The sequence below is a fragment of the Talpa occidentalis genome, unplaced genomic scaffold, assembly GCF_014898055.3.
Source record: "Talpa occidentalis isolate TD23 unplaced genomic scaffold, MPIMG_talOcc4v2.1 talOcc4.10, whole genome shotgun sequence".
In the NCBI taxonomy this organism is placed as follows: domain Eukaryota; kingdom Metazoa; phylum Chordata; class Mammalia; order Eulipotyphla; family Talpidae; genus Talpa; species Talpa occidentalis.
In genome coordinates, this window is record NW_023600993.1 from 19,267,067 (window position 1) to 19,411,245 (window position 144,179).

The window sequence follows — 144,179 nt, forward strand, 5'->3', positions numbered from 1 at the left end:
TCTCCTGTCTCACCTGCTGCTCCCAACTCAACAGTGAATTTCAGTAGATCTGTCTGTTCTGCTCCCACTCTGTCTCTGGTGAATCCTCTCACCCTCCTACAGCTCTGGCCTACACCCCAGTTCTTTTATGCATAAATAAATGAATCTTTTTTTAAAAAAGTAAATAAGATTTATAGTGATAAAAAGGGTTCCTGGTGGAAAGCAGGCAAACTGACAAAAGCAAACATCACAAACAGAAGACAGTGAAGAGATAAAACCAAACTATACCTAAACTATGAGAACTATAGGAAATAAATTTCAATCAGAAGGGAACAAATTTTATGAAAAAAGTGGCTTGAAAATCTAGCTCAGGGGTTTAGACCAGCAATATAATAAGCCACTAAAGCAAACAGGAATCTTTAAACAATATTCAGTCATGCTTCCTGAACTATAAGTAGTCACAGTTGAAAACAATGTTTTTTATTTCAATGAATTTTAAGTTTAAAAACTGTCAGTTGTGGTTTATATTTTTAAAGAAATTTGCATTTTAGAGATAAAAGCTGAAATATGTACAAAGTGATATAATTCTAAGATTTACTTTGTGTGAAAATAATGAGAAAGGAATAAGCGGGTGACCCTGAGTTGATCATTGATGTATACTATTCTGATGACTTTTTGCCTTTTTTAATCTACCAAAATAGAATATTAACTGAAAAGAAAAGATCACCATTAACATAGCAATTACCTGTAATCTAGTATTTCCACAAGTTTATTTTTATAAACACTTAAACATGACAAGTGATTGAATGAAATTAAAGCTTTACAAATTAAAAATTCAAGAAACTGCTTCCTTCAGAGAAGCCTTTAGTCATTGTCAATTTTAACTCAAAATAGTTTTATTATATTTATATTTTTCTTTTTTAATTTTAAAAATATCCTGTAAGTATACTGCAAATCAAACACAATACTCTATTAAAAGGAGAAGTCAATGTCAATCTTAACCATTTTGCTTTGTGGCTTCAGACATGGAAATGTAAAATTTCATTCAGTGACAATGTTACCACCACACACCGACCTGCATCCTCACAGAAGTCAGCACTAGTAATATACACATGACCCTGTCCACCCGGAAAACACTATCGGGGACTAATTCCATTTTTATATCTTCCTGTTACCCACAAGCAGGTGGCAACCTAACACCAGTTTCAATACAGCAGGCAAAGTTACTCCTCAGAAACAGACAACCACTGCAACAACCCCGAACTAGTGCAAAGGAGTAATTTTTCACCCTTTTAAAGACATTTGATGTAAAAGCAACTTAATCTAGTCTGACTGTGCATTTCTTGAACTTTGCCAATAACAAACACTTATGAAACCAAGTACTGTGCTACAGGTTATTTAATTTTCAATGTGACCTTATTTTATAGACAAGAAAACAGATTTAGAAAAGTCAGCTAGCTTCCCTGTACAAAGTTTCACTGATTACATGTTAGAAACAGGATCTGAACCTAAATCAATCTGACATCTAAGTCCATATTCGAAACCATCTCACTATATTTCTTCCTATAAAAATCAAACTAGCCTGATCAATGATATATATTGTGGACATAAAGATGCTCATATAACCTGACTTAAATTTAGAGCAAGCATCCAATCTTGAAGTGTACTTATGGGATGATCATTTTTAATAAACTTCTAATTCAACAGGAGGATATTATCTATATATAAAAAATTACATGATTTTTACTTCACTTCATTTTACTTCTTATATTCATTTCACAGCAAAAAAATCTTTAATTAGTGGCCTTCCCCGGTGGCACAACGGGTTGAGCTTGAGCGCAGCACGCACAGTGAAGCTGTCTGCAGCCTCCACAATGCGGGTTCGATTCCAGGCTGGCCAGGGAGATTCCCACATGGCCCAGCAGAACTCTCCTGTCCAGCCTGATGCTCCCCTCAGCAGTGTACTTCAGTCAGTCTGCCTGTTCTCTTCCCTGCTCTGTCTCTGGTGAATCCTCTCACCCTCCTGCGTCTCTGGCCTGTACCCCAGCTCTTGTATAAAAATAAATAAAATCTTTAAAAAAAAATCTTTAATTAGTAAGTCAACTTTAATTTCCATGGAATCTTTCTAATATTATGAGACGCTAAAAGTTACACAAAACTTCTTATGTAAATGACAGGAACGTTTCCTGCTAAGCTTGAAAGAAAGTGGTCGTTTAATTACTTACAGAGTAACATTAAAATACTGCTATAAAATGTTAAAGCCAATTAATTCAATCTTAGTGCGAAATATTTACCACTACAGAATCAGATCCTCAGAGGAAACACTGATCAGGCCTCAACATTTCTAAATAGTGAATGAGTACCATCTGGCTATCTCACTTCATCTCAGAAGTTGTTTGATTTTAGTAACAAGGGTAAGGCTCGTCAATTTCAAAAAAAAAAAAAAACCTTCATTTTACATTCATTCATTCTCCGCCTTGTCCACCCAGATAGTACCTTTATCTCTCCAAATTCTAGTCTGTTCATACTATGTTATTCGACAAAAATAGGAAAGATTCAACAGGAGCCCTGCAAGTTTGCAAAGCACCTTGACATGCAAACAAATGGTTAAAATGTTTTCCTGCAATCAGTAACACACTTTTCCCCAAGAAATTTCAGTAATACAGCACACCTGCTACTCCATGCACCTTAACCTCACCCAAAGAAAGGATAAAGAAAAATTAAGCAATAGAAATGTCTATCAATGTTTTCTTGGGTATTTTGACAAAAAGAGGGTCCCTCAAAAGCCCCTGAAAAATGGAAGGTTTTTTTCTTTTTTCTCCTGGGTACCTAGTCAGTTGACTGAACTGGGCTTTTTTGTGTAGGAAATGACCCTGATCTGAACTCTCTGCTGAGCAAGTAAAATGCCAGTGAATTATCGATCTGCCGTGGGAATCAGCTCTCGCTGGGTCTTCCCCCTCTACTTCTACTTCCCAGCAGGAACTGAGCGCCGAAATCCTTTAACTCCAGGACTAAACACTTCAGTCACCTCCCGGGCGCACTCCATCCAGCCCTAACTAACCCCCTTCACCTGCGATGCTGACGCAGTTAAACACTTCTTTTAATCATCCCAACCTGACAGATGAACCGTGCACGGCGTAACTGCGGTGAAACAGCCTGCAGGAATACGCCTGCAGCTGAGCTGAGACACCCAATTCAAGTGCAAATTGTTGTGCAGGTATCTCCCCCGAATCCATTCTTCCAGGGATTACAGCAGCAGAGATGGTTGCATTTACAACAACACACACACACACACCTTTCTCCGAGATTTTCTCAAGCCACATTAGGAAAAAGTGCTGGCCTCCACAGACACACACGCCTTATTGTCATACCCATCCTCTCCTGCCTGACTGCCCGGGGGAGAGTCGGGACAAGAGGGGGGAAAAAGAGCCAGCGGGGCTGGGGGTGCGGGGTCTCCGTGTCACGTTCACGGCTTGTCCACCAAAGTTTCAAGTGCACATTATGCTCCTGCAGCGGGAGCCTCGACAGAGGTAGAGAGAAGAAAGAAAAGGGGCGGGGAACGGGGGGGTGTTCTACGGGTAGAAGCCCCTGCGGGGCGCGCGTTCTGGGGACCGGATTTCCCTCTCCCCGCCCCCCCACCCCGCACCCCCACCCGCCGGCCCGGCGGAATTCCTCCCGGGCGCGAGCCGGGAACAATGCCGCCGCCCGGACCCCCGCCCCGGCGCCCGCCACTCACCACCCAGGTCAGTGCCCCGTTGCCGGCGCCGCCCGCACCGGCTCCCGCGCCGCCGCCGCCCGCCTTGGCCATGGCGGGCGCCTCAGCTCCCAGGCCCCGAGGCCGCCGCTCCCGCCGCCCGCGGGCCGTGGGGTCCCGCCGCTCCGCGCCGACCGCTCCGCTCTCCGAGCTCCTAGCGGCGCCGTCCCCCGCGCCCCATCGCCGAGACCCGGGGCGGACGCCCGGCCGAGCCCGCCGAGGAGGCCGCGCCGCCCGGCGCCCTCAAACTCGAGGCGCGGCGGCCGCGTCGCCCGGGCCTAGCGCGGCCGCTGAGGAAGAAGCGGCGGAGGAGGAAGCGCGAGGCGGCGCGAGCGCGCAGCGGGCGGCGGCGGGGCGCGGCGGGGCTTCCTCTCGCCCGCGGGCGCCGCAGGCTGAGGGGCCGAGGCCCGGGGGCGCGGGCGGGGAGCGCGGCCGGGGAGCCCCGGGCGGCCGGGGGCGGCCGGGACGCGGAGGCGCCTTGTCCTTCCTCACGCTCGGCGGAGGCCGGCCCCGCGGGGAGCCCAAGTCGCCGTCGTAGCTGCCGCTGCCGCTGCCTCACAGGCCGCTTCGTCGGCCGCGCCGCAGCCCCGACGCGCTCACATCCGCGCGCCGAGAGGGACAATAAACAGAGGGGCCGTCGCGGTCGCCTCCCTCGCGTCCGGCATAACACCGCACACACACGTTCGCGCACCGCGGGAGGGCGGGCGGGAGGGCGCGGCGGCCGTCCCTGCTGTCCGTCAACGCCTCGTCGTCCCGCCGCCCAATCAGAGGCTTGTCGCCACAAGCTCTGCACCAATCCTAAAATTCCAAGCCCCCCGAGGGGCGGGACCCGAGGGGGAAACGTCATTGCGGGTAGCAACCGAAGGGAAGACTTGAGGTTTTTTGTTTGTGTGTGTGTCTGTGGGTTTTCCATCCGCAGGGAGAACCGGGGCCGCTGTCAGGGTCATCTGGCCGTGGCAAAGGGAGAGGGTCGTTTTGGCCTCGGAGGGGTTTTAATCCTCCCGGCGTGCTAATTGCTCTAAAACCAGTCCGTGGAGCCCTGGCATTTCTCTGCTTGGGCCGCTGGGGGTGGAGGAAGGCGGGGGGAGGGAGCAGGAAGAAGCGGGGGGCCGTCCCAAAGGAAAGTATTTTAAAAGAGCAGTTGTAAACCGCAGGCAAGACGTTAAAGATCACTGGTGCAAAAAAGGCCCCGTGACCCTGGCCTCCTCAAGGCCCCCAGTGGACGCTGCTGTCAAAAGAATCCTCTGCTCAGATCTCCCCTCTCCTTGTACTCCCCTCGCCCCCCGCCCCCCAAAACGGATAGGGCCAGTTTCCAGACAACTGCTTGCAGAGAACTTGCATGATCAGGAATGCGCAGAGAACGTTCCTAGGAAAGAACACAGGGTGGGTTAAGGGTTCCGTTTCTGCTCTTTGACCTTTTACTCCACTCTGAACAATGCGGATATGTCATTGTCACTTTCTCATCTCTGCAGAACTGTGCCTGCAACCTCGAAGAGAGCATGTTTAATTTTTGCAAAGTGCTTCAGGAGAATTTTCAAGTGCACACCAAGGAATCATTTCATTCACACCGAAGCTTTCTAAGAATGAAAATTACCCATGCAGCCGCACCAAAGTCTTTGGCATATAGGAGATGGCTTTACTTCATCCTGCTTTTCAGTGTAATTCCATTCCACAAGTATTTATTGGACGCACACTCTGCCACTCAGTGCCAGGCTCTGTGATGGATTCAAAATCAAAAGCAGGGCTTCTGATTAAGTCATTTATAAATTGGCAGGTGAGACACATTAAAAAGAAATTAGCTATCACCAAAACAAGCATTTGAAGGCACAAAGTACCCTCCCCCCAATAGTTTGGACATGAGTGCTTTTTAAAAAGATAAAAACATTGCTGTTTTGTGAAAAGGTGTTTTTGTGAACTTCTCTTCCAACTGCATTTCCCCTCCAGGGAAAACAAACATCTAGGGTCACATCTTTCAACTGCCTCCTGAGTCAGAGAAGAGGGGGGACTTTAAAACATGGAAATAATTTAAACATGGTTTTTCTTAATTAGCTCTCTAGTGGCCATATAATTTTGGCATATTTGGGATTTGTGGTTCAGAACACTGAAGCCTTTCTTTACCTTGAACTGGAGGTGCAAGCTTGTAAATCAGTAGACCAGGGTCTAATTTGGACCCTGAACTTGACTAACTTAAGTATCCACAGCCTCCATTTGTGTTGTATTAAAAGGATTTTTACTTATACCTACTGTGAATTTACATTTTCAAATTGCACATATTTTATAAATTTTAAAAGGAATAAAATTTTAAAGACTGAGTCTTTATATAAGATATATATGTATATTAATAGAAGTCAAGCTATAAAATATATAGCTGTCTCCTTTTTTAAACTGCAGTTTTCAGAGCTCTTCAGATTCATATTTTTTAAATGAATAAAATATACCCACAATCCAAATAGGTTAATTAGGGAAAATCATGTTCCTTTTTTTCACTTGCCTCATACGTGATGTCTCATCCTTTAGCCTTCTAAGTATGAAGAGCCTTTAGTAAATTAACTCATTTTCTTCTTATGAAAATACTGACTTACCTAAAAGAATCACAATTGAACAAGATGCTGGATATACATGCAAATCAGCTTTTTAAAACAGATGCATGATGAATGGGAGAAGATAATGCCATCAAAAGTATCTAAACCCCTAAAGACCTCTTCGTCTTTTTAAACAGTACTACAGACTTAACATATCTTTATGATAAAACTGATTTACTCACCGTGAACAGTTTTCCCTTCTGGGGTTTTGTCAAATAAATTTCATTTACAGAGTAATTATAGCAATAATTGCCACATTGGAGAGCTTCTCTATCGGGTTTGTCTTATATGGAATACTAGTTTATTCATATGTGTATATTATACACTTAAAACTTTGTGTATTGCAAGCATAGCAGGCACCCGTCAAAATGAAAAGCTATAGAAATCAGTTCCATAGACTATAAAAAAATAAAGGCCTTTATTTAATCAAGCTGTCTGAATAGTTTCTATTGGAGCTCATCCTAACTACTTTGGAATTTTTGTTTTTTGATTATGTTTCCTTCTTGTAACAATCAAAAAATGAGTTAACACCTATCTTTGTACTCTATACAAGTGATGTAATCAATAGATAAATTAACTCAAAAATATACTTCTAGGTACTTGGCAATGTTTCATTGGTCCAGTATTGAGATTCAGTTTGGAGCCTGAGGGACTAACCTTTAATCCAGCCAGCTTTTTTTACAGTTAATATTTAAATTCAAAATTTATTATCTACTATTTTACCTCTTCCTCTTATTGTGCTAGTTTTTAATGGGTCCTTAATTTATACAAAGTTGCTTGGCCAAAAACAAAAGGAAAAATCCATGTCAAGTGGTTGTCCAGGTAATAACAGTGTTTTTAATGTAATTTAGTTTGTTACATTCTTTAGAAGTGAGCTCAAGTTGGGAAATACTCTCAATGTAGTATTTTGGTTCTCAGCATGTCTATAGTAAATATTATTGATTTACTATAGTCAGGTTAGATGATTAGTAACTGATTTGAGACTATTTAATTGTCCAAATACTTTGTAAACATAGTTTCACTTTTTAAAAAGATACTTAAGCACACAAAGTTAAGTGTTCACGGGATGTCTGTAGACATCAGTGACAGCCACATCCCTAAATATTATCACCACTAGAAAGACAGATAAAGGCTTAAGGTCTTGAATTTCTACCTATACTAGGTTTAAAATGTTTCTTTTTTTTTTTTTTTTTTTTTGGTTTGGAGGAATTTGTTTGATAGGTTTTGGTCAAATAAACTATACAGATCCTCTGGCAATATCTCTTTATTTGTACTGATAGAAGGGACATTTTTACTTTATGTGATATAGATCAATATTCAGGGCTTTCAGCTGTTCTATGGAATTATAGACTATGAAAACTATAATTAGCATACACGTTAGTTAAGAAAGCTGCTCTGCCCTTTGAAAGGGTTTAATATTAGGTTTGGACTTTGAAAAAAGCATTTTGTTCTAAGAAAACCCTGCTTTGAGAGACATGGGATTATATCATTCACCTAAGCTTCACCAACAGAAAATTATGCAATCCTAACATGTGTGTTACTACTCTGTTTGAAGTTTCTGGTTTCCCCAGAGTCATCTGATTCATTTACTCAGTAAGTTTATTAAGACCCAGACCTAAAGAAGTAAGAGAGCTATGGCTTTCCTAACTGAGCTTCAGAAGAAACAGAACTCTAATGCTAGAGTTGCTAAATTGTTTCCATTCTGTAGTATATTAAAATTTTTAAAAGGGGAAAAGAAAGGTCCAGGGAGTTTGAGAAATATCTACATCAGAATATTCTAAGATGTAAAATCCTCCAGTTAGAGGGCTTGAAAAGAAGAGGTGATTGTGAAGTCTACAGTGATAAAAATCAGCACTTTGGAAAGATACCATATTTTAATATGCCAATTAACAACAAAATGCAATTGTTTCCTATTTCCAAAACAGTTAAGCACAGATTAGCCCAGGTATTTTATATAATAGTACCTCAGATATTTTATATTCCTGATATTTTTGACTATCAGCATTCTTTTATTTTTAGAGTGCTATGTGTGGAAAGGTCCCGAAGAAGGACTGAGAATATCAACCTTTTAGGGAATTTATTTCTGCATTCAGTGTTGTGTGGGAAAAGTGAAAGACCAAGGCCAGCCTGTGGAGTAAACAGTGCACAACATGGTACTAGTCTGTCCTAGAGTAACTAGCACACAGTGCATGGTCAGTGTTCAATAAATAATTTTTTAAAGAATGAACAATCTTTAGGCATAACCAAAGGGTTATAGCAAGATGTGTCCCAAAACAAAACATTCACCACCCATCTGGTGCTAAAACTTGGCCAGAATCCTTAAGTATTTGTGTGTTATTTTGTTTTCAAGTATTCTTTGTTGTAAATTAAAGAGGGTAAACTCTATTATAAAATTATCAACATTTGCTTAAAGCACTGAATGAAAAGCAGGATGATGTGAGGAGGGAAAGAAGTTACGGTGCCAGGAGAAAGAATTGGGGGTGTGAGGAATGAGTCAGGAAGGTACCAAAGGTATTCAATTGTATGAAACTGAGTGGAAGCAATAAACACAGTCTGATTAAGGAAGAAGATCAGCTGAAACCTTGCCAAGACTTACCCTTCATTTCAAGAAGGAAACCCTCATTGACTTTGAACCCTGTTATCAGGTACAGTACTGGGCTGGCACTTTCACATATACTAGCTTAATTAATTTACAACAACCTGAAGTGAGAGATTCTTATTTCACAGTTAAGGAAATTAAAAGTCATAGAAAGTCACAGGTCTGAATAAGAGGTAGAACTGAAATTCAAACCCAAGTTTCTGTTACCCCAAACCACACCCTTTCATCACCCTACCAAGCTGGCTAACATACTTGGTCATACAGCAATTTTGGCACACATGTTAGGAACTTGATGATATCGGTGAGTAGTTCTGGTCTTTGGCCTGAGTAGAACCCTTTGGTTAATGTGTTTTATTGTTGAACTATGGTGATAAGTATCTATAATTTGTATAACTGACTAGATGTTCTCTTGGTGTAAAATAGATTGATTCTTTGGATTCCACAAAGCAAATAAAACCTGAGCCCCATAATCCTGTGGGTCCTGTGACATCTCTATATCTACATGATTTTAAACCTGTAATCTAGCTCCAGTGTTAAGACAATAGAAGACACTCAGATAGCAAACTTTCAAATATAGGAGGAAAAATAAAAAGTACCTTAAAAGTGGACTCTGGATTCACATTTTGAATAACTTTAGATTCACAGTAGAAGATATTTAAAGCAGCATAAAAGAAGTCTCAAAATGTTCAACCAGGGAAGGGAGATTTATTTGTGGACATTCCATCTATTATAAGAATCATTTGCCTTTTTTCAGTCTATTTTTATCTCTTACATATTGTCATCTCCCGTTCCAGCATTTTGCAAATCATATTTCTCAGCCCACTATTTCTATGAAGTATAAACAGGTATTTGGTAAACAAGTGCCAGAAGCATACCCTCTCTGTACAGCACCCATGCCTAAAGAAGTCATAAAACATTTTTAAATAGCTAAGCAATCTTGCAGTAAGCAAGTCAAACTTACTTAGCCTTAAAACTATTTTTAGAAATATCTATTAACATCCTTGGAATGTATTGCTGAAAAGATTGAGAAGTATTTGTCACTATTACATTATTTTTGTTATTAAAGCATGTTTATTTTGCAAGTTTTGAAGCACAGATAAATATAAAGGGAAACAAAATAACCCACAATTCCATCACTCAGATAGTTACTATTAACACTTTGGTGAATGCCTTCCAACTCCTTTTGTAAAAAGGGAACAAAAGACTTACAAAGTAATTTAAAATACCTAAGTGAGTTCATCCCACTAGAATGTCTAAAATTAAAATAATCAACTCTTGGTGAGGATGTGAAGCAACAAAAACTCTCCCACATGGTTGGTACAATACCACTTAGGACCACTTTAGAGAAATGTTTAATAGCATCTACTAAAGCTAGATATTCACACGTATTCTATGCACCAAAAAATTCCACTCCTTCATATATACAAATAGAAATCCATACTTATTTGTATCAAAATACACAAGATTATACATAGCAACACTATTTACAGTTGCTCCAAACTAGACAAAATCCAAATGTCTATCATGATAGAGTGGAAAAGTTATATATACATACAATGAAATATGTTCAGCAATAAAAGCTGGTGATTGTTACATCTAATGTACTAATTTCACAAATATGTTAAGCTAAAAAAGTGGAACAGAAAAGAATATGTATTATAGTATTCCCTTTATAGAAAATGTAGACACATACAAAACTAATCTGATTTTATAAGTCATGATAAGGTTACTTGTGGGAGAATTCCGAATGCTGATAATTTCTATTTTGGGGGGGCTAAGTGGTGAATACATGAATATGTTCATTTTGAAAATTCATCTAGCTGTACACTTGTGGGTTTTATATTTTTCTGTGTGAGTTATATTTTAATTTTAAATCTTCCTTGAAAAATGCTGTATCACCAACTCCTGACAGAAATGAGGGTATGGAAGGACAGGATCACCAATGTCTCCAATTTATTGAGTTGCCATTTTATTTCTTGTATGTTTACCTTTTTACGTGTGCACAAAATGAAATAAAATTGAAGAGTTCTTTCAGGAAGCACAGTATAACATTTGATTTTTAAAAAACTGAACTCTACCATATCTGCAGCTCAGCAAAATCATTGATGAAATCTTTATGTTACCATACGTATCCATACACCTTCACTTCCTAGACTAATTCTCTCTACTTATTTTCCTAGTGAACAATAATTATGCATTTTATTGGCACTATATTTTGGCACTGTGCTAATATTTTACTTGCATTATCTACTTTAATCTTTATAGGAACTGTAAGTATTAGGAATTTATTTTCAAAAGTTTTGAATATTATAAATGTAGTGCCTCTGGTTAGAAAAATAAAGAAGTATGTCCAGTAAGAAATAAAAATACCCCCTTACATGTCTTTTCCCATAGTGACACTGATGAACAAGTTGATATGTGTCCTCCCAGATCTCTTACACATGTGTATGTTTACACACATGGACACAAAGGAGATCAGTAATTAATGGATTATATATATATATGAATATTATATTCATATATAAATATGTTTGAGTTGTCTTCCTTATTTTAATTGCATCCCCTGGAAATGTTCCTGTGTTGGCCCATAGATCTAGCTCATTCTTTTAGTGACTGCAGTGATTATCTTACCTATTTCACTATTAATAGTATTTCTTAACCTTACAGGCACTCACCAGGAGCACCACTAAGTTTTTGGACTGGATGATTCTTTACAGATTGTCCTATGCATTGTGGGATATTAACCAGCATTTATGGCCCCTACCCACTTGTAGGGTAAGGTAAAATGTCAGGCTTTTCTGCCCTCCCGCCATCAGGATAGATGATGGATCCTGGAGGTCCCGAATGCATGCCTGATGGTGGGCACCTGGAGTAGGGTGTGGGCATAGGTAGATGGGATTCACCTGGGCTAAGACTGCTTATAAGGGCGGCATCACGGGGACGCCAGCAGAAGCCAAGAACGAGCAGAAGCCAAGAGAGAAGCAAGAGAAGCAGAAGCTGAGAGAAGGCCGGAGAACCCAGATAGAGAAGACTTGCTGGGGCCTGCTGGCCCCCCAGCACCCCTGCCTGCTGTGTACTGGGTAAATCCCAATAAAAAGACCTGCAAAAAGCCACTAAGCACTCTGACTCCTCCTTTATCCGGTCTGCTGGATCCTAGAAAACCTGCACCATGTCTGTTCCTGCCCTCTACACCACTAGAAGCCAGTGGTATACCATCTTTCCCCCAGCCAACCTCCTATTGTGAGAAACTAAAATATCTCTAGGCATTGTCTCCTGGGAGACAAAATCCTTCCCTCTCACCATCATCAAGAACCACCAGTAGAGGACCTCCCTGGTGGCACAGGCGGTTGAGCGTGCACTGTGAAGCTATCCGCAGCCTCTGCAGCGCGGGTTCGATCCTGACCAGCTGGCAAGGTCCCACATGGTGTGGCAGACCTCTCCTGTCGCGCTCGCTGCTCCCCTCAGCAGTGTATTTCGTCAATCTGCCTGTTTTGTTCCTCACTCTGTCTCTGTTGACTCCTCTCACCCTCCTGTGCATCTGGCCTATACCCTGGTTCTTGCATAAATAAATAAATCTTTAAAAAAAAAAAAACACCGGTATAGAAGATATTTGTTATTTTCAACAATGTAAATGGGATTCAACGAACAAACCAATTTTATAGATAAAAAAACGAAGTCTAGAAAGGTTAATTGGCCCAATGTCTCACAGCTGTAAGTAGTAAATACAGACTAATTCTATCTCCTCCAGTGTTTGTGACTTTACTCTCCAATTCTGTGATAATTTTATTAACTGGCAGATTGAGAGACCACACTAAAAGATAAACAACAGCTAACTATTGAGAGTACCATTACGTGTATCCTAGCTGACAAATAGCCTTTAGCTTTTTCTGACTGAACTAAGAGTTAAAACTTCAGCTTTCTAAAGGTGCCCATGGCATTACAAGTCATTTTTAATAAACATTTAAACTAAATGGAAAACTTACTTTATGAATTTTTGAAATGTACATTAACTGTTTTAACTAGGATGGTATGCACTGAAAGTTAACCTAGTTTACAGTGGCAATGAGGCCAAGTCAGAGTTCTAGATGTTAGCCACCAGGCAGCTCTGATATCATCATCATTAACAGGTACAGACATGCATCAAGCTCCTGTTGCTTACAGTAGCTCATCCCTCATACTCCAGATTTCATCCCCAATGCTGGGCAAATAGGTTACGACCTCAAACAGCTGAGATATGGGAAATCAAGCAACAGAAGAAAGGTGAAAGAAATTCAAAATTAATGTAGCCGTTAATGTTGAGTACTTACTATGTACCATATATTTTAAGTCAGCTTTAATCTAATTTGAGTCCACAGATTATTTCAGTCCCTGCTATGTTTCAAAGTGAGCAGCAGGTGATACAGATATATAAGCAAATTAAAGGCATGGAACACACCTCTTTAAAACAAGTAGAAGACATTACCTAGTTGCTCGAGTAAATAACTTACTAGTGGGGCAAAATGTAATGAGTCAGAGGGCTGGGGAGAAAGTATTTTTAATAAAGTCATGCTGAGCTCTGAGGATGGAATATGAATTTGCATTCAAGACCAGCAAAAGCATTGTCTCATAGTGGGGGACAATGACAGAATTGAGGAAGTGAGAGAATACAATTATGACCAGGGTCAGATCAAGCAGGGCACATTGAGTCTTGTTAGAAATTTTTATTTTGTGCCCTAAAATGTCAATGAAAAACCACTGAATACTTTAGTGCAGGATTGTGAACACATTTGGAGTTTCCTACTTTATTTGTTCTAATATTCTTATGACTATCTCATTATTACAGAAATGAAAATAAAAGACCAAGTCTTATAAACTAGCTTGCCTACTACAATGTTTTGTTGCTGTTGTTTTGCCTTGCTACAAGAAAAATAAGATAAAGTAGGTTGTGGTTATAATACGACTAAGAAATAATGGCTCTTTCACAGCTTTGGGCTTACAGTTTTCATCTAATAAAGGATAATGGGACCTCTGGTTAAACAATGAACCAAAACCATGAAAGTTTTACTAAGGATTTGTTATTGATTTTTGCTTCTGTTTTGTTCTTTATTTTCATTCCCGTAAAATGAGAAGATTCCTTTGGATAAATAATATGATGAATAATATGATGAGTAAAGAGTAAATCTACTAGAGTTCTGAGTATGAAAAATTCCCAGTGATTCTAATATTTTTTATAAAGAGTTATTTAGTTATGCATAAAAGAACTGGGGTACAGGTCAGAGGTGTGTGGGGGTGGGGAGAGGATTCACCAGAGACAGAGTGGGGAATAGAACAGGCGGATTGACCAAAATACACTGCTGAGGGGAGCAGCGGGTGAGTCAGAAGAGGTCTGCTTCACCATGTGGGTAGCTTCCTGGCCAGGGGATCAAACTCGTGCTGCAGTGACTGCGGATTGCTTCATAAGTTTGTGTCTTAACCCCTTGTGCCAATAGGGAGGCCCCAGTGATTCCAACATTAAGTCCAGGTAACCACCACTTATGGGCTGCCATTTTAAAATCTGTCTCCCTGAACACATCCGTAGGGTAAGGTAAAAAGTATCAGGCTTTTCTGCCATCCTGCCATTAGGATAGATGATAGAACCCTGCGGTCTGAATGCATGCCTGATGGCTGGCACGTGGAGTAGGGTGTGGGCATATGTAGATGGGATTCACCTGGGCTAAGACTGGGCTTTTTTTTTTTTTTTTTAATAGAGGCATGTTTTTATTTATTTATTTGTTTGTTTGTTTGTTTGCTTGCTTGTTTATACATGCACTGGGTACAGTCAGAAGCACGGGAGGGTGAGAGAATTCACCAGAGCCAGAGCAGGGAGCAGAACAGGCAGAAGGACCGAAGTACCCTGCTGAGGGGAGCAGCGAGCGGCAGGAGGGGTCTGCGCGCCATGTGGGACCCTCCTCCTGTGTCTGGGGAGCAGCCGGGGATCGAACCGGCGCAGCAGAGGCCGCGGGCAGCTCTGCAACCCAGCGCTCAACCGCTGTGCCACCGGGGAGGCCCAAGACTGGGCTTTTAAGGGCAACGTCACTGGGATGCCAGCAGAAGCAGAGAACAGAAGAAGAGAAGTAGAGAACGAATAGAAGAAGCAGAGAAGCAGAATGGAGCAGAACCATAAGAGAAGCAGAGGGCAGCACCAGAGAATGCCAGAGAGCCCAGATAGAGTGAAGTCTTGCTGGGGGCTGGGAGGCCTGCCAGCCTCCCTGGCCCCCAGTACCCCTGCCTGCCATATATCTGGTTAATCCCAATAAAAGCCTGCAAAAGCCACTGAGGACTCCAGGATTCTTCCTTTACCCGGTCTGCTGGATCAGAAAACCTGCTCTGGTCCAGGCCTGCCCTTACACACATCACCCACAAATTCACTGCTTATATCACTGGTGGGAAATGATCTCCATAATAGCTAAGCTGGCCCTTCCCAGAACTTCACTGCAACCATGTAATAATTTCTTCACCTGATACAGACAGCTGATAATACATAGTAGTAAAAACCTAAAGTGTTCTTGCATTACCTCGGTCGTGAATTTCTCTCAGGAATTTCAAACTGTACAATCCTTGCATTTTAAGTATGCTTTCCTCCACCTGCACCTTTTCACATTCTATTTCTTGTTCATTCACTTGTTTCCAAGAACCACAAATGATATTTTTCACAGATGTTTCTAATTTCCTGGTCTCAATTTTACATGTTTTATTTGTTAAATCATTCATTTCAAAGTATAATCTCTGGGTGCCCAGTTTCTTCATTTGTAAAATATAAAAATTTGGATTCAATACTCCCTTGTAGCTAAACATTTCTATGATTTCTTTTCCTCTTCCCAATATTCAAATGTAAAAGAGTAATTTGAGAAAAATGACCAATGAGTTGCATTTGCCCCTTCACAGCTTCAGAAATCGTTTTCTGTAACTTGAAATCAAACACTTCATATTTTGCCCACTCTGTTGGCTTTTGAAAGAATGAATACAGCCAGGCTTCTGTCAACAGCCCCAAATGAGAGCATCTATTGTTTACTAGCAGGGCTCAAAAATCAAATATTCTAGTTTAACAATTAGGAGAAACATGTGACTAGGTCCATTATGTGCTTGGTTTTAGTGACGTTGAAAATATCTTTTGCTGTTTAAAAAAGTTATTTTAGTATCTTGCCCTTTTATCAGAATGTTCTCTTCGAAGGTCATAAGGGTGGCATTTGGTGGGGGAGGTCATACTTTTTTGGACACTTTCTCCTCCTCTCAGTCATCCAACTTCTCTTTCCACTAGAAAGAGCTGAGCCTTCAGTCCCAATAACAACAAAAAATACCTTAGCATTAGGGCTATTCAGGCCCTGAATAAGCTGAGTATTCATTTCTCTTCCGAGAAAGAGACATCTCCATTTTTTCCCTCTCCCTCAAAGGCTTCCACATGGATGGGGTGAATTTTTATTAGATTGATTTGTTTTCATTTCTGAAGTTCCCTTGTTCTGTCCCTTCACTGGTTTTATGTAAAATTTTAATCTTCAGCTTAACACACACCACAAAATTATTTGCTAGTAAAATCAAATCACAGGAAAATTAAATAAAAAAAAATCAATTTCATGGCCCCCAGTAACTTGCTATATTTCTATTTTCATATCAGCAGATATGTTTGAAGAATTATCTCCAGTACCAAAAAAAATAAAAAGTAAAAAACCTTCTGGAGATTGAAATAATAAAGATGAACAGCCATATTTTAAGCTTTATTGTTAGACTTGAACTCTATTGATACTTTATACTTATTCTCCTTGTTGTTAGCTTTTCTTTTTCCTGCTTTCCACCCCAACTTCCTAACACCAGACCCAAAAGCAAGAAAACCTCAAAACCCCAAGGTTGATGTTTTCCTTACCTAGAAAGTTAGAACCAAGTAGAAGAGGTATAAAGGAATTGAGCTTTAGGAAAACATAATAAAACCAGAAGCATTAGGGAAGGATCACCTATTGGTAATAGAATCTCCTATTTTCTTACTACCCCTCCATGAAAAAATCCCCAAGTTTCTTGAACAGAAATAATGCCTTTTAGTCCAGTTATAGAATAGAATCTCCTTTTTTCTCAATGCCCTTCCATGAAAAAATCCCCAAGCTTCTTGAACAGAAATAATGCCTTTTAGTCCACAGGAAGATTGTAAATGTCACTGCTACATGCAACTTCTTGACTCAATTTTACTTTACATTATGCTGTGCCTTGAATGTTTTTACTACTATGTGTTCATCCTGATACACTAATGTGCAATGTAATGGTATTAGGATTTACATCCTGAGGACAGTCCCTTTGAAAGAGATTAATGTCCTTATAAAAGAGGCCGGACAGAGGTCCCTGGCTGCTTTCCACCATGTGAAGCCACAGCTAGATGTCAGCACTATGCAGTCCAGAAGTGGTGCTTTGCTAGATGCAGAATCTGCTGGACTCATCATCCAGGATTTATCAGCCTCCAGTAGCAGCAGCCAGTGGTTTGTTAGGAGACACTGATATTTTCAGGAAGGAGAGAATGTGTGCCAAGAAAGAAGATGGGAAGAGCAGTCAAAGGAACACTGGAGATAAAGCTGTCTGGGGCCCAATTTGTGTGTAGTTCAAATGAGTGGGTTCAAGAATTCCAGCCATTTAAACACGGCTCTTAACTGAGCCTCCAATTCAATTTCCAGTGTTCCTTGAAAGCAGACATAAATATGAAGCATACAGGTAAACACAAGCAAAATGGAATTATAAACACTATATCCCACCTAGAAAACATTTTCATTTGAATTACATATGTACCATGCTATGTGTTTTACAAAGTGATATAGCTATTAAGGCCATTTTAAATCGATGAAACAGATACAGGGAGGCACTGAGATATGTCTACTGTCCTTCAAATAATTCAGAGTTAAATTTCAAATTATGAGTGTGTTGAACTCCTCAGGCCATGTTCCTTTTTATACCTTACCTACCTAACCTTAATTGCTGCATGCTTATTCACATAATTGTGCCCCAAGATCCTGTTTCTCCAGTCCTATGTATCCTACTCTCATTATGAAATATTGTAGTTGAGAAGCCACTATTTTGGATACTTAATCCAAAGGAAAAAGTGCAACACAAACCAGTATCTTACATACTGAATTTTAATGTTACATTCAGAAGGAACTATTTTTACTGGCACTTAGCATTTTACAGTAAATATCATGACCAACCATTAACATCTCTCTGGACAAACAAATACCACTGTCAAGGCAAAAAATATCTTGACTTTGTCTTCAAGATCTGACACAAATTCTATATCTTATCACAAGTTAAAAAGGGCCTGAAAATTATTTGCATTCAGGATTATACACTCAGAATAGAGGAAGAGCTTTGCTTCTTACTGGATTTAAAGCTTCAAGGTTCTGCCTGACTTCTCAAATACTTGTGTTTACAGGCATCGTAAAACTCTGAGAAGTCATTTTCCGAAATTATTTTTGAACAAAAATACCTTTGTTCTCCATAGAAATTCAAGGGATGCATTTTGGAAATGCTGCCTCACAGGTCACCAATCAAGTTTTCTCTGCAACTGCCAACTGTTTACTTTTCTTCCATGCATCTTTAATGACTAAAAACTATAAATGCATGATTTAAAAAATGAAATTAACAATTTCATTTGCAATAGCATTGGGAAGAATCAAATAATTTGGAAGAAATTTCACCAAAAAATCTGCAAAAGTTATGTAAGCTTGAAAGACATTAAGGTCTATATAAATGGAAAGATCTCATGTTGAAGGTTTGGAATACTTATCCAAGGTTGTTAAAATAATGATTATTCCAAAATTGATTTATACATTCAATGTAATCCTTAGCAGATACCATTTGACTTCTTTGTAGAAATTGACAAAATGATACTATAATTTATATACAATTCAAAGGACCTAAAAATACCCAAAACAATCTTGCAATAAGAAAAAATAGAAATGCAAAAAACTTGAAATGCATTCCAATTTCAACACTTACTATGAAGCAACAGTAATCAAGATTCGGAACTCACTTCAGGATAGACATATAGGCCACATAGAGTTTAGAGACAAGAAATAAATCCATGTGTCTGTAGTCAATAGACTTTCAACAAGCACACCAAGATCATTCAGTGGGGAAAGAATATTCTTATCAACAAATTATTTTAAACACTTGGATAGCCACACGCAAAAACTGAAGTTGCAGGGTCTCCCTGGTGACTCAGGGGTTAAAGTTTCAGCACTATCAAGCTATCATCAGCCACTGTAGTAAGAGTTAGATCCCAGGCCAGGGAGCTAAATCACATGGCTGGCAAAGCAGACCTCTCCTGTCTCTCCCGCTGCTCCCCTCAGCATTGTATTTCAGTAGGTCCACCTGTTCTGCTCCCCACTCTGTCAATGGTGAATCCTCTCACCCACCCATACACACCTCTGGCCTACACCCCAATTCTTGTATGCATAAATAAATAAATCTTTAACAAAAGAAAACTGAAGTTGAACCCTGCCTTCATATCATGTACCAAAGTTAAAAAATGAGTCAAGATCTAAATGAAAGCATTAAAACTTTCTTAGAGAAAATGATGGGAGTCAATCTTTGTGATCTTTAATTTGGAATGAATCCTTGATGAAGTATTTCATTAAGGAATCATTCAAAAATAACACCAAAAGCAAGAGCATCGACAACAAAAATGAACACATTGAACTTCATAAAAACTTATGTGTTAAAAGTATACACTCAAAATAAAAAGTAACTAACAGAGTAGGAAAAAGTATTTACAAATAACGTATCTCATAAAGTATGGTGTTCAGAATATATATTTAAAAACTCTTACAATTCCCCAAAATACCAATAACCCAGTTTTAACAGGGCAAAATATCTGAGTTGACATCTCTCTAAAGAAGATAATTGACCAATAAACTCACAAAAATAAGTTCATCCTCAAAAAAATTAAAAATAGATCTGCCACAAGATATAGCAATTTCACTTCTGGATTATATCCAGAGGAAATTCAAACAGGATATCAAAGAGCTATCTGTACTTCCAGGTTTATTGCAGTATATTCATAATAGCCAAAGACAAGATGTAGAAACCACCTGTGCTTATCAATGAATGGATGGATAAGGACATCCTGATACACACACACACAAACACACACGCCCACACACAATACTACTATTATGTAGTGAGAAAGAAACAGTGCCATTTGCAATAGCATCGATGGACCTTGAGGGCAGTATATTAAGGGAGATGTTTGTTGGAGAAAGACAAATACTGTGTGATAGCACTTTCATGTGGAACCTAAAAAGCTTAGTTCATAAAAACAGCAGAATGGTGATTATCAGTGGCTGGGAGTGAGACAAACGGGGAGCTGTCATTGAAGTGTACAGGCTTTGAACGAGTAAATAAGCCTTAGAGAGTTCATGTACAGCATAGTGATTATAGATAACAATACTGTATCATACGTTCCAAAATCACTAAGAAACTAGGTCTTGCTCCCACAACAAAAAAGAAATGACTATGTGATGTGATAGAGGTCTTAGCTAACATATGGTGGTAATCATATCATGATATATACATGTAAATGCATCAAATAAATGTTTTACACCAGAAACTTATACTATGTTTTAGCCAATTGTATCTCAATAAAAATGTTTTTTTAAAGTATCATCATTCATCATCAGGGAAATGCAAATCAAAACCACAAAGAAAAAAAAAAAAAACAAAACCACAATGAGATACCACCACCTCACACTCTGTAGAATGGCTAGAATCAAAAAGTCAAATTCTAAGTGTTAACAGAAATCAGAACCCTCATACACTGGTGATAGGAATGTACAATGGTCCAGTCACTTTGAAAATCAATCAAACAGTTCCTCAAAATTTAAACAGGACGACCATTTGACTCAGCAGTTCCACTCCTAGAGAATTGAAAACATATGACCCACAAAAATTAAAAACATACATCCACATAAAAGTTTGTACGTGAATGTTCATAGTAGCATTATTCATAAATCCCAAAGGTGAAAACAAGCCATGTTTATAAACTGATGAATGAATAACAAGCTGTTTCAGAAGTACCTACCTTAGCCATATTTTCACTGTCTACAGTTTTAGTTTCAGTTACCCACAGTCAACCACAGTCCAAAAAATACAATGAAAAGATCACTTTCAGTGGGGGGTGGGGGGAATGGGGGTGTCTGTGTGGGGATGGGGGAGAGAGGCAGGGACACAGAGAGACAGACAGAAAGAGGGCACATGCACATAACGTATTGATGTATATTGTTATAATTATTCTTTATTTTTAGTTATTAATCTCTTATGTTAAAGTTAATTTATAAACTGGGCACAGTATGTATGTATAGAAAAAAGCAGTATACACACACACACACACACATATATAGTTTGGTACTATCTGCAGTTTTAATTACCCACTGGGGGACTTGGAACATCTCTCTCATGGATAAGGGTGGGGGGTACTATTATGTATCCATACAATGGGATGTTATTTGGTCTAAAAAAGAATGAAACATTAGTACATCCTACACATGTAAGAATTTTAAAATATTGTGGATAAGAAAAGTTTTTGAGGATGGAGAGAGAAACAGACATTTGTACACTGTTGGTGGGTATGTGATTTGTGCAGGCATTATGGAAAACAGAATGAAGATTCCTTGAAAAATTAAAATTAGAAATTCTGTGATCCAGCTATCCCACTTTTGGGACTTTACCAGGAAAAAAAAAACACTAATTCAAAGAGATTGATATACTCCATGTTTATTGCAACATTATTTACAATAGTCAAGAGCTGGAAACAACCAAAGTTGTTTATCCAAACAGAGGATTGGATAAAGAAAAAAATATATGTCTGTACAATGGAATACTACTTAACTATAAAAAGGGAAATTGCTGTTATTTGCAACAACATGAATGAATCTAGTGTATTATGCTTTGTGGAATAAGTCAGATGGATAAAGACAAACATATGATGTACATAGAAAAACCAACCAAATGAATGGCTAATAAAAAAAAATAAACTTAAAAGTGTGCTAAGTGAAAGAAATCAGCCACCAAAAATGACATATTATGTGATTACATTTATGTGAAATATTCAGAACAGGAAAGTATACAGAGAAGGGAAGTAGATCAGTGATTAGTGAAGAGAAAGGGGGGTAGAGGACTGGGTGATAGAGTATAGAGTTTCTTTTTGAGATGATAAAATGTTCTAAAATTGTACAAATCTGAATATACATTTTGTGAATTTGTATTTTATAACATATGGATTAAATCTCAGCAAAGCCTCCCCCATCCCAAAAGAAATCCGCAGCATAGGTACTTCAAATGTAGTCAGTGGGATAGTGCCTTCCATAAGCTGATTGGTCCACAAAGTACTTGTAACAATATAAAATTGTCACAAGACTTTCTCAAAGAGGAAGCAGTATACTGAATGTCCAAACATAATCTTATCTCATAAATGGGGTTTTTTGAGTAACAATGGCAACAGCATCTCATGCACCAAACAAAATGGCTTTCAAGGTCTTTGGAAACTATGACTCCTGAGTCTAGTGAGGAGAGCAAGTGATTCTGTAAGAGGCACTACTGGCTGATGGATCTTGGGGATCATGAGGAATGAAGAGACCATTTTGGGAAGTGCCAGAGTTGGGAGCTGGCATAATGTATGGAAGGGATCAATGGAAAAGAAATAATAAGAACAGTAACAATAATAAAGTGAGGGGGTAAATTGAACAAGAAAGCCAGAGTGAAGACAATAGCAACGGTAATTTGTGCAAAGCTAGCTTCTTTAAGAAGCATCTGAAGAACTGAAAGATGTGGCCGCTAAGGTGTCACCCTTAGTCCCCAAAATGGGAACACAAAATAAGTTGAAGATCAGGAAACTGAAAGTCACCCAGGCAATTTCAATGCAAGTGGTCCTTGAATTTCACAATAGGGCCTCTGTGGTAGCCTAGGGGTTAAGTCTCAGCGCTATCATGGAGGTGACAGCCTGAGTTCAATCCCTGGCCAGGTAGCTGACACATGGCACAGCAGACCTCTCCTGTCTTGCCCACTGCTTCCCTCAGCAGTGTATTTCAATAAATCCACCAGTTTTCTGGTGAATACACACACACACACACACACACACACACACACACACACACACACACACACACACACACACACACACACCCCCTCCCCAGACCTCTGGCCTACAACCTAGCTCTTCTAATTCAAAATAGTTAAAATTTTAAAATCTTACAATATAGTAATAAATCTTAAAAAAAAAAAAAGGAATTTTACAATAAAAGAGTGAAGTAGGGCCTCCCTGGTGGCACAAGGGGTTAAGTCTCAGCACTATAAAGCTATCATCAGCCACATAGCATGAGGTCCATCCCAGGCCAGAGGGCTGACACACATGGCGCAGCAGACCTCTCTGTCTTGCCCGCTGCTCCCCTCAGCAGTGTACTTCAGTCAACCTGCCTGTTCTGCTCCCCACTCTGTCTCTGGTGAATCCTCTCACACACACCCCCACCCCCTGCACCTCTGGCCTACACCCCAGTTTTTGTATGCATATATAAAATAAATCTTAAAAAAAAGTGAAGTAGAGGAAGCAGCAGCAGACAGAGGCACCTGATATTATAGGGTAAGTGTAGGGATAATTTGGGGGTTTTATGGAATGATAGTCACAGGAGACTCTTAAAATTGAAACTGAAGCAGTTTTTAAAAAGAAAAATCTATGCTTAACCATTTTGTGATGTCAACTTTTGACTTATTTTTACTCTAATTAGAAGTTCCTATTTTTAATGTTTGAATTAAAAGTAGGATGTGGCAATAAAGTTTGTTAGGCTGTAATAATAAAAACTAAATGTAAAAATGATTTGAAATGCATTAAAAATAGCTTAAATGATCCTCAGCTTTTCTTTAAATTTAGAGATGTAGAGGTATAACTTCATCAATAATGTACAATTAATTTCAATTAGGCTAAATAATAGTTAAAGTGAATTATAGGTTTTTGGTTTTGGTTCAAATATAAAAACAGTTATAAGAATAGCTAGGCCTTGAATAATCAACCAAACTACAAGTATTTATTGAACACCAACCACATAACCAATCATCATACCATGGAAAAGAAGACCACTTTAAACCTGTGTCCTTGCTCCCAAGGACACTATGACATGGAGACAAGGCATTTAATAATAAATGAAAATCATTTATTCATTTAACAAACATTTGCCAAGCACTTGCTAGGCTGAAGACTGGTGCATATGAAAGAATGATTAATTGGTATTTGTTACATTATTCTTTATGTCTTTTTGTATATCTGAAATATTTTATGATAAATTATTTTAAAGCAATAATCGTTCAGTTTTAGTGTTGGTTACTAACTAATATTTGCCAAAGCTATTGATTCCAGGTTTAAAATATAAGATTCATAGCAGTCATGGCAGAGTTAGAATTAATGCTAATTGGAAATTATGCCATCAAATTGAAAATGAAGCCAAAACAGCTGGTAACTATTTTTTGGTTTGAATTACTTATATTTATCTTTCAGGTGCCTTTTACAGTCCATACTATTCATCTCACTAATTCTGATAGTTAGGGAGCACACTGCCTGGTGTGGTTTGTAAGACTTACACATGGATATCTTAGTCTCTGAAGAACGCCAAGGGAAGGGACCCTGCCTTACCTTCTTTGTATCCCTATCATACAGCTCTCTGTCCTAAAAATTGTTAACAGTGACTCACTCATGTATCATAGAATATTGTTATCAAACAGTACCCTTGCATGGTGTGAATCTTCAACTAGTGGATTGCCACAATCTTTCAGTCTTTTATTGCACCGAATTGTTTCTAAGAATGTGGGTGATGCCCTACTTTTCAGCAGAGAAACTGTGAAATAATGGAATTTCTCTGTTTTACTGAGAAAGATGATGGCAATACGTTTTCCTGATAAATGAGATTCATGGGCCATGAAAGTAAGTCCATGCACTGCCCAGAAATATGTAAATGTTGCTCAGCCAAGCTCCCCGTGCCATGTGGCTGGTATAAATGCTAATCCCAAATGAAAGTCCCTAGAAATTTGAAATCCAGAGCAGTGATAACAGGCGAAAAAAGGAAACACCTGATTAAAAAGAAAAAGGATATGAATTTTAATGTAGTCAACTTAAACGTTAGTCTCTATAGAAAGCACCAGAAACTGATGTGGGTAGTATGTTTCCAATATCAGGAACCAACACTTAATTTTCAGTCTCTAGAAACTACATCAGTAGTTTTTGATCTGTCTCAATAAACATATCTGATAACTCAAACCTACCTTCAGTTCCATGAATTCTTTACTTTCACGCCATCAGATGCCTCCTTCAGTTTCCAAATCCTTCTCCGCCTTCATCAGATGGAAAGTGCCTGACTTCAGCAGTTCCTTTTAACCTCAACTTCCCTTACCCAGTCCTGGATCTCGCTCTTGCTTTCCTCGGGATACACTCTTGCCCGGGAGCTGCTGGAGCAAATCACCTTTTACTCAAAGAGCCTCAGCAACAGCTGCACCTGGGGGCCTGTGGGAAAGTTGGAGCTCAGGCTGCCCCAGGCCCACTGAATCAGGATCTGTATTCTAACAAGATCCCCAGCTGATTTCTTTGCACATTAAAATTAGCAAGTGTCAACACAAAACTCCAGCTACTTCTGGAAACACCAGGCAGATGTCCCCAGGCAGCATGAGTCCCATTTCCTGAAGGGCTTTATCAAACTTGACACTCTCTTTGGAAATCCACCCATTTTGCTTTCCCTTCCTGACTGTAGGGTAAAGAAAATGTCAGGCTTTTCTGCCCTTCCGCCATCAGGATAGATGATGGATCCTTGTCCTGAATGCATGCCTGATGGCGGGCACCTGGAGTAGGGTGTGGGCATAGGTAGATGGGATTCAGCTGAGCTAAGACTGTGCTTTTTAAGGGCGGCGTCACGGGGACGCCAGCAGCAGCAGTAGAAGCCTAAGTGGAAGCCGAAGCCAAAGCCGAAAAGCAGCAGAACAAATGCCAGCGAGCCCAGATAGAGTGAAGACTTGCTGGGGGCTGGGAGGCCTGCCAGCTTGCCGGCCCCCCCCCCAGCACCCCTGCCTGCCATATGCCTGGTGAACCCCAATAAAAGACCTGCAAAAAACCACTGAGGACTCTGACTCCTCCTTTACCCGGTCTGCATGGGATCAGAAAACCTGCACTGTCTCCTGTCCTGCCCCTACACTGATTTACCAGTTAATGGCATTACCTCTTCCTTTAGTGAGGGGGAAAAAAAAAAGATGGGACAGCCTCAGGCAGAAGTCCTCCATTGTTCCCACTGCCTAAACCACCTTCTCAGTCAGCCTACCTCCTTCACAGAAGAGGCAGCTCTGGCTTATTTCGCTGAGCACGATCCCTTCCAGCTCCATCCATGTTGCTGCAAATTGCATGAGTTAGCCAGAAAGAAAAAGAAAAATCCTGGATGGTCTCACTGATAGCAGGAATTTAGAAAACCTAAATAAGGGACCAGGAAAAAGACTAACTATAATAAAGAAAAAAATCAAAATCAATAAGCAACTATAAACCAGAGACACACTGAGGGTTGAGGGGAGGAAGGATTAGGGTGAAAATAGGGGAGGGTGCAATTGTATGGGGAATATAACTGGCGTACAGGCCAGAGGTGGGCGTGTGTGTGTGAGAGGATTCACCAGAGACAGTGAGGAACAGAACAGGCAGATTGACCTAAATACACTGCTGAGGGGAGCAGCAGGTGAGACAGGAGAGGTCTGCTGCGCCATGTGGGTCCCCTCTCTGGCCCGGGACTGAACACATGTTTCAGTGGCTGCAAATAGCTTCATAGTGTAGCAGGGTGGTCCCCAGGAAAGGGGGAGGTTCCAGGTTTCCTGCCCTACCCAAAAGGAGGGTGGAGCTGAGCAGAGAGAGAAGCTGCAGAGAAGTCTGAGGAAGGAAGGAAGCAGGATGGAGCCAGAAGGAGACCTGGAGGAGGTACATGGAGCCGAGAGACATGTGAAGAATCTACACTTGCCTTTTGGTCGGGCACTGGTTGACACGGATGTGGGTGAGACCCGTGGGGAGGTGACAATGGCGGTTTTTGTCTCGATTTTGATTTTGCTCTTTTCCTCCCAGACTTGTCTGGTTGTCTCTGATCCTTTTCTGTGGGTCCCCACTGGAAGGTGCTTTAGACTTGTGGCAGGCTTGGGGCCTTGCTCTGGGCCAATCCCGTTTGGGTGGACTTTTACCCACGAGGGGATGGGTAACTTTGGGTGCTTGATTTAGAAACTGTGTTCTTTGCCTTTCCTGTATTGTTTCCTAATTGTATTAAAGTTCCTTTTCATTAAAGTCTCATATGTTCTGTGTTGATGTGGCAGGTGGCAGAACCCATTTAGAGCAGGCAGGTTTGTGGGGTCTGGGGTGCCCCTCTCCCTGCCCTGTAACATTAGTGCTGTGACTTTACCCCTTGTGCCACCAGGGAGGCCCCTGTAGTCAGTTCTTTGTACCCTCAAAGACATCCTTATCCTCTCCCTCCTCCACCCAGGTTTCACTCCAACAACAGATGAATTTAATCTGTCAGGTTTGTTTATACATGTTTCTGCTTCTGCCTCAATTAATTCCTTTTTTTACCTTCCACTTTCATCCTCACCCTGTGGTCTCTAGTGCAATACTCACTGCTGTCTGGCCTCTCCCCTCATCATTCTGGGGACCCTCCTTTGCCTTATGAATCCAACCTCACTCTGCAGCCTTTGACCTTATCATGCTGTCCATGGCACCCTTCCCCCCCAGCTCCCTCTCTCCCCCACTAGTTTACTTTGAGGATAATTCTTCCTCTTGCTTTGAATTTCGATCCTTTGTTACTTCTTCTAAGACTCCTTTATAGACTCATTTTCCTTTACCTGCATCTCAAGACTGGTATTCCCTGGCTGCATGTTTGGCTTTTCCCTTTCTTATTCCTCCTTGCCTGAGCTCGCCCACTCTCAAGCCATTTGCAGTGACTCCCAGCCTGTGCCCACATCCCTCCAATGAACCTGTGCTCTTCGTTTGCTTTTGCGGCTCCACATAGAACTGAGACAGCGCGAATGCCGCATGTCCCAACAGATTTCATCTGTTCCTTCAATACCTCAATAGACTGTGAGCTACCGCTTGGCATTTGGGATACAAGGACTTACCTGAAGACTTGTGCTGTTTGAAAAGACGGTGAGTTGTGGGCAGTTTGTGCTGCGAATGACCACCCAAATGCTTAGACTTAGGCACTTCTCGGAACACTGTGCAAGGGCCTTTGAGCAGCCTCTCCCTCTCTCCCTAGTGTCCAAAACTTTCATCGTGGGGTGGTATGTAGAGACACTAAACAAACAGAAGATGTGTGTGTGCGGGGTGGGGAGTGGTGGTGAGGGGGCGCTTGGTAAGAGTAAGGACACTGGAACCAAGAGAGTGGGGGAAAGCGTGTTCCCTTATTTGCAGAGGTGGGAAAGGCCCTCTGAGCTGGCTTTGGGGTGCAAACCTGGAGAAAAGTAAGGCAGTTCCAGAATGAGGGATGAAGGAGGCAAGTGCAGAAGCCCAGAGGTAAAATGTGTTTGTGTGTCCAGAAGCAGCCAAGCTGCAGCAAGAACAATGGAAGCTGGGAGGCAGGAGGTAAGTGTAAAGAAGCAGCAGAGTCCTATGAGCCACTGGAAGGACTTCTTTTATACTTCGTGAAGTGGGGACCATTAGAGTTTTAGTGGGAGAGGGACATGTTTCGACTGGATTCTTACCCACCTGGACTCCACCCTCCCCAACCTGCTCCTCTAGTGTTTCCATCTCCGTGAAAGGCCCTCCCATTGTGTTGACTCTCATAGTTTGCACTCTCTTCCTTAAGGTTTAGAGACGCCCCACCAAAAAAAGGTTAAGAGACCCCCAATAAAATAGTTCAAAGTGTAAAACATACCCTCATTCTGAATAAGGGATCCTAGTTACTAATAGCTCACAGTCTATAATGTTCTGAACCATAATTGCAAATTTAATTTTACAAGACCAACAAGTAACAAAAGTACTTTGATTCTGAGGATTGTTTTCAGAGAAGAAAATATAGGCATTACTTTAGAATCAAGATAACAGAGGTCTTGAAGATAGTGGGCCTCTGTATTGTGAAAACATTTATCAGAAAGCAGTGAAGTTCTGAGTGTTCTGTTAGAGACCCAAGAGGTCTTTAACAAGAAGCACAAAAACCATCATTTAACAAAAGAGGAAACGAAAATTGGGAAAATGGAGTCCCGATCACACAGTTTGTAGAATAAGCCGGTTCCTGGCTCCTTGCTTCATCCACTTTAACATAATTCTGCATAAAAGCCAACCCTCAACAGGTGCACCTTCTGACAATCTTTGTTGACACAGCGAAAACCAAATCACCCTGCTGGTCTATTTTAGAGAGGACAGCAAGACAAGCTGATTGGGGTGGGGAGGGTGAGGCTGCTCACAGGGCCTTGGCACTGGGTTCAGAGCAGGGCTTAAGTCTAAGCAGTCGGGGTGGTCAAGTCACAACATGGAGCCTACCCACAGCTCGAAACCTCAAACAGCGCAGGCCTGCGGGTGAGGTTCATCACACCTAATTCTACAGTCCTTTCCTGGCTGAAGCATGTGATTTTTTTTTTCCTATTCAGTATGACATTTATTTTCTGTCAGTCCCAAAGGAAACCAGTGGTCTTTGCCCCTCTTCCAAGAGTATATATCCAGAATAATGCTTTAAATCCAAATTACTCACATGGCAGGAATGATGGGGGTGTGGGTGAGGGGCAGAAGTTTTGGAAACTTGCGTATACCAGGGAGACTGGTTATTCAAGAAATGTTAAAAATATCCCAGTGCATATTAAAAGAAGCACACCCAGGCATTATTTATCTAAATAACTCTTTTATCCCAGGCCCATATCTGGCATCACTAGTGATGCCTAATAAATGAATGTACTTGTCCCATCACGAATCCCTGAACTTCTGCACACAGTAACTTACATCATCATTATTAGGCAGGAGACAATGCCAGCCTAACTTTTTTTTTTCAAATTATGTTTATTGTGGTAAAGTTGGTTTGCATTGTTACATATTTGGGATTACGGGTTTAAACCTCAACAAATGTATATTTTCACACCCTGCCCATCACCTGTGTCCCAACAACCCTCCACCATGTTCCACGGGACCTCCTCCCTCTCCTGGTTGCCTCAGTTTTGCAGTTAAGATGTTAAGAGTTTATTATGGGTTTTGAGTGGGTCTTGGTTGTGTTTCTCTATATTCTACATATAAATGAGACCATCCGATATTTGTCTTTCTCCTTTTCACTTATCTTTTGAGGAGAGGAAGAGACAAAGAACTCTAGGTTCTTGGCTTTTGGTTTCTTGTCACCCCACTCTCCTTCTCCTGCCCCTCCTCCTCCGCTAAGGATCCTAGAGAAATGAGGATTTGAGAGAAAAGTTAGAGAATTCTATTTGGGACATTTAAGTGAATATCTCCACTGAAAGGGAGTTGTGTTTGGAACTCAGGACAGAGGCAGATAGAAGTTTGCAACATGCCAGCACAAGTCTGCTAGGTGAGGCCTGCTAGGTCTGCTAGGTGAGGTCCAGGAAGAGCATGCAAAGTGGGAAGAGGCTGCAAGGCAGGATGATCTGCTCAACTGCATTTCACCAACAGCTGAAAATTACAGAGAAGAATAGACCAATTGGGGAATAAGGATCAGTGGAGTGAGTGAGGCAGAAGTTGAAATGATTCAGCCTAGATACTAGGTTGAATGGGAAAGCTAGCAAAGTTATGAGCTGGTTGAAAGACTTAGGGATAAGGAAGAAGTCAGGAGGTTGGTGCAGCTAAAACACTTTTGTGTATTTGTGTAACCTTGAATCTGCACTTGACTTTTCTATCAAAATGTGCCCATCACATGTGCAACTGTGCCAAAGTATTACCTCTGCTTTTTGAGATGATAAATAAGCTTTTAGATTGACAGGTTAGGAGCACTCCTCAAAACACAGTGCCCAAACAAGTAACTCTCCCCAATAGTGGAAGTCAGATCATTTAAAAAAAAATAGGACAGAAGAGGGGATAAGACATACCAAAATATGGAAAAATCTATCTCCCTCATGACAAAATGAGTCAACACAAGTAAGTCCAACCTCTGTGGACTGGCTTTTATGTATCTAGGTGTATGGTTCCTTTCATCACAGGTCTTGCACAAAACTAGATGTTGCAAGATACACATTTCTGGCAACAGCAACAAGCAGAGAGGCCCCCTGCTCCCATAAACTCCACATTCTTCTTCCAGCTGCATGCCAGACCAACAATAACCAAACTATACTACTCCCTCAGGACAAGCAGGAATGTGAAAATAGAACAGAACTGAAATCTATTAAGATTCATATCCAGAGAAGTTTTTATGAGGCTAACAAAGGATGTTAGAAAAAACTAAGACCAACTCATAGCACAACCCCCATCTTTAAATTGCTTAGCGTTTGAATCGAAGTGCTTGAGTTAATTAGAATTTCCTTTTGGGGGAGGAGAACACAGTTCAACAAAGCTATTAGTTGTTTGAATATTGGAAGAGAAGCCCAGTAATATATCATGCTTTGAAGAAAAGTAATAAAACCCATTCATGATCCGAATCCTGAAAACCTCAAAACCCCAATTTATTTAATCGTGGGTTCTGTTCTTTAAAATGCTGTGAAGGGAATTAAGGTTGCTGGGGGAGGATGGGAATGGGGACAAAACTGGAAGGGGGCCTAAAGGCCTAAGGTAAAGGACTATGTGTGCTTTGATGGGGGTGGTGTGCTAATATACATCTGAGGAAGGGTGAACCTATTCACCTAAATTATGTACAGTGTTATAAACCAGTGTTAACTCAGTAGAGAAAATAAAGAAATAAATAAAATGCTGTGAAGACTGCAAAAAAGAGGGGGAAGAAATAAAACCATACTTTCTGCTCTTAAAAATTTATCTATTGGGGCTTCCCTGGTGGTGCAAGGGGTTAAGACACAGCCTGTGAAGCTGTCCGCAGCCTCTGCAGCACGAGTTCCATACACTTAGATACATAAAAGCCAGGGAGCTACCCACATGGCACAGCAGACCTCTCTCCTGACTCGCCCGCTGCTCCCCTTACCAGTGTACTTTGGTGGATCTGCCTGTTGTGTTCCCCACTCTGTCTCTGGTGAATCCTCTCACCCCCCACACCTCTGGCCTGTACCCCAGCTCTTGGATGCATAAATAAAATAAATCTTTAAAAAAAATTATATCTATCCTAGACATTTATCTGTATGTTTCAACCGTAAAGTCTTTAAAAAAGAGAATGTGATTTCTTTCAAAACTATTGTAGAAAATAAGATGACTTAACTTTTGGTACATTGAGAAGTTCCTGACCAACAGTTTGCCAGTGGTCAACTATTACACAATAAGCAAAATACCCAAATCTGAATGAAGCCTGCTTGTTGGAATTCCACTCTGCCTTGGTATAACAAGAGATCTTCTGTGTCATGTATGCACTGGTAGAGAGAGTGTTGTGATCTGAATGTTTGTGCCCCTTCTCACTTCCAAATTAGAAATGAAATTCTAATGCTGAATGTTATGGTCTTAGCAGGTGGGGCCTACCTAAGTCATGAGGGAAGAGACCTCATGAATGGGTTTAGAGACCTTATAAGAGTCTCCAGAGAGCTCCCTCCATCCACCCTGTGTGGACACTACTTGGGAAGACTGCCTCCAAGAAGAGTGACTTTAGCTGACCATGTTGGCATTGATTTCCAGTCTCCAGAACTGTGAGCAAAGAATTTCTGCTATTTATGAGTTACCCATTTTGTGATATTTTGTTATGGGGCTCAAATGAATAAGTTGGGGACAGCTAAGGACTACTTGGTCCAAGCAGAGAAAAGTTAACATCCTGGAAAGGAAGGTCTAAATTGTGTGTAGTGTTGGGAGGAGAAAGGGGTGGGAAATATATTTATTTCCCTATCTCCAGAATTGGTATACACTTGGTAAATGTTTCCATAAATTAACTGAACTAATTCTCATTCCCATTTTGTGGTTAACCTACTATGTGACTTAAGGCAAATGATTCTGCTTGTGCCTCAGTTTTTCCATCTGGAAGTGGGGAGATGACCCCTGCAACAAGTGGTTATAAACAAATTTATAAACTCTAAACTCTAAAGCTCTATACACATGAACAAATGGAGAACTAGAGTTGTCTCTTTTGTTTCTTATTTTTTTTTTTTTAAATATTTATTTATACAAGCACTGGGCACAGTCAGAAGTGCGGGAGGGTGAGAGAATTCACCAGAGCCAGAGCGGGGAACAGAACAGGCAGACTGACAAAGTTCACTGCTGAGGGGAGCAGCGGGCGCTGCAGGAGAGGTCTGTTGCAGGAGAGGTCTTTTGCGCCACATGGGACCCTTGCCGGGAGCCGGGAATCGAACCGGCGCTGCAGAGGCTGCGGGCAGCTTCGCAGCTCAGCGCTGAACTGCTGCGCCACCAGGGGAGGCCCTCTTTTGTTTCTTCTTATACTAGCAGATATTGAACTTTAAGTGTCTAAACCACTACCAATAGTCTTAGTGACTTCTGATCATAAAACTTCCTTGGTTTGTAAAAATACATATTCTTTCCCAGAGACTAAAGCTGATTTCACTATGAAATGTCTTTCTTGCTTAGAATTAAACATTATTGTTTTTAAAAACTTATTCACCATAATTTTATATAAGATGTGTCCAGTTCTGTCATGTCTTTGGCCCGTCTACTCTGTCAACTGACTTCAAAACAGACTTGTAGAACACAATCCCTCAACGAACTGAGTCTGTTTTTATGAATATGAGAACCATATTCATTTCTTAAAAAAGAAAAAAATGAGATCCTTGAAATATGTAACTTTTCTAAAACCTTTGGTAAATGTGCCTCCAATTACTGCACTTAATGCTTTCATTGTTTATTCAAACTGGATCACATCAACAATACAAACTTTTTGGGGACATTTTCTAATTCAAAAACAAAAGAGTTTCAATAATACTAGAATGAACTAGAGGAGGCCTCTGAAGAATACAATGGTCCTCATGTAAAAATAATCCTTAAAAATAACAAACCCACTATCAGGCATACAAAGAAAATGCACACTTCATCCATTCTTGTTGATTTCCACTTCAGCAGGGAATAATTTGCTTAGTGGTTGCTGTTGGGATTTTTCAGATTCTGCTGTAAGTGTTGTCTTTGTACTTAAGGGTGAGTTACATTTATTATTATCACATTGGCTGGAGGCAAATCTCTCCAGAAACAAGTAGTGAAACTTGGCTTAAAGCCCTTTGACCATGTAATTACTCTTTAAAGTTCCAATCTATACAATATCAACTTACAGTAGCAACATCATTCCAGCACACTGAGAGAAAAGTTAAATTTAGCTTATTGGCAAGAAGCCTACCACAGCTTAAATGAGACATACATGTTTTAAATAACTTTGAAATATAAGTTTACCCCACATTTCTTCCCAGTCTGCTTGGAACATGGGCAAGTTGACACTCAACCTACAATTAGAAAGTTTAGAGTGTGCAATCAGAAGAGCGAAAAGAGCTCCTAACTATGAACCAAAGAAATATGCATACTTCAGGCAATTATTCAAGAGTTAATTATCCAGAATGATTCAATATTAGCCAGAACAGATCTGGTGCAGAATCCAGAGTGAATTTGAACTAGGGGTTGATCTGATGAAAAAAATGTTTTAGCAAAATCACCTATCATGGTGGCAGTGATATGTGAAATGTCTTGGAAAGGGGTAATACCAGAGGCACAGAAACCACTTAGAAAAAGCTAAAGATTTAGATGATGTGGGATTAGCAAGAAATGGATAGAAGGTAGAAATACTTTTCAAGAAGTAATCAACAAGAATTACTTGATAGAGTTTCTTGACATGGATGGCATTATTCAAAGAGGTAGAAAAGGTGGGAGATGGAATCACTTGGAGATGAAATTTTAGTGTTGATGTGATGTGGAAATCTTCAGTGGAGATGAAGTGTTAAGTAAATGAGTCCTGGATTAATTTAATTTACTCTAGGAATCTAAAGTATGTGCAGTTTCTTCCCAGTGGTGCCTACTATGAATTAGGCAGTGATTCGTTTGAAAGAAGCAAACTCTTATATCCTTACACATTTACCTTCTGTTAATTAATACAAGTCAGGCATAAAATCTATTGCAGGCAGCTGAGACTTGATTTTATCTTTGAAACCTTATTTTCTTCTACAACGAACATTGTCTAAGTCCGATCAATATACATACAAGAAAGTTCAAACTTTGCCCCTGTTGGCAACTTGTCAGATCGTGGGCTTCACCTGTCTTGCATAATGCTGAGCTAATTACAGTCTGCATTATCTTTAAAACAGCACACAGAGGCCAGTGTATTGGAACGTGGGCTTTCTTGTAAACAGGCTGTAGCTCCAGAACTACCCAGCCTATATTTATCTATCAAGTTCTATTTTAATTTCACTTCCTCTTCAAAATTGCTGTCATCCTGCAAAGCCATATATCTACCCCAGATTATGAAAGTCCTTTCCAACTCTTGTGATATTTTGCTAATCTTTATGTTACTCGAAGATAAGCATTAAGATTACATTTTTAAAAAAGATTTATTTATTTTTATACAAGAACTGGGATACAGGCCAGAGGTGCGGGAGGGTGAGAGGATTCACCAGAGACAGAGAGAGAAACAGAACAGGCAGACTGACTGAAATACACTGCTGAGGGGAGCAGCAGCTGGTACAGGAAAGTCCTGCTGCGCCATGTGGGAATCCCCCTGGCCAGCTGGGAATCGAACCTGTGCTGCAGAGGCTGCGGACAGCTTCACAGCGCAGCGCTCAACCCGCTGCACCACTGGGGAGGCCCTACATTTTGTTTTTTAAGCAAGTAGTAAGTAGGAAACAAAGAAAGTAGGAAATGGTTTGTTTAAGGGTCTATATGTTTAGACTGACTAATAAGATGGAAATTGAAATTTAAAGAACATCTCAAACCAATTATATGTGTACACAGAATCTGGCTGATTTAATTTATATAAGTTAGTTTATCAAACCATATTTTAAAATTCTTGCTTAAATAATCTCTCCCCTGTGTTACTAGTCTTACGCTGTGGAGTGCTTGAAGTCTGGACTGGTATCCTCAATCCTATGGTAGGACTTGGCATAGAAGAGGTGTCCAGTAATGACAGACGGAGGAAGTGAGGGATGAAGTGCTCTGGTAAAGGTCACAATAAATGGTGGTATCTCTGAGATGTTACTAAATATAATATGGGACACTGGACTGAAGAGATATCTTAGGATGTGTTATGGGTATTTTAGTTCCAGTAAAAAAAATTTGCTAAGAGCTGCCTTTTCTTGACACTTGCCTGTTTTCTCTTAAAAACTTGGCAAAACCCAAAAGAAAACACCAAACTAGAGAAACCACTAAAACGTCAACAAAAGATTGGTTTGCTTCAAATTACAATGTACTCACATAATTATTATGCAACCATAAAATATAATGAAAAGCACATTATAATTCACAAACACTTAAATTACAAATCATTACATATAATGTAATTCTATTTTGAAGAGATACATAAATTTTAAAATGTGTCTTTCTTACATAAAGAAAAACACCAAAATCTAAACATTTGTCTCTGAGCAATGAGATTACAGGTGATTTTTAGTTTTTGCTCATCTGTATTTTAATTTTTTCTGTAGTGAATGTATATGATTAAATAATGTACATAATAATGGGTATTAGGCGATTCGTGGTAACATCATAGGCAGTAGAGCCCACTACTGTGGTATATGTGATGTTTGTTAATGTAAATGGTGTTAAGCAATACACGACTGTTAACCCTTCTGGGGGCTGTGCTAGAATTAGGGGTAACATAAAAAAGATAATTCATGGTTCCTGGCATTAAGAGGCTGCCATCTTGTATTTTTAAAAGCCGAGTTTTGTATTTGTAAATGGCAAACCGCAGAGGGTTCAAGGTGAAAATGGATGCAAAGGAATGGGTCAGAATACCATTTTTCTTTCTTTCTCCCCCTCTCTTTGGAAGTAAACTTGGTCTGCTCTAAGAGTTGACAAAAGAAAACCAGAAAAGTTATTTTCTGTTTCCATGACATTAATAAAAAAGCAGTGAGCACATGTACAATGACAACAAAACAAAATAACCCTGTAGTGAAATCTTTTTTTTTAAATTTTTTTTTTTATAGAGGCATGTTTTATTTATTTGTTTGTTTGTTTTGTTTATACAAGCACTGGGTACAGTCAGAAGCGCGGGAGGGTGAGAGAATTCACCAGAGCCAGAGCGGGGAGCAGAGCAGGCAGAAGGACCGAAGTACACTGCTGAGGGGAGCAGCGGGCGGCAGGAGAGGTCTGTGCGCCATGTGGGACCCTCCTCAGGTGGCCGGGGAGCAGCTGGGGATCAAACTGGCGCCGCAGAGGCTGCGGGCAGCTTCGCAACCCAGCGCTCAACCGCTGAGTCACCGGGGAGGCCCCATTAGTGAAATCTTAGCAAAAATGAGACCAGCTAGCAAGAGTAAAGGCTTCCAAAATATTAAGCACAGGACAAGGGGATGCTAACTTTTGTGATTTGGGGTCAATGTCCTAAATTCTTCAACCTTCAAATTCATCACAAAATGAGAGCATTAGGGTACAACTGCATTCCAAAATGTTTGTCTAAGAAAGAATCAGGGGGGCCTCCCTGGTGGCGCAGGTGTTAAAGACAGAGCTATCAAGCTATCGCCAGGCACTGCAGCACGAGGATCCTGGCCTGCCAGGGAGCAACCCGCACCGCGCAGCAGACCTCTCCTGTCTCGCCTCCTGTCTCGCCTCCTGTTTCGCCCTCAGCAGTGTATTTCAGTAGATCTGCCTGTTTTGCTCCCCACTCTCTCTGGTGAATTCTCTCACCCCTTGCAACTCTGGTCTACACCCAAGTTCTTGTATGCATAAATAAATAAAAATCTTTAAAAAAAAAAAAAGAATCAGGGACTTGTTGATAAATCAAATTCCCTACCTTAACCTAAGGATTTTGGCTTAAAACCTTGTGCACATGGATAGGGAATTTGCAACCCAAGTAAACCTCTTGGGTGGAGTGATCTAAGATCCTTGGCTCTAAGGCATCACCATCACAAAAGGGAAATAGCAGGAAACTTAAACATACAGCTTGTAATTTCTTTTCTTCCTGTTTCTACTTGTGTATTTCCATTGTGTACAGTCACAAATACTTTAATGTAGGAATTACTTCACAAATACTATAATTTAATCTATATGCAATCCCTTCTGCAATGAGTCAAGTCAAAATTACACTTTTATCAGAAAATGAGGCCTAAACATAACACTGCATTCAAACCATGAAAAATAATTAACTTGCACTTACAAAACAAAATGGAAAGTTTCCCACAAAATACCATGATTTATAATTTACAATGTAGAGAGTGCAGTCTGAGAAACCAAAAGCAGAACATTTCCGTTCTCCCACTGAAAATGAGCTTTAGAACTCATGATTACTGAATATGCACACATATTGGTTAAGTAGGCAGCCTCCCTGTGCATCTGGGGTTGGCTTGGAAGCACTCATGGAGAAATGGAGAGAGAGAGGAGGTGAAGCACTCTGCCCTGAGCTGGAGGATCAGGCAGAACGTCCTAGAGTAGACCTACACACCCACATATATAGACGAGAAAAAGATGGTACCTAGGTTTACACTTGATTTTTTATTTTGGCAATCCCTCTGCCAGCTGGCATTTTCAGGCAGATGGGATTTTATCAATAAACATACCGTATTTTGCCTTACTGGGAAAGGTGCATGACTTTACTGCATGACCATTCAGAGCTAACTCCTTATCCTGGGAGTCGATTTAAATCCATCTGAATAGAGTCACTCTTCTCTTCAACCATGAATTTTTTGAAATTGAACTATTTCATGATTTATTGTACAAAGTTCTCCTGCCATCACCCCCCACCCCAGCATTTAATCTGTTTCAAATTTAGGTTTACAAGTACAAGAGCTTTGATGGTTCCATATTTATTAGTAAAGATCAAAGACACTCTTTGCTTTTTCAGTCTTTTATATCTGCGAGGGATGACATAACATTTCAGATGACAGTCTTTCTTTCCTCCAAAGAATTCAGCAAGTGAATGCTTTTATTTTTTTAGCATTTTTCTCCCAAGTCTCAACTTTCCAAATTACTAACATGCTGCCATTACATGCAGAATTTCATTCAATGTTATATTTCAAGAACACCAAGAGTTTAACATGCCATTCTTTATTTTCACCAGATACTGCTTTGTCCCTTTTCTTCCCACACATCCCTTTGCCTAAAAAGACTAGCTTCAGGAGCTGCCTGCAGCCTGTGCGGCACCGGTTCGATCCCCGGCTGCCCCCCGGCCACCGGAAGAGGGTCCCATGGCGCGCAGACCTCTCCTGCCACCCGCTGCTCCCCTCAGCAGTGTACTTCGGTCCTTCTGCCTGCTCTGCTCCCCGCTCTGGCTCTGGTGAATTCTCTCACCCTCCCGCGCTTCTGACTGTACCCGGTGCTTGTATAAATAAATAAATAAATCTTTAAAAAAAAATTAAAAAAAAAAAAAAAAAAAAAAGACTAGCTTCAGGGATTATAAAAAGGTTTAAGTCAAAGGTTGTTATCTTCCTAAATAGATCTTATAGAGAAGATGGCTTTTTGCTGTGTTGGGTAGTTTCTGACAAAGGATCATCAACATATTTTAAAAATAGACCACATGTGGTGAGAAATATATGAAAGACAGAAGACTGCTGTCCAGAATGCATAACCACCTAAAAATCAGTAAGAAAAGGACAAAGAACCCAAATAGAAGAGGAACAAAATATCTGGATAGTAACAGAACAGGGTAGCCAAATGACCAGCAAATGTGAGAGGATACTCAAACTCACCAGTAATCAATCAAGACATTACAAAGTAAGAAATAATATTTCACACAACCATAATGGCAAAAATGATGAAGTGTAACAATACTACGTGTAAGACAGGAAGTAGAGAAACTGGATTTGAGTAAATTGCCAATAGCACTCAAAGTTGGTACTGAAAATCTTAGAGAACAGACAATATATTTGAAAAGGTACCTAGTTGGTGAGTCAGCAATTCTACTTCAAGGAATATATCCAAGAGAAGCTGCACTTATCTACAAGGAGATACAGATAGCATTGGTTGTAGTGGTAGAACTGCTTGTAATAAACATTGAGAATAAGTCAAAATTCATCAGGTTGGTAAGGGAGACTAAATTGTGGTACTATTAAAAGATGGAATCTATGTAGCAGTTAAGATAGTTAAGCTCTTTATTTATAAATATGGATACAGAAAATGACTGGAAAAACAAATTGTAGCTCATTTTGTATTATTGATACTATTTATGTAGATTTAAAATGATTTCAATCAATACCGTGTGTTATATATGTATACAGTAAAAAACCATGAATTAAACTCTAAAATCTTATTATTTCCTCTGGGGGAGGAAGACGGAGGAATAGGAATCAAAGAGAGTCTCAAGACTTTACCTTCTTCAAGTGTTGTTTTGATTTCCATTAGCAGATGAAGCAAATAAAATAGAATGGTAATATATTATACTTTTGATACAATTCTTTGTACTTCCAATCTTTATTTAAAAATAATTCAAACTAAAATATTAAGTAATAACAGAGAATACATGGAAAAAACAACCTGGTATGACAACAGTCCTTTCAAATTGTGAGAGTGTGGTGGTAGGGCCACCACAGAGTTAGTTTTACAGAATGCAATGGTGATATTAACAAAGAATATTGAGAATTATTCATTATAAGGATTAAAGGTAGCTACAAGAATTGAGTATATTTGTCTCAGAAAATTCAAAGAAGTAGGGACAAGAAAGTTACAAATCATAAAAATAAAATTATATAAAAAATTGTTCTAGGGCCTCCCCAGTGGCGCAGCAGTTGAGCGCTGGGTTGCGAAGCTGCCTGCAGCCTCTGCAGCACTGTATCAATCCCTGGCTGCTCCCCGGCCACTGGAGGAGGGTCCCGCATGGCGCGCAGACCTCTCCTGCCGCCCGCTGCTCCCCTCAGCAGTGTGCTTCGGTCCTTCTGCCTGCTCTGCTCCCCGCTCTGGGTCTGGTGAATTCTCTCACTCTCCTGCCCTTTTGCCTGTACCCAGTGCTTGTATAAATAAATAAATCTTAAAAAAAAAAAAATTGGTCTGTCTCCTGCATTTTGTATTTCATAACAGAAGTGACACCTACAATCTTAGGTAACTTACTGATGAATTCAAAGTTCCTGAAAATTCAAAGACCACCTATCTAAAAGCTATTCAACCTGTCAAATTATAAATTAACTTGAAACTCGGCAGATATATACACAAATAAAATAGTAAATTCCTGTAGGGAGTTGCAAATTCTAGTTATGTACAGGCAAATAACTTTTGAGTTAAGTGACTAGGTAAAAATGAACTAATGAATAAACAAAACCGTGTAATCCATTTACATAGTCTATCTTTGATTTTTACAATCTTCATAGAATGGGACCAGAGTATTTCTCAAAGAACAGAAGTACAAGTATTACAATAAATGGTAACTAACACTAGGTGTCAGCACTGGAGCTAAGAGCAAGGGGTTTACATTCCCCAGAACCTCCATAATAGGGAATACAGGCCCTGTGATTGTTTTGTTTTTTAAAAGATTTTATTTTTGTGTAGAAGAAGAGGTGTAGATGCGGTGGGTGAGAGGATTGACCAGAGACAGAGTGAGGAGCAGAATAGGCAGACTGACTGAAATACACTGCTGAGGGGAGCAGTGGGCTAGACAGGTCTGCTGCACCATGTGGGTTAGCTCCCTGGCTGGGGATCAGGCCATAGCAGTGATAGCGCTGAGACTTAACCCAGAGGCCACCAGGAAGACACTCCTACCTCCCAGGGCCGTGTTAAAAGGAAGAAAAGCTATTAGTCAGGTTAACTGCTGCCATTATGCACACAGTGTTGTTACATTATCCAATTTTTCAAAATAAGTTGAAATGCAGATTTTTTTGTTGACTCTACCAACAGTTTTGTTGGTTCAAAGTCTGGTGACAGCCCAAAATGTGAACTATCGTGCACGCAACAGAATGTTACCCACCTGGGAAAAAGATGAGGAAGCGCTTAAAAGACTGACATAGAATGATCTCTATGACACTAAGTTTAAAAAAGGCAAGGCATAAGACTGATAATCCAAATTACCCATCTGGGCTTTAGTGATCAGGTTTTATTTTAGCTTTTCAGAGGCCCTTTCTGCCTTATCTATGAATTTCTAATCGCTGCTACAATTTTGTTGATCTCAGATCAAGCCTTCAGAAAATTAAGAGAGCAGGGTTTCAATTGGAGTCTATTTTCACTCGTGGGGATTAATCAATACAAAATGGCTATTATACACAAAAGGCAGTAAAATACTGGCTCCCAGTTAGCCTCTCTGTTTCATCAACTATAAAATGGAGACAATATACATTACCACAATGCCACTATAATCAAATGAGAAGCTGAAGTAATTGGTACTTATTAGATACTCAAAAGGTGATTGTTATTAGTTTAGATCCATTCTAAATCTCTTACCAGAAATAAAGAATTGTTTTGGTCAATAAAATGGACGTGACTGAAAACATGCTAAGTGGAATTAAGACAATCATGACTTTTTAGTCTACTCTTACTCCTCCCCAAAGAGGCAGGAATGACATCTGGATTAGAATTATTAGCTTATAATAGGGTATTTACATGAATAATAAAACCGTACGTAATTTATTGTCTTGTAGAAGAAAACAATGTTTGAAGACACAAATACCAAAGCATACATATCTATCATCAAATTACATTTATTCAGAAAAGCTTAACTAGTTAGAAAAATCATTGGCTCTAGTATCAGTATTTACTATATTCTCAACTGGAACATCACTATCAAAGTATATTCATAAAACATCTACTAAAAACAGCAATCCACATACAGGTCTACAACTCTATAACCTGCAGCTGAAGAAGACTGAGAAGTATAAACAAATCTTATCTACATCATTAATCCACTCAATGGCTTAGACAGGTCATTTAACTTCTCTGGGCTTGAATTTCCTCAGTGAAGTCAGAAGTCTGGGTTAAATTATCTCTGACAAACTTTCCTAGCCAAAAAGTCCATAATAAAGTGTTCATTAGCCCTCCCTTAATCTAAGACACCTTTCTTTGTAAAGTGATGGAAACATCAGATGACACATCATGTTCATCTTGAGAATGTGATTTCTAAAAGGAATGCCTTAAAAAAAATTCTAACAAAAAGTGGGCTATAAAATTCATGATAGGATCTTACCTGAAACCAAGGTATAAATACTTTTTCAACAACAAGCAGTGACTGTAGAGGGCTAATCAATCAGAACATGGTTCAAGAACTTGGGGTAGTTATTCCCCCGGTTCTTAGCATTCACCCTTTCACAACAGACTCATACTTTCAAACGAGGTCCTCAACAACTGTTCTGTAAAAATGTACCTAACTTGGATGTCAGTTTATTGAGGGGTGGGGGTCTATACTATCAGTCCTGCTTTGCTTACCTTTACCTTGTTGGTTTACTGTCACTTTGCTTTCTACATTATTGAAAATTGTTTTGTCCTATGAGTTTTTTTTTTTTTTAAAGATTTATTTATTTATACAAGCACTGGGTACAGTCAGATGCGCAGGAGGGTGAGAGAATTCACCAGAGCCAGAGTGGGAAACAGAACAGACAGACTGATGAAATACACTGCTGAGGGTTGCAGTGGGCACCACAGGAGAAGTCTGCGCGCCATGTGGGACCCTTGCTGGCAGCCGGGGATCGAACCGGCGCTGCAGAGGCTGTGGGCAGATTCGCAGCCCAGTGCTCAACTGCTGCGCCACCAGGGGAGGCCTGTGTCCTATGAGTTTCTGTACCATTTCCAAAATTTTTTGAATATAAAAAAAACTGTTAATAGTTATTGAGTAACCTAGGATTTGAAGTGCTCATGAAATACGTTTAAGAAAAGTGGGCAACTACTTTTTCTTTTAAACCAGTTCAACTGTATGAAAACACGGGGTGTCTGAATGCTAATCACTTTTCAGTACAAATTAGAATGTATCCTTTTCACAGATTAAGTATTCAGTTGAGTTCTCACATTTTTATTATCACCTTTATAAAACTGCTTGTAGCTCTTCAAGTTTCTTTTATGAGAGTTAGAAGGTTGGTCCAAGTGAATATCAAAACACTCACCGAGCCAATACTAGACACCTCAAGACAGGTAAGAGTCAAATCTCTCCAATTTAATATATTTGGCCAACAGACGATGCTATGAATAACTCAGTCACAATTCCAGAAAACTTTCTAATATTCAAGACATATTAATAACTTATGATGTACAAACTATTTAATTTGAAATGTAGCTTTTTAGGAAGAAAGTAATTCTCAACAGAGTTTGACTACAACTAAAACACAAATATAAGACCTTTGTTACAAGTTCTTGGCACATATTTTATAATACATCTAAATGTTCTGCTGAGTTTCCAGAATGAGAATCTCTAAGAAGGTATTTTTCTTGTTTGAAGAGTTGAGAATTCACTTTGCAGGACATCAGAAAGGCATTTAAAGGACACTGACTATGTCTTTTATAACACTGGCCTCTTCCCAGTGTTATCACAATGCTTTTTGCACACAGATGCTTAATAAATGTTCACTAGAGAGGTTACATGGAATACACACGCACACATCTTGACATAGCATATAAATACTGTACATACACTTACATAGTTTCAAAGACAAGAAAAGATATTTTATTCAATGAGGTAGATAAAAATATCCAAAAGAAAGGCATATTATGAAGTATCTACATATCATGGATTTATAATGTATTTTTGATTTTGTTTAATGTTGAATATTTTCATAACTCTATTCACTTTTCAATGTTTAGCATACTTATTAAAGAGATTTTTGTTTAGCCAAGTAACCACTAAAGATAAAGCAAAATAATTTTTTATTTTTTAAATGACTACTTATATACATCATAAAAATTTTCATGCATTATATAACTTATGAGATGCTACACTTTCACATTTATTAAAAATTAAGATCTCAGGAACTCTAATTCAATTACTTATGGAGAAATAAATGGCTGATCAGAAAATGTCAAATTACTAATTAAGATTTTATCATAATCATTAACAGCATTTAATCATGAATACTATCATTTTACTTTTAAAACTACATATCAGTCTTCAGATTAAAATCTCTTATTGGGGCAATAAAACTTTACTTCAAATTATAATCACATATGGAAGGGAGCTTTTAATTCAAGGTTTCATTATGGTCCATTGTACAAAGATAGATTTTCATGAGGGTTACATGATAGCTAGCAAAGGAAATATGCTAGCAGAGGGTAGTAAATGGCCAACTAAGCATGCACTGAACCTATAGACTACTATAGGATATGGTAAGGCTTTGATTATTGCCAGATTTTCTATAATGTTCAGGTTCTCAAAGATCACTGAATTTTATAATTATCTCCAAACAATTTTCTTCATGGTCATTTAAGCTTTGTCTAAACAGCTGGGTGTGTTGCCAAGCAACAACACCATCTCCTCTGCTTAACTCTGCTTCCAAAATAACTTCAGTGGCACCAGAAAAATCATGATAGGAGTGAAGAGTTTTATCTGTTGGAGAAAAGAAAAAATTAACACTTTGTTTTTGGTAATTTACAGAATGTAAAGTGATCGTTTTGGAGTGAATTTTATGTTTGATTTATAGGTGAAAATCAACCCTTAAAAATACAAATTATTTTTTATGGAGGAAATATGTCCTTTGAAACAAACAAAAGATCTTTCCCTTTCCATTTGTGTTTCACTATAAAAATCCTATGTCCTTCTACTACAATGAGGTTATACAGGTTTTAATTGTTTTTATTGCAACAGTATAAGTAAGTCTTGAGTATGAAAAACTCAAAACTACATCTCTACTAAGTACAATACTTTCCATGATTAATTCTCCAGTCAAATGCTTACCGCCTGTCACTTCCACCTGGGCTGTTTCAGATCGCAATTTCCACTGTATTGTTCCAGTCTGAAAGGTTTGGCTACTTGTTCGAATGGAGATGCTATCCACTTTCAGGCCAACTGACCCACACTCAACCTTCCAGGAAATACAAGCATAAGATGATCCTTCCTTTCGGGCTAAATACACCTGCAAATCAGAAGGGAAAAGGAATTGTCAAAAATACGAGAATAAGAAACACAAAGTCTACTGTCAAAGAGTGTTATGTATAAAAGATTATAAAAAACCTAATTTTTCACCATTGATGAATTTTTCTGATATTTTTTCATTAGCAATTCTATTGTGGATCAAAATTATCTGAATATAAGTGCTTTAGTAAGTACAGTCCTAAAGGACTGCATAGTAGCCAAATTTTGGTACACTATTTCTCTTGAAAATGTAGAAACCTTTAAAATGCAATTATTTCTTAATTTAGTGTACTCTCAGTCTGAATTTTCAGATAAGCTTTCCCAGAGTGAGATGGGTCACATCATTTAAATCAAGGAAATGTTTTAGTCATTGCTAAGTAATGGTTTAAAAGGTAATATTCATGCTTGCTTCACTAAGCAGCATGCTTCCCCATTCTTTCATCAATATCCCGGACCACTTTAAATGTATTTAAGGTATTCAAGTTTACTGGCTTTTTCTAAATCATCCCCTCTTACACTTTCTCCTTGAAGATATTGACATCCATAGGTAATTCTATTCACTCAGTCTCAAAACCTTAATGATCCACCTTTTTAATCAGTTATCACTGGTATCCAAACTCCCATAATAGTCCAGGCATTTCTTTGGCACATCTGGAAAAAAATCTTTTATACCACACTTACCACTGTAGTCATGATTTTACACTTAACTTTCTATAGTTGCCTAATTGATGTTTTTAAAATCCTACTTCCTTCATATAATTTGCTTAGGCTAGAATGTACAACAAATGTCTTGTTCTTGCTTTAAATCCAAATTCTTTTGCTTTCATGGTCCTCCAGAATTTCATGCCACATTGAACTGGTGACATGTCCCTATTCCAAATACAACTTTTATTTCAGGTGTGCTTGTATGATGTAGCTTACCGAATCTCTAACTCGCTAGTGGTATAGGTTCTGGATACACGGGGGGGGGGGGTTTATTGAATGGTATTTATTAAATATTAAAAATGTACATACACACATATTCTTTTAGAAACATCTACTTTGGAAAATAGTTGAAAGCACCCATAAAAAATACATCTGAATCAGAAATGTTCTATACCATGTTCTATTCTAATATTTAGTCATTAAGTAAAATGACTGTTAGCATTCTATTGATACTCTTTTTGGCAACTTAAAGCTACTTTTTTCCTACTAGGTTAAACATGCCAGTAAATTTAAAGGTTTTAGAATCAGTGAGTTAGAAATTATAAAACAATCCCTCTTCAAGGGTGGTAAAATATGATAGGCTTACATCAGGTTAACATCAATTTCTAGCTCTTCCCAGAACTGTCTTAATTATCCTATGTGGATCTGGGTCACAGAAGGCTTATAACAGTTGTTGAACATGTCTGAAAAAGACTTCTATTTTTTAGTTGTAAAGGCATCAACTTTGAAAACTCAAAAAAGTTAAAGGATAAATGAAATTCACTGAATTCTCAAATGCTACATCATCCAAAGTTATTATAAGCAAATAAAAGTCCTCTTACGCTAAAGAAACAGTATATGGAGATAAAACAGACTACCTTAAAAATTCATGTGATCTTTTTTACTCAATATATTCTCTGTGTAGCATTTTAACCAATCCCCCACCACCAGTGACCCACCTTTGTCCATTTTTGGTTTCTTTAAGAACTTAGAGGTGAACACAACCTGTGGGTGAGAACAAGACCAGTGTGCCTGTGTTTTAAGGTCTAAGTCATACACCTCACAGTGAGTTATACAAATGAAAATTGTCTTTTGTGTTGTGGCTTTTTTATTTCATATACTCCAGAAGATCTTCACTTAAAGATCTTCTGATTACTACTACAGGCTAGGTTAGTGTATTTGCTGCTATGGTTTCCTGAAGGTTTGGTTTATTCTGCACTGTTTGAAGTTGTTGTTTAACATGTTCTTAAAATTATTTTCCTGTATAGGCTGCTAAGATTAAGTCTAATTAAGTTCACCATACAGCAGCTACTCTGCAGTCAGTCATTCCTACAGATATCCAGCAGGGCAGTTGCATTTCAAGAGATTTTAATTCAATACTGGTAAATTGGTATTGCTCATGAATCTCATTTTTTGTTATTCTTTTTATCATCAAAATCAAACATGAATCAATGTCAGTTCCCACTATACTTAAATTTTTTTGTACTATGTTTATGATTTATTCCATTTGTAGCCTCTGGAATTATCTCTGCATTAGGCCCTTTGGAAAGGACCAGGTCCTTTTCCTTGCTTGAATGCTTTCATGTTGCCTATTATATAATTGCAAGATAATCAAAGTCCCTGGGACCTAACAACTTTTTCTCTTTAGTTTTACTTCCCACTATTCTCCTCCATATTCCCTACTACATTACTCTTTCCTGAACATAACAGCTGTTTCTCACATCTCTGCTTTTGTATGTACTATTTCTCATGTCTCAGATACCCCGCCCCTTTCATATTCTGTTCCCTCTAAGAAACTCCCATTGCCTCCTCTAAAATCCTGTTCAGAGATCCCTTCTTCCACCCGGCCCTCTCTGACTCTTAAGAAGGGACAGTGTTTTCATTCTCTCTTCTTTCCCCTTGTATGATGTACAGACTCATTTACCTCAGTTGGTCCATGTGTCTTTCTCTAATACTAGTACTTTCTCTATGCTCACCTTGAGATTTTCCTCTTAATTTCACCATTAAAACTGAATTTTCCACCTGAATCAGTATTTTAATTCTCTAGTAGCCTGTCTTCAATTACGGATTCATGACTCCACTAAATCATAGAAGCCTATTTCCCACCACACCTTCCTCAGTAATCGCCTATCTGGAATTGCCTATCTGCCAACACAATGTCTGACAAGGTGCATGTTTGTTGAATGAGTAAATGAACCAATTCTTGACATATCATGTGTGAAAAATTACCAAAATAATTCTAGTGACAAAGAGAATGATAAAACTGCTCAAAAATGAAAAGCAGCTAAGAACATATAGGGATAGTCAAAGGACAAAATCTGAATGAAAACAAGAGTATCTAAGGGGCTCTACATAGCTCTGGGGTAGTACATAATTTATGCCACATACACTCAATCATTTTTTCTTACACTCACTAATCTTGATTAAACGTTTATTATATATCAGGACCTCCCCGGTGGCGCAGCGGGTTGAGCACAGCGCTGTGAAGCTGTCCAAGCTTCTGCAGCATGGGTTCGATTCCCGGCCAGCCAGGGAGATTCCCACATGGTGCGGTAGACCTCTCCTGTCGTGCCTGCTGCTCCCCTCAGCAGTGTTTTTGGTCCATCTGCCTGTTCTGCTCCCCACTCTGTCTCTGGTGAATCTTCTCACCCTCCCGCACCTCTGGCCTGTACCCCAGCTCTTGTATAAATAAAAAATAAATCTTTAAAAAAAAAGTTTATTATATATCAGGCACAAACACACATATATAGTGAGTATACTATATATACACACACACACTGTGAGTACAAAAGTAAGTATACCATGAAGGCTATAAAAGGACTGGGGTAGATGCAGGGAGGTTAGTTTAGGAAGTTATTAATATCACTTTTATCAAATGATGTCTTCTAAGAAGTATTCTAATTTAGTTTTGTACATTCCTGATTCCAGACAGGCAATTACTGAGGAAGGTGTGGTGGGAAATAGGCTTCTATGACTTAGTGGAGTCATGAATCCCTAATTGAAGACAGGCTACTAAAGAATTAAAATACTGATTCAGGTGGAAAATTCACTTTTAATGGCAATATATTAGTTATGCATAATACAATGGTATAGTTTGAGAATCCAGCATCTTTTTTCACTTGGTATAGATATTTTAACTAGATCACATTTATTAAACTTTTAAAAATTGATGCCTTCTATGAAAGTATATCAAGGTAGAAATTTTACTTAAGTAGGGGCTTGTTTTATATCTAATGGCCTTTGCATTTACAATATTTAAATCTTTCCCATACAATATATCATCTCGGGCCACAACATTCTATGTAGAGATCTCAAAATACGCCATGTACTACATGCTATTTCCTTGCTGTCCCCTTGCCTTATGAACACCTACTCATCCTTCAGCGTCCAGCTCAAATGTCGTCTGCTCGGTGGAGCTTTGCCCACCTCCCACAGTCAGAGCTAATTACTCCCTCCTTGGTGTTTCCATAGTAATATGTTGATGTCCTTATTATAGCACACCACAACGTGGCTAAGATGACTATTTATGCTGTTAAGATTGTGAGGCTAGAAACTGTATCTTCATCTTTTTATACATGTTGCTGAGAACAATGCCTGGCACAATAAGCATTCAGTAAGTGTCTGTTGGTCAACAGATGTGTGAATAAGACAAAGGAAAAACATGAGCAGACCTGCTTTGCAGCACATCATTACTTTCTTCATTAATGCTGCTGGTTATGAAGAAAGGCTCGCTTTTCCTTCAGTTCAAGCACATACAGACTAGTCCTCAGATGAATGACGTGCCTTCTATCCCACTTTCCATTCAGAGGAATATTTAGGCTAAAGATAGTCTTTCAGAAGCTGTTCATTCTCTCTCATCAACTATGTAATCACAGAGATACACATCCTGACATTTATATTTTTATCTTATTTTGTTCTTTAATTTCCTCTGTTAATTAAAGAATAAACTTTCTAAATCTTCAATTTTAATAATTCTAAAGCACTCTTGGTATACTGCAAAAAAGATCACAAAGTAAGTTTTAGAACACAAACATGATTAGAAAGAAAAAAGCAGTGAGCTTATTTCTGTATGTCTTCTGTACTCTAATGCCTACTAAACTGATAGTGTACAGTTGATGCTCATAAACACAAGCAGCTGTTAATTTGTGGCTCACTTTTCAAATCTAATTTATCTTAAAAATGAACAACTTCCCTTCTCACTCAAACATCTTGGCAAGTTGACTTTAAAAGCTCCCAGGGCTTCCTCGCCCCTCCCTGGCCTGGTTCCATCGGCCTGGAAGTCCCACTATATTTCTGTTCCTTTTCTCCTCAATAAATTTTTTCTTTCTCTAAACAAAATAACAAACAAAAAAAAGCTTCCTACTCATATGAAATTTTATCAATAATAATGGTTAGATCTATTGAGGTCATATGAGTACCTGTGAGTTTACTTTTGGTGTGTATCTAAAGGCAATTTAAAAGTAAAGCCTCTTATTACAGATAACTTGTAACTATAATGTACAAGTTGGTATAAATGAACAACTATAGTCCTTGCATCTGTTTCTTTCCTTATTTTTAAGGCTACAGAGAGAAGAAATCACCAAGAGTGCTGTTCAATCATCTATGTTCTTATGAAATGAAAGCATGTTGGATGATTAGCTTTTAGGACTTTGAACTAAACTATTAGACCCACTAGTAATCAGTCAAAACATATTTGTGAAAGAATAACAGTATTCTTCATACATTCATGCAAAAACTAGTAACATGGGTTAGTCATAGTCTTGATTATTTCTCCTCAGGAAAGAATAAATATAGTTTTTCTGATGAAAATGGATGGACATTTCCTTAATACAAATGAACAAATTTTATATGAACTTCTGATTAGACGCTTAGGTCAGGATTATTTCTTGTTTAAAGATTACTAAAAGTAACACCAGTTTTTATATTATATATAACTGATAAATGAAGCAGATCTATATTTGTTTCAAAAATGACTAAAGTTTCATGCATTAAATTACCATTTTCCAGTCTGTTTCAACTTTTCTGAATATGGATTCCATTTTCCATACACCATTCTCCCATCCAGAAATGGTTTCACTATTATTTGAAACTCGGACATAATGATCTTTCACAATGTTGTAACAAAGGTGAAGCTTTTTAGAAATCTTCTCATTTTCAGAAGGGATGAAGAGGGATTCTTTTCTCTTAAAAAAGAAAGCAGAATTAGTTTTTTAGCATAATGGAATACATGTGTGTGTGCGTGTGCGCATGTGTGTGTGTGTGTGTATATATATGGGGGGGGGAGAGAGGGAGAGAGGAACTACTATGTCTACTGGTGATCTCTTCAACTTGAAAAGGAAAAACTGGTGTCAATGGAAAATAAGATATATGTTAAATAGCATCAGCACACTGCTTGAATAGTGCCAAACATCAGACAGAATATAAAAAAGAATTATATCTCTGATTTTTTTGTTGAACCTGAATTCATTTATTTTTCTTAATTCTACCACCACTTCCTAATTGTATTATTACAATCCTCTCCTAAAGGTGACTCCCCACTTTCAACTCTTAACACCTCTCCTATCCATGTTCCACATAATTAAAGTGATTTTTTTAATGTAAATTGGGATAAACCACCTTCTTGCTTACCTCATTTCATCGATTTCCTTCAGTACTTAAACTCTAAACCTAAATTGATTACATAATCAAGGCTAATAGTACCAATTATGAGCTTTCCCTTGCTTACTTCTCCAACCAGATCTCAAACTATTCCTCCCCTTTCTCTCTCTTTTCACTATTTACTTTTCCTTTCTTCAAAAAGGCCCAGCTCATTTCTGCCTCAGGACCTTGGCACAGCTATTCCCTTTGTCTGGAATGCTTTTCTTTCTATTCTCCACATGCTTAATTCTGTCTAATCCTTCAGGACGCTACCAAAAGTCATTTTATCAGAATGTCCTTTCCAGACCCTCTAAGTTTAAGAGAGTTCCTGTGATATATATGCTAAGATAATCTTCGACATGTGAAATCATCACAAAAGTTCACGTTTTACCTTAAAATTCCAGATAAATTTTACAATCCCATCCAAATTAAATACATTTGTTTTAATGTAAAACAGTCCCCTGAAATCACTGAGTGAATCTAAAGCTTGAGAAAGATATTTCAATCCTGTGTCTTTATGGGCCATAGCACAGTGGCTCCTCTCCCTTAGGTTACAGAATAGTAGCATTTTGAGTCAGATAATTCTCTAAAGTAGAGGGCTGTCCTGTGAACTGTAGGTTGTTCAGTGGCATCCCAGAGCTCTACCCACTAATGCCAGGGGGATCCTCCCTCCTAGTATGACAACCAAAATGTCTTTAGTCTTGCCAGATGTTCCCCTAAGGCAAAAATAATCCACTGTTGAGAACACTGCTCTAGTCTGTGTCAACATTCTGCTACAGAACTTACTAATCAGTCACGATAGTGTGCAATGCATATTTTGTTAAGCTAAATTGAGCACCAGCTATTAAAGATTATAAAAACTAAATGTACAAAAATCAATAAGCAGAAAACAAAACATCTTAGAGATAGAGACACTGTCAGAATTTTAAAATAATAACATTACATGTAAAACAAAAAGATAATTCCCTAGTAAAACCTACAACCATTACTAACCAAAATATAAGGTTTTAAAAAAAGCAGTTTAATATTTCTAGAAATTGATTATGTAATTATGAATTAGTATACCACACTTCAAAACAACATGTAACAACACTTTCCAATTCTTCTCTTCTCTGCCAAAGATGTTTCAGAGTAATGACATAAACAAAATGGAAATAAAATTTAGAAGCAGCATTATCCACTATTTTTTACAGGATAAGCAATTACCAAGAGAAAAGAAAAATAAGTACATTACTGAACATATCATGCATTCAACCAAGCAAAGCCAATGTGGAATAACAGCATCAATATTTCATAAAATTTTTAGATAATTAACATTGAGGGCTTCCCTGGTGGCACAAGGTGTTGAGCACAGCGCTGTGAAGCTGTCCACAGCCTTTGCAGCACGAGTTCAATCCCTGGCCAAGGAGCTACCCACATGGCAAAGCAGACCTCTCCTGATTCTCCCCTGCTCCCCTCAGCAGTGTACTTCAGTTGATCTGCCTGTTCTATTCCCCACTCTGTCTCTGGTGGATCCTCTCACCTCCCACACCTCTGGCCTGTACCCCAGTTCTTGAAATCATAAATAAATAAATCTTAAAAAAAAAAACCCTAAAAAAAATTAACATTGACTTACAGCATCATGAAATCTTTTAAATCTAAGATTAAGATAAATTTTTCTTTCTGGAACTCTATGACCAATATTTCCTTCTTTTCCCAATTGATTTCAAGGTATAGTTACTTAATGTTTTAGGGCTGATACTCTTTAATCTATTTTTTTAAAAGATTTATTTATTTATTTATACAAGCACTAGGTATAGTCAGAAGCGCAGGAGGGTGAGAGAATTCACCAGAGCCAGAGCGGAGAGCAGAACAGGCAGACTGACAAAGTACACTGCTGAGGGGAGCAGCGGGCGCAGCAGGAGAGGTCTACAGGCCATGTGGGACCCTCATCTGCGGCCGGGGATCGAACCGGCGCTGCAGAGGCTGCGAGCAGCTTCGCAGCCCAGCGCTCAACTTCTGCACCACCGGGGAGGCCCTCTTTAATCTATTTTTAAAAACATATGATTTTAAAATGGTTAAAATGATTTTTAAATTCATTGCCCTAACATGGCTTCCAGTAATTCAGAAATTAAAAATTTCAAAAGGGAAAACAATCTGGACATATGACCTAATTGCTATTTTAAAAATATAATCAACTTATATTCCATTCAAGAGGAAGCATGCCCATCTATAAGAAGGGGAAAAAAAAATTGAACAACTAAATAATAATGATGTTTTAAATTGGGCACAGCTGTGAATTAAATTAGCTCTTTTAAATGTCTACATTTAGATTTACACTTGTAAGTTGCTCTGCATCAGCAGTGATTTGGATTATTTGTTGAATTTAGATCTTGTAATTCTATGTGGTTAAACCAATACTTCTAACTGCCTGCTAAAGAGGATAAGATAATTAAAAAGGAAACAAGTTTACTAGGAATAATTCACCCCTTTTTGACATATGCTTTTATTAAAGAAATTAATATGCAGCAATGGTAAATTTAGAAAATAGAAAAAGCAGATATAAAACTTTATCTTGCTTGCAATTATTTGACATCAGTCCTGGGAGGGACTATTCTCCTTTCAAACATTTTTCATTACATATCTTCTTAGGACATTTATATTAAATACTTACTAGAGGGTCACTTTTAAGCTCCTTAAGGGCAAGGGACAATCTACTGTACTTTCTTAATGTCCATTGGAGCACAGTGCCTAAGTAGACATTATATTTCCATTGTTCATTATTTAATTTTGGGCAATTAATCAAGTGATAGTATCTTAAAATAATTAGTAATATAATATTAACAGTACAATAATAACAATCACACCAATAATAATTTCTGTTGCATAAATATATAACAAAACCCAAACACTTTCATCAGCTGTATTCTTCTCACTATAATTCTTAAAGTTTTCACATGGTAAAAAAGAGGTAAAAATTGGCTCTTTGAAAATACTATTGATACAGTGATGGTTCATGGGTGATATGGTAGTGGGAGAACTATGGAGACTACAGTGATGTAAGAAAAAAAATTAAATTAATAAAAAAAGGAGGGCCTCCCTGGTGGCAAAGTGGGTTGAGCGCTGCACTGTGAAGCTTCTGCAGCCTCTGCAGCGCGGGTTCAATTCCCGGCTGGCCAGGAAGACACCCACATGGTGTGGTAGACCTCTCCTGTCTCGCCCACTGCTCCCCCCAGCAGTGTCTTAGGTCCATCTGCCTGTTCTGCTCCCTGCTCTCTCTGGTGAATTCTCTCACCCTCCCGCACCTCTGACCTGTACCCCAGTTCTTACATAAATAAATAAATCTTTAAAAAAATAAATAAAAATAAAAAAATGAAAAAATATATTATTTGGAAAGACTTGAACAAATACTTCAAAAAAAGAAATTAAAAAATTTAAAGAACAGAAGTTTAACTCCATTAGTCATCACCAAAATGCAAAATTAAAATCACAATGTATTAATACTTCATACAACAGAATTACTAAAATGAAAAACACATATGATTGTAGGCAAAGATATAGGAAAATCTCATACAGCTGCTAAGAGTGTGAACTGGCACAACCACTTAAACTGGCAGTATCTATTGAAGCTGAACATATACATACCTTATTACCTAGCTTAGGCTGAAAATGAGCCTAACTACCCACTGAAATGCATAAATAAATATCCACTGACAACATGTATATGACTGTTCACAAGCAGCACTATTTTGAGTAGCCAAAGCAGTAAAAACAATCCGGATACTGATTAATCTATGATGTTAGGAACCATAACGATTACTCTTGGGGTGGAAGGCAATGATTGAAAAGGAATGCATGGTTGCTGCCTGGGGTTCTGATGGTGTATTACTTATTCTGGTTAGTGATTTATATCAGTACTCAATTTGTGAAAATTTGTTAAAGTTATATACACTCTACATTTTTCTTATTTACACTGTACTAAAAATTTATGAAAGATTGAAAAAATTCTATTTTAAAATAATTTAATTCACAATTACACTATGTCAATTTTTGGTTCTCTTCCAATGTTTACATTTTTAATAATTACTCAGAAACATTAATTGAAAGGTCACGGCCAAGGCATTTTTTGTAAGTAAAGAGTGTAGTGGAAGCAGGAAGATGATATCATGCTATAATGAATTAAATACCTCTAGACCCATTTCACCTCGGGCTACTCTCCAAGCCACTGACCCAGATATTCTTCCACCAAGTTCTCCAGGTTTAGGGGTTTTGGGAGATATAAATTCAACAAGTTCCACAATTATCCTCTGAAGTAGTTCTTTTCTTCTGTTTTCTGATAAAGATACTTGCCTCTGTAATTCATATATTTAAAAAGTCAGATTAGGGAAATATAGAGATACATCTTGTAAGAAAGAATATATTAAAACATTTGTATTTTAAGGGAATCCTGGAAGAAGTAAGCAACTTTATTTGCATGCACACAATTGTTTGGAAAATCAACTCTCCATGACTTTTACCATCCTAGAATTCAAATGGAAGTAGCAACTTGTGTTCCTGACTATGATAGACTAGCTTACGTCAGATCAATTGTCCTGCTGACAAAGCTATAAAAACAGGGAAACACACACACACACACACACCTCCCCCCCCCACCTGAATGCAACAGTTACTAAGGTAGTCAAGATCTGAAGAAGCTAAGACCCCATGGGAAGAAATGAATTGAGGTAAACCAAGCACACCACATCTCTGTTCCCTTCTCTCAATGAGTGAAGTGACATACGGAGAAGAGGCTAAGGAGCCAAGCACAAAATTGTGGCTAAAGCACTAAAAAACAAAGCTACATTTTTAGTGGGAATATATAAACTAGAGTTTAGCTTTTTCAAAGTAAGGGCCTCCCGATCTGCAGTTTAGCATCTCTAAAGCAAATGCTTTTTTTTTTTTTTTAGGAAAAAGAGGCCCACATATGTAATAGGAAATATGCTCAATATTAACAAAGGGGTAAAAATGAAAACTGAACTTTCCAACTTATTCTTCTCGGAAATTGTGACAGTTTCCTGTGCCTTGTTTCAGAAACGTCCATACTTGGATATGTGTGCACTTGTGTATAAATAATATTCAAAACACAAAAATTTTGATACTCTGAGAAAAATAAAACAACATACTTTTTATGTCAAATATTGCATATGTAGAAATTCTGTTTCACTGAACTCTGAGACAAGACATAATTTAATGGGAAAAAAAACCATGATATTTAAAATGAATCATTAACATTTTCAAGGAGTAAAAAGACATTTAACGTATTAAAATATTTTGTTTCCAAAATAATACTACTACCTTAGCATTATTAACACATTAACCACTTATTAGCATTATTAGCACATTAACCAATTAATGTCAATGGTTTAAAAAATTGGCTATTCTTGATTATATAAAAAATTTCCAATGTGCTCTTAAAAATGACCAATACACATCACATACCTGTTTATTAAGTCCATTAATAGTTTCTCGAAGTAACTCTTCTTTAACTTCAGTTCTTCTGGAAATTACCTCTTCATGTTTACAAGAATATCTCCAAGTGACATCAACCACCTCAAATTACAGAGTATAAGTATTTAACAGGATTACAACTACCAATTTGCTAACTACCTAGAATGTATGCAACTTTTAAAATGCTACCCTTGGAAATTTTAAATCTTGTGTAAAAAACTTGAAAATACTTTTTATTCATTTTCTAACAGGTACACTTCCAAGAGAGATAAAATTTTCAGAACATTTAGCTTTTGAAAACTTATCTACAAAGTAAATTTCATAAAATTTAAAAAATCCATTTTCCATTTTGACTGTATTAAATTTATATTATAGAACTGATTTCTGACAAAGGTGCAAAGTCAATTCATGGGAAAAGGATGTTTTCAATAAATTGTGCTATTTGAACTCTTCAAAATAAGACACTACTATCTATCTATTAAAAGGGCTAAAATTAAAATGTCAGGTCATATATGTTAGCAAGGATACAGAGCAACTGGGTCCTCTCAAATACTGCTGGTAAGAATGTCACAATCATTTTGGAAAACAGTTTAGCTGTTTCTCAAGAAGTGAAACATACCCCCACCATTTGATTCAACTACTTCACTTCTAGACATTTACCAAGGAGAAAAGAAAGCATATGTCATATAAAGATTTGTGCCTGAATGTTTACAGCAGTTTACGTGAAATAGTAAGAAAAATAAAGTAGCCAAATGTCCATCAATAGCTGAATGGAGAAATAAATTATGATACATTCCTATAATGAAATACCACTTAGCAATAAAAAGAAAAAACTACTGATACATGAAAATACATAAATGCATCTTGAAATAACTATGCTGAGAAAAAGAAACCAAATCCACCTCTCAACCAAAAAAAGTATATGTTGTATGATTCCATTTATATAACACTCTGGCAATGCAGATTTATCTATAGTGACAGAAAGCAGATCCATGTTGCCTGGAAAGGGGCAAGAAGGAAGAACAAAGGGACATAAGGAAACTTCCAAGGATAATTATTTTGTTCACTATCTTAATTGTGAAGTTGATTTTGTAGGTGTATATACAAATGACAAGATTTATTATACACTTTAAAAATCTGCTGTTTATTTTGTATCAATAATTTTTTAAGAAAAAATATTTTTATTATTATTGAAAGGTTTATTCTTATTTATATATAAGAACTGGGGTATATACCAGAGGTGCAGGAGGGAGAGTAGATTCACCAGAGACAAAGTGAGGAGCAGAACAGGCGGATCTACTGAAATACACTGCTAAGGGGAGCAGTGGGTGAGACAGGAGAAGTCGCCTGCACCATATGTGGGTTAGACGGGGATCAAACTCAGGCCATAGCGGTGATAGTGCTGAGACTTAACTTTGAGGGCACCTGGGAGGCCCTATTATATTTTGGTTTTAGGAAAAAAATTTCTCATATGCCTTACCTCATCTTTAGAAAATGCTATGACATAGGAAAGCTTCTTTCCCCACCCTATTTCATAAAGGAGTGGTTTGTCACAAACATCTTCACACGCATCACAGTGCAGCCACCGCTGCTGAGAAGGAGAATAGACTTCTGTCCAGACATGGTCTACCCATGTGAGAAATGAGAAAGCAAGGGAAAAAAGAAATATAAGTTTATAAAACCAGAATGACTTCCAAGAATCAGACAGGATCATAAAAAAATGAATTACATAATAATTTCTAATATTCTAAGTTTTAAAACCAAGAATTTTGTGGCATGAGACGCTACACACTTGTACTAATTTCACTATCTCTTTGAAGTACTTGAATTTGGAACATCTCCTTTAATGTAGTTGGTTTTAGGTTGAATCAAAAATAATGTGAACTGTAACTCTAAAACAATAAACACTGAACAACAAAATAAAAAATATAGGGCTCAGTTTGCTAATGAGGAGTTAATGTCACTTTCAAAACTTCAATTTCTCAATCAAATTGACAGAAGGCCTGACAGAGGATCCCTGGTTACTGATGTTCTATATCTGATTGTAAGAGAAAAGTAACCACTAAGTGAGGATTTCAATTTATTCTAAAGAAGCAGCAGAAACAAAATTACTATGTATGATTCCATTTATATTAAACTCTGGAAATGCAGATTTATCTATAGTGACAGAAAGCAGATCCATGGTGCCATGGCTCATGAATCATTTCTGAATAAGGACAATATGTATTTCACATGACTTTTATTATTTTTGTATACTGAAATTTAAGATTATTAAACCTTTCATACAAATTGCTGCAAAAAACCAAACTGTCTATATTAATTACTTTTTTTCACATCACTGTTCATTTTTAAACAATATTTGCTTCCCCCCACCCCCTCAGGTGTAGTCCCCAAAGAGTTTCCTTCACCAATGCACCCGTGCACCATCACCTCAGTCCCCTGAGCTCCTCCCTTCCTCTCTCTGATCCCTCTCCCTCCTCCTCCCCTGCGGGATGTCTCTGATTTATATTTGTCCATTTTTGCTTTATTGTGTTTTGTACTGTTATTATTAAAAAAAAAAAATTTCTATAGCACATTACTACACCTGTTCTTATCCATATAGAAAAAAATTACTAAAAAATGACATGGTAAAACTATTAAAAGAGGGCCTCCCTGGTGGTGCAGCGGTTGAGCGCTGGGTTGCAAAGCTGCCCGCAGCCTCTGCAGCACCGGTTCGATCCCCAGCTGCTCCCCGGCCACCGGAGGAGGGTCCCACATGGTGTTCAGACCTCTCCTGCCGCCCACTACTCCCCTCAGCAGTGTACTTCGGTCCTCTGCCTGCTCTGCTCCCCGCTCTGGCTCTGGTGAATTCTCTCACCCTCCTGCGCTTCTGACTGTACCCAGTGCTTGTATAAATAAATAAATAAATAAATAAATAAATAAATAAATCTTAAAAAAAAAAAAAACCAAAAAACACAAACTGTTAAAAGAATGTCTATAGTGCAACAGGGAAAATTTTAGCTTTATTACAAAAATCTTGTGATCCCTACAAAAAACCTGTGAGGTACTACTGTTACCTCAAAGGAGGCAAATGGAAGACCAGATTGAAAGGCTAGAGAGTCCAGAGAGTAAACCCAAATCTTTAACTTTACAAAGCCTTTGTATCTGTTTATACCATGTTCTGTACCTGTACAATCCCAAACATAGCGAGCTTCAAACCCTAAGGCTCGGCAGCACAGTGTAAAACAATTGGCCCACTCGCCGCATCGTCCACACCTTGTTTCCAGAAGTTTCTCAGGGTGATTATACCTGGTTTAAAATAATACCAAAAAAGGCTTTGATTTGTTATGGAAATCAAGAATTTTAAAGAATTCATATTACTTCTGTGCTAAACAGTAACAGTGTATTTCATATTCTTGAAATAATGAAACAAAGTGCTTAGAATACGTGAGGTTATTTGCCAAAATCTTTGGTGAAAAATGAATAAAATGTTATAGCTTTTAGGCAGTTTACAGTCCTGAGAGAAAAGGGATTAATACAAATAAATTCAATACATGATAGAATGTGATACAAACCACACAATAGATCAGAGTTAGTATTATAGGACAGCAGTTGTACGAGAGGTTATATTTGAATTGGGATTTGAAGGACAGACAGGATTTGGATAGGCCAAGATTCTTTAGGAAATCTGCTTTAAGTGCTTAGTATTACTCTAACAAGTGGTGTAAGTACTTCATTGCATTTAAAAGGTAAACAACTTGAATAAACTATTCAATAAAGATTTTAAAGCTTACTGGAATATAAAATTTTACATAATTTTACTTAAAATATTTTTTTCTAATGATCATTTGAAACTTTATTCTTCTGAACTACTTATTACCTATTAATTTGAAATTGTGTTTTGAAAGAGGTTTGTAATGTTACTCCAATTATAAAATTATCATAAAACTGGAGAACATCAAATTTTGCATACTGTATTGAGAAAGATTTTGAGTGGCTAAAACAGAAAAAGTATCACAGCAGAATTTGGGAGGAAAGAAAACAGTTGCATAAATGAACTAGCTATGCAATGAAAAGTTTGTTTGCAGATGCTGTTATTTAAGCTAAGTTAAATATATGTGTAATTTAAGTAGTTATTTTAAAAAGTTAATTTATAGTATTAAGTATTAATAGCAGAATTAGAGCATCCTATGTCTCCATCTTCTATAAACTTGTGCCAAAATGAATGACCAACTTAGTCTCTAATTAATAATGGTCATCATCCCAACCCTGCATAGTTAACAGGAAAACAAATGATTGGAAAGGAAAACATTCTGTATAGTATCTTTGTTAGCTTGTGCATTTCTACACTGGATTATCAGTTTACGTCCAACAATCTAGAAAGAATTTGAAGAGTGATTTAGTTAACATATTTTATCTGAAATTTTTGCAATATGCCTGTCCAAATGTATGCTGAATGAAGAAATACCTTGGACTAATTTTAGATACTTACTGGATATTGGATTGTTTTTCCTTACAGTCTGTAGATTATAGTACTGGTTCCTAGTTAGGACAGAACTGAGTCCCTAAGCACCCCAAAATATTTCAAAAAGCTGGCATCTTTTCTTGCCTGATGATACAATCAAACTTCACAAGCATTGTCAATTAAGAAAATTTGATAAGAGGTTCATAAATTAGAGGATGAAAAAAGTTAAAAAAGTTCAAATTTCAGGGCCTCGCAGGTGGCGCAGTGGTTGAACACTGGGTTGCGAAGCTGCCTGCAGCCTCTGCGGCGCTGGTTCAATCCCCGGCTGCTCCCCAGCCACTGGAGGAGGGTCCCGCATGGCGCGCAGACCTCTCCTGCCGCCCACTGCTCCCCTCAGCAGTGTATTTTGGTCCTTCTGCCTGCTCTGTTCCCAGCTCTGACTCTGGTGAATTCTCTCACTCTCTCCCGCTTCTGACTGTACCCAGTGCTTGTATAAATAAATAAAAATAAAATAAATTAATCTTAAAAAAAATTTTAAAAAAAGTTCAAATTTCATTGGTTTAAAATCTAGAAATATGAGAGTAGGCTGGGTTGGGCAGGAGAGACACCTAATTAAAACAAACATTCCGTTAAACAGAAATAATATGATGTTATAATACTATAGTTTACCTTCCGTATTACCACCTGATGATTACTTTAAGAAAAGCAATGTGTTTAGTATAATAATTAGTACTATTACTGTTAGCATTTTTATTACTATTGTTATTATTAAAGTATCAGAAAGTTAAACTTTATATATTAAAAGAATATAAAATGTATAGCACTAAATGTGCTAGGACATTAAATGTGCTAGAAAAATATATTTCTAATAATTATGAGGAAACAGGTCATTAAATAAAATTCTCTTCTGTTATATTAAGAGATTAGTTTGACTTTATTGTTCAGTGAATACCCACCTTGGGAATCGATTGCTGAACTGGCATTTATCACAGTAATGATCTTCTACTCTGTTTGCACCCCACTTTAGCTCATCATCATTTGGGAATAATGATTCCCCTCTAGACTTAGTTTGGCCACCACATTTGCTGCATAAAATATCATTCACCCAGTGAAAAAATTCTTCCTTAAACCAGTGTAAAAGCTCCAGCAAAAGAAAATCCTCATCATTTAAATTTGTACCTGAGAAGTTAAAATAGAACCAAGTTACAACCTCAAACACAAAAACTAATATCCACACATATTTTATTCTCAAATATGAAGCTGAAATACATAAATACATGATGATCTAAAGATTTTCACAAATAAGATTTAAGAGAAAATTATCATTATATTGTGAAGTAGGTTGAAATACAATGGCATAACACATTGTGCATCTAGAACAGTAGAATGTTTATAATTTTGTATCCTCTAATTGATACTACACATTAACAAGTGAGCTGAAAATAACAATCTCTTATGGAACTTTGATCAGTTTGAAGCACATGGGAAGAAAGTAATATAATTAATATATTAACAGTTTAAAATGGCTGTAGTAAATTTTTTATCACGTGTATATACACAGATAAATTTGAAGCAATCACAAAAATCACAAGCAGAAATCAGAATTTCACACACTTTAAAAAAGCACCCTATTGGGCCTCCCCTGGAGGCGCGGCGGTTGAATGCTGGTCTGCAAAGCTGCCCGCAGCCTCTGCAGCACTGGTTCGATACCCAGCTGCCAGCGAGGGTCCCACATGGTGCACAGACCTCTCCTGCCACGCCCGCTGCTCCCCTCAGCAGTGTATTTCATCACTCTGCCTGTTCTGTTCCCTGCTCTGGCTCTGGTGAATCCTCTCACCCTCCCGCGATTCTGACTATACCCAGTGCTTATATAAATAAATAAGTAAATAAATAAATAAATCTAAAAAAAAAAAAAAAAGTACCCTATTAGCTTTTCTCATCAGTGCTTCAACTGTGCCCTAAAATTTTAATTATAATATAAATTATAATGCATTATTATAAATTATAATATGTACCTTATACTACTTTATATGTAATATATATTATATATTATAGTTTATAAAATTTAAATTTTACATTTTACTCTACATATCTACAATAAAAAATATATATAAATTATATAATGTGTAATCTATATTGTAATAAATTACAATGCAGTGTACAACATAATTTCACCACAAAACATAAAAACACAACCATGTCTTCACTGAATATGTAACAAACCTAGGAAGTAAGTATGACATGCAGTATTATAAGCACTTTATTATCTTGACCTAGTTAGGACCATGGTCATCTATGAAAAGAAGGGAAGGAGAGAGAATAAAATCTGGGAGACATATATAGGGGCTTTCAGATCTATCTTTAATATTTAATAATTAAAAAGTGGTAAGAAAACATATACAAAGGAAATACATGGCATAATGTTTATATCAAAGTTTGATGCTGGTCACAGACATTAGATATATTCTACTCTAGTTCTCATGTTTGAAGAAAAAAAGTGCAGAGAATATAAAAAGACCAAAAGTTCCTAAATGAGAAAACTCAATATTCTGAAGTTGCTAATTCTATACAAATTAGTATTGAATTTAATGAATCCCAATTAAAATTATAAATTAATATTTCATAAAATCTGACAAGCTAACTGCAAATTGCATGTGAAAGTGAAAATGTACAAAATAGTCAAAACAACTTTGATAAGAGCTATGAGATAAATTTGTGTACTACATATCAAAACATTACAAAACTCTAGTAATGAAAATATGGTAAAACTGATAAAGAATAGACAGATCACTGAATGAAATAAAACAAACTAAATGATGTATAGTACTTAATAAAATTATCATTTCATAGTAGTTCTAACATGATGAACTGTGCAATAAATGATATTGTGACAAGTAGCTCTCCAAATATATGTTTTTCATTCAAGTATATTTAAAATATAAATAAAGGGCCTTCCTGATGGCAGAGAGCTGACCCATGTGGCACAGTGACCTCTCCTGTCTTGCCAGCTGCTTCCCTCAGCAGTGTATTTCAGTAGATCCACCTGTTCTGCTCCCCACTTGGGCTCTGGTGAATCCTCTCTCACACCCCCATCCCCACACCTTTGGCCTGCACCCCAGTTCTTTTATGCATAAATAAATAAAAATAAATCTTTTTAAAAAATGAACTTTTAGAAAAACAGCAGTGCCATCCTCTCCATCAAGCAGTAGCCAGCACTCTCCAGCAGCCAGAGTGAATTTTTTTAAGATGAAAGGCAAATTAAATCACTCAAAACTCTCCGATGGCGTTTCATCTCATTACAAATACAATTCAGTCTCTCCTTGTATTCTTTCAGCTGCCCTCTTATACTAGACTGAAAAATGTCCCCCCAAAATATACCCACATCCTAAACTCTGGAGTCTTATGAATGTTCCCACATTACCATATGTAGGGGAGGAATCTTTGCTGATACAACCAAGTATTTTGAGATGGGGAGATTATCTGGATTATCTGGGTGGCCCTAAATGCAATCTTTATAAAGATAAGCAGAAGGAAACTGCATACACACAGGTAAAGTGATGTGCAAGCAAGGCAGAAATAAAGGGATTTGAAGATTCTGGCCTTGAAGACTGGAGTGATGTGGCAACAAATCAAAGACCAGAAGCTGGAAGAAGCAAGGAGAAGATTCTCCTCTAGAGTTTCCAGAAGAAGTGTGGCCTTGCTGACACCTTGATTTCGGCTCCGTGGTATTGATTATGGACTTCTGGCTTCCAGGATTGTGAAAGAATAAATTCCTATTGTCTTAAGTCACCTCATTTGTGATACTTTATAATAGCAGTCACAGGAAATGAACCCCTTTTACCACTCTAAGTGTTTTCTGTCTTTTTCTTTATGACACAGCCACAGAACCACAGAACTCTTTCAGATCACTCCACCTCAGGGAATCTCTGCAGTTGTTAGTGCCTCTACCTGAAAGGGAAAAGCACTGCTTTCTCAGAGAAGACTTTCTCACAACCCGATACCAAATGGATCCTTCCTGACTACTCTATGCTATTATCCTGACTTACTTGTTTTCTAGCACTTATCACTCACTACCTGTTATATTTGAATATGGGTTTTGTTTTTTTTTTGGTCTGTCTCACTCCATGATAGCAGAGATTTTGCTTTGTTCACTGTTGTAGTCCTAACACCTAGAAGCTGTGCTTGCTATACAGTAGGAGCTCAGTAACGATCTGAATGAATGATGGAAAGACTGAAGAAACAAATTTCATAATATTACTCAGAATCAATACTGTTCACAATAGTCATTGCCAAGATGGGAAGGGGCCTCCCAGGTGGCACAAGGGGTTAAGACACAACTTATGAGGCTGATCACCTCCACTGCAGCACAAGTTCAATCCCTGGCCAGGGAGCAACCCACATGGCACAGCAGACCTCTCCTGTTTCACCTGCTCTTCCCCTCAGCAGTGTATTTCAGTCAGTCTGCTTGTTCTGCTCCCCACTCTGTCTCTGGTGAATCCTCTCACCCCCCCGCACCTCTGGCCTGTAACCGCATTCTTGTATGCATAAATAAATAAATCTTAAAAAAAAAAAAAAAAAGAGAAGGAAAAGGCAGACAGCTACCTGTACTTCTATGCAAATGCACTTTGGGTATTTATCAGCAGCTTCCCAGCTAGAAGTACAATTATTACACAGACAATGAGGACCACCTGAAAGGCAGTGTTCTTTGATTAAGTAACATTTTTAATTATGGCTCAAAGAAATGAAAGTGGGATCCTGTCTGTACAGGATAAGAGCTCGGAAACTCCAGAGATACAGGTGTTAAAAGGAGATTTGACTTAAATGCTAAGTTCTGTGAAGATAACATTTAAAGCACAGAGAGTGTATTTCAAAATTATAATCAAGATTCAAGTTAATAAAATGTTAGCATCTTTAAAAATAACCTAAATAGGGGCCTCCCTGGTGGTGCAAAGGGTTAAGTCTCAGCACTATAAAGCTATCTGCAGCCACTGCAGCAGAGTTTGATCCCTTGCCAGGGAGGTGACCCACATGGTGCAGCAGACCTCTCCTGTCTCGCCCGCTGCTCCCCTCAGCAGTGTACTTCAGTCCGTCTGCCTGTTCTGTTCCCTGCTCTGTCTCTGGTGGGTCCTCTCACCCCCACCGCATCTCTGGCTTGTACCCCAATTCTTGTATAAAAATAAAACTTTAAAAAAAAACCCAAAAACCTAAACACCAATAAATTTCTGGTAACTTTTCAGTGATAAAAATAAAAATAACAAGTTTAGGTCTCAATGCTCTCTTACAAAAACCAGACATCAGTGAAAAAAAGAGAATGAGAAGGAAACCAGTAAAAATATCAGTAGAGATAGCCTCATCCTTACACATACCATTAAGACTCAATATTCTGCCCCTATGTCTTCATATTCAATTTAGTATTTTTGTTATCACCTTTCTAAACTGACACAAAGGTGTTTCACCAGTATTTGGAACCCTCTGTCACAACAAACCTTCAATATTCTAGGCCAGAGTTATCAAATCATGCTTAAACTACCTCTGGAGGTGTCTCAGTGGGCAGGACTCCAAGGCTGCTGCTTTTATTTTAAAACAAGAACACTTCGCAGTTCTTAAACCCAGAATAAGATTTTGTCTGGAGGGAAAAAGATCCCATTGCATGAATAAAAGAAGTCATCAACCTGGACTGTAGAGGCTTTGTCAACATCTCAGTGTCAGCTTCTGGGACAGAGACTTTAAGTTGCCATACAATATCCAATTGCCACTCTCCTTTCTTTATAGAATTCTGATTTATTTGGAAATGCTATGTACCAGCTAAAAGACTACAGATCACTGTAGCTAAGAGATACCAAATGACTAAGCTTTGTGTGAGATTCCAAGGAAGGCTGCTTCAAGAGAAAAGGCTCAGTTTAGAGGTATAACCTTGCTTTTTCTCTCTTTCTTCTTCCTGATGCTTGGTCTACATATGTAATGGCTGGAGCTCTAGCAGTCATCTTGGACTCTATGGTAACCAAGAGGATAGAAACCATGTATGCCACAGCCAAGAGAGGCACCCAGCCCTCTGATAATATCTTAGAACTTACCACTAGCACTAGACTGACTACCTTCAATAATTTCTTTTTTTTTCCCCTAAAGATTTATTTGTTTGTTTGTTTGTTTATACAAGCACTGGGCACAGTCTGAAGCGTGGGAGTGTGAGAGAATTCACCAGAGCCAGAGCAGGGAGTGAGGCAGAGAGCGAGGTCTGTGCACCATGTGGGACCCTCGCTGGTGGCCGGAGATCGAACCGGCGCTGCAGAGGCTGCGGGCAGCTTCGCAGCCCAGCACTCAACCGCTGTGCCACCGGGGAGGTCCCCTTCAATAATTTCTTACTTGAGAAAATAAATCCTAAGTCACTGGGGTCATCATGATTCATAACCCCAATTGATACATTCTTTATGCCTACCATTCTACTTCTTTCATTGTATGTTTACATTTCCTTCATTATTACTCTTACTTTTTTATTTTTTAGTATCCTACTATTTTTCCAGAACAGTACTAGCCAATGGAATTTCTACAATAATGAAGATAGTCAATACTGGCACTCTCCAATAACTTGTGACTATAAAGTACTTGAAATGTATTGACTATAACTAAAAACTCAATTTTAAAATTTAATTTAGACTAATTTAAATGTAAATACTCATATGTGGCTAGTGCTACCCTTTTTCCTAAAACCTTTGCAGTCTCTACCCTTCCCTTTTCAATCTCAGCAATCTCATCTACTTGCATGGCTTTACCTCTTACCTTAAAGCATATGTCAATGCTTGACCTCTTAACAAACTGCCAGGCCGACATTTGCACCTGGAAGGCAAGATGTTGTCCAGCGATTCCTCAAACTGGAATATCATTCAAAACCTATTCCTATTGACTCTTCTAACCTTCCAGTTGCCTGGATACAAAACCAGACAGTACTCTTTGACATTTTTCTTATGTACACACAACTGTCTGTCATATCAACTGTACTCATATCTGCAAATATCACACATTCTTTCACCTCCACAACTCTCACATCCTCCTTATCCTATGTAGTCACAATACCCTGCTCACCCTTCTATTCCTCTAATGTAAATTCTATTACTATTGTATTTTAACTCTTCTTTGCTTGCACTTTCTGAATTCTTGTTCATCTTACAAGTTATTGCTAGGGTCTCCCTGGTGGCCTACGGGTTAAGTCTCAGAGCTATCACCGTGATAGTTTAATAGTCTTGATCCGCGATAGTCTTGATCTTTGGCCAGGGAGCTAACTCACATATGGCATAGCAGACCTCTACTGTCTCACCCGCTGCTCCCCTTACCAGTGTATTTCAATAGATCTGCCTGTTCTGCTCCCCACTCTGTCTCTGGTGAATCCTTTCACCACCCAACCTCTGTTCTACACTGTAGTTGTCCTATGCAAAAATAAATAAAATCTTTAAAAAAAAAAACAAAAACAAGTTATTGCTATATTAATTGTCCTTAATCACACCTCTGATGTCACTCATGTGCTTAAAGCTTCAATGATCAACCTTGCTGAACTGAATAATCAAGAACACCTGATTTCCCTGAGAAATCATTTTGTTTCCTACTTTCTAATGAGTAAGATTCTATAACATTTTATTTTAAGTTCAATCATACTAACACTGTAACATCAGCCTTATGACTAATAAGATATGTGCATTCTTGGATGCTTATTCTATATTTCAGAATCCTAATAGATGCATTCTTCATTTAATTTAACCACTAATTGTTCTTTTAAAGATTAAAATTATAAAAATAAATTAGAGATACACTGCTCTGCTGAAATTCACTGTCAATCAAAATATGGTCTCAGCCAACCCGATGTCTCACTACTATTTTACCCATTCCCTTCCCCATAAACAGCCAGAATGCATTATTCGTTGTTGCCTATACAGAGCCCATACTTTTCTGCTTCCATGCATGCAGTTCACTACATTTGGGGGGAAATACATGACTCCTGCCTTAATATGTCCTTTGGCATCTCAGGTTGTAAGTTCAACTCATCCCTCATGATGTTTTAAAAAAGCCCAATCTTTGACTCATTTTAATAATACCATACCTACCAACTTTAAAATTCACTAATAGTTCCATTGTATATCCCATGGACTAGTTTTTACCATAACTAAGTTTTACCATAACTGTTGATGTACTTCTTAAAAATCCAAATACAAATAGGTTAGATATATATAATGTATATACATTTTACTTAGCAGCAAGGCATATTTAGGAATGAATGGTTATATAAAGCCACTACCTTTATCCAATTTTTTTGCTCTAGATAACTTTTCTTGTGATCTCCTTTTTAGTTCCTGGACTGGAATACAAGCCAATGCTTTCTCCTGGAGAGCAAGGTTCTCATAGACCAGCACATGCTGAATGTTGGACCGAAGAACTTTTAGAATGACTGGATCAGCGGTGACCTAACAGGAAAAAAAAAAAAAAAAAAAAAAAACAACACTGAAATTAGCATTTTAACATATGCTATAAAAAGAACATGAAAAACAGGTTTGATGAGTTCACAGATTAAAAGTGCATAGATTCACTGAAATGTAATTATGCTCAAAAATCTTTACAAACTTAGACGATAACTGTTGCCTCAGTGAGTTAGGATGCTTAGATTCCCAAAAGGAGAGAACAATATCCATACTCAGAACAGTTACTTCTGACATAACCCACCTTGCAGGATGTACTGCCCCTCCTCACAGATGCTGGCAGCAGATGCAGTACTCACAGACAGGTTAGGAGCTCTGAATCATATGTTGATATGTTAGAATCAACATCAGAAAAACTAACCCTGCAGTCATGGCAGGAAACACAGAAAATGAGTAAAAAGGTCTATCTTCAAAAGTTTGAGAGTATACTGTGCTCAAAAAAAGACAACTAGGATCCCGGATATTAAAAAATTTAAACACTAAAATGAAGCAAGCACAGACAGTGTCAAATAGTAGAATAAACACAGCTAAAGAATGATCAATTGGTTAGAAGTTTGAGCCAAGACATTTTCTGAGAATACTGCATGAAAAGACATGGAGGACAAACACAAAGTTCCCAACTCCAGCTTAGAGAGTAGGATAGGGCCTCTTGGGTGGCCCAAGTGGTTAAGCACAGCACTATGAAGCAATCCGCAGCTTCTGCAGCACAAGTTTGATCCCCAGCCAGGGAGCTACCCACATAGCACAGCAGACCTCTCCTGACTTGCCCGCTGCTCCCCTCAGCAGTGTATTTCAGTCAATCCGCCTGTTCTGTTCACCTCTCTGTCTCTGGTGAATCCTCTCACCCCCCACACACCTCTGGCCTGTACCCAGTTCTTGTATACATAAATAAATCTTTGAAAAAAAAAAAAAAAGTAAGTAGGATCGAGAAAAATGGAAAACTTTCTCAAAGAAATAATGGAAACAAATTTCTGAGATTTGAAGAAAGAGCTGGTATGAATGGAAAACAACAATAAACTGGGCATATATTAGTGACTTTTTGTAACACTAAAGGTAAAAACAAAATCCTAAAAACTGCATTGATATCAGACATCTTATTGAAAATAATGAAGCAAATCTTTAAAATTCTGAGGGAAAATGACTACAGAGAAAAGCTAAAGATGAAGTTCAATTAGTAAGCAGCTAGATCCTTCTTGCTTGCTTCCATTTGTAATAGGAAATTATTAAAGAGATTTAAGCAAGGCAGTAAAAAGATTAGACTTGTATTTTTAGAATATCACTCTGGTTGTAATGTGGCAAAAGCAGGTATCAGTCCCCCAATGGAAAACTACTTCAAATTTCTGACAGAACTGGTGGCATAAACTGGATTGGTAAAAGTAGTGAGAGAAAAAGCAAATGGATATGAAAAGTACTTAGGAAGTAGAATTAACAGGTCCTAGTGACTGAAATGGAGAGTCAGGAGGCAGTAAAAGTGAAAAATATATAAATTAGGAAAAATGCATGTATTTTTGATAATAAGGAACTAGGTCAACAGTTGACTAACTAGCAACAGGAGAATAACTGAGCTAAAGATTTCAAATGATGAAAAAAAAAATGAACTGAAAAAAAAGTCCATCAAATTTAGCAGCATGGAGGAAGTTGATGATCTTAGTAAAATGTAATAAGTTAATACAGGAAATGAGTCCTAAGAGTCTTACTTATTAAGTGGTACCCTAAGACAGACTTAGTGCACCAAACGAACAGTCAGAGGGTCCACTGGAATGTGGGTAAAAAATACTGGAACTTGTATTTATGTAACTTTTTTTGTCCAAAAAGTGAAGCAATTAAGTTATAATACTATTTACTACATGGATTACCAGTGGTTCCCTCTCAAGCTAGAGAAGTTATCCAGAGAAGAGGAGCTAACCGTGGCATGGCTCACTCCTACTTCTACCTTCATTATGTTACAAAGGTTTACAGTTCAATGTGCCTGGTTAAGTGGATTTATAGATTGTATTAACTGTCAGCCTAGATTTAAGACGATTACAAAGAATGCTAGACATTAAGATTAATACCAATAATGTAAGCATAAACAGCAAAAAGAAAACAGTTGGGTTAACACTTCTACTTCTTAGTATGAGCCCTTCAACAGCTACATTTTAATGCCAAAAAAAAAAAAAAATCACAATCTACTGAGATCTCACAAAGTTAGCCAATTCAGATAATGTGGGATACGCAGATATTTGTGGGTTGGCCTGTTTCTAAGAAAGGAGAAGGGGGCCTTCCCGGTGGCACAGCAGTTGAGTGCTGGGCTGCAAAGCTGCCTTCGATCCCCGGCTGCTGGGCAAGGGTCCCACATGGCATGACAGACCTCTCCTGCGGTGCCCGCTGCTCCCCTCAGCAGTGTACTTCGTCAGTCTGCCTGTTCTGTTCCTGGCTCTGGTGAATCCTCTCACCCTCCCGCGCTTCTGAATGTACCCAGTGCTTGTATAAAATAAATAAATCTTTAAAAAAAAAAAAAAGAAAGAAGGGTTCTTGACCATTCCCAAGTTCCCCTTCTCCCTTTCTGGTTTAGCCAGTCTGGGTGACGTCCTCGAATCTGCATGTGCAGGTTTTCTGATGCCAATGGCCCAAACTTAGATGAAAACTTACTTAAAGCAAGGTTTAAATGCCATGAGAAGAATCCCTAAGAAAAGAGGAGGTTCAAGACTGGACACAGTCCATGGTGGGGAGAGAGGGATACAGGGATGGAGGAAGAATATTTATTAGGAAAGGGCACATTCCTCCATTAGCAGAAAGAATGAGTGTTAGAGATGGCTGAATAAGCCTGATGAAGACCTGTGATGAGAAATCCTGGGTATTCACAATGGGGAGGAACACGTCCTTTACCAGATTGTTATAGAAATATGAAAGAGGGAAATTTCTTCATTTTCATTTGAAAGAATTTTTATTAAAAAAAGATACTTACATTGGTATTTTTTTTTTAATGCAGATTTTTATTTACCAAGAAGGGTAAGAACTCATCCTGAGTATTTTTATTTTCAATTTAATACTTTTCAATCTGGAAATTACCTCATTTGTTGTGATTTTAGTGGCATTCAAATGATCTTGAACAATAAAGTTTATTTTCTTGCCTTATTTCTTTACATATTCATTGGTACAACTAAAAAAAACCTAACTCATAAAAATAGAGTTTTGCTGATTGCATGGCAATTACAGCAGCTGGGTAACCATGTCCATAAAGGCAGCAGCTAATTGCTTGTGAGAGTAAAAGTTATTTGGAGTACGAATGGAAGTTTAAATTGTCAAATCTGTTTTAGAGTAAAAACATTTTTCTCTTCACTAATAATACTTTGGTTTCAATTATTTGGCTTCTAATATGAGATATATTTAAGACTCTTAATAATAAAGGACAAAGTATACATTTTATTATATTTCAATGTAAGCAGTGGAAGCTGGACTAGCAAATTCACTTCTTTAGTAAAGGACCAAGGCTTCCCAAACCTATAGTTTCTTTCTACCTTCATATAACCCTTTGCTTGAGTTATTTTAAAATTTAAAACCTGTTTTTTTTTTTTTAATTGTATTATTTTTATTGCTGTAATGATGGCTTACATCATCTGGGGACACAAGTTTACATCTTCTCAGGTTTATGTTGCCACACCAGGCCCACCACCAAAACACCCATAATCTTCGACCACAATACACTGGCCCCCTTCTCCGCTCTGCTCCCCTCTAAGAGCATCAATTCTATAGATTTTTAAGATTTGTTTTGGTTTTGAATTTTTGTAGAACCTGTTTTTAAATACAAAAGTTTTGTTTGAGACATTTTTTAATGATAGGTTTAATGAACTTGTGACTTCACTAAGCTTATTTATTATAAAAAATTCATTTATTGCTTACAAAAGTAATATATGTTGCAAAATAATTCAGATGATATTTAAATGGTATAAATACTATGAAATCACCTACAATTTTACTTCTCAGAGGAAATTATGGCTAAAATATCTGTGTATGTCTTTCCAGACCTTGTGAAATGAATGTGTATTTTTATAAGAAAAAAATGACATATTATACACATATACACAATACATTGTTTTAGAATTCGCAGTTTACTTTCTTTCCACATACTACTACTTGTCATGTCAAAATAAACCTCATCATTATTGACAGATGCTAAAAATGCCAATATAAGGATGTGTCATGACATAAGTAATTCCCTATTGAAGGGTACCTAGGTATATTATATAAGAACCGGGGTACAGGCCAGAGGTGTGTGTGTGTGGGGGGAAGGATTCACCAGAGACCGCGTGGGGAACAGAACAGGCAGACTGACTGAAATACACTGCTGAGGGGAGCAGCAGGCGAGACAGGAGAGGTCTGTGAGTCAGCTCCCTGGCAGGAGATCGAACTCGTGCTGCAAAGGCTGCAAATAGTTTCATAGGTTGTGTCTTAACCCCCTGTGCCACAAGGGAGACCGTATTTTACTTTTTTTTAAAGATTTATTTATTTATACATACAAGAACTGGGGTCATTAGGAAAATACAAACTAAAGTCACAATGAAACACTACTTAATAGCCACTAAAACAGTTATAATAAAAAAGACAATAACAAATGTCAGTGTTGGCAAGGATATTTAGAAACTGAAACCTTCATACATAGTTGCTAAGAATGTAAAATGGTACAACTTTGGAAAACAGTTTGGCAATTTCTTAAAACATTGAATATAGGGCCTCCCCGGTGGCGCAGTGGTTGAGCGCTGGGTTGCGAATCTGCCCACAGCCTCTGCAGCGCCGGTTCGATTCCTGGCTGCTCCCCTGCCACCGGAGGAAGGTCCCACATGACGCGTGGACCTCTCCTGCCACCCGCTGCTCCCCTCAGCAGTATACATCGATCCTTCTGCCTGCTCTGCTACCCGCTCTGGCTCTGGTGAATTCTCTCACCCTCCCACGCTTCTGACTGTACCCAATGCTTGTATAAAATAAAATAATCTTTAAAAAAAAAAAAAAAACATTGAATATAAACTTGTTACAAAACCCAGTTGTCCCAACCCTAGGCATCTACCCAAGAAACATGAAATCCTATGTCCACACAAAGCCTTGTAGTGGCACTATTCACAATAGACAAAGACTGGAAATAACCCAAATGTCCATCAAGGATTAAGCAATAAAAAGGAACAAAATATTGAAACATCTTACAATATGAATAATCTTCAAAACATGCAAAGTAGGGCTTTCCTGGTGGTACAGGGGTTAAAGAAAGCGCTATCAAGCTACTGCCAGCAACTGCAGCATGAGTTTGATTCCCATGTGGGCCAGGGAGCTGACCCACATGGTGCAGCAGACCTCTCCTGTCTCACCTGCTGCTCCCCTCAGCAGTGTATTTCAGTAGATCTGCCTGTTCTGCTCCTTATTCTGTCTTTGGTGAATTCTCTTTCACACCCCCTGCCCCGCACCTCTGGCCTACACCCCAGTTCTTGTATGCAGAAATAAATTTTTTAAAAAAATATATTCTAACACTATAATTAGAAAAATCAAAAGAAAAGGTGCTAAAGACCAAGAAAAAAGTAAAATGCACTGTCTGTATCTGCATCAACCCTAACTGCAAAACTGATGAAGACCTCAGACATTCCAAGGTGGAATATACATGCTAAAGAGAGGGACACAAAAGATGCCACTGGGTGCATTTTGGATTTATTTTATATTTCAACCCTTTATGATTGTTGTGGAAGGTACATATTAATACAGAAGTATTTAAGTTATGAGTACAAAGACAGTTTACTGGATTATGAACTCAACATTTTACTACCGGTAAGAAGTACAATCAAAAAAGAGTGGAGTTAATCCTCCACACACAAAAAATTGAAAATCACTCAGTAAGAATTATATAAAAAGCCTTATATAAAAAGATAATACCTGTTTTCTTCCCCTGCCAGGGTCATTCACCTTTATCCTTTATTTTATAAAGACAAACTTAGGGCCTTCCCAGCCCACAAAAAAGAATCACCGCCAGTCATTTCACTAGTAGGAAGGTGAGGTGTAAGACTCTGTAATTATTCAGGTGAAGATTAAGGCTAGATTTAATAATTGATCTCTAAAAAGTACTGTTTGTGGAGAATGACAAGATGTCTTAACAAAATTAAATTAAAAGAATATGACTTTAAGTGAGTTACTGGTAAAATTATTATAGAAATATCAAGTAAGTTTTCCTAACAGTGAAAATTCAGGAGAATACACAAAGAACTTTAACAAAAAGAAATCCTGTAAACAGGATAATTTCCTATCAAATGAGATCATTAGGTATATCAAGAACGTGTACATCAGATATTTGATTTCAGTGCTTCAGAAGTATATGTCTGTGTAGGCTAATAACTAAACTATACTAATTTGCTAGAACCACTATCAGTAAATTAATGCATTGTCATTTACCTTAAACCTAAAAAGCTGACTTTTTTATTGAATGGAGGCACTAATAATGGTTAATTTGTTGCAATTAATAATCCCAATGGTGAATAGCAGTAGGTAAACTTTAGATCAGAACTGTTAAAGCATTAGAGGAAATTGAATCTGCCATACCCCTGTCCCGGAAATGAATTACTGTGTTTTAGGTTAAAGACAGTCTAATTTATATAACTGATTTAGGTACTACTGCCACTTTATAAATGATAAACAAAACTTAAGTAGATTCAGAAACAGTAAGTTTAAATTAAGGTAACACTGCTTTACAACACTGTATGTGACCCAGAAATATAGGATTCTACCTCTTTAGGCATCTATAATTGCAACACACCCACCACCAGATAAGTAAAAGATAGTCATTTTCCATACATTTGTTACAAATTTGATAATTTTTTAAAAGAGCTGAGGAATTTTGGATATAAGAACCAAGAATAAATTCAGGAATAAACCATAACAAATTCAAAGCTTTTGTAATTTCAATAGTTTGAAAGGAAAAGTTAAGGAAGGTTTAATTCCAACATTACCATTGGAGCAGATGATGGATTTGATGGCCGCCCTCCACTGTCCCCTGCATGCTGAGTTAACCCATTGGGATTTGAAGACTGCGGTGCAGGAAGCTGGGTAGTTGATGCAGGCTGCTGAGATAACTCTACTTTATGGTTCTTATTTGAACCATCCAATCTGCTACTTCTCTCTATGGCAATCAGGTCACGAATTTTTTGCAACTGCTCCACTGAAGCTTTTTTAGGAAAGATAAGATGTGTTTCTCCCTGAAATGCATAAAATTAAGAACAGTTTAAAAATTTACTTTATAGTGACAGCTAGCCATATATACAAGTCCTGAGGTGTGACATCCAAAGTCAGTCAGAAAATTTCAGTATAATTTAAGTAAATTAGTCTTATCAAAACATGGTCTTTTTTCCTGAAATTTCCTGATTTCATTTGTATCAACCACTATTTTCAAGTCTCAGTCTGGATTATCACCAGGCACTGATGTGACCAACCTTCAGGTTTACTTGATACGGAGTGGTTTTCTGGAATGTAAGCCTTTCATTGTTAAAACCAGGATAATTTCAGGTAAACTGTGACTACTGGTCACCCTACCTGGTGCTCAAATATTATTTAAATGAAAGAAAATCTGATCTCACTGAATCTGTGACATTCAATAATGAGAAATCAGTACTTTCCAGTTACTATTTTCTCAATTTTCCTGTCATTTGACTTGAAAAATCTCCATTTCCTTGAACAAACTGAACAATGTTATCAATTTTCCCCTTCTATTCTCTATGTTGAGGTATCTGTTAATAACTAAAAACAGATGATGTAACTTATCTCCAGTCTGACTTCTCCTTTTGAGTTAGACTCATATTCAACTGCTTATTGCCATCTCTACTAGAATATTTTAGAGCATATCAGTTAGAACTATCCAAAAAATAGATAATGATTTCTCCTTTGTAAGATTTCTCAATCTCAATTAATGATACTCCCAACTATTTAGTTGTTCAAAGCAAAATCTATAAGTCATCCTTTCCCTTAATACCCCACATACAATGTATCTGCAAGTTATGTAGATTCTTTCAAAAAGAAATCCTGGGTCCCTTTACTTCTCCCCTATCTCCACAGCTATTGGTTTTTAATTCAACAAATATTTACTGAGTGCTGAAATGTACTAGCACTATTCCAGGAGCTAGCAACACAGGAAACAAATCAGACAAAAAGCTCTGTCCTCATGAATCTTACAAGAACCACAACTGTTTCTCATTGAGACTAACATAATAAGCTTTTTAAAAAAAAAAAATTATTTATTTATTTATACAAGCACTGGGTGCAGTCAGAAGCACGGGAGGGTGAGAGAATTCACCAGAGCCAGAGCGGGGAATAGAACAGGCAGACTGACAAAATACACTGCTGAGAGGAGCAGTGGGCGCGGCAGGAGAGGTCACCTCTGCCTGCTTCTGCAACTATTCTCTATGTCAAAGCTACTCCTGCTAGAATGCTTCCGCCTCAGGCACCTGAACTGTTTCTTGTCACTCACATCCCAGGCTCAAATGTTATCTCCTCAGAGGCCTTCCATGACAACTCACTCTTAATATATCACTGGGTCTTATTTCCTTCTTTGCATTCATCTTTGTTTTCATGTCTGTGTTTGACCTATTAGAATGCAAACTCCATGTGAAATGGAGCCTTTGTCTATCTTGTTCACTACTGTATCCTCATGGACAAGAACAGAATCTGAAGAGGTAGCAAAGAAAATGCATCCTGTAACAACTCAGTATATCTCTGACAATTTCTAGACAGTTCTGACTGAGAGTCTGACAATTTCTCTTGATAATTCTGAGTCTCCAAAATCTGCTTTGACGTCTTTCAATAGTCCATAGACTACAAGTGGTTAAGCATATATAAAGAAAATTCACAATCTTGGTAACTCTATTTATTGTTATAAAATTAAACTATGCTACAAAATTCTAGAAGATGGAAATGTTTTTCTTTTGATCTAAACACAAAACACACTGCAATCATTCTCATGCCACAGAAGAAAACTCCCATGTATGTTAACTATGCAGCTTTTCTGTGTTTACTTCAAGCTTTCCTCATTTTGTACTGAAGACAGGTAGTTAGATCCTATTAGTATGCATATGTGCTTACAAATCAGGGTTTTGCTGAAAGTATATGATGAAATAAAATTTGGTCTTGCGGTGTGTGTCTGAGCTCCCTAATCCAAAGGGCTAAGACTTGTAAGAATTTTTCCCATGGGAGAGTTGCTATATTTTACTGTACTTTCAAAGTATATTTACTGATACTTCAAAAATATCTAAGAGGTGAAGAAGAACTTGTGACATGGATTTCTGAAATGAGACTAATTAATAAGAAATAGTATTGTACTTAAACAATTATTCATTAACACTATAATGAATGCTATGTATATAAATTGGGGAGAAAAAAGTACATACCTCTTCAAAGCCCATTTCAAATAAACATTCAACAGCTCCTCTGACAGGCAACAGTCTAGTAGAAAAAGCTGTGTTTCCAATTCGGATAGATCTGTATTTTTCATCATTAGGATTTCTGATTGTAAAAAAAAAAAAAGTCTGATTATATATAACAGTTTATAGTCTTCACAATATTTTGGATTTTCTTGTCACATTTTATACTGACTATAACTCTATAAGTGATATACATCCCAAATTTACAGAAAGAGGAAGCACAGCACAGAAAAGGGACTTTATTTTGTGATTCTTACCTCAGTGTACATTTACTATGATCTTACCATTTAACTTTACCACTGTTAATATCAATGCTGCTACAAGGGAAATTCATGTGACATTTTAATTCTATGCCACTAAAATAAACTTTTTGAATATTTAGGTTACTAAGTAAAAAAATCGTATAAACTGGCAGCAGTTTTGTCTGTTTTGCTCTGATGGACCTCAATCATCAAGAAAGGTACCAGCATAGGGGTCTCCCTGGTGGTGCAAGGGATTAAGATGCAGCACTATGAAGCTACCTGCAGCCACTGCAGCACCAGTTCGATCCCTGGCCACATGGCACAGCAGACCTCTCCTGCTCCCTTCAGCAGTTTATTTCAGTCAATCCACCTGTTCTGCTCCCCACTTTGTCTCTGGTGAATCCTCTCACCCCTGCACCTCTGGCCTGAACCCCAGCTCTTGTATGTACAAATAATCTTTTTAAAAAGATGGTACCAACATAGTATTTGTGAAATAAATAAAACTAAGTAGTTACATAAAAGCACATCATAATTCCTTAAAGATTTTATGCCTGACAAACATGAGCCTAGATATATCACTTGATTCTCTTTCTTTTCTAGACCAATGATTAAACAGTTTTTATATTAAGTTCCACCTCAGCTTAAGATACATTTTTGTCGCAGCTAGTATGGTAATAAAATAAAATGAAGATGTGAATTTTTTCAGATCATTATGATTTGAGTAGTATACATGGGATGAGACAAGCACATGAAAACAATATGTTTTGAGATTTTTAATAACCTTGATAAATCAGAAAGGGGATTTATAAATAAATAAATAAAATTTATTTATTTTCAGAAAGAAAATATAAGGTTAAGGTAATCTCAGAAACCCTTCAGAACATAATCTAGGATAATATTTAGATTTCATATCTCTGATAACCACTCCACATAAATGATAGTGGGCTCCATTAGCACACCATTGTGAGAAGAATTCTGAGGCTGTGTCAAGGGTCCATAGTAAGGAGTGCTGAGACCACCTGCCTTGGGTATGGAATGGAGGGGTAGGGAAAGGGTAGCAGCCATCTTTGTCCCTAATAATATATGCTCTCTAGATATTGTGATATAAAAACATAATGAAGGAAAAGATTTTTAATTGTAGAAATTTCAACAAATTTCACATTTGTTTTCTATCAAGAAACTACCTGTTGCCAAACTGTTACAAATACCACATTCATCTTTTTCAAATCTCTTTACCTTAATTTCAAAAATTATACAAGTTTATCACAGAATATTCAAAGATAAAAGCTCTAAAATAGTGTTTCTCAAAGTCCACAGATTGGTGATCTACAAACTCTTTGTTATCTACTCATGTGAAATTCAGAAATTGAGTTTTCAGTTTTTTTAGTAATTTGATATGGTTATGGAATTTTCATTATATTTTACAAAAGGACTGGAAATTAAAAACAAAAACATTATTTTTCACCACAGATCAACTGAGAATCATGTAGTTACAATCACAAAGAAAATACATTATTCTGACCAAATTACATTAGGGTTTCTCAACCTTGGCACCATTGACATTTGGGTTTTGGATATAGGGTGCTGCCCTGAGGGGAGCAAAATGTCAAGTACTTCTAACTTCCATGTCACACTGTATCCTCAGTGTGCCTTCATTTCTTACCAGTTTAACAAAAAACATAAAGCTATAAAATACTCGGCAATCACCAAAGCCAGTTATAGATAAATAATGCATGACACTAAACACATTTTACAGGGTGATGATGAATATTACAGTGTCACAAGGATGGTATATCCTACTGATCTAACACTGCTTAAACTGTTTTAATCAATTTTTCCCCAATGGCTTCTAGATTTCTTATATGTTCAAAGCCTTTCACTGGGCTTAATGTTCTCGCTTTTCTTCCCTCTTTTACCATGGTTCGAAAATTCTCCTATAAGCACAAATGACTATAGAGATTGACTGTGGGTGCTTTGGTGGTGGGTGAAGTATAGTAACAATACCTGAAAGGAGGTGATTCTACACCTACAGGGCACAAATAATGATGTAAACCAATGTCTCAATTTAAAAAAAAGAAAAATGGGAAAAAAAAGAACCAACTTAGCTAAAAAAATTTTTTCATATAACTTATACTAATTGTTCTGGTATAGCTTATTATTTTGACACAGGTTGTTTAAAAGTAATTGCTGGTATAGTTTCTCAGCTATGGGCTTTATGTACTTTCAATTTTCCTCTTTGGTTTCTAGTAAGAAATTTTTTACAAACATCTATGGCCCTCACATATCATTTCTGTTTTTCTTTTCTTTTGAGGACAATTCATCTTTAACTAGAAGCCAGCAAGCTGAAAAAAAGATAAAAGGTCCAAATTCATGGCGAGTTGTGCATGGAAATTAGTGTATACTTTATTCCATAATTTCATTAGCTTTATGACTAAGTTGGAGAATAGGACAAAGATCATTTGGTGTAGAAATTTAAAACTTAACCAAATATACTATTTCCACCTTTGTGTACTATGACACATTACCGCTGTTTAAAAAAACAAACTGCTAATGAAATTCTCATTTCAGCACTTGTATAAAATAGTAAGGCAGACTTGAGATAGGAGCAAGGAATAGCAAAACATTATTCCTTACACATGGTCCCATCTCTAACGCTAATGAATTTCCCAAAGCAGCAAATGGAACAGAAAACCTTGATTTTCTCTACTCGCAAATAGATTAGCTTATCTGTAATGCAGTGTGGCTAGGGATAAAGAAGAAAGGTTTTTCTGTGACTAGGTCAGCAAGTCACTGGAGTGGGCAGGGAAGAAATGCTGTTCTTTCCCCCCCTAGAAGCCTGAAGGAGTTTGAATTCTAAGAATACAAGAGTAGGGACTAACATTATTTAAGCCAAACTAAAAAGGGTAGTTTTTCATACCATCTCCAATTATATGTGTCCCAGGCTCCTAAATGCCTTTTTAGATAAAACCTTTTAAAGATCAGAAACATAAGCCTTACTGTATGTAACATGAACTGACAGCATGCCAAATTTCTTCTATGAGTTTGGTAAACATTCATAATGTTGATTATGATGCCAAGTCATTATTTGCTTGCAAAAGATTTCCTCGCTCAAAATACACAGATTTTAGCATTTTTTGGTTTAATTTAAAGCAGGAGAGAATCCTGATTATAAAGCCACCTCCCTTTTCTGAATAGTGGGGTTTAAATACTTGGGTGGCTTTTCCCAGGTGGAAGATCCCAGACTATGGGCTCTGAAGAACTCTCAGTCTGTGAGTTCACTGATGCAGCCTATCCTTGTGGTCTGAAGGGCTGTTAAATCTCTCAGGGAAGAAAAAGTGAGTTGAGAAGTTGTCACAGAGGAAGAAGGCAGTCCCTACAGAGGTCACAACTGTGTAGCTGCATACCGTGCACATGTTGCATCCCTACATGAACTACCATTGGTGAAAACACTGCACTAGTAACCAAAGTCTCCAAAATTAGGCCACATGAAATCTATAACCTTGAAACTGAAGGGAATTTCCTTTCAGACCTCATGCCAACATACACACCCACTTAGAAGAGCAAGTGCACCTGGGGCTGAGGAGGCTCCGATGTGATCGGGTCCAGCTGATCAAAGAGGTGACGCCAAGAAAGCACCTGGCATCTGGGCCCCTTTAACTTCGGTTCATTTCCCTCCCCCAGGCATCAGGAAGCGTCCAGGTGAGTAATGCTTCAAAAATGAATAGTCAAACTTCCCTCCCAGTTCCCCAAATCTGTCATGTCTCCTAGAAATGTGGACGTGGACTTCGGCTCATAGAGAATGAAACACTACTCCCAGCAAAGATGATCATCTCTGTGTTGAAAAGCAGACCACAGATAGAAACATGAAAAATTTAGCTTTTAAGTAATATGGCTAGGAATATTCCGACCAACAAAAATGGGCAGGAAAAGGCCCTGACAATTCTTTAAAACCCACCACTTCAGGATCATGCTTCCGTGTAAAGATGTTCACCCAGTGCTGGGAAGAACACATTTTGCCAGTGACTAACTTCTGATCAGCATGTGCGAATTTACGCTGTGTGGCAAAACCCAAGCAACGGTCACGAAATGCAGTCACCGTTTGAGGGCTGCCAAGACAGTCACCCACGGGCCCCGGGGAAAGTGGGCACGTCCCCCCTCTCCCCTCCACCCCGTCCCACCCTCGGCCCTCCAGTGCCCCCCAACCTCAGGAGCCAAGTCACAAGAGCAAAGAAACTTCCCCTCCTCGGCAGGGGTGGGGCCTGCTCTGGTCTCGAAGCCCCCGGCTCACCGAGTGTGACGCCAGCGCGCGCGCGGCCTCCGGGCCTCGTCGCCCTTCCGGGCCGGGGTCGGGGGCCCCCAAACGTGGGCCACACAGGGGCGGCGCCTCGCCCGCCCGCCCGCCCGCCCGGCAGCCCCGGCCCAGCCCGCAGCCCGGTACCTGAGGATGTTGTCCGCGTAGGTGAGCAGCAGCTTGGACGCCTCCAGGAAGGTCTCCGGGGTGTTCTGACAGAGCTCGGCCACCGCCGGGGACGAGGAGCCCGACGAGCTGCCCAGCGCCGCAGCCGCCATGCTTGAGCGCCCGCGGCCGTCGCCGCCCCTCGCGCGCCGCGTCCCGCACTGAGCAGGCGCCTGAGCGCGCGGCCGCCTCTGCGGCGGACGGGGCAGGGCGGGGGTGGCTGGCGCGGGGCTGGGGGCTCGCGGGGTGGAGCGGGGGCCTTGGCGGGAAGGGCGGGGCTGTGCGCTAAGGGCGGGGGGCTCGGCTGGGAAGGGTGGGGTGCTGGGCGGGTTCTGCAGGGTAGGGGAGTGCGGTAGGGGATTGGGGGAGAGTTTGGCCTTGTTGGGGGTGAGGTAGTGGGTGGGGAGGGCTCGGCGGGGTACAGAGTAGGGAGGGAGTGAGGTAGCAGGCTGGGAGGACCTGTCGGGAGGAGGGGGTGCTCGGCCTGGAAGGGTAGGCGTGGTGGGGAGGGACCAGGGGCCTCTTCAGGAGGGGACAGATGAGTGGGTTGGATGGATGGGTGGGGACCTCGGCAGGGTTTCTTCCAGAAGGAGCAGGGGCCACGAGAGCCCCCAAACCCGGGTGTCTCTGCAACCCAGGGCCGGTTTCTAGCTAGGCACACATGTGGGGACCCTCTTATCACCAACCAAACTTTTCCTCCCAAATAAAACCATCTACAGCTTCCCTCTCACAGATTGTCAGGCCTTCTTTGAGTGAAGGAGCAACAGACGTTCAAAAACAAACAAGTGGCTTTAAATTGTTGGGTTTCTGATGCATGAATTCTTTTTAAAACTAGATGGATGGAAAAACCTCTTGCTGAAGTCCTAGCTCACATAGCATGATGACCCTGAAAGGTAATGTTTTTTAAATCCCAGGTTGCAGCATACTAATGGATTGTGAACTTCATTTACCATGTAGTCATAAGCACAAAACACAGTAATAACAAAAGAGAGTAGCATGGAGGAGGATAAAGAGGGGGTGGAAAAAATAAAAACAAACATCCCACGTAGTAAAGGTGGGTATTATATTGTGCCTTTGCTGGTAGATGATGTGATCAGTGGCCTTTATTCCTCTCAATCTTTAAACCTCTTTCTTTAATGCGCTCTCTCAGCATGCCCTTGAAGTGTACTTTACACAAGGCTTCCTTCTTGCAGAAGCCTCTTTCTAAACCTCAACAAATAATTTCTTGACCTTATGTTCGGAACATGTTATTTGCCTAAGTAACTTATTTATATGTTCCTAATGCTATATTTTTGCTTGCTTTTAAGATTTGAAAATTTCTTCCAATATTTCTGAGCAAGACCCAGGGCTCTGTCATCCATTTCAGTTACCATTCATTCATCAGCCAGATACACCTGAGTTTTTAATATGTTGGTTTTGGAATCAGCTTCCAATAATAGCGTGTTGAATCAATAGTATATGGCTAGTTGCTATCACTAAAATTGTCAGTGACTTAATACAGGAGATATTTCTTGTGCAAATGACACTGTAATCATACAGGTGCTGTTAAATCAGTGGGCAGCTTTCTTCCGTATAATGATTTAGGCACTCAGACTCATTTATCCTGTAGAATAGAGGTCAACAAACATTTTCTGTAAAGAGCTGATGTAGTAAATGTTTAAGGCTCTGTAACCATAGGATCTTTGTTTCATCTATTGAATGCCGTCTCTGCAGGTGTAGTTCCATAGGAAATACTTTAAAATGAATGAGCTATATATTAATGAAAGTTTCTTTACAAAAACATGAAGCCTGCTGGATTTGTGCTTTATGAACTCCTGCTATGGAGTCTCTTAGCAGTTGGACAAAAAGATGGTATACCTGCTTCTCATCCAGAAATGACATACAAAATTTTCTTTGCCTTATCATTGGCAAGAATGGAGTTCCATCTAGATAAAAGGGGGGATGGTAGGAAATCTAGTCTCTAGTTGGGCACCACCACCCACAACTCTACATTACAGTCATTGGTACTGGGGTTATGACTAGCTGTCTTTGCCATAAACTATATTCCCCTTGAGTTTCTTTTTTTCTCTTAGCTCATTTATTTATCCTTATAATAACTGTGTAAAGCTCTTGTATACTACTTAGCATTTGTGATTTTTTTTAAAGCAACAGAACACTTTTTTCAAATAAAATCTTGGGAGGAAACCCAGTATATACAAAGCACCAAAATAGAAGTGCTTTAGAACTGAAGCAGGAGTATGGGGGTGAGGGGGTGAAGAGGGGCTTGGGGTGGAGCAGGAAGAATGCCATCAGCTCAGCTTTCCCCTTGGAGATAATGGCCTTAGGATACCTCTGTGAGGTACATGAAACTACAGTTGATTGTGAAAATCAATGGCATAGAGCTAACTGTGATAATATACAGATAATAAAATTATAGAAATTATTTCGAGTTGTTCAGGAGGTTGTTACTTTTTTTCTAAGTCACCTGAAATTTAAATCTTGCTAAATTATTTTTTGCCAATACTTCTGTTAAAATTCTTGAGCAACTACACTCTTTCTTAAATATCACCATTTATGAAGCTATTACATGAATTATAAAAAGGAACATTGGCTAGGTGAGGGAGGGATGTAAAAAAAGAGACATTGGCTCATTCTTTCCTTTGCTTCTTTATCTTAAGTTGAAAATAACTTGATTTCTGTTTCCTTTTGAAAATTTGAAGGTATTAAACTAGATTTTTTTTATACCCCACCATTGCCTCAAACAACTAAAAGATGTTTTAGTATTAAATCAGCTTTCAACCTCCTGTTCTTTTACTTGATTTTGTGCGTGCCAAAATAATGAATTTTTTTTCAGTATTCGAGTTTTATTAACAATACCATCTTTAAAGTTGACACATGGTGGCACTATTCTTAAATGGAATAGAATAAAGAAATAACCTAATAAATTTTCCCCAGCATTGCCTGTTATAAAAAAGAAAATGTTGACCTCAATAAAGACAATCAGCAAGGGGAGGGGTTCAAGCCTTTTAGGAATTGGTGTGGTGATTCATTATTGTGTGATAGCCCTAAGTGATTAACCAAATATTTATTGAGCACCTGCTCTGAATAATGCAGATAGATGACATGACTTTTAATGTAGTAGGAAAGACAAAACTAATGATAATATTGACATAGATAGCCCTTTAGTTGATGAAACAAGGTTATTGTGGAAAGAAAAGAGTCATTTGATAAGAAAAGTACAAAACAGCGCATGTATCAATATATGATTTACTATAAGGGCGTGTTCTTATTCATTAATTCCCCAAGTATTTATGAAGTGACTTACTAAATGCCAAGCACTGTGCTAGGCAATGTGAAGCAGTAAAGGGAATAAACAGGAGACCCTGCTTTCAACCAAATCATAATGAGTTTACATCATTATGAGGTTAGATCAGTAGCAGCAGGGAACTTGTTAGAAAGACAGATTCTCAAGTCCCACTTTTAAAGGTGAGGCCCAACAATCTGCACACTAACAAGCCCTTCAGATAATTTTTGATTCACAGTAAAGTTTAAAAACTACTTTTTAGAGGAAGGAAAATTTCACTGTGTGCTACAGTTTTATGGAAGAAAAATTTCAACAGACCCTTAATTTTGGAGGTTATGAAATTGAGGAAGGTGAGGACTTCCTGGTTATGGGAGAATCACCCCACAATTAATCAGGAACAACATCCCAGCAATGTTTCCTCCTCAACATCTGCAACTCTCCCCCTTGCCATTGCCTTACTTCAGGACTTCACCTTCTCTTGTCTATTCTTACTGAACTGTCTTCCCCATGTCCTAGTCATCCCAAGTCCTTTCCCATACCCTGGAAACCCAACCTCACCCTGCCCCTTACCCCCTTCCCCCCCAACACACACACACTGCTGCAACACTGATCTTTCTAAAGCACACATGTGGTCATGATATTCTTTTATGGCAAATGTTGTCAGGAGTTAGGAAAGCACCTTAAATATACAAAGCGGCTGTTTTGAGACGAAAAGGAGTAGCAGAGAGCTTGGTGAAGGGAATGAGCATATCCTTTCTAAAGGAATTTAGATTAAAAAAAAAATAAAGGAATTTAGAGTCAATAAAAGAATCTTGCAGGGGCCTCCCTGGTGGCACAGCGGTTGAGCGCTGGGCTGCGAAGCTGCCCGCAGCCTCTGCAGCGCCGGTTCGATCCCCGGCCACTGGGCAGGTGTCCCACATGGCGCGCAGACCTCTCTCTCCTGCTGCGCCCGCTGCTCCCCTCAGCAGTGTACCTCGTCAGTCTGCCTGCTCTGCTCCCCGCTCTGGCTCTGGTGAATTCTCTCACCCTCCCGCGCTTCTGGCTGTACCCAGTGCTTGTATAAATAAATAAATAAATCCTAACAATTTTTAAAAAAAAAAAAAAAAAAAAAAAAGAATCTTGCAGTCCAAATTAGACCAGTGTTGTCAGCATTTTACCTCTGACCTACAAGATCAAATCCAAAGTCGTTAATACAACACTGAACTATTTGTGATAGGCCCCTGCTTTACTCTTACACTTTACTGTTGCTGTGTCCTCAAATCCACCATTGACCAGATTTATCTATTCGCGGTTTGTGGAAGATGAGATTCCACGTCTTCGTTTTCCACCAATCAGAATGTCCTTTCCCAACCAAGTTACTAAACAAATATTCATTTTCAAGGTACAGTTCAAGGATCAGTGATGCTGCTTCTGTGCCAAGAGGTTGTGTTGAAGTTCAGTCTCCCACCGTTATGGCCATTGGGGCAGCACAGTTAGCCCTAACATAGTTTTAGTTATCTTTCCACATTAATATTCATGTATCAAATTTTTCAAATGGCTGCACAGCTTCTAGATATGCAACATAACAGACAACCCATTTCCAGATGTTGGGCATTTTGCTCAGTTCCCCTTTACTATTATAAATAGCGTTGGGAGGTAAAGTAGTAACCTGGAAGCTAGTCACTTTAACTCTTTTTAAAGCTACAGTTATTAATTCTTTAGTTCTAGTCAAATTACAGTAGAATAGGTGTGCCTTCTGCCACAACACGGGAATATCTGGGCATTAGCATTATAAAAACTCCCTTTTGATGGACAAAAATGTTCTCTCATCGCGTTACGTGTGTGTTTCTGATTACCTACAAGCCACTGAGGTTGGACAGGAGCCCTGCAAGCAGCACAACCCCAACTCCGGCCACACCCACTGCTTGACCTCAGTCAAGGTGACGTGGAGGAAGGGCAAGCGGCCGCCGTCGGCTGGGACGTGACGCGTGCTTGCGCATGCGCAAGGGCCGACGAGCCTGTGCGCGTGCGCACGCAAAAGTCATTGCCGTGCATGGCGGCTGGGTGGCCCACGTGAGTCCTAGTCCGCGTTAGGGGGTGCTTAGAACTTTCTTCCTTCCGCTCCTCTACCGCCTGATCGGGTCAGAATCGGGTCGGGAGAAGGGAGTCTGGGGATTTGGGCCCGATTTCTTCTTTATCTCGCCATGGAGTGTGCGGGCGCTTGAGAGGCAGGGCGGGGGATGGCCACACCCCTTTACTCCCTGCCCATTTTTGTGCTTTCCTTGGGGAGATGAACTCGCCTAACCTCTCCTTCCACTGATTACTTGGTGGAGAAGTTTAGATGCGTGGAGAAGTTTAGATCCATGGAGAAACCCGTCTTCTTCATCAGTCACTAGTCTACATTCAGAGTATTTTCTCAGCCAGGGTCTATCTAGATCTCGCTGGGTATCTTTGTATGGAGACAGAAGTCCACTTGCTCCCACATCGAAGATAGACCCTGAGTGTGTTTTTTGTGCCACGGACAGGAGAAATGCTATTTAGAATAAAGCCTCAGTAATCCTGAAAAAGAATGCTCCTGTCGCCTGTGTCAAGGGGGTGCCTTTTATTTTTCATTGTGTAATTCTGTTTTAGTGCACTGAATGAATCATCACTTCACCTTCCTTGTTTTCGAGTGCCTTGAGGGTGCTTACAGTCTAAAAAAAAGGGAGTTAGGTCCAAATAGGTGGATCGATGGTATGTAAAAATAAAAATGATGTAATATTATTTTCCTTGCTCGTTAACAGCTGACATCAAGCACTTAAAAGAACACTTTGGATATTCTTTCGTTGGCCTTTAAATTACTTAGAAAACAGTGAGTACCTCCTGGACCTGTTGTGATCTGTTACTGGAATTTATTTTTAATCGTCTGAATCTCAACCATGTTGTCAAACTGCTTGCCAAATTTCCTAAAAGTTACACACTCTCATCTTCAGTATTCAAGATTATGCCACCAATTAATAAGAAGTAAAAGGAGGTGCTTCAGAACTGCGCCAACATCCAGATTTCGCCGGCGAGTTGTCATTACAGGCATTGGCTTAGTGACTCCTCTGGGTGTTGGAACTCAACTGGTATGGGATCGTCTTATTCAGGGAGAGAGTGGAATTGTTTCACTGACTGGTGAAGAGTATAAGAGTATCCCTTGCAGTGTTGCTGCTTATGTGCCAAGAGGTTCTGATGAAGGTCAGTTCAACGAACAAAACTTTGTGTCCAAGTCAGATATCAAGTCCATGTCTTCTCCCACCATTATGGCCATTGGGGCTGCAGAGTTAGCCCTGAAAGATTCCAACTGGCATCCTCAATCAGAAACTGATCAAGTGGCTACTGGTGTTGCAATTGGCATGGGAATGGTTCCTCTTGAAGTTGTTAGTGAAACTGCTCTGATGTTTCAGACAAAAGGTTACAGTAAAGTCAGCCCTTTCTTTGTCCCTAAAATTCTGATCAATATGGCAGCAGGCCAGGTCAGCATTCGATATAAACTGAAGGGCCCCAATCATGCAGTATCCACAGCCTGTACCACAGGAGCTCATGCTGTGGGAGACTCTTTTAGACTTATAGCCCATGGGGATGCTGATGTGATGGTGGCTGGAGGCACAGATTCTTGTATTAGTCCTCTCTCTCTTGCTGGGTTTTGTAGAGCCCGGGCTCTCAGCACAAATTCTGATCCTAAGTTGGCATGCCGGCCGTTTCATCCAAAGAGAGATGGTTTTGTAATGGGAGAAGGTGCAGCTGTGCTGGTGCTGGAAGAACATGAACATGCTATTCAAAGAGGGGCCCGGATTTATGCTGAACTTTTGGGCTATGGACTTTCAGGTGATGCTGGTCACATAACCGCCCCCGATCCTGAAGGAGAAGGTGCCTTAAGGTAAAGACTGGTTGTTTCATTCAAAATACTTTTTTTTAAATAACTTTTTAAAAATTTATTTATTTATACAAGAGCTGGGGTACAGGTCAGAGGCACAGGAGGGTGAGAGAATTCACCAGAGACAGAGTGGGAGCAGAACAGGCAGATGGACCAAAGACACTGCTGAGGGGAGCAGTGGGCGAGGCAGGAGAGGTCTGCCCCACCATGTGGGTATCTCCCTGGCTGGCTGGGAATCGAACCCGTGCTGCAGAGGCTGCAGAGAGCTTCTCAGCATGGCGCTCAATCCACTGCACCACGGGGGAGGCACTCATTTAAAATATTTTTTCAAATAAGACACTTGGAGACTCAAACTAGGGGGCATTGTAGTATTTGGCCTTGGTGTACAGTAACTTCTTTTTTCCATTTTAGACTAATTAGTGTTTTTTTTTTTTTAATTCTTTTGCTTTAGTATGTTAGAAATATTTGAAAACATTTGAATATCCTTATAGAAATTGGAGTTTAGTGAAGGCCACTACAGTAGTGAGGAATGCTATGTATCGTCTTTTGCTAACTTTTCATACCTTCAGTTGGGCTTAACAGCTGTCAGTGTGCTCCCTCTCATAGTCCTCCTCTTTGGTCCATCATCAGACTTGGACAGTAAAGGTAACCTCTTCTCCAGGTATTTGGTCTCTGCTCCATTTTTTTTTTTAGAGATTTACTTATTTTTGCATATAAGAACTGGGGTACAGGCCAGAGGTGTGGGGGATGAGAGGATTCACCAGAGACAGAGTGGGGGACAGAACAGGCGGATTGACTGAAATGCACTGCTGAGGGGAGCAGCAGGCCAGTCAGGAGATATCTGCTGTGCCATGTGGGTAGCTTCCTACAGGGGTACTGCAGTGGCTGTGGATAGCTTCTCAGTGCTGCGTCTTAATGACTGGCACCACCAGGGAGGCCCCTCTCTGCTCCATTTCAACAGGATTGTGCTGTTATCAGGTTAGCGCTTCTTAACTTTTAATCACTCGGGATCTTATGAAAATGCAATTCTGACTCTATAGGACAAGGGTGACACTTGAGATTCTCCATTTCTAGCAATCTCCTGGGGGATGCTGAAGCTGGTCTGAGGACCAGACTGAAAAAGCAAATTGCTGTTATTGTAGAAGAGATAGTAAAGTTTAAAAAACTACAAATTTACTGATAATGTGATGATATGTTAGCCTAGTAGATTAGCCTGCTTAGGTCATATTAAATTTTAACTAGTTAAATTAGCCACAGGTTGACATACCTTTTCTGTAAAGGGAAAAATAGTAAATTTTTTTGGCTTTGTAGTTCATAGACCATTTGACACAACTGGTCAACTATACCATCTAGTGTGAAGCAACCACAGATAATAAAAAAATGAATGGGTGAGTTCTGATGAAACTAAAACAAGCATCTGCCTAGTGCCATGGCTTACTGACCTCTTGAGTTTTAGTGAGTAGCTGGTGCTAGAATTTTTTTTTTAAATTTATTTATTCATGTATACAAGAACCAGGGTACAGGCCATATGTGCGGGAGGGTGAGAGGATTCACCAGCAGATCGACTGAAATACACTGCTGAGGGGAGCAGCAGACGAGACAGGAGAGGTCTGCCGCGCCATGTGGGTATCTCCCTGCTGGCAGGGATCGAACCCACACTGCATAGGACGCGGACAGCTTCACAGTGCTGCACTCAAACGCCTGCACCATCAGGGAGGCCCTGGTGCTAGAAATTTTAAGCATAATGGCCAGTTAGATGAAGAAATAGTTATGTTTAGGTCAAACATGTTATACTTCAAACTAGACTCTGAGCTGCCTCTCATGGAAATGTGTGTAGCCCAGAGATCAGGAAAAGGTGTTGCCGTCCTTCCAATATTCAAAGGTTCTTCCAGAGAAATATTTTACTTTTGGAATGTTTATAGAGAAATATTTTACATTTGGAATGTTTATAGTCTAAGCAAACTGCTGTTTGAAAGATTATATGAAGCACTGAAATGCAATCCTATCCCATATAATGATGTTTCAGTCAATCATGGACCAAATATATATGACTATGGTGCCCAAATTCCAGTTGCCTGATGACATGTGGCTATTGTAAAGACATTAGTGTTGTACACTGACAGCAGCCTCATTCACTCACCTCGGTGTTTACCTTGTCTCTTGACAGCATCATTTTCTCATGTCCTTGATTTAATCTCATGTTGTTTTGTTCATTGTGCTTCCTAAGCTTATAAATTCTTCTGCTAATGATGCCTTTTTTACAACATCTCCTCTTTGTTAAGCAACACATGACTGTAATGGTGCAGACATTTTTAGATTACTGGGGAATATGCCAACTTTTACATTTAGATGTAAAAGAAAAAACACAGTCATAATATTTTTCTCCTATCTTAAATATGCACCTATACACACTCATGCATACTTCTTTGGCCCATTATCAGACTTGGACAGTAAAGTTAACTTTAGTAGGACAGATTAAAAATTCCTTCAAGAAAAATTATTCTAGGCTTGAATCAATTTTTTTTTTTTTTTACCCAAGCAAAAAGTTCAACTGAAATAAATGTAAGTATGTATTTTTAGAGATTATAAATCCAAGACTTGTGTCTTTATCTCGTGGTGATGAATCAGTCCAAGGTACTAGGGGGGACATGTTATCCCATGCAGATGGTGTCAGAATCTACCTGTCAGTCCAAGAGTCAGTTCTGTTACTAGAGCAAAGGATTCTTTTAAACCACTGTATCTGGTTAATTCTTTTACATAGGTGGCACAGATAATGAATCACCTGTTGAAATTAAACTTAGTTCTGATAAACTTCTTTTCTTATTTTATTAGATGTATGACTGCTGCTGTAAAAGATGCAAATGTGCAACCTGAAGAGATAACCTATGTCAATGCACATGCTACTTCCACACCTTTGGGAGATGCTGCTGAGAACAAAGCTGTCAAACATCTTTTCAAAGACCACGCCCATGCCCTTGCAGTTTCCTCGACTAAGGGAGCCACAGGGCATCTGCTGGGAGCTGCAGGGGCGACTGAAGCAGCTTTTACAGCACTCGCTTGTTATTATCGAAAACTACCACCTACTTTAAACCTGGATTGTACAGAGCCAGAATTTGATCTCAATTATGTCCCCCTAAAGGCACAGGAATGGAAAACTGAGAAAAGATGTATTGGACTTACCAATTCCTTTGGTTTTGGTGGTACTAATGCAACACTTTGTATTGCTGGCATGTAGCACAAATCATTTGTAATTAATCATTGATTATTTTTAATGTTATGAGCAAACTATATTAAGTGGAGAAATACTGTGTTCATGTGAATATATATACTTATAATCAATACCCAGATACCTTTTATCTTTGTCAGGGTTTCTCAACCTTGGCACCATTGACATTTTGGGCAGGATAATTCTTAGTTGGGGAAAGAGAGACTCTCTTATACACTGTAGGATGCTTAATGGCATCCTGATCTCGACTCACAAGATTCCAAAGCACCTCCTACTGTTACAGGACAGGGAGAGGGACAGCCCACACCCCGCAAACCTGTCTGCTCTAAATAGGTTCTGCCATCTGCTGCATCAACACAAAACATATGAGACTTTAATGAAAAGGAACTTTAATACAATTAGCAAACAATACAGGAAAGACAAAGAATACAGTTTCTAAATCAAGCACCCAAAGTTACCTGCCCCCTCATGGGTAAAATTCCACCCAGGCAGGATTGGCCCAGAGCAAGACCCCAAAGTCTGCCACAAGTCTAAAGCACCTTTCAGTGGGAACCCACAGAAAAGGATCAGAAACAACAGACAAGTCTGGAGGGAAAAGAGCAAAATCAAGATAAAAACCGTCACTGTCACCTCCCCACAGGTCTCTCACCCACATCTGTGTCAACCAGTCCACGACCAAAAGGCAAGTGTAGTTTCTTCACATATCTCTTGGCTCCATGTGCCTCCTCCAGGTCTCCTTCTAGCTCTCCATCCTGCTTCCTTCCTTCCTCAGTCTCCTCCGCAGCTTCTTCTCTCCCTGCTCAGCTCCACCCTCCCTTGGGTGGGGCAGGAAACCTGGAAACTTCTCCTTTCCTGGGGACCACCCTGTTACAATCCCCCCTTTTAATTTTTATTCCACCATATCTATGGTGGCACAGATCTCTGGGTGTAGTCTTAGGAGACAGTCTTTTTTCAGGGTTAACAATGTGTGTAAGAGAAGCAACAATTAGGCAGCAGCATTGTCCATGAATGTCCAGTATGACAGTTCTCCATTACTGGAAAATAGTCCATTATCCAAGCCAAAAGAAAAAAAAAAAATCTGGAGGCATTAGCTAAAATAAGATAGCAAATATATCAAAATCACAGTGGAAAAAAAAATCTTAAAATTGGTTAGACTTATGTAAAAAAAAACAAAAACAAATTCTCAACCTTGATCCCAAATTGTTTCAACAGCATAGCAAAAGTTCACAAACTAAATTTACTTTTAAACCATATTACCCATTTTTGCATAAAATCACAGGGCAGAATAAACAGCAATTTTAGCTGGCTTTGTTGGAATACTCCATATAGGATCAGAGCAAATTCTTGGCATCCGGTCCACGTAGGCTTCAAGAACAAAGTTGGTCTCACCAGACTCCACCTGGGCTTCCTCTTCTCGAGGGTACCAGGGCTTTTTCGTTCCTGGGTTGTCCAGTCCTGCCAATGGAGGCAAGCTTCCTCACCTTCTTTGGAGGTCTCTGGAACCCTACAAACAAAGCAGCAGGTTCTCTTCTTCTTGGTTCAGCGCTGTTTCAACTTCCTGGAAGAACTCCACTCAAAGCCACACAATGAAACTCATCTCCAATTGTTTTTGTTTGTTTGTTTGTTTGTTTTTAAAGATTTATTCATTTACCTATACAAGCACTGGGTACAGTCAGACTGACCAAACACTGCTGAGGGGAGCAGTGGGCGGCAGGAGAGGTCTGTGTTCCATGTGGGACCCTCACCCGGCGGCCGGGGATCGAACCAGCACCGCAGAGTCTGTGGGCGGCTTTACCACCCAGCACTCAACCACTGTGCCACTGGGAAGGCCCCACCAATTGTCTTTGTTTTAAGCAGACAAAATCCCTATGGAAGTTATGCAAAAACAGACTCTTAAGATTAGTAAAACAAAATTACTACCACTATTTTTATGCTGTGTTGGTATCAAGGGGAGAGAAAATGTGAACACAAGTTAGCTCTGCTGGGAAAAAAAAAAGAAGAAAAAAAAAATTCAACATTGCTGCCAGTCCTGGTCAGTCAAAAGAAGAAAACTTTTTTGAATCAGAACAAAATGTAACAAAATTTCCTGTATTATGTCAAAACTTAGTAAAAGTCAGGCGTGTCTCCAATCGTCTATTTGTTATAGGACAGGGAGAGGGGCAGCCCAAACCCCGCAAACCTGCCTATTTTAAATGGGTTCTGCCATCCGCCGCATCAACACAAAACATGAGACTTTAATGGGAAGGAACTTTAATAAAACTCGGAAACAATACAGGAAAGGCAAAGAGTCTAGTTTCTAAATGAAGCACCCAAAGTTACCCATCCCCTCGTGGGTAAAAGTCCATCCATATGGGTTCGGCCCAGAACAAGGCCCCAAAGCCTGCCACAAGTCTAAGGCATCTTCCAGTGGGGACCCACAGAAAGGGGTCAGAAACAACCAGACAAGCCCAGAAGGAAAAGAGCAAAATCAACATCAAGATAAAAGCTGCCATTGTCACCTCCCCATGGGTCTCACCCACATCTGTGTCACCCAGTCCACGACCAAAAGACAAGCGCAGTTTCTTTACGTGTCTCTAGGCTCCATGCGCCTCCTCCAGGTCTCCTGGCTCCATCCTGCTTCCTTCCTCAGTCTCTTCTGCTTCTTCTCTCCCTGCTCAGCTCCACCCTCTCTTGGGTGGGGCAGGGAACCTCCCCCTTTCCTGGGGACCACCCTGTTACATTTCCACACTCTAATGTTTCCCAAACTCCCTTCATTGCATTTATTTATGTATTTAATTAAACTTTTTAAAAATGAGGTAAATTTGGTTTACAGCTCTATATATGATTTAGAAGTATAGGGTCAGACGCCTCGGGTGTATGTTACCCACATAGACACAGTACACACTGTCCTCCACCATAGTCCATTGGACCTACTCCCCACTTTGTTCTCCACACACTCACCCCCATCTGGTAATCTCAATTTTATAGTCAGATTTCTAGGGATTGGTTTTGGTTTGGTTTGTCTGTTCCCTTTTTTTTGTTTCTTTATATTCCACACATGAGTGAAACCATCTGGTATTTGTCTTTCTCCTTCTGACTTTTTTCGCTTAGCATAATCTCTCCCTGGTCTATCCATACTCTTACAAATAGCAAGATTTCATTTTTTTTGTAATATAGCTGATTCATAGTCCACTGTTTACCACTTTTTTTTGACCTACTCATCATCTGTCCTTGGATAGTTAAGTTGTTTACATAATATTGTAAATAATGATGCAACACCATTCAATCTTATTATTTTTTATGATAGAAATCTGATCAAAAAAAAAAAAAGAAATCTGATCATGTTATTTCTCTGCTAAAAAGCTTCCAATGGTGTCCTGTTTGACATAGAATGTAATCCAGATGCCTTAATAAGGTGATCCAGTCCTGATTTTCCTTCTCTGATCTCAACTCATAACATTTATATTTAAGTCATACTGGTGTTCCTTCTCCTCTTGAAACACACTAAAGTTAATTATGCCTTTATCCTTGCTCTTCTGTAGACCTGGAGCACTATTTTTTATTTATATGCAAATTGGCTTTATCTAGTTTTTCATATTTCAGCACAAATACCTCTTCTTGAGAGAGGTCAACTCTAGCCTTCCTTAGTCCCCCAATCTAAAGTTGTTTCCTCTCTTCATTTCTGATCCATCTTCCTCCTAGAATCCTGATTTGTGTCTTCATATCTCATTATTATCAGAAATTATCTCTTTTTAAAATCATTTTTTTCTGGACAAAATAAAATCCTTCTTTTTTGTTTGGATATAAACTTCATGGGAGGGGAAGATTTATTGATCTTAAAAACAAAAATAGCATTTATAGATCTCAGCAAAGTGTGTGGTCCATACACACGTATACACAGGCAGAAAACCTTTAATCCCAATAATGACTGAAATAGCTCTGTCTCAGGAAGAGTAGCTCATCCATAGTCTTAGAAAACTTTAGTAAGTCTTGATCCTGGGAATAAGTACAAAGGGTAGACTTCATGGCTATAATCAGTGGAGGCTTTATGCTTTTTCTCTGCCTAGTTTCTTTAGACCAGCTTTGATCTTTGGGCCAGGGAGGAAGAGTCATGGTTATTTCAGTAGTTTCTTTAGAATTGCTTAGCACAAACAATGTAGATTGAATTATAAGAGACCAAACACATTATTTTGAACAGAAATGCCTTTAACTCAGGATTCAAACATTTTTTTTTTTTTTTTACTGTAAAGGGTCAAACAGTAAATAAGTTTGGCTTTGAGGGTCATAAAGTGTAAGTTGCAGCTTCTTAACTCTGCCCTCTAGTGCAAAGGCAACCATAGATAATACATAAATGAATTGACTTCCAGGATTTGGGCAGGGGAAAGAGTTGGGGGACAGATTTGGCTACTGGCTACTGGGTGGTAGCTTGACAACTCCTCTGCTCTAACTCTTCAAAGAAACATGTTCTCTAATGTTACACCAACTAATTTTTCTCCATCACTGGAGTATCCAGGAATTTTGCAATAGAAGATTAGAAAGCTGATTGATTTCAGTACTGGAACAGCAATGATAATAATAACAATAACTAATGATTCTGTAGTATTTATATACTAGGTATTGTTTCAAGTGCTTTTCTTGATGTCATCTTATTTAATATTCACAACACATACGTAATTTAGTTAATAGCATGGTTCCCATTTTATGGATAAGCAATCTGTAATTTAGCAATGTTAGAATGTTAGAGAACTGGTTCAAAGTCATGCAGTCAAAATTTGGTAGAGTTAAGATTTAAGTAGTCCAACTCCAAAGCACAGGCTTGTAGCCTCATGAATATATCAACTGCCTAAAAGCAAGTCTTGGAACTCATACCAAGGGACATCCTATTGGGTAGGGCAGAGCTAACTCTTTTGGACCCTGTTCTGAGCTGGGAGAAGGCAAGATACAGAGTTATCGAATGTCTGCTTTTGTTTGTTTGGAAAAGAGCAAAGATGCCATTTTTTTAAAAAAGATTTATTTATGCATCCAAGAACTGGGGTACAGGCCGGAGGTGTGGGAGGTGAGAGGATTCACCAGAGACAGAGTGGGGAGCAGAACAGGTGGATTGACTGAAAGATACACTGCTGAGGGGAGCAGTGGGCGAGGCAGGAGAAGTCTGCTGTGCCATGTGGGTCACCTCCCTGGCCAGAGATTGAACTCATATTGCAGTGGCTGCGGATAGCTTCATAGGTTGTGTCTTAACCCCTTGAGTGTCCTGGGAGGCCCCAAAGCTGTTACACATTATATCAGAATGTATGAAGCCTGATAAACCAAACTCCAACTTGAAAATCAAAATGATCCTTTTCTAGTATAAATATTCTGTTCTTTCCAGGTTTAATATAGGTCCATTTTTATTTATACCTAAAAAATAATTCATCAGAAACAAACAACTATGAACCAGAGACACACTATGGGGGAGGGTGGGGAAAGGAGGGTTTGGGGTCAAAATTAGGGGGTTGCAATTGTATGGGGAATATAAAAATAAAGTTAAAAAAATAATTCATCAAAGTGTCTCAGGAAAAAAACATTAATTTAAAGGTAACAATACTGAAGGTATATTTTCCATATACAATCAGGTGGCATGTGATGTACATTCATTTAGAAAAATTTAAGCACTGTGGAATGTAAATCTACCATTCTTCACACCCCTCACCGCTCACTAATAACATTTTATACCCTCAAAAATTGAAATACGTGATGCTACTTTGCTGTACCCTAATTCCAAATGAGAATTGCCTTTGTCCTTTCATTGCTTAATGCCACCATAGCCAAGCTCTGCTAAGGATGGCCTGGTTGGAGAATAATCCATCTGAAAATCTTGCTTTCTAGAATGATGTGGAGAGAAGTGGGGGAGATTTGAATTCAGTAACCCTAGATTTAAATCACTGTTATGAGGCTCAGTTTTCTCATAGGTAATAGAGTCAGTAATAAGATTTGTATAACAATGCTTTGGAGGTTATTTGATCAACCACTAGATAAGGTTGATCAATATACTAAGTGTAATCCTCTTTAAAGAGAGTGGTCCACACCCCTCAGTGTGTGTGTATGTATATACACACAATATATAATATATATATATATATATATACAGTGTGTATTATGTTTCTTATAGTATATATATTGTTATATTGTATAATTTATTGTTATTATTGTTATTATTATTGTTCCATGGAGAAAAGCTTTGTCAAGGTAAAAGTCACCATAACCAGACTTGAGGAATTTCTCCTAAAATAATGTGAAGCACAGAAATGTTAACAAAGAAGCCTATGAAATTCCTTCTGAAGAGATGAAAGGTTAGAAAGCTGTCTCAGACCCACCTCTTACTAGCAGCAGGGGAAGATTAGATGACCTCTCAAGGGTCCTTGCAGCCTGTGGTTTTATTTTTTGATGTCTGTTTAAAGCTTATGCTAATAACGCTGGAGGAGAAATCCTTTGTACACAGTGATGGTTGAAAATGCTGGCTCATGACCTGAATCTGTGCCTGCTTGGTTAACATTGTATACTTGAGATTAACAGGACTCAAATGCTCATGTTTTATACAAGCCATTGGATTGTTTTTTGTCCTCGAGAAGATTTTTTTTAGCTTTATTTTGGACTAAAGCAAGAGGGAGAAAGTTGATAAAAAATGCATTCAGATACAGAAGGATTTAGATTACTTTAATAACTAAGCTTAGTTATCATATTGAGGTTCAGAAAGATGGATGAATAATAATGTAGAATGCAAAGATCCAGGAGGTAATCCCCCCAGACAAAACATTACTGGAGCAGCATATTAACTAGAAAAAAGAACCTTTGTTAGCAGAGAACAGAGACAGAATTTTCCAAATCCATAAGCATCTTGTGTCTAATAAGTAACTAACTGTATAGTCCTATAGGAGAATGAACACTGGGCCAGCCCACCTGGGTTCAGATACTGACTCTGGTTTCTTATGAGTTCTGTGATCTTAGCAACTTATTTAGCCTCCTTTTGTCTCATATTCCTCATCTATAAAATGAAGACAACAGTGGTACTTATTTCTCTGGGTTGATCATGAAGACTAAATGAGTTAATACAAGTAACATGATTAGCACAGTGCTTGAAATATAATGTGTTCAATAATGATGATTAATTAAAAATCTTAAGTATTGTTGCGGGTTTTTTTTTTTCTATTCTGTTTTTTAACTTTTTATTATGGAAAATTGTTAGCTTTCAAAAATAGAGAGGTATAATATATCCCCATGTATTCATCAGCAATTAGTCATTCTTGGGCAACATTTTTTTACTTAGGTGGCCATTTGCTTTCACTACTGCTACTTGGTTATTTTGAAACAGATCTCATACATCATATTATTTCATTTATATCCTTTCCAGTGTGTATCTCTGAAAGAGGTAGCAAATTACAGCCAGTCTGTTTTACAAGTAAAGTCTTATTGGAATTCAGTGAAGGGTTCCAGAATATGGCACTATGGCATACAAATTATTTTGAACTGAAAGCATTTGAGAATAGGCTTTTTCCCTTGAATTCCCCTATCTAAAACAGAGCCTCCCAAAATAACTCATAAATCCCCTCCCCAAGAAATTCGCAACGAGGGAAGATTGACTTATCAGAGATGAGAAGTTGACACTGCATCTAAACAAATTTTGTATAAATTTATTATATTTCTCATCTACGCTTCTAAGGGCTCATTATCTTTCTTGAAGTCATTTGTTTTCTCCTAAGTGCCTTTATTCCCCTTCTCTTTTCCTATTAGTATGGTATATAAGTGTCAGAGTCTTAATACTGTCCTTGAATCATGTTTTTCTGTGAGTGCTCTCGTTTGTACATGAATAAAACTTTTTTTTGTCTTCTTAATCTATTTTTTTAGTAGTTTAATTCACTGGCCCTCAATAATTGAATCTAAGTTGGTAAAAAAAAAGTTTTTCCCTCTGGACAATACCTATGCCTTATGACTGGGTATGGTTGCTTTTACACTAGAGTTGACTAATTGTTACAGATTACATGGTCTACAAGCTTCAGATATTTACTATCTGATTTTTTTTTGTGGGAAATGTTTGCAAAATCTGCTCTAAAGACAAGGAGACTCTCTCTTTTAAACATATAATGTCTATTCATTTTCACACCTAAAACATTAATAATAATGTGATAATATCATTAAATATCCACCTAATCTTCAAAGTTTCCCAAAAGTCTTACAAATTTAAAAGAATGGATTTCTTAAAAAACAGAATCCAAATGAGATCAATGTGTTTGGAAGATGTAGTTCTGTTACCTCTAGCAATTTATCTATTAAACAAATAGGTTATGTGTCCTACAGAGTTTTCCACATCTGTATTTTGCTGGTCACAGGTTATAGTGGCATTTGATATGTTCCTCTATCTTCTGTGTTATCTAGAAAATGATGGTTAAAACTGGAGATGTCATTTGATCCAAGTTCACAAGAACAGATAATCTGCAAGGGTAATATGTACCTCTGTGAGACACATATGACTATCTCTTCATGATGTTAGTTGACAGGCTAAGTGTATAAATTGTTTATTATGAATGAAAACTAGCAGTGCAGGTGATGTCTCTTTGAACAAGGGAAAGCTTACCCTCTGTGATATTGTGAAATCATTCAAATTTATATTTATTGATTGAGCATTATAGAAACAGTTTTGGTGGAGATTAGCAGATCTTCACTCAAGGCAAACCTTTGACTTCTACCCATTCTAATCACCTTCAAATTTATCTGGAATCCCTCTATTTCTTACCATCTCCTAGGTTCCTGCTATCTTGGTCTGTGTCACTGTTATCTCCTGTCTATATTACTGCAATCATCTTTTATCAGGAATCCCAGCCACTGTGCTTGTTTTCCTACAATCTGTTCTCAACCCAGTAGCCAGAATAATATTTTTGAAACCCAACCTCTGTCACACGATTCCTCTGCTCTTAACCCTCTGCTGTTCCTATACTATTCAGAATAACTGTGGTCCTGACACTGGCTCACAAGGCGCCAACTAGTCTGCACTCACTTCTGCTTGCTCTGCTCCAATCCTGGCCATCTCTTTTTAGACCCATTAAAGCACCTGTCACATTCTTCCATCGGGCCTTTACACTGGCTGTTCTCTTTACCTCAGTGCTATTCAGAGGTAGATGTAATGAAAGCTTTGTAAGGACAAGGATTTTTATTTGGGTTCACTGATAAACTCTAGCATCTGCACATAGTCAATGCTTGATAAGTATTTGCTGCATGGATGACTAGCCAAATGTCCATAAACAGTAGAGCTTAAAGTAATTTCACCCACTGAGGGAGCAATCTACCTAGTAGTTTAAAGCAGTGATCTAGGAGTCTGATGAATTTGAGCTCCTGTTCTGGCTTTGTGTCTTACTAACCATGTGAACTTATTTGGTAAGTTAGGAGGTAGGAGCTAAACTTTCTAAGCCTGAGTTTAAATAGCTAGAAATGGAAATAATAATTGCAACTGTCTTTGGGGGGTTGTTTGAAGGATTAATGAGATAATACATGGAAAATAACAGTGCCTGGCCCACAGACCAATTGCCTCAGAGGAAGAAAGACAAAAAGTGTTGGGAAGAAGTAGTCATGTGATTGAGGCCTTTTGGTCCATGGAATGCATTTGAGTGTTAATGATATTAATCGGTATTAATGATAGCAATTCAATGATTCATTCAGCAAGTCTGTTTTAGGTGCTTCCTATGTGCCTTAGGCAGGTGGTTGATTTAGGCAGGTGGTATGCTTCAGTGAGTAAAACAAAAACCCCACCACTGGGAAACTTGTTCTGGCAGGAACAAATAGAAAATAAACAACAGCTATAATAATCAGGTAAATTATAAAGCATGTGAGAAAATGAATAGTGCCTTAGAAAATTAAAAGGTGGAGCAGGATGGGAGTGGTCATCATTGTGGAGGAGGAGAACAGAAAACCATATTTAAACAAGGTCAGGATAGGGATATTTGAGAAGATGATATTTGAGCAAAGATTTGAAGGAGGTGATACCTTCAGTGAGATTTGAAGGGCCTGCGTTATAGTGCCTTTTTTTTTTTTTTCTGTTAGGTTCATCTGCACTTTATAGATGAGAAAACCAAGGTTTAGGCTAATTTTGAGGCATTCTCAGTGTCAGTGAGTGAATAAAAGTACTGAGATTTCTAGCCCTAATTGTCATGCTCAGGACATTCTAGCAAATATTAGAGAGGAACATGGTGTGCTAAGTGGCACAGGGGAAGAGTTCTGGCCAGCCAAGTATAGATAAGAGGAAAATTATACAGATAAAAAAGGGACCCTGAAACTCCAATTTACCTATGTGTTTTCCTGGAGCTGAGTAACAGGGGTTTCTTTATAGAACAGAGGAAGGATTAAGGGCAGGTCAGTGCTTTTGTAGGTGTAGACAAGTTAGAAGAACTGGGGAAGGGGGAAGCTGGAAGCCCTACTAGATGGACTCACAGCTTAAAGGCACCAGGTGACCTTACTTCAAACTGATTTCTGGAGGGCATAGCTTCAGGGGGAATCAGAGATGGATATAGAGAATTTTATGTTGATCTGGGCCGTGGCTCTGCCCCTTACCTTAGGTGGGATGCCTGGACTCAGCTTGCAACTGGTGACTTCACTGCCTGAGTTGGAAATGAAGGACTCTGTTTGCTTACTATCTGTTTTTTGTGTCTACACTGGAGAGGAAGTGAGAGGTAATAGAAAAGACTTGGACTTTGAATTCAGAAAGCTTTTTCAAATGTTGGTTCTGTCATTTACTGCCCAAATTTTTTAAGTTTTTTGAGTCCCATTTTTATCTGCAAGGAATTAACAATAACTTTATAAATATTCATTTATTGCCACCTATTATATAAAAGAACTGTGCATAATAAATGTTGGGGATAAGATAATATATAGAACATATCTGGCATATAGTAGTTGTTCAATAAGTAGTAGCTATTATTTTTTGTTATCATTACTAGTGTCTGTAAGTACATCAACAATAAGTCTTTGGAATGGTAGTAATAAAGGTATTGGGTGCTCACCTTCTCCCCACTCTTCAAGAAGCCCCAGCCTAGTATCTTTGAGAAATTTTGTACCAGGAGCAAAGACTGTTTTCTTCTGTAACTGGCAGTGTAACTTCTGACAACCTCCATCAACCAAGCCTCAGAAGGAAATAAAGCTGGTTGTCCAGCATATCATTCTGTTTCACAATGGTTGATAGGGATTTGCTAATAATTTTGATCTGGTAAAGAGTCAGTCAGTAGAAAATTAGAAATTTTAATGAAGATTCTCATTAGCTGTTCCTTACAAGTAATTGAAACTATAATCTAACTCAAGATTCTTGGCAAAGCAATTTTCATTTCAGTTCTCACAAGTAATTATTATTTAGTGTTTATATCGCTTTGTATTTCTTAAATGTCTTCGATTATTTTTTTCCATTATTCTTTGCAGAAAACAAAACCCTTTGAGGCATTTAGCATGTTAATCTCCATTTCACAGATGGGGGATTATGGGACAGTTCTTGAGCAAACACCAGGGTATCATGTTTTGCTAACAAAAATAATGCAAAATTCTCTGCTAAGAGTGACTATCACCAGCAGCTACTAGTAAACAGAAATTAGTTACATACAGAAAGAGAGAGAGAAAGAAGAAAGGATGCTCTTGGATCAATGCTCAGTGAAGAAGGCAGATTTTCTACTTGATTTCTCTCCAGAAAAGTCAGGTGTTGAAAAACCTAGCTTAAAGATGGTGATTCCATCACCTCTTTGTTACTTTCCTGCTTCAGAATTTCCATCCTCCTCCTTTCTGCTTTTATCTACTCTTTAAATTCAGTGTGTGAATGATTCAGTCAATGTTTGCTGTCTAACAACTAGCAAAATTTCAGTTACCAGCAATTACAAGCATTTGTTTTTGGCTCATGCACCTGTCAGTCATCTGCACTGGTTCTGCTAGGAGGAAGTTTTGACCTAGGGTATGTTTTTCTCATGGCAATGGCCTCAGTACAATAGCAGAAACTTAATGCATAAGCATATTTTAAATCTTTGTTAGTGCCATACCCCATTGGCCAAAGCAAGGTACATGGCTTTTGCACAAGTCAAGGGGCATGGAAATTTATTCCTCCAAGCTGCCATAGCAAGGATTTTGGATGTAATATTGGTGGGAGTCGAGAGATGATAAAGTCCTGTAGACACAGGCAGCAACTTCCTCTTTTCATCTTGCCTCGTATCTTCTCTAACTTGCTCTTCAGAGTGTAACAGTATCTGGAAGTTAGGACCACATAAGTTCAAGTCTCAGCAAGAACATGATCCCTGAGGATGTGCCAAATAGAAATGGGATTCCCAAGGAGTCTATCTAGGGGGTTCCCATGTGTGTTAAACTTACAGCTAAAACATTTTATTAATTTTCTACCCCTATATTTAAGCATGTTGCAATTTGACTTTGAAGAGTCCATCAAGAGGTGGAACCCAATTCCCTACCCCTGGATTCTGGGTTGACTGGGGACTTGATTTGGACAATCATGTACACTGGACTTAATAGGATGCCAATTCCAGGGATAGTTATTAAGAGACTTTGCAGCTTCTGTTCTTTCCTGGTCACTGCCATGAGAATAAGCCTGGACTAGCTTGCTGAGATGAGAAGACCCTGTGGAGGGAGCTGAGACTTCCTAGTTGTCCCTGCTGGAGCCATTGCTGATCAGCCTGCATATAACTGACCTGCCAGCCAACTGCAGACACAGGCATGGACTCAGGTCAACAAATAATACTTGGCTATGTTTTGAACCACTAAGTTTTGGGTGGCTTGTTAGGCAGAAATCCTAACTTAACCCCCCTGGAATTTTCCACTTCAGCTGGTTTGTACCATGGTGCCATTTTCCCCAATCCTGCATTATCTTGGGATAGGCAAGTGGTGATAAAACGCTCTCTAATGCCTTCTCTCAATCCCCAAGCCTGCAGCTCATGAGATTTCTGTGACTAAAGGATATACAAACCCAGTGACTTTTCCACACTAAGCATGTCCAGGGGGTGGCTATATTTTTGGAAAATTATAGGCTACTAATTGATGTTGAAAATTGTGATTACTGATATGATACAAAGGAAAGCAAAGCAGGGAGGCATTCCAATTTCTGTAAAATGGAAGTTAATTTAAGCTGGGTAGAAAAACCCATTTTCTTTGAAAAATCAATGAATTATAGAGAATTCATTGTAACCCTTCTTTGGAATCTTCATTTGTAATTCATTGTAATTATAGAGAATTCATTTGTAACCCTTGTTTGGAATCTTAGTTTTCATGTAGGAGACACAATTTTACAATGACTTCTAATATACAGAAAAGCCACCCAAACTAGGGAAAGCTATTTGGCATTATTGTGTGTTTCCGGAAATATGTGATAATGGAATTGACATCAAATAAACAGAGGCCTGATGTTGAAGCTCTCCTTTTTTCTCCTCTATTTTCTTTCACCAGCCCTAAAATACAATATAAATAGAGAAATGTAAAGAGATAAGTGTGGTGACTTATAATTAAGATTTTTTCAATCCTCAAGGATATATAAGGGCAAAGTTTTTGGGCTTTGAGGATAACATCTCTATGAATGTGTCAGAGAAATGCTCCATTTTTACAGCTAATGTATAATTGCAATATTTTTCTGCTCATAACTGAACTTAGTATAGTGACTTTCACATGTATAAGCATGTGTCACTAGTTAATTTTTTTAAAGATTTTTTTTATTTATTTATACAAGCACTGGGTATAGTCAGAAGCATGGGAGGGTGAGAGAATACACCGGAGCCAGAGCAGGGAACAGAACAGGCAGGCTGACGAAATACACTGCTGAGGGGAGCAGCGGGTGCGGCAGGAGAGGTCTGCTGCACCATGTGGGACCCTCGCCGGTGGCCAGGGATCGAACTGGTGCTGCAGAGGCTGCAGGCAGCTTTGCAGCCCAGTGCTCAACCACTGCGCCATGAGGGGAGGCCCTGTCACTAGTTAATTATTAAGGTGCATGACTGTAAGTGAGCTGGGACTGGTTAGTCTATCAGAGAAATGAGGGAATGTATTTTAAGTGAAACCTGTATAACCTGAAGAAATAAGAATACAACAGAATGCTTCATATTGTTTTTATATGCATGCATAAACCTATAAATCTACTTGGAAAAAGTTTGTTAGACAGGTAGAAGAGTTGCATTGTCCCACTCATACTTCATCCCACGTCCCTGATGGTGGGCAGCAACTTTTGTGTTTGTTCAATGCTTTATTTCCTACACCTAGAACAACGGGAATTTAATAAATATCTATTCAATGAATAAGAAGAAAGTTGAAGAAAATAGAGACCAGGAGATCTCAGTGAATTCTCATTCCTGTTGAAGAAACTCTGAACAGTTACCTTTTCTTTAGATTTCCTGGCAGGAGATTACTGCCCTGGGACAAAAAGTTATACATCATTTCTGAAAATAAATGGGCTTTATGCTTTGCTTCACCTTCCATTTATGTAGAACCTCTGTCTTTCCAGTCCCTTTAAGGTTCAGGTCAAATTCAAACCCACGTCCAGTGTGTGATCTTTATTGATTATTGCTCTTCCATGACCTCCTCCTTACCTAAACATGTGGGATCCTCATACCTCCCCATTTCTGAACACTGTGACTGTGGGGCCATAGTAAGTTTGGCAGGCCTGCTGTGCAAACAAATGAAGATGTCTGTTGGGCAATTATATATATTGAATGGAATTCAGGTGGAAGGCCTGATCAGAGGTCACATTTGAGATTCACTGGTGTGTGGATCATGAAAGTCACAAGCGTAGATCACGCTGGGAGGACATAGAATGAGCAGAATACCTGTACACAAGATACTTGGGAATCTCGTTAAAGTGCAGGTTCTGTTTCAAAGTTCTGGGTGAGGTCTAAAATTTTGAATTTCATGAGGCTCCCCGATGATGGTGATGTTACTAGTCCATGGTCCATACTTGGAAAACCAAGGAGGTAGAGGATTGAAACCTGAGGAGTGAGGAAATTTAAATAATAGGCAAAGGAGAAAATGCTGCAGAATGAATGTTCAGAGTAGCCAGAAATGGAAGACATCCAGAAAGTTATTGGTATGGAGTCAAGGATGGAAAGATTTTTTCAAGACAGAAGGCATGCTCAGTCTCTCACATGTTACTGAGAAGCACCAACATAACATAAAACACACTCTATTGCATTTTCTTGATGATCTTTGAGCGACTTTAATGAGTAAGCAGGGTAAACTGCTTTAGAGGATGCAAAGCAAGCAAGAGGTAGCAATAATTGCATTTATATGTTTTTAATACAACCGAAATTTGAGCATGTTTTTATGCTGAAGAGAAAGGAAGCAGAGAAGAGGTAGGATTTATAAGGGGTCACGTGATTGATGAAGCAATCCCTAAAAAGGGTAAGAGGTGACAGGAATTAGAGTTAGGTAAAGAGGCAAACAGGAGGGCATAAGCAGTATAGTGTCATCTAGATCTGAAGGTTGAAGGAAGAATCAGGTTTAGGGAAATGGAGTTGTTTTGTAAGGTTTCCATTTCTCTATGAAGAAAGAGTAGCCTACTGAAAAATAACAGAAGAAAGTGGTGGCATCAAGGAAAAGGGTGAAGATATGAAAATGCTCTTGGGACAATGAGTAAGGAAATTGGCCTGGGTCAGAATTTCTGGGTAGTACTGAGTTTCCAGTTGACGTTGTAAACCTTGAATTAGCAAATGGTGCCAATGCTTGGGGTTATGTGATTTTTTTCTCCCAGAGAACTCCGTTAGCTGGGGACAAGCACAGAATAGATGCCTTGTGGTTGTATTTTCAAAATACAAAAGGTCTAATAACAACCTGCAAGAGGCGTTTGACACACTTGCTTGGGTGCCCCTCCACCCACATGTAATCTTGGAATTTTCCATTTATAATACCCAGGATGTAAATTTTACTTACTGCCTTAGTAAATGAGGTTTTGGATCTAGAGGAAACAGTCTGACTTCTAGCTCAAGTAGATATTGGGGAGCTGCCAGCAATAATTAAAAACCAGGATATTTTAGTCTCTAGAACGTCACTGTCAATTGTGCTAGGTACTAAACACATGTATTATTGAGCACATGAAATATGGCTAGTATGAATTAAGATGAGCTTGAAATATAAAATATACATGGGCTTTCACAACTTACTACTAAAAAAAGTAAAATATCTCACTAATAATTAAAAAATATGCCTGTGTGATCAAATTAGTCCCTATGTGAGCTCTCCCTGCCACATTGAGATGATTCTTACTGAAAAAGAGCAGATTGTTCCTGAACCAGAGGGGAGGTTGCACAGAAGAAAAAGATATCCCAGACGAAACAAAGAAACAAAAAGTTATGTCCAGGGAATAAGTTCAACTTAAAATAAAAGTGAAAGCAAAAGATTGGTTGCCGTTATTAGTAAATATATCTCAAGTGTCTTCCAAAAAAAAAAAAAGCAAGCAATATTCTTGGGAGAAAAATAAACTTTTAAGCAGGCTGGAATTCACCCACACAAATGTGTGCAACTAAGAGCCCCAAATCATCATGAATCATAGACGAGGCAACCTGCAAGTAAAACACTTATACTTTTCCTGAATCATTTTCTCTTGTGTAAAGACTATTGTATAGTATTTACATGGTTTCTTTTGGCAAAGATATAGAAAGTCCTTAGCTGTAAATGCCGAGTAATTATGTGCTACTGTGAGTGACTGAGACATTACACACAGTAAGTCAGTGTACAGCCTGTCAGAAAAACAGCCATTGGATTTATACTATAATTAGTACGTATTTGCTAAAACTATGTTCCAGAAAAATGTCTTTTGGCTCACTTACAAAATATTTTAAGAAGAATAAAATCCATATTATTTAAAATCATATAGCATTTTGTGGAAAAAAAAAACAGTTCTTGGAGTTGGTTGAGACTCTGGGAGTTCTCTGAAACAAAGATAATCTAGGGACATATGGCATTTAATTACTTCTGTTTCTTGGCAGATTTTGATTTTATTGTTATGATGTGCTTTTCTTTAACTATTAATTTTGGGATTTGAGGACAGAATCTGTCAAACATTATTTATTTACAGAACTATGAGGTTATCTTCGCTTTTACTCACAATTAAATCTGTCATCATAGCCATTTTCTGTCTTTAGTGTTTCCCTATTGACTATAGCATCCTTGTGAAATGCTCATGATAGAAAGATGGAGAATCAGAGATAGCTAAGTTTTTCTCAGGTAACAAAATAATTGGCAGTGCCTGCTACATGAATTTGTCTTCTCTATCCGATAGGATGATTTTGACTACATATGACAAAGGAGTAGTGGTTTAAACAGAAAAGACATTTAACAATCTAATGTAAAATGAAGACTGGTAGCAAGTGGTTCTACATTAGTTTAAGGAGCTAGACTGTTATCTCTTTGATTCTCTTGACTTTTTCCTCAAAGTCACAGAATGACTGCAGCAACCCCAAACATCACACCTTCGAATTGTCAAATTAATTCACACCAGGAAGAGAAATTGGAGACCTCTCTAGCACCTTCTTTCTTTTTTTCCTCCTCCTTACTTTCTCAGCTTCCTCTCGCTTCCTTTCCCATTTTCTGTTTCTTTTTCTCCCCCTCCCGTCTTTCTTTCCTGACTTCCTTTACCTCTCTCTTCATTCTCTCTTCATTTTCTCTCTTACCCTCTTTTCTTTCCTTCACTCTCCTTAATTAGGAGGTCTGTTTTTTGAAGAAATAATTTTTAAAGATTTTCTTTAAAAATTTGTTTACATTTTTACTTATAGTTGCAAGGAAGTCTGGAAAAATAAATAATACCTGGCATTTTTGCTCTCTATCATTGGAGGCAGGTTTTTATTTTCACAATATTTCTATTATTGTAAAAGTTACACTAATGAAAAGTGAATGTGGATTTGGTCCCAATAGTGTTTACTAAATCTTTGTACACTAAGTCCAGTGCTCTTCTAATTTTATCTCATCAAATTATTTTTAATGCACAGAAATAAAATTTGTTGCTTTATTTATTAAGGGCCTGCTCTTTAACAAATAGTGTAGTAGGTGTTCTGGACCTTCAGTAATTGATAGATGATGTTCTTGCCTTTGGGATTATCTAGTCAGTGAAGGAAAGCAGAACTCAAATAAGAATACTTTAAATGCAAATGAACATTTAAATGCAGCTGTACTGGAAAAAATGAATTATAGGAATTTAGATTCAAGAAATAAATATCTGGGATTTTGACATACAAGAATTAAAATGGATATGTCACCAATTCAGTATTTTACTAGGAAGTCTGGTTGCAAGATGTTACTTGGTAATGATACAAAATTCTTGCGGTGTATGTTAACATACAGCTGCAGTCACCATTTTTGGTGGAATGTGAATAATGACTTGAAAATGTGGCAGCTTATAATAATCCCTTCCAGCTCCATCCATGTTGCTGAAATGGGTGAGTTTGTTTGTTTGATTGCTGAGTTATATCCATTCCATTGGATATAACACACACACGCATGCACGCACACACGCACGCACACATACTACATCTTCTTGATCTACTCATCCATTTTTGGACTCTTAGTTTGTTTCCATATCTTGGCTAAAGTAAATAGTACTGCTATGAACATGGAGTGCATATTTTTTCTCCAATTAGCGTTTTTGGATTCTTCAGGTAGATACCTAGGAGTTGAGGGAGGATACTGTACTCCCAAAATCCAAACAAGAATGTAAAGCAACATTACATCCACCAAAAAAAATAAAAAGGTAGCAGCTGAATATGCACAGTCATACTAAGTCAAAAGCAAGGTATATACATTAGACTCTTTGAAAACAAATCATTTTCCAGAACTCTATGTAGTCTTGGGAGTAGTTACCTTGGATTGGAAAGCAATTTTGTATCGCTGTGCTCAACTTGCTGGGTAATATCATGTTTTTTTTTTTTTTTTTTTTTAAAGATTTATTATTTATTTATGCATACAAGAGCTGGGGTACAGGCCAGAGATGTGGGGGGTGAGAGGATTCACCACAGACAGAGCGGGGAACAGAACAGGCAGACTGACTGAAATACACTGCTGAGGGGAGCAGCAGTTGAGGCAGGAGAGGTCTGCTACACCATGTGGGTTTCTCTCTGGCTGGCAGGAGATCGAATTCATGCTGCAGAGGCTGTGGATTTCTTCATAGTGTGGTTCTTAGCCCCTTGCACCACCAGGGAGGCCCAATATCATGGTTTTTGATCTTTACCTGTTCCTTTTGATACCCTGTTGCTAGGATGCTCCTGATAGGGGCACAGAGTTGCTATTGGATGTCCACAGTTTTTGGATCCAAGTTTGAAGCATCCGCCCAAAACACCTATGTGGCCAAACCATTGATGAGAGTTCCATAGTTGAGATGGATCTTCTTCATGAAATCTAATTTTGACATTGAGATAATTACAGAGGCGGAAATTCTTTGCGTCATTTCCTACTTAGAGAATATACTTCAAAATGTGAATTTAAGACTGTAAGATGAAACTCTTTGTCATGTACTTTAATAAAATAACATCCATGACCTTTGATACAGTGTGTTGCATAGTTGCTTAATAGCTGCATACATTTTTTTAATACCGTGATGTGCGTAAAAAGGCCCTATTTATGGATATTTTTGATTTTTCAATATTGTAATCGGTTGATGATGATGTTGATGATGTTGATGAATGCTGCTGCTGATGGACATACCTACCTAAAAGTAGGTATGGCTGATTGAGCCAGTGGCCACATTTTTCCTCTCCTCACTGTATCCACACCCTTTGCCAAGTTCTAATGTTGCAATCCTGGGCTCAGCTGACTTGCTTTGACTACTGGGATGCAAAAAATATGATGCAGGCTGAGTTTGGAAAAATGTTTCTACAATTGAACTTCTGCCAATGCATGGGAAGGGCATGCCTGGCTAGCCTGCTGACTCCAGGACAGTGAAATAGAACTGCCCCAGTGAAGCCAATTCAATAAAGCTCTGACTAAAGCAGAGCCCCCCACCCAACTTACAGACCCTTGAATTATCCCAGCAAGATTAGCAGAATTACCAATAGGTGGGCACTACTTTTTTTTTGCATCCCAAAGGGGATTTGTGGTTGTTATATAGCATTGATATGGCAACAGACAATGGATATAGTAGTATGTGGCAATTTTTTGTTGGTTCATGTATTGATTTATAGTTTTCTAAGCCTTGATATATTTTTCTGGACTTTTTTCAAGGTAATAAATGCAGTTTTGCTGAAGTGATAATGTGTATCCATTGTATTTAGGTACAAGTGAAAGAATATAGCAGATTAGCAAAACCCTCCTTGGTAGGTTCTAGATCTTGTTCCTAATGGCCTTTTCCACTTACTTGGCTATTTATTTTTCATATATATGAAAATATTTCCAATAGTGAAAAAGAAGATGAGTAATTAGTTGTTCAATTACAGAAAGAAAATGGAAAAATTAAATTATTATAAGCAAGGAAAAATAAGCAAATAGATGAAACAAAAGATTGATAATTTATTGATTTTTAAAAAATCGATATTGAGAACCCTCACACAGCCTATGTGATTTGGTTTCTGGCCACAATAAGTAGCATTCTGAACAAATTTAGGACCATGACTCTTGCTTCACTTTTCTATCCCTGTCCCCAAGCACCCATATTAATATTTATGTTGAACTGATAGGTTTGTCCATTCTTACTTTACACTTGGAAATCAGATAATGAGTTCCCATAAGTTAAGCAGGATTGAATTTTATTGCATATTCAGTTCAATTATCCTTGAAATCCACAGATAATCCTAAAACCTCATTTGAGTGATTAACATCCATGAATTCTATACCAAGCCTTTCAGCCAGAATTTCAATGAGGAGTAAGATGGAACATTTTAATGTTTCACCTCCTTGATCCTTCTCAGACCCATTATTTATTGATTATCTTGATTCTTTTGTACCATCAGTTCTGCCTCTTGGCTTCTTGACCTTGCCTATCCATTCTGAGACTCACAAACCATCTCTTCAACCACATTCCTCACATCAAGTTCCCTCATCTGTTTATCCTAAAACATCAGTCCTCAACCCAGGTAACCCAGGATCCACAGAAAGACCTCATGTGTCATGCGTCATGTGGGGTTACATCTACCCTTCCCCTGGGGCCCTGGCCCCCCAGCATTATTGCCAGATGACCAGTTTTGTTTTTTTTTTAAATGCTGGTATCTTTTATCAACCCATTCACAATTGTTTGTCTTCTGTTTTGTTGAAACAACAGGTCAGGCAACATTTTCCACAATAATGTCTGTCAAAATGAATGGTCATAAAAACTCTAGCATCACATCCATCCAATGGCACTTCTGAGAAAGGTGACTGACTTTACCATTCTCATCCAGCATAGCCAGCTTGCTCTTCTTTCTCTTACGTTTATTTTTCTTGGGAGTGGTATAAGATTCTTCCTTTCCTTAGCACCACCACACAGTGTGAAGATGAAGAGTGGACTCCTCTTGGTGTAGTAGTCAGAGAAAGTTCATCCATCTTCCAGTTGCTTGCCAGCACAGACCAGTCTTCGCTGATCAGGAGGAATCCTCCCTTATCCTGGATCTTGGCCTTTACATTTTCTATTGTACCTGAGGGTTCAACCTCGAAAGTGACAATCTTCCCAGGAAATGTTTTCATGAAAATCTGCATCTTGGAACTGTTTCTACCGCAGATGGCCAATCAGAAGGGAAGAGCCCAGATGACCAGTTTTGAAAAGAAAATAATAATCACAAGAGTGGCTATTCCTCAATATTATTTGTTCCTCATTTTCATGATGCCAGGCTTTCTCCCTCCAATGTCCCCTACTCTGCATTAGTTATTTTTCTAAAATATGATCACATTTGTTCCTAATTAAAATCATCCAGTGAATTAGGCTTGAAATCCAAGGTTGTTGAGAGTCTGCTGGCAACCTCTTTTCAGGTCCATTTTTTCCTCTGCTTTTGGGAAGCAGAGGAGGTCAGGAGGGGAGTGATGGGCAACTGGGAACTAGAAGAGTGGTAGCCAAGGTAGAGATGTCAGTCAGGACAGGTGACTGTGACAATCTGAGATTCGAGGTGACCACCACATTCTGGGGATTCCATGCTGGAGGAATAAGATCACAGTTTAAAAGAGGAGGGGTATCTTAGGCTTGATCTCCTTAAAGTAGAACTCGAGATAGTAATTTGTAGAAATCAGTTTATTTGGAAACCTTTCTCAGAGAGCAGGAGTGCAGGATGAGGGACTAAATCAGAAAAGAGGGAAGCCAGTATCTGGATGCATTACTGAGTTGTACAGTGGTGGAGGCATCACATGTGGGATCCAGTGGGACTTTGTGAGGAGGCTTATGAGCTGTTCTCTTGGGAGGAACATCACTCCTTGACTTCTGTCTGCCATTGTTAAATGTGGCCTCTCTGATGTTAACTTCCTTGTATATCTGGATTACACATAAATTCCAAGTAATTCATGGAGGACGTTTCAGGCCAGCTTCAAAGGGAAGAAAACAATACCCTCTAGGTCCATCCTTGTTGCAAATGGCAGGATTTCATCGTTTTTCAAATAGTTGAATGCTATTCTATTGTGGATATGTACATGTCTTCTTAATCCAGTTGTCTGTCAGTGGACACTTAGCTTTCACCCTATCCTGGCTATTGTAAACAATGCTGCATTGAACATGTGGGTCTATGTATCTATTTGAATTAGGGTTTTTCTATTCTTCAGATAAATACCCAACAGTGGAATACTTGGATCACATGGTATTTCTAGTCACAATTTTTTGAGGTGTCTCCATAATGTTTTCCACAGTGGCTGTACCAGTTACCACCCTGCATGATGTTAAAAGGCAATGTCACTTCAAAAGAAGTTACCTTATATTCTTAATGCTGCTTACCTCTCCTTTCTCCCATAACACTTCATTACCTAAAATACTATACAAGTAACTTTCTTCTTAGTTCATAATTTCTTTTTTTTCTCTCTCTCTACAAGACAAACTCCACAAGGGCTGGCATCTTTGACTAGTTGGTTGGTAGATGTATCCCAAGTACTTGCAGTAGTGACTGGCACATAGTAAGTCCTCACAAATGCTTAATTTTAAGTTAGAAAATGAAACAGAAGGCTCCCCAGTGGGACCACTGTAGTGAACGCTGACCTGGGGGAAGGGCTCATGGTTATGCCCTTTTGTGCTGTTTGTGGAGCACAGTTTGTAATCCAGGAACACCAGCTGCCTGCTCTGAATTGGAGCGGGGACAGAGATGGGCTGAAATTTAAACCATGACCTTCCCTATATTGAAATTCAAGCAAAGCAGCGGGGGATACTAAGCACTTTTATCATCCTAACAGATTTTTAAGTGTCTAACCACAGCTGAGATGCTTTGAAAGGAAGGCAAATTCTGTCCCAGAAAGGAAACTAATCATGCTTTCGATATAGTGTTTCTTAGACAGTCACATGATGCTTTAACATATGGAACACCAGCTAAGCATTGTAACATCATTTGCAAAAGGTAGGGATTAAGAGCTTCACTTTAGATAGAAATGTATATTGATATATTTGTATTTTTTAAAAAATGGAGGGAAAATCCCTGCTATAAATTTAACCTTTTAAAGTGGACATTCAAGGGCACTTAGTATATTCACAAATGTTGTGCACTCATTGCCTCTACCTATTTCAAAAGTGTCTTCATCATTCCTCATCATCCTACAAGGAGTCCCTTATTCACCATGCAGTCTATCTCTGTTGTACTCTCACCATAGTCCCTGGCAACCACAAATCTGCTTTATGTTTCTATGGACTATTCTTGGTATTTCATATAAATAGAATCACAACAATACGTGGACTTTGGTGTCGAGCTTTTTTACTTGGCATCATGCCTTCAAGGTTCATCAGGTTGTAGCATGAATCTGTACCTCATTCCTAGGAATGCCTGCATGCTATGCTATTGTGCGTGGCACCGTGTTTCCTTATCCATTCTTCATTTGATGGACGTTTGGGTGGTTTCCATCTGTTAACTATTACGAGTGGTGCTGCTGTGAACATTGCTGTGCAAGTTTTTGTTTGAATATCTGGTTTCTTTTGGGTCTAGACCTAGAGGTGGAACGTACATGTACTTTTATCTACTTTATTCTGGAAGTCTACTTCCTCTAAGACACAAGCATAAAGGTGGTATTAGATCTATTTGCTTAATTGGATATTAGATAACATCGAGAAAATTGGAATGTTGAGATGAGAAAAGTGAACATTTCAAGTGAAAATATGTAAGCAATGCTCCCACAATTAGATTGAGTTTGACTGTTAAGCACCCAGCAGGTGTCAAAGGCTTTTCTCAGTTAGAAATGAAACCAAGAAGTGAGATGTTTACAGAAACCACAAAACCTGAAAAACAGGTTTGGGGACATAAAGATAAAGACTTTCTGACAACCAAAGGAAAAGAAGTTAAAGACTTTTAACTTGAACACTGAGGGAACTATTTGCAACATCTGCAACAAAAGGTCAATGTCTATAATATGTAAAGAGTATTTACAGATCATTAAAAAACCCAACCCAATATATTGAAGGGTAAACAGGAGGCATTTTGAAAAAATACTTTTTGGGGGGCATGGAGTAGGGTTGAATAGATTTGAAAAAAATTTAAAAAGACAGATAAGCATGCAATGTTGATGGGGATGCGGAGAAACCTTTCTTGCAAGGCAAACTGATAGTGCTTGGTCAAAGAATAGATATACAAAGTGACATAGATCATTGGAAGGAAAAGGATGCTCAGAAATAGTCTCTCACAGGGGCCTCCTTGGTGGTGCAAGGGGTTAAAACACAGCACAATGAAGCAATCTGCAACTCAAGTTTGATTCCTGGTCAGAGAGGTGACCCACATGGCGCAGCAGACTTCCTCTATCTCACCTGCTCCTCCCCTCAGCAGTGTATTTCAGTAAGTCTGCCTGTTCTGCTCCCCATTCTGTCTCTAATGAATCCTCTCATCCCCCACACCTCTAGCCTATACCCCAGTTCTTGCTAGCTTACATAAATAGATCTTTTTTTTTTTTTAAAAGAAATAGTTCCTCACAGATATCTGACATTGGAATAAAGGCAATTCAGTAAAGAGAAAATAAACTTTTCAATAAACAGTGCTGCTGCAACAACTGGAAGTCCCTTATGCAAGAGAAAAAAAAATAGAAAACAGATTTTATACCTATCACAAAAATTACTACATTCTAGTAAAACTCAAAAGTAAATCATAAAGGCCACCAGTGATAAAAAATCAAATTGCTCACAAAAAAAGAAAATCCTAATGATATCAGACTTTTCATCAGCTGTACTTGATGCATAAAACAAAAACAAAAGTGCAGTGTATTCAGATTAAAGGGGAGACTTCTGTGGACAGAAGGAAGTGGACACCAAAAGAGCTCATCTTTACATGAGTTAACTATGGCAACCTGTGGTTGATCAATCTAGACTGGAACCTGAGCAGAAATATCCTGGAAGTATATTTCCTGTAAGACACAAAAATTTATAGAGATAGTATTACTACATCAGATTAGATTAGATGAGAGAATTAGAATGTTGAGATGAGAAAGCTTAAACCTGAGGACGGGAGTACAATAAATCTGTAAGAAAGAAAAGTGAAAGCAGGACATGCTAAGGGGAAATGATTAGTGCATTCAGTCTAAGCTAATTGAGTAATGTGAGTCTGGATACCTATAATTTTCCTCAACTATGTATTTATTCTCATTATAAAACAAATTGTGGCAGAGCAATTATCAAAGATACTCATTTAATCCCTGCGCCATACTGTACTTTCTATAGAGTGTTAGCAGCTGACAGGGTTTGCTTTGAAGGAAGCCTGCTGGTCAGTGTGATTGCTCCGTCCTTCTGAGCCATGATTTCAATAGAAAGCCTTTTGTTCAAAAACAAAGTAGTTTAGCTTAGTCAGTTCATCAAAAAGTATAATGCTAGGAGATGCAATTTCATCATGTGGAAAACTTTTGATGCATTATCTCATCTACTTGCCAAATGCAGCCTTGCAATTAAAATCACCCCATACACCAACAGATGGAATTTTATGCAAGCACACATAGATGTGTGCCAGGATAGTAAGAGGAGAAGTTTCAAAGCACAGCTGCCAGCTCTGCCTAACAGGACTGGAAGAACCACATTTATAAGTAAGTGCTTGTCAGACAGTGGACCTCTCAGTTTAGCCAATTATGTAAATGGAACTTGAGAATGGTGTGTACCAGGCATGGTTTCTGGAGAAAGCCCTGTTGTTGTGGAGCCCTATCCTGGGTCTAGACTATTTGAAAATTTTTGCTTTCTTTCCTATATTTCTTTGTTTGCTTTTCCTGACTTGTGGAGAAACTTCTCAAGCAACTGTGGGAAGACAGTGAGGCCTTTGCGAAATGCAGAATCTTCATAAAGACCTAAAATCAGTGGAGACAATGGAATTTTAGGCACTCATGGAGTTTTTAAACACTTGAGTATTGGTTAATTTTTAAAAGCAAAACATCACTAGAAGATTCATTTTTTCCCCCCTCATTCTTTGAAGCTGAGCAAAGCCCAGAATATGATTATCATTGAAAGTCCACTGGGACTCTGAGCAAATGCCCTAAGTGTATGTCTGAAAGCATTGAAAAGAGTAATTTTTATGACAGAGAAGAATGTAAAAATTTTAAAGAATGGTCAGGGACTATGGCAGAAAGTAATTTTGAGTGCAGTCCTAAGGAGAGAGAGAGGGAGTTTTCACACTATGCTTCATGCATTATTCTGAGAAAATCTTGCCATGAATCAGAAAAGGCATCTTCCTTTAACCAGGATGCTGCAGGTTCCTCCCTCCCTATCATCAGTCAGGCAAACTCAGTTTTAGATACTGTGTTCTTGCTGGAGGTTTCATTTGGAGAAAGAGTTGCTGGCTGTAAAAATGAGTCCCACTGCCTAGAGCAAAAAGTAAACAGGCAGGTGTTAAACTGTTTTATTACAAAATATGTGTGATTTTGTGGTTCCCTACTATCTTTTCCGAGGTGTTTAACAGTAAAATTTCTGTAGCTGTGATGGTACTTGACAGCTCTTCTTGGGGTGTAGAGGAGGAAACATAAGAAACAGAATGAATGGGTAAATACAGCTATCAGACTACTGGAAACAACAGGATAATTCATTAAGGTGTCCACTTATAATTTAATATGCAACAATCAGCAGCTTCTTGTATGAGATGTCATCAAGTTTTATATAAGCTATATAGATATATGTGCAGAAAATATAAAGGAAGAATATATTGCATTCATATTGGCAACATAAAACTTAAAATACCCAGAAGTAAACAACAGAACAGATAAATGACTTTTTTTTAGGAAGAAAACTGTAAAATTCTGTCATAGAAGAAGTCTTGAAATACTTTGCCTCGAGATAAGGCTCATTATCTTTGTCATGTTTTTGTCTTTTAAATACAAATTGTGGAGATTTTTCCAAGACAACAGATGAGTCACTACAATCCTTTTACCGTTTGCACAGAACTTTCCTGAATGGGGAGACCCTATGCCTACTCTTTTGGTGGACATTAGAGTGTTTCTACTTCTGTATTGAAAACAGAATACCTCGCTCAGAAAGCCTGCCATGGAAACATTTTGACAAATGCTGTCTAATTGTCTTCCAAGAAATGTTGACCACTATATGCTTCTGCCAATGATGTTTCACAGTTTTTTCTGCCACAACCTCACTAATACTGAATGTTGTCTGTCTCTTAAAATATTTTTTCTCAGTCTACTACATGATATGTCCTCTTCTCCATACCTGCTTATCCTTCAATATATTGGTTTGTCCTAAAAAAAGACTTTAAGATACTGCTTATGTATTATGAACACCAACCTTTTGTTAATTCTGTCCAGACTTTTAGTTACCTTACAACTTTTCCTTTTGTTACACAGAAGTTCTTAATTTTTATAGTGTTAGCTCTGCCTTTTAAGTTTCATGCCTTGTATAGACATTTTACTTCTGGGTTTCATTTCTAACTTAGAAGAGCTGTTGACACCTACTAGGTGCCTCGGAGTCAAATTCTGGATCTAATTGTGGCAACTTTGTGGGGCGCTGGGCACCCTGGTCACCACTTCCTAACTCCAGCGGTCCCGGCTCGAGGCCAGCAGATCCCTGCCGTGGCGCTGCATGCTCCTGTCTCCCCAGATTTCAGCAGCTATTTGTTCTGACGATTCAAGAAAGGCATTGATTTTGCACTCTGGTCTGCTTTTTCTTGCTATAAGATGATGACTTCCCATGATTTTTTATATACTACAGCTGAAATGAGAAACCTTTTAGTGTAAATTATTTTACCAAGTCTGAATAGACTTTATGTAGATGCAGTTTAGTCAGCAAAAAATTCTGGGTGAGAAGCAGGATTTAGGGGTGGCATATCAGGTATGAGTTTTGTCTGTGAATGTCTGAAAGGGTTTTTAGAGAACTCGGGCAGACATGAGTGGTTGAATGTGTAGGTTTGACTCAGGTGAAGGGTTGGGGTTAGAAATAAACATTTCTGAACTAGCACAAATGTGGTATTGAAGATCTCTCGTGGTTTCCTATCTTCCTCAGCCAAAACCCTTGTGCATCCTGTTGGAGTAAATGACCTGACTCTTATTCTTTCCCTGACCTCTACTTTTTGTTTCCTCGCCTTGTTCTCTGAGCTTAAGACACACTAACCTCTTTGCTATTTCTTAAATAAACAAGGTTGCTCCTGCCTTCTAGCCTTTGGCCTTGCTGCTTCCTCTGTGGTAATGATTTTCCTCTGAGTTCTCTCCTCACCACCTATAGGACACAGAAGTCATCAGCTCAGTGATACTTTGCTGAAAATTGCTGACCCAAATTACAGCCACCTGTCCTGGTAGCTTAGATCGCCCTTCTCCTTGGCACATGTCACAATCTTGCACCCTCTAGCTGGCATATGGTGTATATCTCCCATGAGGTTGTAAACTCCAAGGGAAAGGAACTTTTCTGTTAACTTCATTTTCCTTCCAGGTCTGGGTCCACATTATAAAAGTAAAAAGAAGCAGGTGAAAATAAGTTTAATAATATACATTATATTCAAAATATTTTCTTTTCAACATGCAATTGCTATAAATAGTATTAATGAGACAATTTTCGTTCTTTTTATGTTTTATGTCTTCCACATTTGGAGTGTATTTCATACTAACTGCACATTTAATTTGTACAAGCCACATTCCAAGGGCTCGGTAACCACAGATGACTGGAGGCTACAGTTTTAGGTAGCACATATTGAATTGTAGGCTGTTAGGATTGGGGATAATTATTTTTAGTAGAAGTGGGATGTTATTGAAATGTTCTAGGTAAGATTTAGGGTTAACATGAAGCGTTTTATATTAACACAACTCACTGTTACAGCAGATTGGAAAATGATCTAGAGGAAGTTGAGAGTGTATGTAGGGAAATCAGTTTAAGAACTAGAAGATGGATTAGCTGAGAGACAGATATAAGTGTCAAGACTAAGGTGGTGGCAGCAGAAAAAGGCAGAAGAGATAAGAGATGGGAAATAGCCAGTAAATTCCACAGGGCTTGATTTTTGACTCAATATAGGTAGAATAATCTAAAAGTCAGAAAATAATTTGTTTATAATTATGTTTTCTTTTCTATCAGACAGAAAAGAGGCTTGAAAGAACACTGTGTTGAAGAGTTTCCCCGTTCCTATATTGCCTATGATTTGTGTGGCATTGTAGAAATAACATGGTTTTACAGGACTTTTGTTTTTATGGCATAAATCTAAATGGCCACATGATGGTGCTAAAACCTTGGCAGTTGGTATGGCTTTTCAGACCAGCTTGGAAATTCCTTCTACAGAAGTATTGCTGCCTTGGCTTAGTTATTTCATGAAAAACAACAACAACAACAACAACAACAACAAAAACCACCCCAAAAGCCCTCCAAAAACCCAACAAATTCATTGCGCATAAGTGATTTTTTTTTTTTTTTTGTATTTTCAAAGTGCAATGTTTTATTTCTAACCATGTTCTCAAGTTAGCCGGTAGACTTGACTTAGTCCTCATTATGTTATACTTATAAAAATGGAGTTTTCTAGTAACCCAATATAACACATTCTCAGAGGAAAATGATCCTATATTTATTTATTTGAGAATGAGACCAATAGGAGTGGTGTAAGACAGAAAGACCGTTCCTTTGGAAATACAGAAATTTCTCTGTAGTGCTTGTGGAAGACATGCCAAGCTTTCATGAGAGATGCTTATAAAGCTGATGAATCCAGATACCATGATACTACCTTTGAAATGATTTGTTAGAAGTAGTTCAATACCCTATTTATAATTGAATTTTTTTTTTTAAATTTAAGCATACAAGAGCTGGGGTATAGGCCAGAGGTGCAGGAGGTGAGAGGATCCACCAGAGACAGAGTGGGGAGCAGGACAGGCAGATTGACTGAAGTACACTGCTGAGGGGAGCAGTGGGTAAGACAGGAGAGGTCTGCTGCGCCATGTGGGTTGCCCCTTGGCCGGGTGGGGATTAAATTTGTGCTGCAGAGGCTGTGGATTGCTTCACAGTGCAGTGCTTAACCCCTTGCACCACCAGGGAGGCCCTGTAGTTGATTCTTAATTGGAGTGGTGATTATAAGTATGAATTAATGAAAACCCCCTAAACCACCTGCTAGCCAGAGTCTGTTACTTTTCTAAACTAAGTTTCTAAACTAAGTAGTTTTGTGTCATCCAAAGCATGAAGTGTAGAAATTAGTAAACATTAGAGACACAATTTTTGGCATACCTTTGAAACCTAAGATGGGATCTTTTATTTATTTTTAAATTCTTTCTTGAGGTTACATAGCTTTACAACATTGTAAGAGGTATAAGATTTAGAGGTATAAGATCAGATTCATTAGGTGTTTATTACCACACTGCGCCCACCACAAAGGTTCCAGAAGTCCTCTGTTATTGTTCACTGGGCCCCCTCCTTTTCTTTGCTCTCCCCCCTTCTCTCCTCTTCTGGTAGTCTCAATTCTGTAGTCAGATTTCTAGAGTTTGTTATTGGTTTGGTTTTATCTGACCCTGTGTTTTGTTTCTCTATATTCTACATATAAGTGACACTATCTGGTATTTGTTTTTGTCCTTTTAACTTACTTTGCTTAGCATTATCATAAAAGGCAAGAATTTATCTTTTTTATAGCTGAGTAATAATCCACTATGTATATATACCACATTTTCCTTAATCCACTCAACTGTCTTTGGTTACTTAGGTTGTTTCATAGTTTGGCTATTGTAAATAGTGCTGCAATGACTTTAGGAATGCATTAGTTCTTTCAAATTAGTGTTTTTGCATTCTTTTGGTATAGTCCTAGGAGTGGACTTCCTGGGTCACATGGTAGATCTATTTTTAATATTTTGAGAAATCTACATAGTTTTCCATAGGAGCCAAACAAGTAGTATTAGAAACATTAGAAGGGATCATTTATTCACTCAGTTAGCTGTGTTTTTGCTATGGGCTCAAAGCTAGTTTTGTAGGATTGACAATTAATCCTTAATGTTATTAATGCTATTAATGCTTCTAGATATGTAAATGCTGTGAACACTCACAGTTACAGGCTCATAAGCATAAAATATCAAGTACCATCAAGATCTATAATTATAAGTGCCAGAATCCTAAGAAGTCTGCACCATGTACTGGTTCCACAAAGCACTAGAAAACACCCAAACTGGGACTGTTTTATCAAGTGCCACAAACTGCCAAGATACTACTAGTGTCATTAACATTTAAAAGTGCAAATTTTACCAGCTTTTAGACCACAAGCAAGCAAACTCTGACCTGCATATTTCTCATCTGCTTTTGATGATGTTTTATTGGAACACAACCACACCTATTCATTTACACATTGTCAGCACCTGCTTTTGTGTTAATAATAGCAGTTGAGTAATTTTAGCAGAGACCTTTTGCTTGCAAAGTCTAAAATCTTTACTGTCTGACTGTTTAAGAAAATGTTTGCTGACACTTGCTATCGACCTCCAACTTATAAAACCACACATGTCATTAATTCCTAGAATCAGATTTCCTTCAAAACTGCTGCCAGATGCTCCCAACACCTAGAAATAGAGTGTTGTCACTGAGTAAATGTATAGAAGACTTCTTGGGAGGAGTGATCAAGCACTAGTAAAAGCTGCCAAGAAAACTTACAGCCTATGTATGTCTTTGAACTTCTTTCAGAATAAGATTATAGAATACAGATAAAGATTATAGGTCTTGTCAAAATTCTCAGGTAAGTTGTTATTGGCTCTATAATTTTGACCTTCTTAGGGATATTGTTTTGGTAAGAGAAGAAATAAAGAGGAGGAAGTAATATATTTTCATATATGAATTCTCCTTGGATATGAATTCTCCATTTGAAGAATACTGATTTCATTAACCTTGAAATATCAGAGTGTGGATAAAAGATTGTGAATATAAATGAACTCAGAACTTGTTGACATCTACTTTAAATAGCAATCTAAATACTGTCAGAAGGAAAAGGGCTGTTAAGTTTGATGACGAGGCTGGTGTGAAGGCTTGAAGGCACAAAAGCTATGTCATATAATGTTCATATGTTATTATTTGATTTACAAAGTAAGAAGGAAAGCAGTGTTACCATTGGGGTAACACTGAGAGAGTTGGACCAATAAGATCCTTGATCTGAAAGGGACAGATTGGTGGATATCTAACTTAGAAATCAGTCTGCAAACAAAGTGCCCCTGAGAATAAGCAAGAAATCAAACTATTTATACATTGGGTTGTTGGAAAAGTCATTTTTTCTTGAAAATATAGGAACAAAAGGCATGACTTTTCCAACAACCCAATATTTAAAGGCCCAGGAGCTACTTGGGTGTCATCAAAGGAAAACCTACCAAAAGATTAATTAGAGTCTGAAGTGTTGTTCCCTAATTGTGTAGCATTGAGAAACACATTTATATCTGAACTTTTATTTCTTCACAAATAAACTGAAGCTCATCCTCATTATCATTATCACCTTCATCATCATCCTCAGGTCATCAATATCATGATGACACTCATGATGGGAATCAAAGCAAAATATGCCTTTACAGCACATGAAAACAATATGAAACTCAACTTTCAGTGTCCATAAATAAGCCCCTTTTACACAATAAGTCCTATTACTTACCTATTGTTTATGCCTGCTTTCATGTTACAACAGCAGAGTTGAGTTGAGTTGCTGGTATAGAGACCACATGGCCCAAAAAACCTAAAATATTTGCTATCTGACCTTTTACCAAAGAATTTGCTCACCCCTGATCTAGGCTAACTTCAGTTCTCTAATTCTTGTGCTGACATCATAGAAATTTTATTCCATAGATTTTTCAAAATTATTAAATGCTTGAAATGCTGTCAATATTTAAGCTTTAAAAAATGTTTTCAAAACACTCAGGATCTAGGGCATTGGTGGTCGTGACACTGGCCAGGGTGAATGGGGATGTTTGCTAACCTGTAAATATACATTCTGGTTGCCACTGAGTGGGAGCAGGAGGACATCTACTGGGTGTTGGAGATCCAGTCTTTGATCACTTAAAGTTTGACCCACATGGGCCTCCTTCCCGACCTCTGTAATAATGATGCTGGCTGCATGATTTCTGAGCCCTTTCTTGCTCTGCATTTCTGCAATGACTGTGTCATTGGAAAAGTTGATGGTTCTTCATGGTTATTAAGAATACTTTTGCTGACTTTGGGATAAGTAACCAATTTCATGGCCAGGAATCAAATGCTTAAACGCTTGCATGGCTCAGACATTTCAAATAAATGACAGTGCCCACCTGAGGTAATGAAAGATCATGGAAAGCATGAGGCAAGTTGTTGAGGGCTCACCCCACTTGAAGGGAGTGGCTATAACTAGGCCCCAGCTGACTATTATGTGCTGCTGTATCATTCATATTTTCAAGAGATAATAGAAAATACGGATTTTGATATGACAGCTTATGTTTGAAACTAGGTAAATAATAAACAAAATACAATGTATTTTACAATGTACTCCCACTCCCAATCTCTGAATACAGAGCCTCTGTGCTGGTTAAATCTTAAAGAAACCTGTGATTGGAAATTCTTACTTAGTTTCCCACTGAGAATGGAAAACAAAGGTTCTCCAGGGACTGTCGACATCAGAGAATCCTTCCTTTAGAGTAGAACATCAAGCTGCCATGGCTGAACAAGTGTCTCCAAATGGACTTGGACTTTGCAGTCATGTAGAACTTGCAGGATTTAAAAAGTTTTCAGCATTGTGACTTTGATACTCAACAACACTTTTTCCAAAGCTTTTCAGACATGTAGCCCCTACCTCCCCAGAACCCCACCTCCTTTGTGCTCACTTTGAAGCCCATCTTTCCTATGTTTGGTTTCATGTTGTTAACTAGAACAAGCTAGCTCAACTAGAATGGGGATGGACAGCCTGGGCCTGCTATATAAACAACTTCTGAACATACTGTCCTTTTATTTCTTCTTTTTTTTGGGTTGCGGGACATGCAATGAATTAATTTTTTCAGTAAGTGTCAACTGAGTGCCTACTGTGTGATGGAATTGCTGTGGTTACTGGGGATGCAGCAGTAAATAAAATCTTACTCTCATAAGATTCCTAAAGGGGAGGATACACATTGGATAAACACATAGACTACCAGATTGTGACAAGTGCTAGGAAGGAAAATGAAGACAAGTAATGGCATAGAAAGTGTGATTTTCAATAATGTGTTTATGACGGTCTTTCTGAGGAGACACTTGGAGCAGAGACCCAAATAAGTAAGCAAGCCATTGGGATATTTCTAGGCTGAGAGGACAGCAAGTTCAAAAGTCCCAAGATCAATTTCTTGTTGTGTTTGAGGAATGTTAGGGGAACAAGTACAGATGGAGTATGGTCATCCAGAAGGGAAGAGTAATAGCAGATGAGATTCAGGAGTTAGCCAGATACAAGGTCACATAGATCCTCATAGACCTAGTGAAGACTTTTAACAATGTAGGAAAACCATTAGAAGGTGATAATCACCCGATTCACCTATTAAGAGACCCAATCTGGCTGCTGTAGGGGCAAAGTGTGCAGCAGAGCAACCTGTACTGCAGTTGATCTAGGTAGATGGATGATGGGCGAGGCTGTGTCAAAGTGGGCATGCTAAGAAGCAGTTGAATTTGAATATATTTACAGTGGGCAGAGGTAACATCTGGTCCTTGTCTAAGATAAGGCCATGTCTCAGAGGCCATGTCCGAGAAAAAGTTCATAATTTAATGTTTTATACTACGTAGGTTTTTCCTTTCTGTGATTTCTTAACACAGCTCATGTTTACCTCTTTAGACACATGATGTTTGATTGAAATGCTTTATTATGTGTCTGTATCTGTATGTGAATTTTTTTTTTAAATCTGGGATCATGCCTTATTTCTTTCCAGTGCCAGGTGTTGTGCTTGTACATATTGGTGTTTATGACTATACATTGAATAGATATATAAATCAATACATTAATAGGAAGCATTATTGGGAAGAAGGAAATTGATAGGGAGATGAGATGAATGGACAGTGAACACCATCTGTGGTTTGTATTTTTAGTGGAAAGTTTTTGCTTGGTGATCAGACTTTTCTTGGTGGTCTTCTTCAATCCCAATGAAATAGATGGACTTAAAACTTCCTTTCAGATAAGTAGAATCTCAAGACCCCTCTGTCTCTAGGACTTCATGAGATAGCAAATTACTTCTGTGCAACTTCTCAAGTTTCATTAAAAAAACCTTAAATTTTTTTCTACCTTTGAGAGCAGATAGTAATTTGAAGCTTATTGATGGTGGAGGGATAATTATAGACATGTCATTTATCTCTCAGCTCCTCTGAAACAGAAGCATTTCTATGCTATATGTTTATACAGTCCCACATCCCAGGTGTCAGATTTTCCTCTCCTTTAGATATGAGATAGAGAAGAAAAAAGTGTCAAAAATTATCTTAGTGGAGAAATGTTTTGCCTGTTATTCATTTTCATGTGGTGATATTGTAAAAGGTAGTATTGTAAAAGGAATATCAAAAACATGCTTTTGAAATGAAAAAGGAAGAATAAGGTGAATAGATTTGAACCCAGGGTTGGGCCCCCAAGGCCCAGACTACTCTTGGGGTATTCATTCTTTCTTACTATTGATTGACTTTCTGAATTTGACAGGGAACATGGGTTAAAATAACAGAAAAAAGACTATCTTTCATTTGTGCATTTATTCAATCAATAAATTAACAAGCAGTTGCTGAGGCATGGTATTTGCTTCAGGTATAGTAGTGCCACATGGGGGAATTCCATCAGCTAGGGGTTATGTTTCCTTGTAGGTAACTGAAAATTCCATTAGAGGTTACTTTTCTCATGCAGTGAGGAGGCCAGAAATGGGCCATCCAGAGAAGCCATTGTTGCTCCACTTTTCTCATGCAGTGAGGAGGCCAGAAATGGGCCATCTAGGGCAGCCACTCTTGCTCCATGAAGGCGCTTCCAGGCGGCTCTTCTCTCCTCCCTTAGAGTTTTGTTTAACTTTTTGTGATTGCAAGATGGTTGCTTCACCCCTAGTCTGGAGTCTGTACTCCTGGTATTTTTCATGTATCTTCAACCAAGCACAATGCCCAGATCCTGAGAGCTGCTCAATTATGAACTGAGTAAATAACACGATTCAGTGAAAAAAAAAAATGTGACATACAAAAGTGCACAAATGTGGATGCTAAGCGTTCCACTTACTGTCAAGTGACTGGAGCCATTTGGTTTTGCATTGTTTCAGGCTGTGTTCTTGTGGGTGGACACAGAGATATAGCTATTTAGGAGATATTAGTGCCTGAAAGGAAAATGTTAGGAGGCAGCATTAACTGGAGGTAAATGTTGGTAATGTGAGACAGGCCCAGCTCAGGCTCTGCAGGTAACTCTATAACAAATGCTCTTCTTAGTGTTGGGCTGAAATGGCTGGGTTTAAATCTCTCTCTGCCTCCCTGTTTCCCCTCAGCATCCCCCACACCCCAACCTGGCACAGGCTGCCCTGGGAAGGCAGGCAGGGGCTCCCTGAGAAGTCTCTCTCTAGCTGGGACTAGAGTGACCAACAGCAGCACATTCCATGCTGACTGCACTCCCCACAGCTGAGCAGTAAGTCCTTTTTTTAAAAGAATGCTCTGGGTGGTATTTCTCCCTATCTGCTCTAGCACAATATTTCACCTTACTTGTCATAACACAAATTTAAATAACAAGATACAAGAAATAAAAAAGAAGGAAGAAATAGGGAGAGGTATAATGGTAACAGAAAGTTCAGCTTGAGGAACGAAAGTGATGACTTGCTGAAATTTAGTGGTGACTTTGCCCATATAGAGGCAGCATCAGAAACAACGGGTTCTCATTGGCCAGAGGCCTGGACTTGGGGAGAGTGGCTCATTAGCAGCAAGTTCTATTTAAAACTGAATTGACTGGAGGAGCACGGTCTATAAATGGGATTTCTAATGCAAGCTCCCCACTCTTTCAGCTCTGAATATGGAATCTGAGCTTGGAGAGCCCAGAAAGAGCCCTACTTTGTGGTTTGAAGGGGAAGCTGCTCATCTTAGAGAGGGAATGGTTTGTGTTCTATTCCTTAATAGGATGGGCTAAAGGGGATACTTCCTGACTTTAAGACTAAATCCATTTTTCCATGGAAATTGGTGATTTTATTCCTCATCTCCACATGGTGCCTCGCAGGATTTGCTTTGAGTGTCGTTTTACTTTGCCTTCATTCCCCGTGCTTTTCCTCAGCTGGTACAGTATTCCTGGTCTTCTGCTCATGTGACTGCAGCTAATCAAGGGCTGAACTGATTTGGCTCAGGGAGGGTTTGCTTTTAAGTAATAAAAGTCTCTGGATGAGACCAAGGCCTTCAGGACTTCAGGGAATGACTCAATTGTGTTGAACCCACTTTGGCATGAAGTGGTAGAACTACTTGAGAAGTAAAGAAGAGGTGGAAGAGTGATTTGCCTAAACTTAAGCCAGATTTGCCTAAACTTAACCTGATTTATACTGTGTTTACAGAAAATAAAAAACACTGCACTTTAATTATAAGCATGTAGGATTTTTTTTTTAAGGATTGCAAACAATACAGTTTCTCTCTCACTAATCACTTCTTAGCACACAGCAGTGTAAATATGCTTAAAGATTTCCAAATATGATCATAAATACACCATAACATAGAGAAAATAAAGTTATTTTGACGTTTTCATTTCCAAGTCAAAAAGAAAAATGGTGACTTCAGATGAGAGCCTAGACTTTGTCAGCAATAACCCCTTGCTAGTAATGAGATGACCTTGTTTTGATTTTGAGTTGTATCCTTTTTATTATATTGATGCCATTGTTATCGTTTGTATCATTGCTTTTGAAGATTCTGAATAATGTCTTAATTATTTTGGTAGAAACACATCATTAAAAGCAAATTGCTCTTATTAGAAATATGCTGGTGTGTTTTGCTTTGGGAAGGAATATTTAAAAAGGCTCCACAAATTTCTGAAGAAGCCAGAGTTTATTCTCAGCTACCGGGGATGTGCTGTGCTGTTGTGAACTCCACTGACAGAATTAACACCTGTTTAAATCCATCCTCACACAGGCAAGGTGGATAGGAATAATACCTGCCTCTTTGAAGAATTTGCATTTTATTAAAAAAATTGTTTACTGAATATAAAACTAATGCCACAAAATATATTATGGAAAATGAAAAAAAACCAGCATACATATACAATGTAAAAATTTCCTCTAACCTTTCTACTCAGAAATAATCACTGGTAATATTTTGGAGTTTAGGAGTATTTCAAAAATATACATATATTTATAATTTATGAACTATATTATTATATGTAATTCTTAAATATAATGTATAATATTTGTGTATGTAAAATTGCATGGATAAGGATCGACAACCTCATAATTTGCCTTCTTAATTATTCAGAACGTTATTATTCTTTTTTTTTTCAGAACATTATTATTCTAAGATACTTTCTCTGGTGACAAACAATTGTAATGTATAAATGGATTCACTATCTTTAAGCAATTGTTATTTTGGATTTTTGGTTAAAACCACCAATATTTTTGTAGAAACATATTTCTATTTATAAGGTCTAATTTTTGTAGATTTCTAGAAAAGCAAGTATTAGGCAGAAGGATAGAGAAATGTTTGAAGTTTTAGATACAGTTGACTAATTTGTGTTACAGAAAACGTGTAGTGTACTATACACTCTCAATATTTAAGAAAGCACATTTCATACTATCCTCACAAACCCTGGATATTGTCACTAAAAAAAAGAGAGAACACTTTCAATTGGGACAGACAAATACTAGGGTCACTAACAAGGACAGGTACTCTGCATACATTTATCTGCAGATGCACTTACCTACTTGTCTTTTGCCCTTTTTTTCCATTGAGTCATTAAATCTTTCCTTACTGTCTGACCTCCTTAGCTATTAAGAATAATCACTGTCACATGTATTATAAAAATGATTTCCAGCTTAACTTTATTTTATGTATTAGTGCCTTTAAGTAGCTTCAAATTTTTCTATAATGTGATGTATTCATTTTTTTCTTCATTATTCTCTATTTTTAGCTTCGAATATTTTAATTTTGCCTGAGACCAGTTTTCCTTTTGGAAATTTTAGGCCCCAGCCAATTAAAATTGGGCAGTATTTGGGGGGTTCAAACATGGTGGGTAAAGAAACTTGTGTGGACCTTTTTTGGGGGGGACCATACTCTGATTTCTGCTAGGTTATGGTTTCAGTACTAGACTTTTTCTGTAGTTTCTTGGCACCCCCTGGTTTTTCATTAGTCTCTTTTAATGCTCTGTAATGTTCTTATTAAAAATTTGATGACAAATCTCGAGAATGTGGGGTTTCAATGTGGAGAGAATATGTGCTTTAGAATCAGATGTACACACTTGAATTAAAATCTTAAATTCTTCCACTTAACCACTGATATTGAGTAATTTACTTAAGCATCACTCAATTTTTTTAATCTGAAAAATGAAATTGATAAGATTTGCCTCATGATTTACTCATATTCAAATACATTTTTCCTTCTTTTCTTACTGTCTTCCCTTATTTTAATCTCTTCTTTCCCGTTTCTCTCCTCCTGTTTACATTTCTGTTACATTAGTAAATGAAGAATACAACCTGAGACTCAGAAGTTACTCAATAAATAAGTTTCCATTATCCTTTTTTTAAAGATTTATTTATTTATGCATACAAGAACTAGGGTACAGGCCAGACATGTTTTTGTGTGTGGGAGGGTGAGAGGTTTCACCAGAGACAGAGTGGGGAACAGAAGAGGCAGATTGACTGAAACACACTGCTGAGGGGAGCAGCAGGTGAGTCAGGAGAGATCTGCCTGGCCATGTGGGTAGCTCCCTGGCTGGGGATCAAACTGGTGCTGCGGTGCCTGCGGATAGCTTTACAGGTTGCGTCTTAGCCCCTTGCACCACCAGGGAGGCTCCATTATTCTTTTATTTTTTTTTTTTTCTTTTTTATTTATTTATTTATTTATTATTTTTTTTTAATTAATAAATTTTATTTTTATATTCCCCATACAATTGCAATCCCCCCATTCTGACCCCAATCCCTCCCCTCCCGCCCCCCACCCCCCAAATATTCTTTTAGACCATAGCAATATCTCAGGTCTTTATCTGTATCTTTGCCTACTGGAAATTCTCCTTAGTGCATCCATGATTATGTTTCCTCAATTACTTAGAACCCATGGGTTTAGCTAATTTGGATTTACTTTAGCTTGAGTTTGTTACTTTTCCCTCACACTTACCAAAGTCCATCTTTGGGATTTTATCCCTATAATCTTGGCTTATTTTTACTCTAAAGCTCTTTCTTTATTTGCAAACATGAGTCTTTTGTGAACATTGAATCTTCACAAAATATAAAAATATTAAATGCAGAAACTATCATGTACCATGGAGAGATGTTGCCTGGACATGTCTTCAATCAGGGCAGCTGTTGTTTCTCTCTAAACTAAACAAATGGGGTGTCATGAGAGCCACTTTCTGGGGCATCTTATCCACTCACAATTGGATCCTTAATTGACTCCACCCACAAAGATGGGCCCCAGCAGCCAGCCTGGCTCTCTATGCTACTGCTGATACAATCCATTGTTGATTGGATAAGGTGAATCAGCAGACACAGTCTCCTGGAGCTAAAGAATTCTAGCCTTCTCTCATCTGACTTTCAGATAGCTTGTGAAATGGCCATCATCTTGAGAAATAGCAAAGTAGAATCCTGGAGAGAGTGAAGGACCAAAGTTCACAGTGAAGCTATGAAGGCTTCTGAGGCTTTGGTCTAAGTTCCTGCTGGAGGCCAGAGGGCATTTCTGCATTTGGAGTTCATGTGTTACTCCTTTATCATTATGACACATTCTTATTTTTCTTAATCTGGCTTTAATTAACTTTGCGCACATGAAGTTAAAGACACCTTATGGGCTGACTTTCATTTTAACCGAGTACTTGTCAGTTACAGATTTTAATTTCTTTACCCTTTTAATTAGATGAAAAGAGATGAGGTTTAATATTGTATTCTTTTACTATACTTCACATTTTAGAAATTGTATATATTTGGTCTTTGCTTTCATTTATTTCTTCTCTGTCCTGCCTATGCTGAGATTGATATTACCCCAGTAAAATGTAATTCTCAAGGATTACTGCTAAAGTTAATTTGTGCATTGTCATTACTTAATCTTCAGCATAGCCTGTGTGCTCTGTGATTCACAACATTCTCCATTCTGTTGTTGCATCTTATGTGATGCCTGCAAATGTTTTTATGATTTCATTATATGAGAGATTGTAGACTAATTTTTTACTTACCTCTTAGTGTTCCCATAAGATTGTCATTGTGGAATGAAACTCAATTCTTTGTTTAATTCTAGCCGACAGTCAGGAACTAGGCAAACAAACAGTATATTACTGAAAAAGAATTAGTACCATCTGCCTGGAGTTAAGTTCCCTTAGTTAGCAGGTAGAAGTGACAAGTTGCTGTGTAGATCATGTTTATTTCCATCTTGTGTTGTATGTAAAATAGGAAGCAGAGTTGACAAGGAGTGGTGTATCATGTTATAATTTCCATATTTTTCAAATGCTTTACTGTTGGTCTGCAAGCTTTAATAAGTTCAGGGAAATCACCCCTAATATTTGGTGGTGTTATTCTCTACAGTGACCATACTTTCCAAACACAACTCAGGATACACTGACTGGTGATACTGCAATTTTGAGAATAAGGAGAAAACATTCTCAAAAAATTCCAGGTCTTGTGGTAAGTGTACCTTTGAAAACTACCTGTTGTTTTCTTGCCACTTCCCATTTTTTTTTAGTGCATGAGGCTAGTACTGTTCCCCCTAAATTGTTGCCTGTTTCACTTCTAAGGCCAAGTATTTACCAGATACCAGATAGGTGGAGTTGTGGGTTAAAGAAAGTAGAACTAGGTCATTTTAGAAAAATCTAACTCTTCTGAAGACAAAATCATAAACTGCTATATGTAAAAGTAGAAATGAGCTCTTCACTAGAAAACTAGATCTAATGGAAACATAGCATGATGAAAACAGAATTAGCTCCAATCTGTTTGATGTGCAAAATAGGGGAAGGAAGCAAACTTAAGTTGACCTCTGAACCTCAGTTATTTTTTCCATAAAATAAAGATAACTATACCTCATAAAGTTGCTTCAGGGATTAATTTAGACAATGTATGTAAAGCAACATATATTGGGAAGACCATCTATAAATGTTTCTGTTTTGCTTCCTTCCATCTAATTCAGACCTTCATAGGAGGTGATTGGGCATTTAGACTTCAAAAAACTTAGTTGTGATGTTAGCTAAATTATAATTAAACAGATTGTATTTCCATATGTTCTCAAATGTCAATGAAACCAACATTTAAGCAGAGATCTAATGGACTGAACATAAGCCCTGGATAATTGAGAATTGACTACAAACTGAGAATCATTTTATGTTCTGCATTATGTCCCTGCATTAACAGGGACTGAACAGTTAAAGGTTTAGAGGTAAGTGAAATGGTCTGGCGCATGCAAAATGTCAGAAGGAAATGTAAAAACATAATAAGCAGCAGAGTTGCTGTATTAATTGTTTGAGAAATATCTGTTTACCTCTCTGGAAAATTTCCCCCAGTGAATGCCAATTATCACCAGAGTGTGTATTCTCAAAGGTGTTTAGTAATCACTCAATTATTTCCAGTATTCAGTCTTTATCCTGGTCTTTTAATATAGACTGTTTCATATTTCCCATTGTTCCAGTCTCTAGTCAAATCACAGTTATGTGCAGCAGTAGGCATCATAGAGATTTTAAATCACACCCCCCAGATAATCCCAATTTTCTGAATCTGCTAGAGGTGATAATTGTAAATGACAAGGCCCTAATATTGCTAGCTTTAGATAGAGGTCATTTTCAAAATCATTCCTGTAACTCCAGTACTGATTATCTATTACTACATATGTCAAAACATATGGTTTAAAACAAAGGTTTGTTATTACCTCTTATAGTTTGGTGGGTACACTGGGCTCAGTTTGGGGTATGTCATGCAATTGAAGTGAAGGAGGGACTGAGGCTGCCTTTGTCTGAAGGTTCCATTGGGTGGGAATGTCACATGGTTGGGAGTTGATGCCAGGAGCCCAACTGGGGCTCTGAGCACTTACCCATGACCTTTCCATGTGACTTAGAGCACTTATAGGATAGCAGCTGTTCTCAGAGGGAGCATCCCAGAAGTGACCTTCTTAGAGGTCCAGGTGGAAGTTGCAAAGCTTCTTATGATCCTGTTGCAGAAGTCCCAGTGTGTACTTGGGCCACATTCTATAGACCAAGCAAGTCACTAAGGTCAAGCTCGGATAGGATAATGAGACTTTACTTCTTGGTGGGGAGATGGCAAGTTCTTATTGCAGAAGAACATATTTAATGGGTATGATTCTGGAAAATATAATCTGCCACATCCAGTTCATCTATTCCTTTTTTGGCTGCCGACAAAACTTGACAGTATCTGGAATGCTTGTGGGCTCCAGCTAGTTTAATTTCTTTCTTTATTTACCTGTGAGCTTAGAACAATTTTTAATTAATAAAATGCTTAGAGGAAGTCAGAGAGTCTTTGCTTTAGAAATATAGCATTTTTATTTCATAAATCAAACTTGAGCATTCTTACTCTTGGTGCCAATGTCTTAATCAATATGCCATTCAGGATTCTGTGTCTGTGTCTACCGTGCCTCCGTGACCCTGCTGTCCTCACTTCTGCTTTGAGTTTTTGTTTTTAATGCTTGGCTTGGTCCTGATCCTCGATGCCCAAGACTCTTATCACCTTTGCCTTTAAAATTTGGCTTCCAGATCTTTGCTTATTGCCCAGTCTAGGTTCTATAGCTTCTGCATTTACCTCTTGGTTTACAGATATTCCGACTGAAGTGCAAACTTTAATATAATATTTCCCATCTCAATACTACACTTACCTTGTCCTTCTTGGTTTTAATTTTTTTAATCTGTTTAATTATAATATGTAAGTTTTATTTACCTAACAATAAATGAATTTTACTAAATTTATTAAGGTCCCATTGGGAGATACATTGTGCTTAAAAACTGAATTTTCCCCTTTAGTGAAAAACAAAGATTCTTTGCCATACACCCTTTAGTATTAGTGCCAAGTCTTGCCAGTGTCTTCAATCTTTGACACCTTCTATATGATTAGACTATTATTCTCTCAAAATGTCTGCTATTCCTGCACTTGAATGACCTAGGAGATATATTTCCTCTGGTCTCAGTCATTTAGTATGTTTCAACAGAGATTCAGCAAAAGCTTCTGTTGCTCATTTAACATATTGAAAGAAATACTTTTTGGAAGGTAGGTAGGGAAAACCCCAGTGGATTTAATAAGCGTTTTAATGGACTGAAAATAATGGATGCAAATGCACCATAATTGGATAAATGGTCAGAATCTGCAACCTGTACTGACTCTTCATGGGTCTCTAACCCTCAAATGGGATGATAGCTAAAGTCCATTCGTAATTTGAGATTCAATATTTTTCCCTTAGGAATTTCCTCTTGGTGGCTTCTTTTTTCACCTAATAGCTAGTTTATATAGCTAGAAAAGATTGCATAGGATATATAATGCTTGTATATTTGGAAAAACTGGAAATATTCTGTTATTAGGTAACAGTTTTCCTTTACTTCTTTCAACTCCTATATTAAATTTGAAAGTTTTTTTTCAATTGATCATTTATTCTATCTTAGGCCAGGGCATCTGTGAATATGTGGGAGTGGAATATCATTAAGTAAAAATACCTTGCCCTCAATGATTTTTCAGTTTAATAGAAGAGATAACATGTTTACCTAAATAATCAAGATACCAGCACTGTGTGATGTTTGATATTGAGAAGTATAGTTTTTGTTAGTACCATTTGAGATGTGCCTTGAAAAGTAGGCTGTAATTTTCTAGGGGAGACTGGAGTGAAAAAAGGGCATTCTAAGTGGAAAAGCAGCTTGAAAAAGATGTAGAAGCAGGTCTATACAAGTTATTTTAGAGAAATGGTAACTAGCTGAGTTTTGATGTGATGAAAGATGTATTTACGGAGATAATAGGTAAGACTAGAGCCATTTGGTGAGACTTTGGATGTCTTGATTGAGAGTGTCTATATTTTTCTGTAGGCAGTAATGCCTTCTGAAAATTTTTGTGTCATGTTAGGCCTGTTATCTAATCAACACAAACAGAGAAGGTTGTTCATAGTACATTTGTGGTAGAGAACTTCAGGAGTTCTGGTGATAATAGTGGCAGAATTGTCTTGCAGGAATCTTGAAGTGTAATAACATGTATGGTTTGACCTTGAAAGAATATTTGGGCACTTTGGCTAGTAGGAAAGAGTTGGAAATGGGAAAAAGAGGAAGCCTAGGTCTGGGTGAATTAGCATGGAAGTAGAGTTGACCTTGAGAGAAGTAGTGTGTGTGGGAGGTGGAGTTGGAGGGGGTAGGTGGGAGTGGGGTGGGCACAGTTTGAATCTCAGTGGCCAAAAGGAGTGATCAATGTATGTTGTTGGTCCACAAAAGCCTTGTTTCTGGAAACCTTCAGGTAGCAGGAAAATTCAGTCAGTTGAGAGGTACCACCGTGTTTCTGAAAGGTTTATTCATTTTGAAAAAGTGCCCCAGAGATTGAAGATACAGGATTGGTGTTTAACTAGAGGTAGAAAATTGGAGTAAGGATTAGTTCTGAAGGATTCCATCTAATCACAGGACAGGGTTCAGGAACATATAGCATAGTAGTTAAGAGATGGGATTTTACATTTAAGATGTCCTAGGTTCAAATCTTAATTGAGCCATTTTCTAGTTGTGTAATCCTGGGCATGTCTGCTTTCACTTTTTGGAATTTCTGTTTCTCCTTTTGTTAATGGAAGATCTCACCTGGGAGAGATTTGAAAGGTAAGAGAAGAAGGCGCTGTTCTTTGGAGGCAGTTGTAGCCAGAAGCATGAACAGTGAGATTCCCATGGCTTTCTTGGGAATCATCCCTTGACCCCTGAAGAACCAGCCACACCAGTGCTTTAGGCCATGATCCTATGTCATGACTTCCACAATCCACTGGGTGTGTAAACCTTGAAATCCCTGCATTAAAGTAATACTACCTGGACTACATCGCCAGGCTTCTGTTTTCTGAACTCAACCTTGACAGATTTAAGTAGCTATTGTTTTTGATTTTACAAGATATGACTTTTATAGCAGAAAGGGAAATTGGAGAGCAAATTAGGAAACCAGGGTAGAAATGTGGTCATAGGTTGAAGACTGGGGCAATGGGCTTAATTTTCATGGACGAGGAAATCCTTACTACTCCCCAGGCACTGTATGCACTGTAACCACAGCTTGAGGTGTTTGCTGCGGGGCTACAGCATGGGAAGGACTATGCTAGAGGTGTCCAAAGGGTAGGGGGCAAGAGAGTGAAGTTTACTTAAGGCATCAGGAAGTTTTTGAAATAGAGGGCCAGACTGAGATAAGAGAATGAACTAGAATGCAGGGAAGAGGACTAAGTTCTGGAGCAGCCTTCATATAGGTGTCAGCATTAGGGTAAGGTGTCAGAAACATCACAGTGGAACAAGAAGGCTGGGAGTCTTTGTGGTTAGCAGAGTAGAGCTAGAATAATAGCCAGCAATGGCAACCTGCAGGTGACACTCTTGAGCATGGGCCACACGTGGCTATGATGTGTGTATGGAACAACTGAGGATTCACCGTGGAGTGGATTGGAGAGCCAGATTGTTGGGGGCATTACACTGAAACTTGTAGCCACTGGATGAGTGTTCCTTGTCTGTTAATTAACTAGGACCTTTGGTGAGAGCTGACATGGGACTGGGCCAGGTTTGAAGCACCCCAGTACCTGGATGGAACTAGAAAAGGAGAGGCCCGCCAGGTGCAGAGCAGATCCAGGGCTCACGCTTGGCTGTGGCCAGTTACATGGTCCTTCTGTGGCTCCACAGATGTGGGAAAACATTTTCAAGGATAATGAGCAATTTCTCTGGAAGGGGTATAAAAAAACCTTGAAATTATGTTGTGATACTTGTCACTTTTATAAATGGTTGCACAAATTTATTGATGAGTTTTTAAGACAATTCTGAGTCTTACCTCAGCATTTTCTAGTTTGATGCCCAAACATTTGTTCACTGAACACAGACTGTATTTTTTTATTATGAAATGTTATTGATTTTTTGTTTAAAAAATGATACCTGCCCAGAAAGTTTTAACAATTTTTATTGCTGCTATTTGTGAATTGAAGGGTTCTTTTTTCCTTCAACCAACAGACTTTTAGTCAGTTAGCTTTCTCTTAGAGTTTTCTGATGAAATTAATGAAAACAACATTACTAGAAAATACATTTGCAAGTACATAAAAAGAGGCTTGTTTCTGCCACTTCACTCTAATAATCGTCATTTCACTTCAGTTCTTTTAAGACACTGTGCCCCTCCTCAATCCCATCACTCTCTCCCCTCTGATTCAGAGGCAGACAAGTCCTTAAGATAATCATTAGTTTTTGTGCAACTTTCATTACAAACACATGCATGTATACAAATTACCACCATTCCATCTGCTTTTAAACAGGTCAAATCAAATTGTGAGTATAATTCTCCAACTATATTTTTTTCTCTCCACTTTGTTTTCCAGATTTATACATTATGATGCCTGCCCTTAGTTTTTGTTTACTCATTTAAACTGACCTGTAGCACTCCATATTATTACTGAACAGTGACCTATCTGTCCATTTTCCAAATATGGATGTTCAGATGGTTTCTGTCTTAATTTCTTCTTCTTTTTTTTTTTTTTGCTATCAAATGTGCGTGTATTTCAAGGTTTTCTTTTTTAATCTCCTCTTGCGTCTATATACAAGAGTTTCAGTGCATATACCTAGGGAATTTCTTGATAAAGGAAATCACCTCTTTCAATTTTTCTAGACTTTTTAAGTCTTTGCACAATTTTCCTTCTTACAAACAATGTGCATGAAAATTCCTGTTTTTCCTCTTACTCTCTTAACACTTGGTATTTTCAGACTTGATTACTTTCTGCTAGCTTGATGAGTGTGAAATAGTCTGTTATGTTTCGATTTGTTTTGCCTTCACCACTAGTGAGCCTAGGTGTCCTTTCAAATATGTGCTTCTCTGTGAATGGTTTGTTCAAATTCTTTGCCACTGAATGGTTTGTCTTTTTCTTTTGATACAGAAGTTTTCCCTCGATATTCTGGATATTGATCTTTTATTGTCACATCTTCTCCCAGTCTATGACTCTAGTTAAAAATTATTTTTAATGATGTTATTTGACACACAGATACCGTAAGCTTTAATTTTGGTGGGTTTTTTTGAAAATTAATTTTTTCCCTAATGACTTACAATCATAAACTTGTTTACCGCATTTACTGCTGAAGGTTTTACATTAAAAATTATTTTTCTCCTTTATGTTTAATATACCTGAAATGGATTTTTGGGTATGATATCAAGTAAATGCCCATTTTGAGAAGTAGTTTTTTCCCCCCAGAATAT

The 144,179-nt window shown here is 38.4% G+C and overlaps 3 protein-coding genes, 1 long non-coding RNA gene and 1 pseudogene across 13 annotated transcripts in view; 2 read left to right on the plus strand and 3 right to left on the minus strand.

Annotated features, from left to right (window-relative positions):
• TOP2B (DNA topoisomerase II beta) overlaps window positions 1-4,421 on the minus strand; it is a 55,968-nt gene extending 51,547 nt beyond the window's left edge. The window contains exon 1 of one of the 2 annotated variants that reach the window (XM_037525216.2): window positions 3,716-4,421. In XM_037525216.2, the coding sequence (XP_037381113.1) occupies window positions 3,716-3,787 (72 nt within the window). In that variant the 5' untranslated portion in view covers window positions 3,788-4,421. The remainder of the gene's footprint in view (window positions 1-3,715) is intronic. The other variant, XM_037525225.2, reaches the window with a different exon arrangement.
• Window positions 4,422-4,854: 433 nt separating this feature from the next.
• LOC129145401 (uncharacterized) lies at window positions 4,855-12,087 on the plus strand. The gene is made up of 3 exons (XR_008550938.1): window positions 4,855-5,116; window positions 5,206-5,507; window positions 11,582-12,087. It is a non-coding gene; the product is annotated as an uncharacterized LOC129145401 (long non-coding RNA).
• Window positions 12,088-45,161: 33,074 nt separating this feature from the next.
• On the minus strand, window positions 45,162-85,032 carry NGLY1 (N-glycanase 1). 4 transcript variants are annotated; one of them, XM_037525264.2, is made up of 13 exons: window positions 84,617-84,684; window positions 84,369-84,467; window positions 80,139-80,253; window positions 77,712-77,957; window positions 70,572-70,737; window positions 63,244-63,466; window positions 61,010-61,131; window positions 59,324-59,469; window positions 57,835-57,945; window positions 56,544-56,708; window positions 51,738-51,923; window positions 45,880-46,057; window positions 45,162-45,531 (listed from the first exon to the last, which is right to left on the minus strand). In XM_037525264.2, exons 3-13 carry the CDS (start codon window positions 80,151-80,153, stop codon window positions 45,356-45,358), a joined length of 1,734 nt encoding a protein of 577 aa, XP_037381161.1. In that variant the 5' UTR covers window positions 80,154-80,253; window positions 84,369-84,467; window positions 84,617-84,684; the 3' UTR covers window positions 45,162-45,355. The 4 variants fall into 4 exon arrangements, with proteins under 4 accessions (XP_037381161.1, XP_037381152.1, XP_037381170.1 ...); XM_037525255.2 differs by lacking the exons at window positions 84,369-84,467; window positions 84,617-84,684 and adding an exon at window positions 84,852-85,032; XM_037525273.2 differs by lacking the exons at window positions 84,369-84,467; window positions 84,617-84,684 and adding an exon at window positions 83,331-83,428.
• Window positions 84,024-95,303, plus strand: OXSM (3-oxoacyl-ACP synthase, mitochondrial). Of its 6 annotated transcripts, none has more exons than XM_037525298.2 (4): window positions 84,024-84,112; window positions 85,705-85,762; window positions 90,915-92,032; window positions 94,862-95,303. In XM_037525298.2, the coding sequence occupies exons 3-4, from the start codon at window positions 91,050-91,052 to the stop codon at window positions 95,262-95,264; spliced, it is 1,386 nt and encodes a 461-aa protein (XP_037381195.1). In that variant the 5' UTR covers window positions 84,024-84,112; window positions 85,705-85,762; window positions 90,915-91,049; the 3' UTR covers window positions 95,265-95,303. The 6 variants fall into 6 exon arrangements, with proteins under 6 accessions (XP_037381195.1, XP_037381187.1, XP_054548827.1 ...); XM_037525290.2 differs by lacking the exon at window positions 84,024-84,112 and adding an exon at window positions 84,817-84,872; XM_054692852.1 differs by lacking the exons at window positions 84,024-84,112; window positions 85,705-85,762 and adding exons at window positions 84,817-84,872; window positions 85,784-85,923.
• A 21,114-nt stretch (window positions 95,304-116,417) lies between these two features.
• LOC119237559 (ubiquitin-40S ribosomal protein S27a-like) lies at window positions 116,418-116,867 on the minus strand (annotated as a pseudogene).
• Window positions 116,868-144,179: the final 27,312 nt, after the last annotated feature.

Coding starts and splice junctions, on each gene's coding strand:
- OXSM (XM_037525298.2), top strand. CDS start 91,050: ATGTTGTCAAACTGCTTGCCAAATTTCCTAAAAGTTACACACTCTCAT. Junction 92,033..94,861: donor GAAGGAGAAGGTGCCTTAAG/GTAAAGACTGGT, acceptor TTATTTTATTAG/ATGTATGACTGCTGCTGTAA.
- NGLY1 (XM_037525255.2), bottom strand. CDS start 84,982: ATGGCGGCTGCGGCGCTGGGCAGCTCGTCGGGCTCCTCGTCCCCGGCG. Junction 70,738..77,711: donor ATCCATCATCTGCTCCAATG/GTAATGTTGGAA, acceptor TTTTCCTGTTAG/GTCACCGCTGATCCAGTCAT. Junction 57,946..59,323: donor TAGCATTTTCTAAAGATGAG/GTAAGGCATATG, acceptor CTGTAATTTGAG/GTGGTTGATGTCACTTGGAG.